Source organism: Macrotis lagotis, chromosome 7, assembly GCF_037893015.1.
Source record: "Macrotis lagotis isolate mMagLag1 chromosome 7, bilby.v1.9.chrom.fasta, whole genome shotgun sequence".
Classification (NCBI taxonomy): Eukaryota; Metazoa; Chordata; class Mammalia; order Peramelemorphia; family Peramelidae; genus Macrotis; species Macrotis lagotis.
Window position 1 is genome coordinate 151,246,900 of NC_133664.1, and position 144,179 is coordinate 151,391,078.

General features: G+C 36.4%; 3 protein-coding genes across 6 annotated transcripts in view; all 3 read right to left on the reverse strand.

Annotated features, from left to right (window-relative positions):
• Positions 1-4,141: 4,141 nt before the first annotated feature.
• Positions 4,142-18,688, reverse strand: CBLL1 (Cbl proto-oncogene like 1). Of its 2 annotated transcripts, none has more exons than XM_074193928.1 (6): positions 18,324-18,688; positions 14,621-14,788; positions 12,116-12,213; positions 11,487-11,570; positions 9,727-9,800; positions 4,142-8,021 (listed from the first exon to the last, which is right to left on the reverse strand). In XM_074193928.1, the coding sequence occupies exons 1-6, from the start codon at positions 18,334-18,336 to the stop codon at positions 6,986-6,988; spliced, it is 1,473 nt and encodes a 490-aa protein (XP_074050029.1). In that variant the 5' UTR covers positions 18,337-18,688; the 3' UTR covers positions 4,142-6,985. The 2 variants fall into 2 exon arrangements, with proteins under 2 accessions (XP_074050029.1, XP_074050028.1); XM_074193927.1 differs by having other exon boundaries at positions 4,143-8,021; positions 12,116-12,216; positions 18,324-18,676.
• A 23,426-nt stretch (positions 18,689-42,114) lies between these two features.
• On the reverse strand, positions 42,115-102,749 carry SLC26A4 (solute carrier family 26 member 4). Of its 3 annotated transcripts, none has more exons than XM_074193930.1 (21): positions 102,632-102,748; positions 101,760-101,918; positions 100,161-100,300; positions 96,178-96,288; positions 92,317-92,489; positions 90,016-90,180; positions 79,226-79,378; positions 79,029-79,111; positions 70,968-71,115; positions 69,140-69,253; positions 63,270-63,347; positions 63,048-63,143; positions 62,364-62,470; positions 59,749-59,818; positions 58,639-58,731; positions 56,298-56,393; positions 53,980-54,210; positions 50,674-50,728; positions 47,162-47,307; positions 45,763-45,846; positions 42,115-44,688 (listed from the first exon to the last, which is right to left on the reverse strand). In XM_074193930.1, exons 2-21 carry the CDS (start codon positions 101,912-101,914, stop codon positions 44,665-44,667), a joined length of 2,322 nt encoding a protein of 773 aa, XP_074050031.1. In that variant the 5' UTR covers positions 101,915-101,918; positions 102,632-102,748; the 3' UTR covers positions 42,115-44,664. The 3 variants fall into 3 exon arrangements, with proteins under 3 accessions (XP_074050031.1, XP_074050030.1, XP_074050032.1); XM_074193929.1 differs by having other exon boundaries at positions 102,374-102,748; XM_074193931.1 differs by lacking the exons at positions 42,115-44,688; positions 45,763-45,846; positions 47,162-47,307 and having other exon boundaries at positions 49,811-50,728; positions 102,374-102,749.
• An 18,940-nt stretch (positions 102,750-121,689) lies between these two features.
• Positions 121,690-144,179, reverse strand: part of DUS4L (dihydrouridine synthase 4 like) — a 131,952-nt gene continuing 109,462 nt past the window's right edge. Inside the window, exons 12-13 of the mRNA XM_074193938.1 lie at positions 129,621-129,721; positions 121,690-127,232 (exon numbers count right to left, since the gene is read on the reverse strand). Coding sequence (XP_074050039.1) covers positions 127,194-127,232; positions 129,621-129,721 — 140 coding nt within the window. The 3' untranslated portion in view covers positions 121,690-127,193. The remainder of the gene's footprint in view (positions 127,233-129,620; positions 129,722-144,179) is intronic.

Sequence of the window (144,179 nt, forward strand, 5' to 3'; positions counted from 1 at the left end):
CATCAATGCTGGAGTTCATCCTTATACTAAGATTCAGGCAATACTATATCTTTATACAAAGCTAACCTGATCAAAAGCAGTTAATAACATGGGTAACCTCAGGACATTTTACAAATGAAGAACACAAGATTACAGAAATAGCTTACTCATAGTCACTAAAGTAGTAAGTGGTGGAAGCAGGACTCAAAGTGAACTCCTTATATTCTAAATCCAGTTTTCATTCTGCCCTTCAAGTTGAATTGGTCTTGTCTCTATAATAAATTCAGCAGCAGCAAAATCACAAAGGTATTTTTCAGTACAAGTACAAATTCTCAGCCATTTAGGCACACATTCCTAATTTCTAATTACTTCATTTATTAAATATGGCTAAAAAACCTAAAATTTTAATTTAGAGAGATGGAGATGTTCATCAGAAATTAAAAATAATAATGATTAGAATCCTTTAAAGAGATTGATGGGGGTGGTGTTTCATATAGCCAAAAGAAAAAGCAATAGAAGAAAAAACAAAAGAAACCTGTCAATAAGCTATCCTGGGAGCCTCCTTCTCTAGAGGAATCAAACAATCAGTGTAGGTTCAAGGCATTGGCACTCAACTTTGCCAATCAAAATTACATGGAAGATGGATTTCAGTTCCTCCTGTCACTTTCCAATCAAAAAAAAAATAGCTTTTCTAGGTTCTCCCTTAGGAGTGACAATTTTTCCTGTTCTCTAAGTAGGCCTGGGAATGAATGAATGACTGAAAGAAAAGCATTTATTAAATGCTTATTTTGTACAAAGAACTTTGTTAAGCCCTAGGGGGAAAAACTCAGAGAAAAGTAAGAGAGTAACTGCTCTCAAAGAGATCACATTCTAAAAAGAGAGACAACATGGATGATTTTAGATGCAAGACAAATGGGAAGGTCCCATGATCCATAGGGTGCAATGGCTAAGCAGATGGTAATTCTGAAGCATTCATATTCCTAAGGCTTTTGGATTCAGAATCCTAGGCTCTTTCTATCAAGCTCTGAGGTGAGATGGCCACCAAGGCCGTGGTGATGATTTGATAGGGTGAGCACAGGTTGCTTCTTCTCTCCAGGGACTTTATTGCTTCAGTTAGACTGGCTTGTTTTGGGGCAGGGTGTGGGGACATGGGTTGGTAGGATAGCTGGTCCATCTGCACAGGAGTTGCCTTCCCTGATGATGGCAGAGAGAGAGCTGAGCTGGGAGTGCTGCCACTGTGCTTATCTGCCAGTTGGTGGCAGTTGGTCAGTAGTTGTGGCTTTTGATACCAGGAAACTGCAGAACAAGGACTGCTCTCCATCCAATTCATCAAATATTTATTAAATTAACTTAGAAAAAATACTGAATTTGGAGTCAAACGACCTGGGTTATGACCATAGGTAAGTCATTTCAACTGCTTCCATTTTCCCAGATATCAAGAACAGAGATAAAACCTTATTCTCAGCACACTATATTGCCATAAGAAAAGCATTTTTTAAACATTAAAGGACTATAGAAATGTGAGCCACTATTACCAGCCCCCTTCATGTCCAGAAAACTGGTTATTAGGGGAGATACCAAATTTAGATATCACAGTAATTTCAGAGTTCATAGGCTAGTATACTCATTTGTAGAAACACTGGAATTTTGCAATTTTTTAAAAATACATGTGCATAGGGGCAGCTAGGTGGCACAGTAGATAGAGCACCAGCCCTGGAGTCAGGAGTACCCGACTTCAAATTCGATCTCAGACACTTAATAATTACCTAGCTGTGTGGCCTTGGGCAAGCCACTTAACCCCATTGCCTTGCAAAAAAAAACAAACCTAAAAAAAAATACATGCACATGGGAAAGACTGAGATGCTATGAGAATAAGGAAATGAAGTATGCAGGTGGAAACAAATTGTAGACGTTTAAATATTCATACTCTGAGAATGATAAAACAGAAACTTGTAGGTAAACTAATCTGATCTATTCATTTTATAGGTAAGAAAACACATTCAAAATGGTCAATTTGCCCAAAGTCCTTAGCAAAATGGCAATACGGGTATTTCAAATCTAGATACTGGACTAATATTCATTTCTTTACATTAATGGTGCAGTGATGGAACACTGTACCTCAAATTCAGAAGAACTGAGTTCAAATCCAATCTTTGGCAAGTCACTCAATTTCTGTCTGTCTCAGTAAAATTGTCATAGAACCTACCTCCTAGGATTATTGTGAAGAGTGAGATATCTGTAAAATATTTTGAAAACCTCAAAATTTGCTAGCTATTAATATTAATATCATCTTCATTGGTCTAGGATCATAGATTTAGAGCTATTTAGTCCAACCACCTCATTTATACAGATGAGGAACTGAGAGACCTAGAGAGATTAAATGATTTGCCTAAGCAAGTTTGACTTCAGTTCTTTTTGATTCCAAATTTTGCTCAATCCAACAAGAATTTGAAAGGACTAGTAATTATAGAAAAGACAATGAGTTGAGGCACATTGACTACTATACCTTATCACATCCAGTTATTTCCTGGAAAGCTCTGCAAGCATTAGACTTTTTATCTTATATTAGCACTTATCATGCATGTACTAATTCAAGTAATAGTATCTGAACAGTTTAAAAAGCAACTCTGATCCAGGACACAGGAATAGCAATAAAGTAATTCACTCTCATAAGAGTGAACACTCTTTGCTAATCTTAGTTCTATAACTAAAGAACTTGAAGATGAAAGGAATACCACAAACATCATTAAAGATGCTAAAACTAATATCTAGGGAGTTAAGAAGAGATTATTCAACCTGGAAAAAAAGATGAGTAAAGGGGGTAGGGAGAGGAGGAGATATTTAAGTATCAAAAACCTTAAAAGTGGAAATTTATGACTAGGCTATCAAGAAAAGTTACAGAGCCCATTATTTTTCCATCTGGAGGTAAACAGCATTTTTGCCAGATAGAGAACTGATGGACTCAAGTACAGATTGAAGCAAATATTTTTTTTTCCTTTTCTTGCCTTTTTTAAAACATGGTTAGTACAGTAATTTGCTTTGTATGGCTTCATATTTGTAATGGGTTTTGTTTTTCACCTTCTTAATTAGTGGGAGAAGGGTAACATAGGGAGAGAATGTGGAATTGAAAATGAAATAAAATTGAACTAAAAAAAGTAAAGTTAAAGAATCTATACTATGTATTTTTATGTGCAAAACGGATTTTAATCCAATGCAGCTTAAATGTGTTAGCTATTTAAAATTCTCTTCCTATTCATATTTTAACATCTAAAGGTTAAAAAAAGTGATAAAGTGAAAAAATAAAACAATTTTAAAGTATTGCTTTAGGAAACAAAACATTTCCCTACCTTGATGTTAAAAAATTCAAGTGACTAAACCATGAGAAGACTTGAAAAATGGTTCCCACTGAACAGTAAAATATTAACTTTTCATTTTTAGACTTTAGTCACTTCAGTCACTTATTGAATTGTACATTCATTGTGAACATTTCCATTTTAATCATGTTTGACAATTTCACAAAAAAAAAAAACAACTGAAAGAAAACTACTCTGGCACATCTGGAATAGAGAAGCCAATTTGTTTTGAACTAAGGGGGAAGATGCTAAACTTGATTCTGCTCCATCTTTTTCCCTTCCATGCAGTCCAATATAGAGGTGGGATCATCAAAAAAAAAAATCAATACAAGACGTTAACTAAATTAACACGTTGGGTTACCCCTTGTTGTTCGTTCATGTCCGCCTCTTTGCAACCCTAGTCGGGCTTTTCTTGGCAAGGATACTCAAGTGGTCTGCCGTTTCCTTCTCCAGGTCATTTGACAGAAAAGAAACAAAGGTAAACAGGGTTAGATAACTTGCCCAGAGTTATTCAGTTGAGGCCAGATTTGAACTCAGTTAAGTTTTCCTGATTTCCTATGCCACCTAGCTGTTCTTTGGGATGCACAGGAATGCCTAAGATGAGGCTTTAAACATAAAAACATTGAAGAACTAACACACATGTACATACACACACATACACTCTCATATTCCATAAATTAAGCACAGCAAAACTTTTTAGTTCTAAATATAACTATAAATATATGTGTGTACACACACACACACACACACACACACACACACACACTAGGGTTGGAGGAAAAAAAAATTCAAACACTTATTTCTCCAAGGATACCACTGAAATGCAATCATATATTATTTAGTGGTTTTGTCCAAGATTTGTGGGTTACTTTAATGATAAAACAGGTTTTTAAAAATAACATGTATCTTATGCTTAAAGAGACTAAATTTCCCCCCAAAAAACCTGTCTTGAATATATACAACAAAAGGTATTGTTAATAACTGAGTTGCCTTTTAGATTCAAGGAAATATAAATTTGGTCCCAGAAAGTGAATTTCAATAAAAATAAGAAAATTCTGAATTGTTCCAAACACATTTCTATTCGGTAAAAACGCATCTAGGCAAAATAAATATTTATGTTTCCATTTTATTGTTTTTAAGAATTAAACTGCCACCTCAGTAGTCTTAAGAGCAATATAATGAAACATACACACATTTCATTTCAACTTATGTCCATCAGTTTTTAAAGGCTTCCCTGAAATAAAGCTGGGTTTCACATATTTTATCTTTTAAAAAGAAGCACTAAGGTATTGTGTTACACTTTCACCCACCCACCCATAAACAATAACCAGTTGTCTTCAAGCCCAATATCATTTAAAAATTGTCTGCAACAACAAACTCATTTGATATGGCTCCCTGTATTAGAAACATACACATTTCCCAAATTTAACTGCAAATAAGTTTATCGGAAAAAAAAGCCTATTTCTACAATATGTGGGATTTATCATGATACTAAATTTTTCTCCAATATGTAGGCTAAGTGGTTTCAGACTGAATATAGTTTTAAACTCAATTCTAGGAAATTTTATGTTAGAAAAAATCTTCATGAAAACTCACAAGCTTTAAAGGTGAATTTGACTTATTTTGTGACATGAAACAATAGTTCTTATCATTTAACAGCCCTTAATTAGAAAGGGGTGAGGGAAGGAAAGGATGATTCTGAAGGAATGAAAGGGAAATTTTGCTCAGGTCCAACTGTCTACCATAACAGTATAGAAGCATTCATCACTAAAACTTGGTATTACTTCACCCTCACACTTCTAATAACAATATCTCATTTTCCTATTAGAAATATATTAATCCTGGAGTCTGACTGCTAATATGAAATTATATTTTCTCAATGGTTAAATTGTACCTGATTCAATTTTTGCATTAGCTATTTTAGGCAAATGAAATAAAGGTCATTTTTATTACTTCTAACTTCAAATCTAAGCTTGGGGTTGCCTTTATATCAAGGTGAGAAAAGCATTTCACCTTTTCAACTATCTATTGTGCAATCCCACTAAAGACAGTCATACTTTGCCACAAAGTATAAAACCAGCAAAATGATACGACTCCTAAAATGTATGGGCTAAATGTATACTACAAACTATTGAATGATCTGTGCATACCATAAATTTTGTTTGTACTATACAGCATCGTATAGGGAAAAAAATCTTCACATGGTTTACTTATAGAACATTCATCTATACCCTAAGGAATGCTAACTCATACATACTTATGTTAGGTTTAAACTAGTCATTAATCATCTAAGTTGGACTGTGAACAAGACCCTGTAATGCAAAAACTGACTCTAAAAAGGCACATTATAAAGTATGGACATTCATCTAACTTTACTATCACCCTTTCCACATGTGGGAATGAAGCAATTTATTTACTACAGCTCACTAACTCCATGTTAAATTGTTTAAAACTTAAGGTTAGATTGTTTTACCATCAGGACTCAATTAGTTCATTAATTAGTACTTTCACAATTCAAATTAAAAGGGGAAGCCCTATCATAAAGTATATAAAACAAGCCTGAGTATATTATTTGTTTATATTTCCAGAATAATTTCCTTCATTGATATATTATTTAAATACCTTAAAAGGTATTTAAACTCTTAATTTGAAACACCATAAACAAGAAACCACTCAAGCCCAAGACTAATCTCTACTTAGGAAAAAGGGATTTTTGGTAGTCTATACTGTTCTAAATCTTTATCTTAGGACAATAACCAGAGTAGGACATACATATTTAAACTGAATGCTATCATTAAACAATTTCTATAAAATAATCCTAGGTCAGACTAATGAATGTAGTACACTCTGTGAGTCCAACCATTAGTAAACAAGCAAGAGCAATGGCATCACCAGCTTGGAGCCTACAAAAATCTTACTTTAGCCCTGACTTTTTGAACAAGTAAAGGATTTTAACATCATTAATAGGAACTGATATTATTATAGAACTGCAATTTCAATATATTTGGTGCTCCTGAGGTTGCCTAAAAATCAAAGGCATTTAAATGAAGTGCAAAACATATTATGCCTATGACTTTCAGTGCAGTGCCTTGAATGTGGAAGAATTGTACTTTACCATTAACTGCCTTATAGTAAACTCTAGAAAATTTGTATACTCGTAGCATTTTATTTTAACCTTTGGGAAAATATTAGTGGCAAAACATGGTTTTAAGAAACAGTATGCAACTCCACTCAAGTTCACATAAAAAATAGCATTTTTACAACCATATTGAAATTTAATTATTTTACACAGGTTAACAAAATGTATCACAAGAAAAACTAAACATTGGATTTAACAAAAGCAATACTTCTGAAAGTGGTACAATGTTTGATTTTTTTTTTCCAGGAAATAATATTACAAAATGATCAACTCTGGGGCAATTTACCACACTAGGGGCACAAAGTTGTTAAAATATAGTTGTGCTCTATTGAGCCACTTATCTGCACTACAGTATACTTGAAGTCAGTCCTAAGGTCAAGGCTTAAAAACATTTTAAGATACAAGACCCTAAGAGTGTTTTACAGTCACCTCTGTAAGAGGTGCTTTTCCTCCCTCAAAATACATAAAGTCCCCTCCCCTCCCCTTATTGTATCTTCAGTTCAAAACACTACTATCATTGATAATATGGTCTATATCTGGTCTGATCGGGATGATGTGGTCCAGGAAGTGGGGCTTGAGAGGGTGGACCCTGCATTCTTGGAGGCGGAGGTGGCCCCCTTGGTGCAGGCCATATACCAGGACTCATCCCCCCAGGCTGTGTGAATGGAGGGCTTAGAGTTCCTTGATCTTCAGTGAACTGAGGCAAAGAGTTAGGATTATAGTGATGAGGAGGGGGGGCATTTACAGGGGGACCACCATGTTGAGGAGGAGGAGGTCCTGGTGGAGGATGATTCATATATGGTGGCATCTGGGCAATGATGTGTCCAGGGGGAGGGGTAATTGGTGGAGGAGCAGAGGTCATTGGTGGAGGAGGAGCTTGGCTATAAACCATATGAGGAGTACCTGCCGCCTGGGGAGGATGCTGCATTGGATGGCTTATTGGTGGTGGAGGAGGAGGTGGTGGTGCATAATGTTGCTGTGGAGGCATAATATGATGAGGGTGAGAAACCACTGGTTGACCCTGATATTCAGGATGATGGTGAGCAGGTGCTGGGGCTGGAGGTGGTGGTTCTCTGGCACCTGAATTTGAATCATCCTGAATAGGGACAGTTATTAAATTGCTGTGTTTTCTAGTTGAAATTCGAAAGGTTTCCTGACTGACTGAACGAGGTGGAGGTGGAGCCATTGACAACTCCGCAGGAGGAGCGCGAATATCCTCGTGTGGTTGATTATAATGCTCATGTGGTACATGCTGCAAAGGAGGAGGTGGCATCATGATGTGCTGCTTTGGTGGAATATGGCTCATATGGTGCTTGTCTGGAGGCATTATAAAACGATCAGGAATTTCAGCTGGTGGGGGAGCAATAGGAGGATGAACATTTTCAATTGGAGGACGAGTGACAGGTTTTGCAGCTCTCATATGACGGTGGTTGATGTGAGCCTGTAAGTCTCTTTGAGACAAGTACGTTCTTTTGCACCCTTGAACAATGCTACACATGAAGAGAGAACCTCGCATACACTGTTCAATTCGCTGCACAGGATCATTACAGCTAAATTAGAAGAAAATACATTGTTTAACTGATAACAACAATCCCTGAACAGCGCATTTCATGCAGAAATAAAATTCTACCTCTAAATGTTAACAAAGTTATAGGTAAAACTAAGCACAATTTCGCTATCTGAAAATTACAGTGTATGTCACTTAAATTCTATCTTCCTACCAGCTTTTTTTTGGGGGGGGGGGGCAAGGAAATGGGGTTAAGTGACTTGCCCAAGGTCATAAAGCTAGATAACAAAATATTAAGGGTCTGAGGCCACATTTGAACTCAGGTCCTCCTGACTCTAGGACCAGTGCTCTAACCACTGTGATACCTAGCTGCCCCTCCTACTAACTTTTAATTGAATTTAAAATATATTCAAACAAAAGTACACACACACACACACACACACATATGAATGTAGACATGCTCATATCCCAATCATAATTTTAAAAAATCCTTAAAATCTTTAAAAAGTTAGCTCCTACATTATGACTTTTCTAAAAGAATCTTATACTCTGTGTCCCTATTCAAATACATTTTAGCAATGAAAGACTAGCAGATTTTGAATTTGTGGCCCAAGAAGTTAAAATTCTTAAGTCTGGAGAATTGTTCATTTGATAACAATAATGTGGCAAGCACTTGGGGGTGATTTGAAAAAAAGGATAAAATCCTACTCTCTTTACAATATTTTTCTCAAAGAAACCTCAATTGGAGCTTTCAAAATTTATATTTAAAACAAACCTCAGGTACCTAGAAGTTCTGTAAAATTCTACACATAGTAAAAAAGCAACTTTTTATTTTAATCATTTGGGAATAAAAGCTTACTAAAAGTTAAACTTTTAAACTTCTTAACTTAGGGTCATTACTATGAATGTCCTTTATTGGGTTATAACACTACAAAATGCTACAGACCAAATGACTCCCATGGTTTTGGGTTCTTGTATCTTTAATTTTTGTAAATTTCCTATCTTTTTTTTTTGTCTGTGGGAGAATTGGACATAAATGTCACTTTCTGATACTTTAGAACACAGGTCTTACAATACTAAATTATTATTCTAAGTACTCTCATTCTCTAAAATTCAGTTCAATATTATTATCAATAACTAAAAGATTAAACTCCAAGGGAATGGATAATTGAAAAGAATCATCACAAAACTGTTTGTTAGTTTTTAAGTGTGCTGGCAACAAGTAAGCCCTTTTTCCTAGGAAGTAGAAGACCTCTTAACTAAGATCAGTAATGGAGAGACAGATTTTTCTAGGTGTTCCAATTTGTACTAATAAGTCTAATCTATAATCACTAACATCCACAAAGAGATCATAAAAAAGGGAACCAATCTATGTCATTATGCTCATTCTCAATCTGAACCATGGTCTGAAGCAACCAAGAGTTTAAAATGCAATAATACTGAGCACAAGTAGTTTGACAGCTTAAGTTTAACAGAATCTAGCACCCATTAGTAACTTTTCTAAAAGGGCTTATTGACAGAACTTCAAGGCAAGTATTTCACAAGGCATCTTTTTTTTCTTAAGGCAAAAGGGTTAAGTGACTTGCCCGAGGTCACACAGCTAGGCAAATATTAAGTGTCTGAGGCCAGATTTGAACTCAGGTCCTCCTGACTCCAGGGCCACCTAGCTGCCTCCAAAAAGGCATTTCAACTAGATCACATTCACTAGAGCACACAAACTTTCCTTCTTTAGAATCTAATGCTCTTACCCTGGGCACATCTTATCTGCCTTTTTCTCATGCAAAATAGCACAGTCATAGCAAAAAACATGCTTGCATGGGATCTGTAAACAGAAACATACCATTAGTCAACATCTTATATTAATTTATAATTTTTCTATGAAATGATAACATTTAACAAATTCCAAAGACATGGAAATTCTTATAACTTTATTTTCCTATACTCATTTTCCCCTAGAGAGATTATAAAACAATATATAATTTCTTTAATTAAAACTATTTAATATACATCAGGTCCGTCCCCCCCCCCGCAAGAGTCTCAATCATTTCCAACAATATGTTCCCATTTATCTTACAACAAAAATGTAGTGATCAATAATTAAAGTCACACTGCAACTCATAGATTATCATGTTCTAGGACTTATTTGTTCTGTTTATCCATTATTCCACTTTACCATAAAGTAAAACATAATCAAATTTTTAAAAGTTACTGAACTATTTAAGAATATTAATTTATAATTATCTTTTTTAAGATGAAAAATTTAGAGGGGAATAATGTGTTTAAATTTCACTATTTGAAAAATCAAGACAATCTTTTGCATTAGATTATAAATTGGACTTCAACTGTACAAATCTCATACCCTGTAACAAAGGTTAACTGTCTTAAAATGCCATGTAGGAATAAATATTGCTCTTCTCTAAGCATATTTCTATTTCTAAGTAGAACAAATAAAATAGCTGTTATAAAAAAAATCCTATGAATTCAATATAGAATAAAAGCTAGTACAGAGCTAAAGCAACGATCTAAGCAGAAAAACTGACTTATTTCCAGTCAATATATTAATCTAGAGAAGAAGATGTTGTGGTCAGAGATGGGGAGAAAGGAAGAAGATAACAAGAGGAACATAAATGATCAAAGGAATGAAGGAAGAGGAGTTAAACTATTGGATTGCAGGAGTGAGACTCCAAGAGAATTTCAAAGTCACATTTTGTTGAATGAAAAGGAAGGGGGGGGGTGTCAAAGAGAAGTCAAAGAGATTCTGGTAGTCACCAACAAAGTGATAATTAGCATAAATGATGAAGATGCATATTATCATCATCATTATCATCATTATTGGCACTCATGAGCATTACCTTAAAGGAAATCAGAAGCCAAAAGTGATATATATGTATATATATATATATACATATTTTATAATCAATTCCAATATAGATCATTACAGTGGCTAAGATGATTGCAAAATCTTAAAGAGAACATAAGGAACCTAAGCCTAGCTCTAAGATCATTTCCTCTGTGAGAGATGGCGTAACTATCTAAATGGCTCAAAGCTTTGTCTACGTAGGATCTAATAGCAGCTTCTGTTCAGGAGGGGAAGTTTCTACTAGATTTAGCAAGAAATGGGGAAAAAGCCACTAAAATAAAAGTTGATTTTAACATGGGGTCATGTTCCCTGGTTTGGTGGAAACTCCCATCAAGATGGGCTTTCCTAGTATAAAGTCTTTGGTAGGAGAATGTGTAACTCATGTAATTTTGTGACTGAAACGAGTTACGTCACAAACAAAATGTGTGTCAGGCAGGACCAGACATTCTGCAGAATCTTTATAGAAATGGGAGGATTGGATGGTACCATTTACCTAAGGTCTTAACCTAGAGGAATCATGTTTCTAGGTTAAGAAAGGCTCCCCTAAAAAACTTCTAAAGCACCTACTTAGGAAAGAATCGAAACTGTATTATAGTCAATATAGAGTTGACAGATGACAGGCAAATTTTTCAATTCAATAATACTTACCATGCGCCCATAAATTTTAATAGGTAATCCACATTTATCACAGAAATGGACTGGAGTATCATCCTTTTCACCTAAGATGTTTATCTGTTGAAATGACATTAATATTAAATTGCCTTATCTTATTGATAGTAAGTACCTAGTATGCTAGGGTCAAAATGCTAATTTAAAAACTAATTATATGAATATCATGATAGCCATTAAAACAAGAATTTTTTGTAGAATTATAGTACAAGGACAAAATTTTATTTTTCTTTTTATCTCACCCAGCATGTAGCAGAAATATAAGTTGGCTAAATAAAGGCAAACACTACTTTGTATGTAATATATCCCAAGAGCAATGATTCTGTTCTTCACAATATTTTAAATTATATTTATGAAAGCATGGCACAGTGGATAGAGGACCACTCTTGGAATCAGAAGATTTAGCCAGTTAAGTCCTATCATTGGCAAATATTAATTATCTAACTATGGACAAGTTACTTAACCTCTCAGTGACTTAGGTAACACTAAAACTATAAATTAGACAAACTGTTGATTGGAAAAGATTGTAGTGATTCTCACACTGAGTTCCCTAGAAATTATAAATCGCAGGTTTGGAACAAACAATATGTACATATAAGTAGCTGTACCTGAAAATCCCAAAATATGTGTCCAGGAAACCTTCGTTGATTTCCAAACAGGTCTCCCCCTTTACAATCATACCGTTCTTCTTCATTATAATCAAATCCTTCTGAGGAGAAAAAACAAGTTATTATCTACAAACTTTCCAAACCAAACTAAGTGCATCTAAACTGCCAAAGTGCACTAGCAAACAAATGGTCAAATTTTTTGATTTCATTTATAGTGCATACTTCAAATAAAACAAAGTGGGCAGAGTGAAGTAAAACCTCATCTGTGACAGCAAGGAGCAGTAGCTAGAGAACCAGTCCCAAAGACAGAAGGACTTGTATCTGACCCATAATAGCAAGTTATATGTGGGCAAGTAAATCATTTAACCTCTCTGTGTCCCAAGTCATTCTCTATCACTATAAGTTGCAGAGAAGATGCTAGTCTGCAACACATATCTGGTCCCATCACACTTGTTATTATTTAAATTTTAGAACATTCACTAATACATTTGTGAACCATTTAGATACATGTCTCAGAAAACAACCTATTTTGCAAAAGGAAAAACTAATATTTTTGGTTTTGTTTTGCTTTTTAATGAATACATGAAGATATTTTTCACGGAGGCTTCCATTCCTGAGAAAATTACAAGATAAAATCATTAAATAAGAAAGGTTCTTCCACTTTTCTAAAATAGTCTTAATAGAAAAATTCGGGAGCCACCATTTTTTTAAATAATACAGGAGTCAACAAGATATAGTGACTAAAGAATTGCTATTGGAAACAGAAGATTTGAACTCAAGAATTACCTTCATAATCAGGAAAAGTCACATAACCTCCCAAGGGTCTGATTCAATTTTACAGATTAAGTTACAGATGAATTACCACCAGCTCTATAACTTTTGTACCTAGACCCCTTCCCATATTTCCTCCCCAAAAAACTGATTACTAGTAAATTTTGGTATGCTGCAAAGATTGATTCAGTCTGGTATTCACATCTCATTATTACCCTCTGACTGGACCCTACGACTAAAGGGCCAGGCCATGAGCTTGAGTACATCTACTTAAAGAATGGATTCAGCACAGCCTTCTCCCCATTTCCTACTATAGTTTATGAACTTCTTTGGAACTAATATAGGCCTCTTCTCTTTTCAGCTTCCTTTTCTGTGTAGGCTGCCCTTATTAGATTGTAACTTCCACCAAGGCATCTTTGCTTTTATTTGTTATGTCCAGGACTTAGCACAAAGCAAGTACTTAATGCTTACTTACTACATGGAAAAATGAATCTTTTCTACAGTCAAGAGCAATTTGATTCCACAAACACAATAGCTCAGGGAGTCAATTTGGAGTTGAATGCCAACCAAAATCATCTCATTTAAAAGTATATGGGTAATTGACTTAACACTAGTGATTCTACTCAGAATTCACTTCAATTTCTGAAAGCAAAGTTAAGAAAAGATTTTTGTCATGCCTTCTGGAAGAGTGACTAGAAGAAGAAGAGCAGCCAGAATATATACATTTTTAAGGTAATTGAAGTGTTGAACTAAAAAGACTATGACAAATAAAAATAGTAAGAATGATAAAGTAGTGATGAGAAAACTTTTTAAAGGTGATACAAAGGAGCTACATTTAAGTACTTGCATTTAAAAAGAAACAAAAACAGTAGAATCCAAAGTTGGAGTGGTCCTAAAAATTATGATTTTTTTTTTTAGGTAGCCTCTAGGAAATTTTCTCAAAAGTTTCCCCAATCTACTACATTAAATACTCATTCAATATGACTCACACCAACTATAGCTTAAAACAAAAAGTGGGAGGGGAGTAGAAGACAAGGAGTACTTTCAAAACCAACAACAGCAGAAACATTTCAGGCCTTAACAACCACCATTCTTAGTGTATCTGCAACATCAATGTAAAAAACATTTTCTCTCATCTGGGAGGTGTCAGATCAAATCAAGTCCTGTCCCGGGGGATCCTATATATCATTAGGGGAACACTGAATCCAGGCAGGGAGGTCATTGTTTTCAGGTGTTAAAAGTAAAAAATGGATTTTAAAAACTCCTATATGTCCAAAGATATTTTGAGTTGAGAGTAGGGAAAAATTCTTAACATAGATTTAGGATTTTTTTTTATTTCAACATACATAAACATTAAAAGGAAAAATCAAAATAAGAGAATTGGAAAGAATGTTAAAATGGTACATGAATAAAAGAAGGCAATATAAAAGATTAAAATTGCATGGGCTGGGGGTGGCTAGGTGGTGCAGTGGATAGAGCACTGGCCCTGGAGTCAGGAGTACCTGAGTTCAAATCCGGCCTCAGACACTTAATAATTAATTACCTAGCTAGCTGTGTGGCCTTGGGAAAGCCACTTAACCCCATTGCCTTGCAAAACAAACAAACAAACAAAATAAAATAATAAAATAAATGAAATTGCATGGGCTGCATTGTGGGAATTCATATAGGTACATAAGGTAGGCTATTACAAGATAGAAACAGTAACATGTCAAGCAGCTATTTCAAATTTATTACCTTCGTCACCAGGTTGTGTCTTAGAAGGCATCCTATTCATAGTCCTTGGAGTTCGAGGAGCAGGTTTGGCTTTGTTTGTCTGTTTGGAGATTAGCTTTATAGGGATTCGTCTTCGAACATCAAGGCCACCCAACGATCCAGAACTATTAGTGCCTTGCAAATCATTGTCTATATTAAAATAAAAACAACCTTCAGTTTTTTCTCTTTAAACATTCTGCCAAAGATATGAATTAACCTACCAAATACACCATATTGTAACAATGTCAGCAGTCCTAATTTTAAATAACACAACATGTTTAATTGAACAGGTTTCTCTATTTTTTGGTTCAAACTATTATCATCATTATTATTATTATTATTATTGGTTCAAATTTATTGTTATTTTTATTACTATGAGATGAGATACCTGAACATTAAGACATGACAATTCACCACTAATTTAGAGGCATGAGAGATCATGTCAATTTAAAAAATTTTTCTTTTCCAGTTTCCACTAAATTCCCACCCCTGATACCTTATCCTGATGATGCAGAGCTGACACCAGGTTTTCTAAGGCTACCCAGTGAATGTTAAGTACTGAAAGGTTCTAACACCAAGTTGGAAAGACTTCAAAGATAAGCCCTCTGATATGCTGTCATTTGAGGCCCAGTCTCACTAAATTTGTAAACATTCCTTACTGGATAAAAGTAGTCATTAGGTGACAAAATTCTGTGGCCACAACAACTCATGAAGACTGTCTATTAGGTTATTGCTATCTGCATCGGTAGTAGTGATCCCCTCTCCCATACAAATGAAAACCTGTATCTTTTAAAGTATAAAAACAAATATTTTTCCTAGCACTGGTCTATGTATGTGGAAAGTGATTAATATATTTATTAAAGTGAATAAAACAAGATTTTTTTAAAGCGGTGTGGATACAAAATCAAGAGAAATTATTTTCATGTGCAGGTATTTATTAGAGACCTATCACAAATCCTATAGCTTTTTTCCCCTTTAAAGACACATAATTTGCAGAGTAACTAGAAGCCATTTTCCTGTGATACAAAAGGATAAAAGAAGAAATAATGTATTCAATATAAGACATTCCTACATCTATACCATTATCTCAGAGCTACTATTAAGCCATATTTTTCTTCACCCAAAAATGGTAAGTTAAGAGAATGTTGCTAATAGAAGTACAATGTTGCTAAGAGATCAAATGAGTTTAAATTAGACCAAATCAGGTTTCCTGAGCTCCATTTGCTCAGTATCTATAAAGCTCAGTACCAATAGTAAAACAGAAAATAGCTTACTTCAAAAACATGGACAGCATAAGTAGAGATATGTACTTCTAAATGCATAACATATTATTTCTCAGAAATAACTGTTTCAAGCAGGAGTGACTTTCCAGTTTGAGAAAAAGGTCCTACTTAGGTCACATTTCACTTAATGATTTTTTTTTTCAGTTACTTTTGTTAAGCACTTCAATAAGTCCTTTAGTTTTTAAAAGATTTTTAGGACAACTAACCAAATTGTTAAGAATAGATTCAGGAAAACTTCTTGAAGGTATTTTAAAGGTGGACCTGATGAATTTCAGCTAACTTCAAGATCATATTTCTAATTTTCTTGCAATTAAAGTCTCACGCTTAATTCTAACAATTCATTATTTTGATCAATAGGAATCTATGATTATATGGAAGGGGAAATTCAAAACTGAAATTTAGACAAAGTAGCATTTAATAAATGCTTGCTACAAACAAGCTAGAGACTATGAATACAAAAACAAAAACATAAATGACAGGTCCCACCTCCATGAGAAGGGAAGAAGGGGAATAACATTAATCAATAATCAATCCATTGTATTTGTTAAAATGCTTTTTTTTATTAAACAGCATTTGTAACATACATAGATAAGTAAAATACAAAGTAATTTTGGGTAGGAGGGAAGCATCAACAATTGGGAAGATCAGGAAAGGTTTACTGTAGGGATTCCAAGAGGTAAAATGGCAACAAAATAATTCAAAATTTCTTAGCATTATTTTATAACAACCATTACTTATCAAGTCATGGTTTTAATGTAAACTGGGGGCAAGAATAATAAGGGTAAGAGGAAAAAAAAAATCAGACAAAACAAAAAATCTCTAGTGAACTAAAATTAGCTATTTCCCTAACAATTCAACCAAGTCAACTTTTTGCACTTTGACCTTCATTTCTACTTTTCCTAGTGAAAGCATTTAAAAGTTCCCACAAGAGCCAAAACTCAGGTAAACAGAATCGTTGACGTTAATTTTTTCCGTTTAATTTTTTCCTTGCTTCAAAAATCTCACTTCTGACTTTCTTAGAAGTTCAAAATTATGTTTTTCAAATAACAGCATGTATCATTGTCACCTCTTCAAATTTAAATTGAATACCGTCCATGGTTTTAGTTTTAGGAGAAGCTGAAAAGCCTCAACAAGAGGTCTGTATACTTCACAAATGAAAAAGGTTCTCTGGTCTGTAGCTGGTTCAAATCTGTAGTTCTTTATTGAACTGCCCTTCTGTCACTTAAAGTTATACCATGCCTTTACTTGGAGCCCACAAACAAAACATGTTTACTAGACAGTCTATTTACCCATGTTTTCTAAAACTAGCACACACTATAAATAAGGGACATATTTCTTACTCCAAGTCAACAAGCATTTGTTAAATGCTTTACTATGGATCAGTGTGGGATATTTACTAAGTGTGGGAGATAAAAAGAAAAGCAAAAACAGGGTCCCTGCCCTCAAGGAGCTCACATTCTAATGTACTACAAGCATGACTGTTTCCTTTTAAATATTCTGACAACAACTTGCAATAAGAAAATAATCTCTGGCTGTTCATAATTTTAAAAATACGAACATCATCTAAAATACACACACAAAAGCCCCCAAATAAGTATGTCTCACAACGTCAGACGTAAGTATTTTGCTACTCTTTTTTTGGGGGGGGCGAGTACCCCTCTGTGATAAAGCCAAGATTTCGGGGTTCTGGTGTTAAATCCTTATCAGTACGAGGGGTCCAAATTCGGCCTCAAGACTCACACCGTCAACTGTGGGCTCCCCTGAGCCGGTCTGAGAAGGAAATGGCAAGCCAGTGCGGGGTCTTTGCCAGGAAGACCCCGGGCACGGCGCGGGGGCGCGAACGCTGCCAACACTACCTCACCCCCCGGGCCAGGGCCACCCCGAGGGGCCGTTCACAAAGCGCCGAGGCGCTCAGAGCCCCAAAATGAGGAAGCCCGGGTGGGGGGGCAGGCTGCCGACCGCTACGGGCCCGGGGGCAAAGGCGGGGTTGGCCCGCTGCCCACGGCCGGCGGCTCCTGCCCCTCTGCCAGCCGCGGGGGGCGCGCAGCGACGCCGCCCGGGGGCCGTGGCAGCCGCCCGCCGCGGCGAGGGAAGAGGAAGCTGCGGGGCCCTGGAGGCTGCGCTCCCCGGCCTCCCCCAAAGCGCCGCGGCACCCCGGGGAGCGAGGGAAGCAGGCCGCTCCGGGCCGAGGGGGCGGCGCGGGGGGAGGGGTGGAGGCCGGCCGCCGCCGGGCCCCAGCCGGGCACGGCCCGGAGGAAGCGGCCTGCGTGGACGTCCTCCCTCGCCACCGCGGCCCATCCCCTCGGGACGAGCCCGGTTCCGCGACGCCGGTCGGGCGGCGGCGGGTCTCGGGCCGGCCGAGGGGTCCGTGTGAACGAGACCCCCCCCCTCCACCTCCTTACCAGTGTGGTCCATGATTCGGCTCGCGGTGTACTCTGGGAGCGGAAGTCAGCGGCGCCCGAGACGCGGCGGGCGCGTGCGCGGCGACCCCAGCGGGCCCGGTCAGCGGAAGTGATACGAGCGCGGCTTCTGCTGGGGTCCGAGGAAGGGGCAAGTTCGCAGCAGTTCGGAGCGGGACGAGGGAGAAGAGAGAAGGAAAGCGGAGGCGCACGGCGTCATCTTCATGCTAGAAGGCGTCGCCGGGCCGGCTCGCTAGGTAGCGAAAGAAAGGGCCATCCTCCGAGCGCGAACGGCCTCTCCCCGTGGCGGCAGAGAGCGGATGGGGATGGGCAAGGGGCGGGATTTCCCGGTCAAAGTACTTCAACTTCCGACAGGCCCCGCGGCGCCGCCGACCTCGCGAAGACGGGCCTCCTGGGACTTGTAGTCTTTGCGGGGCGACGCTTCGCCCGCCCCTCCGTGCGCAGGCCCGGCCGTTGGCGGCGCCGCGCTGCCCGCGTTCCTCCCCGCCCGGGCGGAAAGCTCGCACCCCGAGGGGGCCCGGAGGCTGGGCGGGCGTCGGGGCGGGGAGCCGGGCCCTGCGCGCCTTTGTTCGTGCCTCGGCTTGTGCCCCGAACTTTGGGAGTTTTTAGAGGAGTTTGTGTATGGGGGGGGGTCATTCTTTTTTTCCTGGAGGAGGCGCTGCCCCTCCCCCCACGCGCGCGCCCTCTCCCCACCCCCACCCCGGGCCCGGGCTTTAACCTTGCTTTACAGCCCCTGGCACCTATTGTTTCCTCCTGCCAGGGTCCTGGCCCTGGGCTGACCCGACGGCCCGCCTCCCGGAGGAAGGAGGGCGACTTCACCGATCTGTGCCATAATCCCGAAATTCGTGGCTTCTCTGGACTGCCCAGCTCCTAGAGCTTCCTTCCAACAAGTTCTTTTAAGGCTGAGTAAACAGAGACTCGGGACGACACAGTGTGTGTGTGTGTGTAGTGCTGTGGTAGGTGGTTCTCAACCCTGGCTTTTCTCTCATTTAGCCGCACAAATTTGTTAACAGTGAAAAATTTCAACAGGAATCGAAAGTCCGAACGGAGAAGTGTATAGAAACAGTTTTTTTCCCTTGATCTTAAAATAGATGTGTGTGTGTGTGTATGTAGATAGATAGACAGACTCAAGCATTTCACTGGCCAATTTCTCTGTCTTTCCTGAAGATTATAGGAAAGGATCCGGTGGGATCCTTAAAGATGATCCTGACAGATGAAGTGACTCAGAAAAACCACTGCTTTATTCACTGAACCCAACTTCAGTAATTAAGACTTAATTATTACCGGACTTTTGCACATTCCACTCTTCATCTGCTGCTCTGATTTTAGCCCCTCCTTACTCTTCCTCCCCCCACCCTTTCTTGCCTCCTCTGTATTGTTTCTCCCTCACTGAATTTCGGGCTCCTTAAGGACCAGGATTTTTTTTTTTTTAACTATTGTTAGTCCCAGCTCTTAGCACTGTGCCTGCTGTAAAGTAAGCGTTTAATATGTGGCTTGGATTCCCATTACACCATAATAGATTTGACTCGGTGTTCTAGTTTTGTCTCAAGGTAATTTTTATTTTTTTAGATTTTTTATTTTATTTATTTTTTATTGCTTTATTTATTTGTTTGTTTTGGGGTTTTTTTTAGATTTTTGCAAGGCAGTGGGGTTAAGTGGCTTGCCCAAGGCCATACTTATTAAGTGTCTGAGGTGGGATTTGAACTCGGGTACTCCTGACTCTAGGACCTTGCTCTATCCACTGCGACCTAGCTGCCCTGAATCATAACTTTTAAATCAAGGTGTAAGTATTCCCAGCTAGCTTTGTGTCATCTGTAAATTTGTGCAAGTAGCACATCTTTATCCAAGGCATTGATAAACATTGTGGAAAGAGTCCTAAGAATTGAATTGCCATTAACGTTAGTTTGTTCCTGGTCCAGTTATTTACATCCCTAGGGAAAAGGAGTCCTCAGTATTCTCAACTGTACAATGAAGTTGTTGAAATATATTACTTCCTTGTTGCCTTCCAATTCTGAATCTTTGGTTCTATATTAAACATCACATGATCTATTTCTTTGGATCCCAAAGAAGACATGAATTTAAAAAAACATTAATCACATACTAATCTAGAGGCATATCAAACTTTTTTTAGTTTTAGTCATTCAACCAGTTGCAATTCTACCTCATATCTACCCATATCCTTATCCAGTTCACATTTCTATCTTCTCTGCAGGTGTAGCATAAGAAACTTCATAACATCTTAAGTGTAAGAAACTAGACCAAAAGATGAAGATATTTTAACAAGCATTTCTGAGAGTAGAACTCCCAAGTATATTAAAAATGGATTGAATAACACTGATGAAATAGTGAAAGGAAGGTTTGATGTGTCATCTCCCTATCTAATGACTGCCTGCCCCCCAGGATCAAGAATGTGCCATTGCAATGCTCTCTCACTTCCACATACTTAAAAGTCAATGCCTTTGACTTCTGTTAAGAGCCCTGGGCTTTCCTCCTATACATGGAATGCTTTCCTTCCTCATTTCCAACCACTTGGTGTCCTCAGAGAGGTTTCTTAAATTTTTGTCCTAAGGCATCTGGTTTCAAGTACCAGGCAAAATTCTACTTTCTACAAGAGTCCTTTACTGATCCCCCTTAATCTAGTATCTTCCTTCTGTTAATTATATCCAATTTATCCCATGTATCCTTGTCTTCTCTGTTCAACTGTCAGCTCCTTGAGAGCAGGGATTATCTTTTGTCTTCTCTCTATCCCAAGAACTTACCACAATAACTAGTATTTAAGAGATTGATCAATATTTATTGACTACCCAGGGACCTATCATAAGGGAGACATTTTAAAAATTCATAAATAGTATTTAAAGGTGTTTCACTTGTATGAACTGATGCTGAGTAAGGTGAACAGAACCAGAAGAATATACACCCTAACAACAACATGGGAGTGATGATCAACCTTAATGGACTTGCTCATACCAACAGGGCAACAATCAGGCCCAATTTTGTGGTATCTGTGACAGAGAATGCCATCTGTATCCTGAGAAAGAATTGTGGAGTCTGAACAAAGACCAAGGACTATTACCTTTAATTTAAAAAAAAAAGTTATATAATTTTGCTTTCTTATACTTTATTTTTTTCCTTAAGGATATGATTTTTCTCTCACCACATTCAACTTAGATCAGGAATGATGTAAAGACTAGCAAACTGCCTTCTGTGGGTGTTGGGGGGAGGGAAGCAAGATTGAGGGGAAAATTGTAAAACTCAAAATAAATAAAAAATAAAGGAGTTTCACTATTATCAAACCTCAGTCTTCAATAAGGCCAGTCATTTCAAGATCTATTTCATTTCCTCATTTCAATAAGTTTAATTCAATGAAAAGTTCATCTTGTCATGTATACTGTTATTTCTATATATCCCTATGCTTTTCTCATTTTCATTGAAGAGTACATAATAGAACATATATAGTACATACATAGAACATAATATAAAATATTGTTTGGAGAGGTTTATGGTGAGAGATCTTACAAATTAACAAGCTCACAAAACTGAAGCAGTTTCTTGTAATTTCTTGTTTCTTAAGATCAGATTTAGTTAACTGGAATTTGGATGGAAAACATGGAGCTGTTCTTTTTTTTTAGGTAATTAGTGGTTGTTAATATTTTGAGGTTTTTTTCCTTCTGTTTTTTCTAACAATCAATTTGCCATCCAAACTGAAGCACTAGCTAAAATCAATTTTTTTAAAACTTCACTGACCAAGATGTAAGCACTACTGTTATAGGTGGTCAACAACTATTTATTAGAAAGTCTTTTTGGGGGCAGCTAGGTAGCACAGTGGATAGAGCACGGGCCCTGGAGTCAGGAGTACCTGAGTTCAAATGTGGCCTCAGACACTTAATTACCTAGCTATGTGGCCTTGGGCAAACCACTTAACCCCATTTGCCTTGCAAAAAATCTTTAAAAAAAAAAAAAGTCTTTTTGCCCCCAGGTACCTTTTTAAACATCAAAAGATTTAAATTGTTAATTCAGAAATTGTTGACATCTAAATATGATTGTTTAATGCTTAATTTTTGATACTGGTAGAATTTGGGGTCACCTAATATGGAAAAGAATGTGGTGGTGTTTCTGATGATTAGAAGTTTAAGGAAAAAAGCAGGCTGAAAAGTCACCATGTCAGGGGATATTTTAGTTCAGCAGAAGAGTCAGAGGAAAAAAATAGGATAGAAGAATAGAGAAGAAAAGACACAAGGAGAAAGATGATTGTTGCTTGAGATGATGGTTGCCTCCTTTTTCTTCTGTGAATTTCAGAATGTCCTTTCCAGGGTCCAAGCATATGAGATTTTTATCTAAAGAAATCATCATCTAATTAAAAGCTCAATATCTGAAGAGGGAGAAAGTTGAGCTGCTAACTTTTCTGCCTCTCAGATGCCAAAGGGCAAGAAGTACAGACCCTTCCAAACCCAGAAAAGAGGTTCTTAATCTGGTGTCTCTGAACTTGTTTTTAAAAAATATTTTATAACCATTGCAATATTTTTTGGGGGGGGTTTTAGGTTTTTGCAAGGCAAATGGGGTTAAGTGGCTTGGCCAAGGCCACACAGCTAGGTAATTATTAAGTGTCTGAGACCGGATTTGAACCCAGGTACTCCTGACTCCAAGGCCGGTGCTTTATCCATTGCCACCTAGCCACCCCCATTTCAATATTATTAGGGGTTTTTCCCCCCTTGGTAATTCTATGTATTTTCTACACTTAAACACATAGACTTCAATAGACTACCAAAGTATCATGACACCCATAAAAAGTTCAGAACCTTTGTCCTAAAAGCTAAAATGAGCCTTTTAATGCTATATCCACTACTGACTTTTTTTTAAGGATTTTGGAAGGCAAATGGGGTTAAGTGGCTTGCCCAAGACCACACAGCTAGGTAATTATTAAGCATCTGAGGCTGGATTTGAACTCAGGTACTCCTTATTCCAGGGCCAGTGCTCTATCCATTGCACCACCTAGCCACCCCCCACTACTGACGTTCAAGACCACCTGTGCCAAGCCAAAACTATACTGTATTACATTACCTTAAAGCTTTAATGTAAGCTCAAATGTAATTCTGCAACTCTAAAGAGAGTCCACAAAAGATAAATGATAACTAGCAGACAACCTAAACATATTTAAAATTAATAGTCCTTTAAATCTTTTAACTATATTTCCATATAGTTTTCTACATGAAGTAAACTTTATATTTTTTCATGGCTCACAGGATTTGACAGTACTACGTACTAAACAAATGTCTATTAAACTTGAAAGCTTTTTTCTTTAATTAGATGCAGAATTTCAAACTTTTGGTTAGCAAAGGAAATAAGTGCTTCATTTAATATGATAAATGAAGTAATACAGCTTACAGAATTATATCATGGTAAAGAAGATACACAGACTCAATACAGTATGATGACCTGGGTCTTCACCCCAAAGCTTAGTCAAACATCTTACCATATTTTAGCTCACAGGTTTTGGGCAAGATTGGGCAAAATTTCAATGGGACTTATTGCTTAGCTTGTAACTCTAGTGAATATTAATATAAAGTTGGAGAATTCTCCATGATTTTATAGGTCAAGTAGAATTTCATTTTGTGACAGTTTGTTGTAGCTCAAGATTTAAACATTCTATTGAGGGTGGGAATATTCCTTGAAACAAATTTCAAATAGTAAAATCCTAATGAAACAGTTCCAGTATTGAATTTGTTCCCCAAGATAAGCACTTTAAAGTGTTTCATTTGTATATGATATTAGAGATTGGTTATTGTGTTGTTTCAAAAGTACCAGCAGTCACTGTAATTTGAGACAGACATCCAGTGCAGTATTTGACGAGAACATTATAGTGCATGTCTATTTAGGTCTTCTGTGTCCTGCACTATATGTCTCTTTTCCTTATGACATTTTAAAATGTAGACTTCTGGCCAAGATGGCAGAGAGAAGACGGGCACAGTTCTAAAGTCTCCTGATCTTTTCCCCATCTATCACATAAAACAAACCTGTTAAAAGAAATCTGACCCACAAAACCCAGAAAGAAAAGCCAGGAGAAAGAACATCTACCTCAGGATTTATCTCTGGCAGCAGCTTTGGCCGAATTTGGGCCTGTGAGTCTGGGCTCAGAGGGAGGATCAGCCCCAGATCAACCAGATCAACAGCTGAAGTGGAACCAGGAGTCTGAGGGCCCGAGAGCAGGACCTGCTGGATCAGTGATGGGGCTAAATGGCAGGGGCTTGAGTCAACTAGGGAGTAGAGTCGCTGGTGTTGGTGCTGTCCCCCGGGAGCTTGCTGACAGGGCTGGGGGTAGAGTTCTGGAGCAGGAAAGCTGTGGACACACCATCCCTTGGCTCCTCTGGTCTGAGGAACACTGTCCCATTACAACTCAGACTTCCTTCCAAACAAACAAATGCAAACTACTTCTGCCTCAGGCCCAGGTGTGTGAGCAGAAGAACCAGACCAGCTGAGGAATGGCCTCAGGCCAGGGTAAAGCCCACCATTGGTTGAAGGCAAAAGAATTCAATAGCTCCAACTCCTCCCTTCAAGCAAAGGGCGAAGGCCTCAGTCAAGGTCACAGACACTCCAGAGAAAGCAACCAATACCTCCTACTGGCCAGCCAGAGAAACTCCACTCGGTGAGTAAAGCCTTTAGTGATGATTCCAAGCCCCTGTGAACCAGCCCCTCCCCAACTCAGGTCTTACCAAAATGAAGAAGGGTGAGCGGAAAAGTGGATCCATAGAAAAATTCTTGGAAGGGAAAGACCCTAACTCAGAGAGACCTGGAACCTCTGAGGAGAATACAATCTGGTCTTCAGCACAGAAAGACTTCCTTGAAGAAATAAGGAAGGAGCTTAAAAATTTGGGAGAGACAAATACCTAGCAACAAGAAAACAAAACCTTAGGAAGTACAATTGGACAAATACAAAAGTAGAATAAATCTCTCAGATCATCAATTGGACAATTACAAAGTGAGAATAAATCTCTCACAGCATCAATTGGACCAATACAAAATGAGAATAAATCTCTCAGATCCTCAATTGGACAAATACAAAATGGGAATAATTCTCTCAGATCTACAAATGGGCAAATGCAAAAAGAAATTAATTCCTCAAAACCTCAATTGGTCAAATGGAAAGGTCTTTCAAAAGTAGAATTGACCGACTGGAAAAGGAATTGCAAAAGGTTAATGAAGAAAACTCCTCCCCCCAAAAAAGAATGGAGTCTACAGAAACTAATGACTCCACAAGACAGCAAGAGTCAGTTAAACAAAATCAAAAAATAGAAAAAATAGAAGCAAATGTAAAATAACCTCATCAACAAAACCACTGACCTCGAAAATAGATGGAGGAGGGGCAACCTGAAAATTATGGGACTTCCTGAAAACATTGAAGAGAAAAAAAGCCCGGACTTAATATTACAGGATCTAGTGATGGGAAACTGCCCTGATATCATGGAATCAATAGGAGGGCAAAATAGTTATTGAAAGAGTACATCAGTCCCCACCAGAAAAAAATCCTAAAATGAAAACACCAAGGAATGGTGTGGCCAAACTCCAGAACTATCAGATAAAAGAGAAAATCCTGCAAGCAGCCAGAAAGAAACAATTTAAATATCAAGGAGCCACAGTAAGGATCATGCAGGAACTGGCTGCATCAACATTAAGGGATCAGGGATCGAGGGCAGCTAGGTGGCGTAGTGGATAATGCATCGGCCTTGGAGTCAGGAGTACCTGGGTTCAAATCTGGCCTCAGACAATAATTACCTAGCTGTGTGGCCTTGGGCAAGCCACTTAACCCCATTTGCCTTGCAAAAGAGCAAGGGAGGTTGGAATGCAGCCAAGAATCTACTTTCCTCAGCAAAGCTGAGCCTTCTCTTCCAGGGAAAAGGATGGACATTTAATGAAATGGAAGAATTCCAAAAATTTCTGATGAAAAGACTGGAGCTAAACAGAAAATTTGGACATCAAACAGGAGGTTCAAGAGATACATGAAAAAGTAAAAGAAAAGGGGGGGGCGGTAAAAGGGAAAAAAAAATGCAATCCAGTAAGCTGAAACTGGCTATATCCCAGCATGGGGGAAAAAAGATTCTCATAACTCTTGAGAATTGTAACTCTAACAGAGAGAATATACATAACCAGAATGATCTAAAAATCACTACCTCCTTAAAAAGGGGGACAGGAAAGAGACTGGAGGAGGGAGGGGATTGAATAGGGTAAATCTCTACACTAAGAGGTACAAAAAAACTATGGCAATAGAGGGGAAGAAGGGAGCAGATGAGAAACACCTGAATCTTCTCATCAGACTTGGCTTAAAGTCAACCTACATATACTCAGTTAATTTATGAAACATCTAGCCTTTCAAGTATTAAAAGGGGAAAAGGGGAGGGGGGGATGGAGAAAGGGAAGGGGAATGGGGGAAAAAAGGGGGAAATAACAAAAGGAAGAGAAGGGGAAAAGGGAAAGGGGAAAGAAAGGGGAGGGTGTGATATAGGACAAACACACTGAAGGGGGCAGTATTCAGAAACAAAATACTGGGGAATATGGATAAAGTGGGGAGAAAGAGGGGAATAAAGAATTAGTAATCATAACCTTGAATGTGAATGGGATGAACTCTACCTTAAAACATAAGCAAATCCTACAATATGATGCTTACAAGAAACTCATTTGAAGCAGAGAGATACATATAGAGTAAAGGTAAAAGGCTGGAGCAAAATATATTTTGCTTCAGCTGAAGTCAAAAAAGCAGGGGTAGCAATCCTTATCTCAGACAAAGCAGCAGCAAAAATAGATAATGTTAAAAGAGATAAGGAAGGAAACTTTGTCCTCCTAAAGGTACCATAGACAATAAAGTCATTTCAATATTGAATATATATGCACCCAGTGGGACAGCACCTAAATTCTTAGAGGAGAAGCTGAAAGAATTACAGGAAGACATAGTCAACAAAACTCTACTAGTGGGAGACCTCAACCTCCTGCTATCAGGTCTAGATAAATCGAATCATGAAATGAACATGAAAGAAGTTAAGGAGGTAAATAGATTGTTAGAAAAATTAGATATGGTAGACTTATGGAGGAAACTGAATGGGGGTAGAAAAGAATATACCTTTTTCTCTGCAGTACATGGAACTTATACAAAAATTGACCATGTACTAGGACATAAAAACCTAATGATCAACTGCAGAAAGGCAGAAATAATGAATACATCTATCTCAGATTACAATGCAATAAAAGTCATATGCAATACTGGGCCAAGGAGATATAGACCCAGAACAAATTGGAAATTGAATAACCTCATTTTAAAAAATGAGTGGACCAAAAAACAAATTATAGAAATAATTAACCATTTTATCCTAGATAATGATGATAATAATGAAACAACATACCAAAACCTATGGGATTCATTCAAAGCGACTCTCGGGGGATATATTATAGCTCTAAATGCTTACATGAATAAATTGGAGAAAGAGGAAATCAATGAACTAAACATGCAACTAAAAAAATTAGAGAAAGAACAAATCAAAAACCCCCAATTAAATACTAAATTAGAAATTCTAAAAAAGGAGAAATTAATAAAATCGAAAGCAAAAAAACTATTGAATTAATAAATGAAACCAAAAAGTTGGTATTATGAAAAAACCAATAAAATTGATAAACCTCTGGGCAATTTGATTAAAAAAAAGAAAGAAGAAAACCAAATTGCTAGTATCATAAATGAAAAAGGTGAACTCACCACCAATGAGGAGGAAATTAAAGTAATAATTCAAAATTATTTTGCCCAACTCTATGCCAATAAATTTGATAATCTAAGTGAAATGGATGAATATTTACAAAAATATAAGTTGCCCAGGTTAAATGAAGAAGAGATTAAATACCTAAACAACCCTATCTCAGAAAAAGAAATTCAACAAGCCATTATTGAACTCCCTAAAAAAAAAATCTCCAGGGCCTGATTGATTCACAAGTGAATTCTACCAAACATTTAAGGAACAATTGGTTCCAATTCTATATAAACTCTTTGGAAAAATAGGGAAAGATGGAACTCTGCCTAAATCTTTCTATGAAACCAATACAATGCTGTTACCTAAACCAGGAAGAGTTAAAACAGAGAAAGAAAATTATAGACCTATTTCCCTGATGAATATAGATGCAAAAATCCTAAATAAAATCTTAGCAAAACGATTACAAGTTATCACTAGGATAATACATTATGATCAAGTAGGATTTATTCCAGGAATGCAGGGTTGGTTCAATATTAGGAAAACTGTTAGTATACTCAATTATATCGACATTTTAAAATGTAATATCCATTCTGGCCTGTAGTCAGAACATATTTTCTAGCTTTTAAAGAAAAGACATTGAGAAATTGCCTTAGATAAAATGCAAGTATTAATCTGGAGTACTTGTAACACACACACACACACACACACACACACACACACACACACACAAAAACACGAAAGAAATGCTTGTATAGTCAAAAATATACCCTTGACATTATATCTGGAAAAGCTTTCAGCAATAAATTGTATATCTGTCATTCAAATCAGTTACCTAAATTCAGCTATCATAAAGTCAGCCTCTGGGTTCCAAATATTTAAGGAACTCAAAAGTTAGAGAAATTGTGATTTCCACCTATATTTAATCTATTCTAATTGTTACCACTCTACTACAGACTCTATTTACCAAGCTCCTGGACAGTTTCAATTATCTAGCAAGTCTTTCCACCTGCATACTCCCCATCTCCCCCAAACACACTAAACCATGGCTCACACTACTACCAGATATTTTCCTTTTGCTTAGTCATGTCATAACTATTATCAGTCAATAAACATTAAATGCTTACTATGAACAGTCATTATAATGTGATCTGGAGATTCAAAAGAAGGCAAAAAAACAAAAAGCTCCTGCTCTCAAGGAATGCAATCTAATGGACCAATCAGAAATGGGAGGTGAGGGGAGAAGGAGACTCGTTATCCTAAGAGCAAAATTTCAGATTCTTTATTCCAGCAATCAAGGCATTCTACAACCTGATGCCTCATATTCTGCTATTACAGTGTAAACCTTGAGGAATGGGAAGAAGGTAGCTAACTACATCTTGTCTAAACTTTGAACTATATTGTACCTAAACTTTGTATCTTTCCTAAGACAACGTTTTGCCCAAATAGATGATAAATGATTGTTGAGTTGAGACATATTCAAACAACCCAATAGCCTTTATCTCTACTCATACCAGCCTGTCATCTTTTAACTAGACCTTTTGGCTAGTTTCTCTGCCTCACCTCTCTACACTTCAGTTATCACAAAGCTACTATGTTAATCTTCCTACAATACATATCATTCTCTTGTCCAAAATTACCTTTGTTTGGCATTCAGACCCTTTTCAATATGATTCTAATCTACCTTTTGAATCTTATTTTAAATTATTCCATTACATAGTTGGACAATCAATTTTTTCCCTGAGCACTTTCTATTCTCTCAGCAGAGCATTCTCCCAACCACCCTTTTTTTGCTTGTAATACAGGTCTTCCTCAATTCAAAAAATACAATAAATGCTTATTGTATCCCCAGATACTGTGCTGTATGCTAAAGATAGATGAAAAATAATTTTCTGCCTTCATAGTGCTTGCATTTTAATGGGGAGAGACAATATCCATACAGATAAGTAAACACAAAAATTGTGGGAAGAGTACTAGTAAAGGAATGAGGAAAGGCCTCATAAAAGAGGTGATAACCTGAGCTGAGGCTTGGCAGGATCCTAAAGAGGGAAAAGCATGCTGGCAATATGCTATAGTGGTAGAAGATGGAGTGTTATGTGCAGGGAACAGCAAGGTCATTTTGGAACCTGGTGTAGCATGAGTTCATTTGGGAAAGATCAGTTGGAGCCAGATAGTAAGGAGCATTAAGTCCCATCAGAGAAAGTTGTATTTTGTCCTTGAGGCCAATTGCCCTTCTTGAGCAGGAAATTGATATGGTTAGACCTATATTTTAGAATTAGAAATTTGACAGCCATGTAGAAGATGCACTTGAGAGGGGAGTGTGGACCAAGAGAGACCAAACAAGTTATAGCACATGATTGTGGTGGAATACTATTGTGTTTTAAAAAAATAATGAAGAGGGGCAGGTAAGAGGCACAGAGGATAGAGCACTGGCCCTGGAATCAGGAGGACCTGAGTTCAAATGCGACTTCAGACACTTAGTAATTGCCTAGCTGTGTGATCTTGGGCAAATCACTTAAACCCCATTGCCTTAAATAATTTTTTTTTTTTTTTTTTTTAGTTTTTGAACTCAGGTACTGCTGACTCCAGGGTCAGTGCTCTATCTGCTGCACCACCTAGCTGCCCCTAAATAAAATTTTTAAAAAATAAAAAATAAATGAAGGGAATTATTTCAGAAAACACTTAGGAAAAAATACATAAATTGATGCAAAGTGAAATGAGTAGACCTAGGAAAACAATTGGTACAGTAACAGCAACGGTGTAACAAAAATCAACAGTGAACCACATTTCCAAAGAAATCATGATAAAAAAATGTTTTCCTACCTTCAGATGGAGAGCCATTGGACTGTGGATAGATTGAAACATACTTTTTCTCTTTTATTCTTGTTTTTTTTGGGGGGGTAAGGGGATAGGGAGGTGAAACATTAATACAGGCATTCCTTTTGCAAAACTGTTCATATATGTAATGGCTTTTGGTCTTCTGACCTTATTGGGTAGAGGAAAAGGGATAGAATCTGGATCTGAAAATAAAATAAAATACTATTGACTTTTTTAAAATAAAAAATTGCCTGTACCCTTTGATCCAGAGATTCCACTACTAGGCATATAGTACCCAAGGTTGTCACTAAACAGAAAGGCTTTATTTATAGCAAAATATTCATAGCAGCACTTTTTGTGGCAGCAAAATCCTAGAAATTCTGAAGCAACCTAAGATGAGTAGGTACTCTTTGATTAGGTAATGGTTAAATCATTTTGCATGAATGAAGTAGAATATTGCTGTTCTGTAAGAAACCAACAAACATAAAGAATACAAAGAAGCATGAAAAGATTTTTTAAAGCTAATGTAATGTAAGTTATGCAGAGCTAGGCAAACAATATATACCATGACAACTTAAGTAAATAGAACAACGACCACAAAACACCCAAACTGAATGATGTGAAATTATAAAGAATAAATGTAAGGGAAAAAGAACCACATGCACAAAAATATTTATAGCAACTCTTTTTGTAGTAGCAAAGAATTGGAAATTGAGGGAATGTGCAACAATTGGGAAATGACTGAACAAAGTATATGAATGTGATGGAATGCTATTGTTCTGTAAGGAATCATGAGCAGATGGATTTCAGAAAAACTTGGGAAGCTTCATGAACTGAAGCTAAGTGAAGTGAGCAGAACCAGGAGAACATTTTTCACATTAACAGCATCATTTTGTGATGATCATTGTAATAACTTCACTTCTTTCAGCAGTTCAGTGAGCAAAGACAATTCTAAAAGACTTGTGACAGAAAATGCCATCCACATCCAGAGAAAAGAGTATGAATATACATCAAAGCATACCATTTTAACTTTTTTAAATTAATGATTTTTTCTTTCTCATGGTTCTTTTCCCCTTTGTTTTGATTCTTTCATAACATGACTAACATGGAAAAAGTTAAATATGATTGTACACATAAAACTATCAAATTACTCTCTGTCATGGGGAGGGGGAAGGGAAAGATAAAGAAAAATATGGAACTCAAAATCTTTTCTTTAAAAAATCAGTGTTGAAAACTATCATTACATGTAATTGGAAAAATTATATATTTTAAAAAAAAGAATAAATGTGACCTCAAAAAAGAAGATACCTCCCATTATGCTGCTGAAGTCAGGGTAACTAGATTTGGAAATTACCTATTGTTCATTGGTCTTGCTAGAGTTTTCCCTCATTTTTTCCATAAAAATTCTTTTAAGGAATAACTTTTCAGTAGTGTGGAGATGGAGATATTCAGAGAAAAGACTAAGTAATATAAAAACAAAAAACTGTCAGTGAAATAAATTTTAGTATAATCTTAAAAAGAGATAATGAAAATCTGAAGAAGAATCCTGGTAGAGAAAAAAGGAGACAAAATTGAGATGTTGTAAAGATGGAATCTACAAGACTTGACAGACTGAGTATGTGGGGGTGAAGATGAGAAGAAAAGTCAAGATTCCAAGGTTGCAAACCTGGGTGCCTGAAAAATTGATAGCATTCTCTACAGACAGATACAATAGATAGATAGATCAAGGCAATCAGGATGAGGTAGATTTTAGAGGGGAGATAATGAATTTGAGATACTTCTGAGACACCCAGGTAAAAATGTGAAGCTGGAGCTTATGTGAGAGATGAGGGCCACAAATACAGATCCAGCAGTTATCTGCATAAAGATGATAATCAAACACAAAGGCACTGATGAAATCAGGGTACTCCCAGGCAGAGGGTTAGACATAGATGATTATTTGGCAAAGAAGACAGAGCAAAGAGGTGGTCAAAGAATCAGAATTGTGAAAATACAAACTGGAGAATGAATCCAGATCAAGTTGAGACACAGTATCAAATGCTACCAAGGATGAGGACTGAAAAAAAAAAAAGCCATTAGATTTAAACTAGATGATCTCTAATATTTGTACCCTAAATGGAAAGCTCGGGTTGAAGGTGCTTAAAATACACATTTGTTGGATTGGAAAAAAATAAAACTTCTAGCAACCCAAACACATCAGAAGCTAGTGGGCATGAAAATTAAGCTGTCCAAGAACTTGGAGAAATCAGGTGAACACTTTCTATGCACTCCAGGTCACTCTCTAGTTAATTTTAAAGGCTACACTTCCTTAGAAAATTAATATAGGGCAGTTTCTGTATTGTCTTCCTGCCACAGCATATTCTCCCATAATCTGTGCTAACACAGAAACTTGATAAGTTTGTAGTTTTTTTCATTGATATGATGCCTCTTTTAAACATTTTCCACTACTCTATAGAAACTTCTCTTGTAACAAAGAAAAGCAGGAAAGCAAAGCCAAAGTACAAAAAACAGTAAATGACAATATGCAATATTTCCCCCCAGAGATCCAATGAAGTACAGTACTTGGAAGTCACTGACTAGTTAACAAAAGATTTGCTTTCTCCTAACCCAGCCAGGATATGTAACAAGGACACCCAGGCACTTAGCTTCTCTGGACCCTCTTTATCTCCATTTGGAAAACTCATCGGGGCAGTCTCTAATAAAGAATATGATGACTCTGATGATCTTCAGAAATCCACCAATTCCCAAGGTTCCAAGTCCTCACAGCTGGGACTCCCACCATGAAGCTGGAGCCAGACTGGCCTGGAAATAACTGCCTCCTTTTCAAGGAAAACTAATCCCCTACAGATAGGGAAAGGAGGAGGAGGAGGAGGAGGAGGAGGAGGGCTCTGGGCCTCTGTGTATTATGGGTGTGGGAGAGGAAGTTGTAAGGAAAACACTGAATATTAATATTTGCATACTCCCCCAACTCTTTTAGAGTAGGGATATATTTCATTCTCTCCCAGATCAAGATTATTTGTAGTAATTAATCTGATATCTGATAATACTTTCTAATGTTTTCATTTATTTATATTATTTCTGGTAGTCTGTTTCTCCTAAACTATTTAATGCAAATCTTCATAATATTTTTCCAATATTTCCCTTCTAACAATGTAGTATTCTGAAGACCATGGAATAGACTCATAATGGAATCATTTGGCTTCTAATCCCTTACATTTTATAGACTCTTAGAGACATAAGTGACTTGTCAAGCAAACTAATGTATTTATTTGTTTTTGTATTGAACTGATGAATTGTGTTGATCAAAATGCAAACAATAGGAAGAGCACTGGTCTTAAGAGTCCAGAGACATAAATTGAAATCCCTTCTCAGGTATATTATTGTGGAAAAATCCATAAACTTCTTCAAATCTCAGTTTTTCTCATCAATAAAATAAATGTTAATTTATGTTCTACCTTCCTCTTAGTGTTGTGGTGAGGAAAGTGCTTTGAAAATCTTTAATGCTAAATAAATGTGCTTTTCTTATTGTAGAAAGGTTTATTTAAAATGGGGAAGAAATAAGCAACACTGAAGCAACCTAAGATGAATGTAAATCCTGAAGGGGTTTTTTCTACCAAGGCCCTTCCCCACAAAACTTATCTAAACTGGAGGCTCCTGATCTCCTAGAAGGTAAGGAGTGCAGGCAGTATTTATTTTCTTCTCCCTTTTTTCCCCTTCCTGAATTCACTCCTCAGCCCAACTAGATTGTGAAGTGATATAATGCTGATCCTGAAGTCAGGAAGATGGGTACTCAAATCCAACCTCAGACCCTGGTCAAGTCACTTAACTCTACTTGCCTCACTTACCTCATCTGGAAAATGAGCTGGAGAAGGAAAAGGCAAAGCATTCCAGTATTTTTGCCAAGAAAACTCCAAATGGGGCAGAAGTGTCAGATACAACTGTAACAACAATTCACTCTCTGTAGCATGACCACTGATTTTTCAGTTTCTCATGTCAAGATATCAAATCTCTTTAGAGGCCACCAATCTTCAGAACAAAATGAAGGAAAGAATCTCATGAATTATTATTCAACTCACCCCTGTCACCATGAATGTCCTGTGCGAGTAATCCCTTAATTTTTCCTACTCAAAAGGGAAAGGAGAGAAAGGTATTAAATATTGTAGGTACTCAATAAATCTTTTCTTGAATTCACTGTTACCAGGGATCATGGAAAAGTAGATTTAGAGGCAAAAAGTCTTTTATATGATTTTGGGTCTCACCCTTTCCCCTAATTTCAGAGGTAAGAAAACAAAGACCAAGAGAGATTAAATGATTTGCCCATGGTCACACAGTTCACAAGAATCACAGGCAGGTCTCCCTAACTGAAAAGTCAGGAGCTTTACACCCATTCTGAAGATACTTATTTCTGAAGTCAGCTGATTTGTTTTTCCATTTTCTCCCTCCCAGACAAATTCAGTTGATTTCTTTACTAAAGAGATAAAATTGACTGAAAGTTTTATATTCATAAAAATAAAACTTTAGTTAACTATACATGACTAGAGCTATTTGTGAAGATTCCACCAGGTGGCACTAATTATTAGATAAATCTGCTAAATCTGATTAACTGTATTCCGGAGTCAGAATTTTCAACCCATCCGGTCCTTGGAAATCAAAGACAAATATAGCTGTTTAAACAGAAGAAGTTAAAGATAAGCTGAAATGTCATTAAGGCAACATAAAAAAATAGTTACTAAGACCCCCAAAATTAATCCAGTCAATAAACATTAAAACCCATCATAAACCATTCAAATGAAGTACAGATAAATTAGAGATCAAATATGCTTAAACATTAAAAAGCTCATCAAAACACAACTCAACATAATTTTTTGTGGCTCCATCTTCATTGAAGGTTATAGGCAGTATCAGTCCATGTTTGGGGATGCTGATACAGCTGTCTGTTTTTGAAGTCCATTCTCTTCCCCGTTCATCTTTCTCATCTTCTCTTCTAGCCAATCTTATTTCCCTATTCCCATTAGATCTTGCTTTTAGCTGTAGTTAATGAGTCCTTTTAAAAGTGTTAATTGCTGTTTATTACTTGAATTATCTTAGGTACCTCATGTTGTCTCTGGCCTCAGTTTTCTCATATTTTAAATAATGTATTATTTAGGCCTAGATCAGTAATTATAAACTGGGTCTTTAAGGTGACTAGGTAATGATTTCAAGAAAGTCAAGGTGTTAAAAATATGGATCTAAAATTAAATGAACATAGATCCTGTTGTGATTAATAAAACAAATTCATTTCAAAATATTACTGAATTACTAACTTTTTTGTCATAAATTTTCTTAACTGAATAAGGGATTCAGAAGAAACTCACTTGCCAATTAAGCTTCAGCTTTGAATTTTGAATTAGCAACTTCTATTTGAATGTATTTATGTTTTAAGCATAACATTCTTTAAAACATTCTAATAAGGCATGTATTTTGGGAGCTTAGTATAAATCAATAAAATAACATTCTCAAATTTCATTGATTTCAGGGCAGTTCAGGTAAAAGTACACAAATCTTGATAGGAAAAGCTTTATAGGATCAAACATTTGTCACCTCAAAAAGAGTTTAAATAAGAGAATTTTATGAAAATTAAAGTAGTATCTGAAAAATTAAGGTAGAAAAGAAAGGAATTATTATTGAGGCTCCACAGAAAGGGATTCAACTTTAAATGTAGAGTTTTAAATAGACTCCTCTGTTTAATAATTACCACCAGGGTATTTGTGAAATACTTAATCAGGAAAGAGCGTACAAAGGTTTTTTTGTGTATTCCGTTTTGGTTTTGTTTGGTTTTGTTTTTTACAACTATTTTTTGCTTAATTTTGAGTCAAAATTCTTTAACATTTTAGTGAGAAAATGTTAGCAGGCAGGGAGAAAATACTCAGAACTGAACCCTATACCACTCTCCACATTTCAAAATTTGTTTTCTTAATGATATGAATGATTTCTTCACCAGTGCAGATCAAAGTCTCTTTATACATCAGAGGATCAGAGGTTCTTAACCTTTTATGTGCCATGAACTTCTGTGGCAGTGTGATGAAGCCTTTGGACTCTTTCCTCAGAATAAAGTTTTTGAATGCATTAAATAAAATTACAAATGAAATACATTATATTGAAGTACACTTATTTTATTTCAAAATGAAGTTCATGAACCTCGGGCTAAGAATCCTTGAAATAAAAGATATTTGACTGTCCTAGAAACAAAAATTATCACTCAAAGACCAATGAATTTAGCTGACCTGGTCCCCAGATTCATCATATCACCAGGCTTATTATGTAACAAAGAAACAGATGACATTTTTATAGGTTTGCTGGGGTGGCATACTCTGAAGAAATTATTCATTCATTGTCATCTGTTCCTGCTCGTTTGTGGGGTACCAATATTCCTCTAGCTTTCCTAGTCTCTTGGTAAACATAATACTTTCCCTCTTAACTAAGCATAGAAATGTTAAAATTTAAAAACAAATGAACAAAATTAAATAGGCAATTAATTTATAGAAAAAAAGTAATATAGACTAAGGCACAAAAAGGTGAAGATAAAATGATTAAATTTTAGGGTAGAAATTTCCTTTTGTGAAATAGGATTAGGTCATATAATTTAAAGAAAAGTTTGGAACAGAAGCTTCAAAGAATGATAAAAAGAGTAACTTTTAGATTGGGATCGAAAGATTGCCAAGCAATAGTGTGGGCCTTTTTAAAATTTTTATTTATGAAATAAAATAAGCATTTCCATAACACAGTATAATATAAAGATGATTACACATAAAAATGTAAATCTATGTTCAAGTTGCTATTTCTTTTAAATATGCAAACTTTTAAATATGCACCAAAATTACCATGAAAAAATTTTTTAATTTTTTTCTTTTTTTCCTTTTCTTCCCCTCACCCTATTTTTGATTGTGGAAGGGATAGTAAAAAATACCCCAATTAAAATCATTCAAGACAGAAAAAAAATACCTGGGGATATATACCTGCCAAAATAAATTCAGGTACTGTGTAAACAAGATTATAAAAATCTTTTAATACAAGTAAAATCAGATTTAAATAATTGGAGAAATATTAATTATTCATGGGTAGGTAGGACCAATATGATAAAAATGATAATTTTATCCAAACTAATGTATATATTCGACTCCTTCACAATTAGATTACCAAAAAATTATTTTACTGGATTAAGAAAAAATAGTAAAATTCATTTGGAAGAACAAAAAAGTCAAGAATATCTAAAGGAAAATTTTTAAAAAAGGAAAATTAGAACTTAAACTTTATAATAAAGCAAGATAAGGAATAGGAAGGTTGATCAATGAAAGAATATAATTTATAGTAGTAAATAAACATAATCTTAAATTTGAGAAGTGTTAAGACTTAAGATTGTAGGATAAGAATTCATTATTTGACAAAAAAACTCACTAAAAAAAGGTGTTGGGGAAACTGGAAAACAGTATGGCAGAAATTGGGCATTTACCAAGATAGAGTCAAAATGTATACATGACTCAGGAGAGAGATTACAATAAAATTAGCAGAACATGAAACACATATCAGACTTATGGATAGGCAAACTATGAAGAAATAGGAAATAGCAAAGTTAAGTATAAAATGGATAACTTTGATCATATTAAATTAAAAATGTTTATTCAAATAAAACAAATGAAAATATCAAAAGAAAAGAAAATTGAGTGAAAAAATTTATAGTTTCTTAGGTAAAGATCTTATAGAGAGGGCCATCTTTACTAAGATCTCAATTTTCTTCCCATGTGACTTAAGGAGAAATCAGATAGAGAGGGAACTCCCTAACTTCTGAAAGCAGTCCATTCTAATTTTGGATATAGTTGTTAGGAAGCTGTCTTGTTTTTTGTTTTTTCACATGACACCCCTTCAAAATTCTTTAAAGAAAATTATCATATCAGACCAAAGTCTGTTGTTCTTCAGGTTAAACATCTCAGTTCCTTCAACCTATCTAATATATTTTATAGTCCTCTTGCCATCTTGGATGCTCTATAAATGTGCTATAACTGTCATTGTCTTTCCTAAAATGTGATAAGAGAAATAGAATGCAGTGCTCTTGGATATTTTACTAATATTAAATTAGTTTGGTTTTGCTTTGATATAAAATTCTGGTTTTTAAATATTTCTGGAATTCAGAAGCCAAAATGAGGTACTAAGTCTTTCAAAGATTAAAGTTAATATATCAGACTGCTTGAGTTTTAAAAAATTATTTATTTTTCCAACTACTTGCAACAGTTTTCAACAATCATTTTTTTTAAAGGCTTAGAATTTTACATTTTTTCTCCCTCCCTCCCTTCCTTCCCCTCTATGTTTAGCATGATTATACATGTAGCTAGGTAGTCCAGTGGATAGAGCACTGGCCTTGGAATCAGGAGGACAGGAGTTCAAATACAGCCTTAGACATTCGACTCTTACTAGCTGTGTGACCTTGGGCAAACCACTAAACACTAATTGTCTCACAACCAGGGTCATCTTCAATGGACCTGATTCCTATCTGGCCACTGGACCCAGATGGCTCTGGAGGAGAAAGTGAGGCTGGTGACTTGGCATAGCCCCCCTCACTCAAATCTAATTCACATGCTTGTCATGGCATCACCTCACTGATGTCCTACTCTTCTTCAAAAATGAAGGATAAACCTCAAATATGTATTTGGTCTATATTAGATTGCTTTCTATTCCATCACATTCATATACCACAATTTGTTCAGCCATTCCCCAATTGATGAGTATCCCCTCAATTTTCAATTCTTTGCCTCTATGAAAAGAGCTGCTATAAATATTTTTGTACATGTGGATTTTTTTACTCTTTATGTGATCTCTTTGGGATACAAACCTAGTAGTGGTATTGCTGAATCAAAGGGTATGCACAATTTTATTGCCATTTGGGTGTAACACCAAATTACTCTCCAGAAAAGTTAGATCACTTCACAACCACCAACAATGCAAAAGTGTCTAAGATTTTCCACATCCCCATAATTTTCCTTTTTAAACATATTGATCAATATGATGGGTGTGAGACTGTACCTCTGAGTTGTTTTAATTTGCATTTTTCTAATCAGTGATTTAGATCGTTTTTTCATGTGACTATAGATAGCTTTAATTTCTTCATTTTTTTATACTAGAGACATCTTGAGCCAATTTCTAAGGCTGCAAAATATTTAAATAATTATTTCATTTGTATGCAAAACCTTGAGAAATTCCATAAGACAAAGAACAATCACTTTTCAATTACATTTTCAAGTTTGAAAATAGAAACAAATTGTTTTCTAGATCAGAAGAGATGGCTTTTTGGCTGCTAGAATGCTATTTAATCTTTTCAAAGAGTAGTGAACAGAGATAGCTTACTCTAATGATTATATAACTTCCACTTTCATTTAGTTGAATTGTTTCTTGGCATATCTTGAGGAGTTATATCAATTTCCCCACCATAATCTCAATTCACCCCTTAGAATAGCCAAATAAGAAGATCCTTGATTTTTTTTTTATCTCAAGAGAAAACAAGGCAAACTTATGCAGCTAGGTTCTGGACATAAAATGACTTTGGAACCTGAAAATAATCTTCTGCTTCTAGGTGCTTTGACTTTCAAGGGATTACTGAGCTGCTTGAGGATTCACAGATAAGAATCTCTCTCTTCTTACATTTCTTTCTTTCTGTCCTTTTTGTTGTCTTTCCTAGGTAGTAGAGTGGCTAGAGCATTGAACATGGAGTCAGGAAGACCTGAGTTTGAATGCTGCCTTAGACATTTACTAGGAATGTGACTCTGGGCAAGTCATTTAACTTCACTCAGTCTCAATTTCCTCCTCTGGCACCTACCTCCTAGGACTGCTGTGAAGATCAAATGAAAGGGTCTAAGTAAAACTCTTTGCAAACTTTAAAGAGCTACATACCTGTTGACTATTGTCATTATTCTTTCTGCCTCCATTGTGACAATGAGAAGAAATCAAAGGGTATTTTGTACTGTTTGTTGAATTTGTAATCTATAGCATTACATATGCTCTCTGAAAGTAACATCCAAGTGAAAATCGAGGATAGGGCAATAACAAGTTACAACTGGAAAGGATTTGTTGTTGTTCGGTTGGGGCTAACTCTTCATGATCTCAATTGGAGTTTCCTTGGTGAAAATACCAGAGTGGTTTAGCCATTTTATTCTCCAGCTCATTTTACAGATGAGGAAACTGAGTCAAGCAGGGCTAAGTGACTTGTCCAGTGTCACACAGCTGTTAAGTGTCTGAGGCCAGATTTTTAACTGGGAAAGATGAAGTCTTCACTACTTGAGCCTGGGAACCCTATCCGCTGCACCATCTAGCTGCCCCATAGAATACTAGGTAGGAAAGGAAACCAGCTCAAGACAGTAAGAGAAGTTGGCAGGGCCTGAGCAGAGGGATGATTATTATACTTTGAGACTAAGGTAGAGAACTCCAGGAACAAACAGCTCACCCGACTTCAGTATTAGAAGATTTAGCACTGAGATCTGACAATGATTTTTCAGAATTTGATGTTTGGTTGTGACTTATAAATTCCTGGTTTCTGAGTACAAAGTTTATTTTTGCTCTTTTTAAAATAAAATACTTCCCTGATAATTGTATTCCATGGACTTAGAAGAAGGAGATGGGAGATGGTGCTGATCTTCTGAGTTGACAAGTGGAGAGATAGATATTATTGATTTCTGATCTGGTGTTGGGGCCATTTGAAGTATAAACCTTGCCTTTAATTCTATAAACATGTACTGGACCACAAGGACTATAAATGTACAATTTTATATTCTCTCCTTTTAGTTTGAAGTAAATGTTCCCTATTTCTCACCAGCTTAAAGTGGGGGGGTACACATGGAAAGATCTACTTAATTAATTGCTTTTTTACTTATATGTGAACCATGATTCATTTCTCCGAGGTTCAATGCAGTTGTAGCCTGGTAGCCCATCCCTGGATTCCATGAGCCCTGACCCAGTTTCCCACAAATTGTTATCCTTAATATAAGAATGACACAAACTCATTAGACAGATTTAGGCAGAATTCAAGCTTTAAAAACAATCGTGGCAGTAAATGCCTCTTTTTTTTAAATGAAATTTCACACAAGCCGGATAGGAATGTAGGTATGAAAGCGATGTGAAAAATACTGGTATGGTAGCAATAAAGGCAAACTGGAAAAGTAAGAAGTTTGTTTTCTGTTATATTTAATAATTTTAAAGAACACATTACAGTCATTTAAAAGGTAACTTTACATTAACAAAAATATGTGCAAATATTCAGTATGTACATGATTTCCTTATTGTTTAAATCTCTTTACAATATCAAAATCTTATCCATAAAATTTTAAAATATAACAAAATAGGCCTTTAATTTCAAGTAAAACTTTCAGTAAAGGTATAGTTATGGAGATATTTGTTGTACACAAAAATGCATAGGGAAATGGCATTTTTAGAAATTTGTAAATTTGGAGGCAGCTAGGTGGTGCAGTGGAAAAAGCACAGGTCCTGGAGTCAGGAGTACCTGGGTTCAAATCCTGTCTCAGACACTTAATAATTACCTAGCTGTGTGGCCTTGGGCAAGCCACTTAACCCCATTTACCTTGCAAAAACCTAAAAAAAAAAAAATTTGGAAATTTGGAAAATCTATGGTTTGCAATGCTCACCAATGGACACTGGCCTTACCTTTCCTGTAAAATATGTGAATTTGGTATTTTCCTTCTTATAAAAAACAAACTGCATATTCCCTCATTAAACAGAGGCATACTATTTCCCCTCAAAATTAACATTTTAGAGATAGCTATTTAGGGCTAGAAAAAATCCCCCCTAAATACACAAGTATGACCTATACCTAAGATTCAGAAGAAATTTAAAGTCAGATAAAGGCCCAGTATATCTATAGGACATGAAAGAACTTTATATATTACAATATTTCAGCTCATTCAAGAGGCATTTAAGCAATACTCCTTGATTTTATGATGCATCCATTTAACCATTTAGACCCGGCATACAAAGAATTTAAGTGAAGAGACATTGAATATAGAATTAGAAGTTCTGGGTTCAAATCTATGCACTATTTACTACTGGGCAAATCATCTAACCTATTCAGGCCTTAGCTTTCTTAGATGATTCTAAGGTCTATTTCTAGTTCTAAAATTCTATGATTATTGTTTCTATTTCTTTTTCAAGAGAAAAGCAACAACAGCAAAAAGACAAATTTTGCCTTTTGGACATTTAAGTTCAGCCACCAAACATGGGAATTTTATTCATTATATGCCAAATACAGACAGCCTTTAAATAAAACATTCTCAATTTGGTGGCTGGGCAGTTTGGGTTTTTTTCTCTAAGTGCAATTTCCTTAACTTCTAGGATGAAAGAAATTCACAGATCCCATTGTACTCTAAATATTCCTTATAAAATATAGTAATGCCTTGGTACTCAGAAAGTCTTAGGTAAGGATAATAATAACAAAGTTTATTGACTAAAAATCTAGATTTTTTTCAGTTGTGTGTATACAGATGTATATGCCTACTTATCTACATCAAAATCCCTTAAAAATGCTTTAGAGCATCTTAAAAAGTAGTGTTTTCCACAATTTAATAATTTTTAATGTTGAATATTTTTCTCTGATTTTTTTGGTTTTATATATTATGTGTTTAGAATTTACTAAAAGTTAGTTTTTTCTATGAAATGCAAGAATTTTTAAAGAAAACTTATAAAAGCATAAATCTTTTAGTTGCAATTATCTATGTATTAATATAATAGCTTTTCTTTTAAAAGATTTGAATTTTAAAGTGCTCACACAATTATTTTAAGTTAAATTTTAGAATAGCCTGCACTATTTAACTCAAATCAACAGTGACTTTAAAAAAATATGTAATATGTATATACAGACTATGCATATGGATACATGCATAAAAATTTCCTTTTAAGCATGATATAGGTATAGGCTGTCTGATCCTAGAACATTCATATTTTCTCTTTTTTCATTTATGATTATTTAATTAGTTGTATATTAAGTAATATTATCACTTCTTTAAAAAGATACATAATTCCATTATTGACTTCTCCTTCCCTCAACTGTCATACACCTCCCTGTAGAAGTACATTTTTCATTAGTACATCAGCACAATTTTATAGCTTCTAAATTCTGAATAGGCCTCTATTCACAGATAGTATCATTCCTTTATTGTATGCTAACTTTGTATTTAAGTGGGGAGGGAAGATTTTCTATAATTATATTGCCAGAATAGACTATCATGTCATTTTCTGCCTTGGTTGATGAATCAGTGTAAATATTTGTGATCTTTATTTTTTTTTTTACTTCAGGCGGACCCACCTACAGTGATAATGATAAAAATGGATACTTTCTTTTCTGTGAGTTTCAGAATAGCAAAAAAAAATTAATCCTAGTCATTCCAAATGCATTATTACCTGATTTACAATCCCAGATTGGAAATAAACATGGATCCCCCTTTAATATTGCTAGCAAATCTGCCCCTTTCCATGGAAGAATCTTCACTGTATTTTCAGCATATACTCTTAGAATTTGCTTGAACTGTTTTCCCCATTACCATTCTGTGCAAAACAGAAGCAAGTTGTTTATACACCTGGCTTATTGACAAGTCTTAGGAGAAAAACATGCAAATATTTTTAAAATATACAATAGAAAACAAGTGAGGTTTAAAATTCAAAGAAATAGTCAAGACAGAAAATGCTTGCATAATATAACATTGGTTTGCAAATATTGCCACACAGTCCATGGTGGTGAGAACTTCAGTAATCTTCCATCAGGAAGCAAGTCTACGCATTGCCTGCAGAAACAAAGAAAATTGTGTGATACATCTGAATTTCATTGGAATCTATGTCTTCTTTTCCTTATTCCAGATTATATAAACTTTATCCAAGTGTACTTTTTGAAGTGTCTTTCTCACAATAGGTGTGTTTCTAAAAAGTTGAATTCAAACTGAATTTTTGTAAATCTAATCACATTATAAATAGAATAGGGAAACAAATGATATATAGGAACTTTGTCCTGACTTTTCTTAAAAGGCAGGTAATACATCAAATTTATTATCTTTTTACTTTAAATGGTTTCCTTAAAGCAATGGCAAACCTATGTTTTATCCTGTGATTATAAAAAATGTGATTGAAATATATATTTACACATACAATTATATATATATATATATATAAAATCAGGCTTTTTACCCAGTTTGCTGCCAATGTCAGTTTTGGAAACACATTAAAGCTGTTATGTATGGGGGTGGCTAGGTGGCATAGTAGGGGGCGGCTAGGTGGTATAGTGGATAAAGCACCGGCCTTGGAGTCAGGAGTACCTGGGTTCAAATCTAGTCTCAGACACTTAATAATTACCTAGCTGTGTGGCCTCGGGCAAGCCACTTAACCCCATTTGCCTTGCAAAAAAAAAAGCTGTTATGTATAAGAATCTGAAATCAAAATTAGCTCAATGATTTTAGCCATGGTTTTCTTTAAAAACAAAGATAATTGAACTTAATTTTATAAATAGAAGTTGATGCTAAGCCTAGAAGAAAAACTTAGGGGATATGGCATTAATATGGAAGAGCGAAAAGACATCATAGATTACTCTAGAGGGCAGAAGTAGGACCAAAGGGTAGGACCTTAAAGGGAGGCAGAGTTTGGTCTTAACTTTCAAAAATGGAAGAACTATTTTGCAGAGTAGGGAGATATTCATCACTGGAAGTTACAAGCAGAATCAGAATGAGTCCCTGGAATACCTTTGTACATATTTCTCTTTGGTCATTTTCCAATCAGACATTCATAATCTGTGCTTTTCAATTATTTATTTACTATTTACTATTTATTATTTAATTATTTATTTTATTTGAAAAAAATAAGAATCTTACCTCATCCTGGACATCAAGACCATCTTCATTCACCTTTCTGTCCATTAATTCAAAAGGATCTTTATATTCTTGTATCAGATTAATCTTGACAAAGAGAATAAAGTTAATACTCACTAAAAACATAATTATCATTCAATAACCTAGTTTATTTTGTTATTGTAGACATTACTGAGGAACTATAAATCAATACATAAAGAATGAGGATAAAGAACATTCTACACATTAACAATAACATTGTGAGTTGATCAACCCTGGTGGAAGCAGATTCTCTCAGCATTTCAGAGAGCTAGTACAACCCTATTAGACCAGCCATGGGCAATGTTATCCCCATCCAGAGGAAGAAAAACAAAACAAACAAAAAAAATCTCTTTGGAATCTAACGAATACTATATTCACTTTTTTAAAAATTTCTTTTTATATATTTCTTTCCCTTAATCCTAATTCCTCATACCAAAAATGACTAAGGGGAGGGGCTAAGGAAGGGAGAGTAGAAGGAAATTATGTAACTTAAAAAAACATACATAAGCATATGGATGAATGTTGAAAAGCTTTCATAACATGTATTAGGACAAATAAAATATCATTTAAAAAATAAAAGAATACAAGTTAAAAAAAAAGAATGAGGATAAACTAGGAGAGTTAGTGTCATATACATAACTGGGAGTTTGCTTTAGGTTAAGACCTCAGGGAAGCATTGTAGTTGGATATAGACATAGGGTACAGTCTCCTGTGTCCTCTGGTCCATTCCAAATCATGCTCAAATAACACTTACTGGAAAACTAAGAGGTATGAAGTCAATGACAATATTTACCTGGGAGAACCTGACAATGCCAGGAAGGGTAATGAAGATGCAAATAAGTAAAAACAGAACCATGACCTGACATCAGATACAAGGAATGCTAAATATAATTCTGAGTAAAGGTAGAATCACTGTCAGTAGGTGTGAAAAAATTAAAAACAGGACTCTGAATTCTGAGGTTACTCAATAGAACTTTCTTCTTCTGCTAGGCCAGAACAGACCAGAGATTTTTTTCAGAGTTCATTTCCCATGTGTATTTGGTAAGAAGGTTCACAAAAATGGAATCTCTCAAAAAACCATTGGGCTTCCTTTATTTTGTGCAATATCAAATCTGAACAGATCCTGTTGTTTCTTCCCAGCTATGGAATGGAAACCTATTTTGGATTTCAGAATTTAAAATATTTTAACTCCATTTACACACCTGAGTTTCACCTGCAGTCTTTTGAAGAGACAATATAAGACTAATGTTCAGATTTAGTCCTGATTTTAAATACATAGGTTAAACATACCATATTAAGTATGGATGTCTTCTTATTTGACCAAATGACTTTTATAAAGCTTTCTACCTCTTTCAAAGAAAGGCACAAATTAAATGGTTACCTTTTCCAAGATAGGGTCTTGATCAATTTCAGTTCGAACTTGACTCTGTATATATAACACAGCATCGTGAACAGTCAGGAAGAACATGTCCTTTATAATGTTATCTTCATAGAAGCCACACTGCTCCAGCTTTGCTATAACATGATCTTAAAATGAAATATAAAAAAAAATTCAAGAGTAATGAGAGTACAGCTCCATATTGTCAGAGCAGACTATTAATATCTTTCCTCTGACTCCAAAAATCAACACATGTATTCAATTTGTATTCCCAAGGAAGCAAGGATAGTTTTCAAACACTGACCAGTCAAAAAAGTTTATATAGCTTAAATGTATATAGTTCTTTGAAGATCTACTTTCTCATTAGAAATTGAGCTCCTTCAGGGCAAGGATCATATTTTTGCCATTTTTGGTATTTTCCCCCCAACCCCAGAGCTTAAGAGCATCTAATAAATATTTGTTGACTGACTAGTGATATCCCTAAAATAATCAGTCACACATTTAAAAATAAAAAGGTCTTGAGCAAGAAGAGTGCTTATATTCCTCCTGCCTAAAGACAATATTTGTCATATGGGATGGTTTTCTGAGAAGGGGAGGACTATAAGAATACCAGGGGCTAACTGTGATGATATAAAAAAGACAGAAGACACCAATTAAAACATTTTTTTTTGCAGGGCAATGGGGATAAGTGACTTGCCCAAGGTAACCAACACTGCTAAGTAATTAAGTGTCTGAGGTCAAATTGAACGCACGTCCTCCTGACTCCAGGGCTGGTATTCAATCCACTGCACCACCTCTCTGCTCCCAATTAAAATTTTTTTATTAATCATAAACATTAAGTGTTTACTATGTGCTTACTAAATTCTGAGGATACAGGGAAATGCAAAAAAAAATTCTTGCCTTCAAGGAGTTTACATTCTAATGAGGGTACACAATACCTTAATAGTTAAGTATGTGCAAAATACAAAGTAGGTGTATATACTGTTTCAAGAGTTTACATTCTCCTAATATATGCAACATGTTAATGTAAAAGTTAATCTAATTACCTTAATAAGCCTCATTATTCCAATCCTGGTTTTACACACAGACATTTTAATACATTTTTTTCCTGACTTAAAACATTCTTTCCTGTAAGAAAACTTTTGCCTTTCCAGTTTGCTGTTACCGTTATATCTCCACTATTTTCAATAATTCAGTATATTTGTGTGGGTGAGTATGTATGTGCATGTATTGGTTCTTCATACAAATTCAGCATTTGGTTATATAAGGTTTTCTTGTAGTTTTTGTTTGCTTCATGTATGTATATATGTATAGTGAGGTTGGAGGATTGATCAGAGGACTCCTGACCAATTAGTTCTCCCCATTTGATGAAATTATGGCACATAAAGGGCAAGTACTAGAGCTGATCAGATGTGGGTGAACTTGCAGATCAGCCATGCCCCTGGTGACAAAATATATAACTCCTATTTCAAGTTTGCTTCTGCAAGATTTCTTCTTCCAGAAACAGTAAGAGAACACCAAAAAACTGCCCCACTTCATAGTAACTTACAAGCTGCAACCCTTCTGATGCCCCTTTCACAAGCAAACGTCAGGTCTTTGTCAAGGTAAAAGGCCATATTTACTGAATATCTTCTGATGCTGTGGAGCTGTGAGTAGAGAAGGGCTGGTCTGAGTCACTTCTACCCCCTTCACCTACCCCCCCACCCCTGCCACCAGGCCTCCTGCCTTGAGGCTCAGCGCTGTGGCAGCCTGCCCAACCTGCTTGTCCAGCCTGAGGTTCAGGCAGAGGACCAGCCTGAGGCCATGGAACCTGACACTAGCTATGTATAGTGTCTGGGGCATCCCTTTGGCCAGAGCCACTTTTGATGGTGAGGTTCTTTTTTTAAAAAAAAATTGTTTGTTCTACCTATTTCTTGATTTGGGGCATCGCGTTAGTGTTGGACTTTGCTCACTTCTGGAGAAGGGAGGATGTCTGGTTTTAAAGCCCTGTCTTTTTGCATTGTCCTGATGTCAATCCAGTCTGGGGGCTTGAAAATTTTCAGCACTCTCAAAGTGGTAGGTGGGTGTTTACAGCTCTCCTGATCTGGGCTTTACAGGTTCTTGACCCAAGTTTGAGTCTGTTGGTTGTGTGTGGTTGAGTTTTAGTAGACTTGCTGACTGCAGTCACTGTTGATCCTCTGGCAGAGTCTGCAGATTCAGAGCGACTGAACTGCCGGTTCCCCCTTTGGTCTGGGACCTTCCTTCCCTGGTTATCCCACTGCAGGCTTTTATGCTGGTCTAATGGCTAGAATTGAGTCGCAGCTCTGCTCTTGAGTTTGGAGTCCCATGTGTTCAGTGCTCAGAAATCAGCCAGGCTCTGGGCTCCTTTGAGCTGCTTTTTCTTACCCTGAATGTGGCACCCAGAAAACTAAGAGGCAACAGAGATTCCAGATGGCTTCTAAGGATCTTCCCTGAGATCTTCCTTCCTTTTTTTTTTTTTAAGGTTTTTTGCAAGGCAATGGGGTTATAAGTGGCTTGCTCAAGGCCACACAGCTAGGTAATTATTAAGTGTCTAAGGTCGGATTTGAACTCAGGTACTCCTGACTCCAGGGCCGGTGCTCTATCCAATGCTCACCTAGCTGCCGGCCCACCCCCCCCCACCCCCACCCCTGAGATCTTTCTGCCCCAGAACTTGCTCAGATGCTCCCTTTTCTCTGCTCTACACTGCTAGCCATCACATTTCTGTGATGGTTTTTTTACTTTCCTCCCATCAGAATTCAATCTGACCATTTTCTTGTTATAGAGATGTAAGCTCAGTAAGCTCAGCAAAAAAATTCCCTCTCATTCCATTATCTTGACTTCACTTTGGGGCCACTATTCTAGTATTTAGATATTTCTTAACCCTCCCATATATATATAAAACTATGCTACTATTTGTTTTTATAAGGGTCCTATGATTCTTACTGTACAATTTTTATAGTGGGGTGTTTTGGGAGAACATATATGTTCTTTATAGCAGAACTGCCTGTTTATCATTTCTCCACAAAATATAAGATTCTTGAGAGCTGAGCCCCTGTCTTCTACTTATTACAAAAGAATAAAAATACTGTGTTTTCGACATAGAACAAAATACATGTTGACTAGAGAGAAATATTAGTTGGGAGGGGAAGATAAAGTGATAGAGAATTCTGTATCTTTTAAAGTGCCCCTCCCAAGATAATGCTCTTTATTCTCCAAGAAACTTTTCATCAGAGAGAGTGGGAGGTGAGGAAAAGATGTCCATTTGAGGTAAGTCTTCATCCAACAGGAAGTCCATCCCTACTCACATCTCATCATTTTGTACTTTCTCAGTGATGCAACCCAGTCACCAGAAAACTGGTTTCAATGCATTTCCAGCACTACTGAATAAAGAGGAAGTTGTGTATTTTCACATTCAAAAAGGTACTCATACACAAAATCCCCAAATTCCAGGGGGCTGGGATGAGGAGGGGCCGGAAACTCTGTGAATAAGTATTTGCACACATACATACACTTACCTTTCAGTGAAGCAAAGTACACATTCACATCAATTCTTTGGAACTCTTTTACAATCTGAAAAGAAATGGGAACTTATAATATTGATTTAAATTCATACATGATTCATATGGGAATGATCTAATATAGCCACATTTCTAGGGCATCCAAACACTAATGTACTGCACAGCTCCAAAAAGTTCTTCAAATAAATAGAACTTTGAGTTGACACAAACATAGGAAGGATAGTTTGAGAAGCTTGAATGACAAGGAGGATGCAAAAAGATCTTGACAGGTAAGAAAACTGGGTCAAATGTAATATCTTGCACTAAAGTTCAAGAAATATACATCACAAATATAAGATACTGAGACACAGTCACACATCAGTTCTTCTGAAAAAGATCTTGGGATCTTGCTGAACTTCAAGCTCCATGCAAGTCAACAATGTAATGTGACAATTAAAAAAAGCACGACTTCTTGGAATTGGGAAATGATATTCCCTCTGTACTTCCTCTTGCTCAGGCAACATCTTGAATGTTATGAACAGTCCTGAACACCATATTTTAGATTGGACATTGATAAGATGGAGAGCTTTCATAGAAGGGGAACCAGGGTTCAAATTCATGTCATGTGGAAATTGTTAAAGGAACTGGGCATGTTTAACCTTGAGAAAAGTTTATGTTGGCTCTAAGTATTCAAAAAACATGTCATCTAGAAATGGGAGAATTAGACTGGAAATCTTTCCCATCTCCACCTTCTGATTTCCCTAGCTTCCAAGTCACAACTAAAATCCCAACTTCTTCAAAAAGCCTTTTCCATTCCTCCTCAATATTCCTATGAGTGCCTTCCCTCTGAGATTCCCCCTCCCCCACAATTTATCCTGTATAAATACCTTGTCTGTACTCAATTGTTTGCATGTTGTATCCCTGATTAGACTCTGAGCTCCTGAGAGCAAGGATTGTTTTTTGCCTTTCTTTATATCCCCAACACTTAGCACATAATAGACATTTAAATAAAGACCAGTTGTCTGGCTGACTAGATCCAGAAAGTAAAACTAGGAGTGATTATGTGAAACACTTCCCAACAGAACTAGCCCAAAGTGGAATGGAATGCCTCAGGGATCCTGTTGCTATGTTGTAATAGAAATTTTTTTCATTAGGTGTATGGGAGATATGAGTTAGACTGGATTTCACTGAAGTCCACTTCAGCTCTGAAATTTGGTGATTCCAATAAGTTTGCAAATGAAAGGCATCTGCACAGGCAATGGGACTTTAAATGAATAGACAGTGCCATACCTATTGGAATGAGTTCCATACTGAGGGATAATCTATTTTCTTTATGTAACTCACACTAATGGGAGAAGAGAGGATTTAGCTTACAGTTCTGTTAAAGTGAGTGTTTTTTCTTGATGTAGGCAAATGTATGTTTGTATATATACAAAATTTTCATTTTTCAGAACATTTATCTATGGTGTTTGATAAAAATAAGGGCATATACTTATTTATTATATTTATATATATATAATAAATAAGGGCAATACTGCTAAATGATCAACAGCTCATTTTTAAAATGAATCTTTTAAAAAATTTTATTTCCATTATTAAAATTTTCTCCATCATTTTCTTAAGTTTGGACCATCAGCAAAATAATTATCCAAGCCCTAATTTGTAGCACATGCCAATTTCTAAGATTTAAACCCTAAAACTTTAATAATTGACTCTTCCTGGCAGGTATGAGTTATTTCCTACAAAAAACAAACTCTGATTATAAGTAATACTGTCTATGAAAAACAAAAATTTACTTTTTTATTCCCTTTCATTTGAAAGGGTAACTAACACTGACTGTATGTGAATGTGTCTCTGTGTGTGTGTGTGTGTGTTTAATAAACTAATAGTCAAAACCTTCCTATAGTTGACTCATGGTTAGGTAGAAATGTACTGGAAAAAAATTATTTTAGTATAAAATGTTTTCTTTTTTTCTCAGTTCCATAAAATCTTCCCCCTCTTCAATCCACCTTCCACATGGCTGCTAAAATAACCTTCTTAAAGCAAAGATCTGACCATGTCACTCTCCCATTCAAGAAATTTTTGTGGCTCCTTATTGCTCCTAATATAAACTACAAACTCCCAGCTTAGCATTTTAAATCCTTTCTGGCAAAGTTCCATACCTTTCTAGAATTTTCCATTTCTCCCCTTCATGCAGTCTGCATTTCTAGTTAAACTGACCTGTTTGTTATTTCATCTTTGGCATTGTGTCCCCCACCACCACCTTTTTTTTTTTGAGGCAATAGAGACTAAATGACTTGCCTGGGGTCACACAACTAGAAAGTGTCTGAAGCTAGCTTCCAGCTAGGACCAGTACTCTATCCACTATGCCCTCTGGCATCTATTTCTTCACCTCTACCTCTTAGAATCCTTTGCTTCCCATCAAGACTCAAATTCCACTTCCTATAGGAAGACTTCCCTAATTCTCCTAGTTGTTCCTCCCATCTCTTATTAAATTACCTTGTTTTTACTTATCTATAGAACTGTGATATTCCTTAAGGGCAGGGACAACTTTTTTTTTGTCCTTGTATCCTTAACACCTAGGCGTTGAAAATGCTTAATAAGCTCCCCTCACACCAGTGTTTCTATTACTATACTTTGATTACCTGAGCTTTGACCCAAGTTATCTGTCTACCTGGATTTTGGACCTTCTGCCCATCATAAAATCTGATGCTTGTTTATCTCCTAATCTGTGGCCTCCCTACCTGGATTTCTGATCTTCTGTCTATTCCTGACCTTTGATAACTATTTGCATACTCTTCAACTCACTCCTTGACTTTCTAGATTCCTGATTTATTACTTGTTTTGATATCTAATTGTTCTGATTACTAACTGTTCTTCATTATTATCTGATCTTCTAAATCCTAGCACTGACAACCTTCACCCTGCCATTCTCCATTATAAAAAATAGTCCTGTTGGCAGCAAAAGCTTTGTCTTACAGAACTTTAGAACCTGAGACAATCTAGTCCTTGTAAATGGTCATTTTACAAATGAGGAAACTGAGGTAGAGAGGTCAAATGATTGGCCCATTCAGCTAAGCAGATTGCAGGACTGGGCTATGGACCCAGGTTTTAACATTCCAAGGGCAGGATTCTTTATACTCTATCACAGATTCCCTAAGCTCCACATCCTATACACAGAAAATAAATAGAATCTCTAGGCTAACCCTGTCCCATTTTATCTTCCCAGGGTTCAAGGCAATCAAAGACATTAACGAATTAGCTGGAAATCGTATGCAAGCCAGTAGCTAGGATTTCTTGTACAAAAATAAAAGAAAATTATACCATCCGTAGTGATTTCACTGCAACAATATCCAAGAATGACACTGCTCCAAAATCAAGAATCAGGCTGTGAATGGGAACTTTGGGAACATTCACTTTGACAGGAAGCTCTGAATTCCAATCTACTCGGATCTCTACTTCCTTAGTTGGGATATTCATGTCTTCAGGGTCTTCAGGATCTTCATCAGGCTCAAAACCTTGATTAGTGGCACAGGCATCACTGACAATGCCATTCTAAACCAATAAGACAATTCCAAGAACATTACATCTGAAATTAGTTTATTTCCAAAGTTTAGTCCAAATAAATTTAATATAACAGTAATGGTAATAACACTTAAAGCAAAAGCAAAATATATTACATACATAATCTGATTTGCTCCTCTTAAGTGCCATTTACTAAGTAAGTCAAACTACTGTCAGGACCTCAATCACTACCTTCATATAAGAACCCAATAGAAGACAGATATCTCAAGACCCAATGAACTCGGGAGTCTTGGTAATAGCAGTACTTCCAGGCAATGGGTCTCACCTTCCAGCCTGGACCCCAAGCCATCACTGAAGGGAACAATCACTTTGGAGAGGGAACCTACCTTCCTTGTCACTTCCAACAGGTAGTACCCTCCCAGACCATCAGTCCCACTTTTAGCCCAGCCATCTTCTGAGTAAACAGAGTAAACAACCCCTGGGATAGGTTCTGGAGCCCTTACTTCTTCAGCAGCCATAGCCACTGAAGATCTAGAAAAGAAAATTCTCACCACCAAAATCTTGTCAAATAGTTCTACATCAGAAATGAATTTGATTTTATCAGTAGAAATGATTTTTTAAATGATACATTATCAACCACTTTGCCAACCCCTCTGAGGACTATATTACCTTTCCATCTGGCTTGTAGCTGAACCTTCTATGCACATCTCCTTCATTAGAAAGTGAGTTTCTCATGTATAGGGACTGTTTTACTTTTATTTGTTCTCTGAATGCTTCTTAATAAGTACTTGTGGTTCATTCATTCATTATTCCCATCTTACAAATAAAAACCTGACCTTGCCTAGAGTCACATAGTAAACTGCCAAAGGCAGCATTTGAAATCACATCTCTCTGAGTCCAAGCCCAATCCTTTATGTATTCTACTACTTTCCTTTTCTTCTTTCATTCCATAAAGTTGAAGCATCATAAGAGAGATTATTGTTATGTAGATATATGGTATGGTGGAAAAAGCTTTCCTTGAGGAGGCAAGAGACCTGAATTTTAATCTCAATTCTGTCCTGATTAGCTGGATGACCTTGGGCAAGACTCTTAAGATTTTTCAATTTCTTCAATTTAATATAAGTACATTTGAAGAGATTGTATCTAATGTCCTATCTAGCTCTAAGATTCTATGATTCCAGGTAATGTATTGAAAGAGAAGAGCTCTCAGTTAATTTATTTCATTAAATAGGCCTGTGTTCTTCTTTGGGAGAACATGGAAAATAGAATGAAATAAATTTTAAAAATCGAAAATAGAGGGGTGCCTAGGTGGCGCAGTGGATAAAGCACAGGCCCTGGAGTCAGGAGTACCTGGGTTCAAATCCCAGACACTTAATAATTACCTAGCTGTGTGGCCTTGGGCAAGCCATTTGACCCCATTTGCCTTGCAAAAAAAATAGAAAGTTGAACTAAGGATCACCTAAATCCAGACTCTTTGCAGAAAGAAAAAGAGCCTAGGGACATACAATTCTAGATTTAGAAGAAGATCACACACCAGACTTCACCAACAGAGACATCATTGATGATCAGCATAGAAATGAATGATCATGAAAGTTTACCAACATCTTAGAATCAAGGACTGTTAGAGCTAGAAGGGATCTGCGATTACCTAGTCCAACCCCATCATTTTTTTAAGGTAAGATTCTCAGAGATAAAATCATTTGCCCAATGTCATGCAACCAGTTTGTAACAGGCCCTGGTGAAAAACCTTAGTCTCCTGATTTCAAAGCCTGTGCTCTATTCATTGTACCAGTGTATACCACAATGTGAGTGAGTGAGTTTCTGATGCTGAGATGGATTTATTTTTCCATCTTTGTATCCCTTCCATTAACAATAAAGTTTAAAAATGAATGAGATGTATACTCTTTTTTTTATGATGAAAGATTTTAGCCTGAATTCCTAAGGAAGTACTCTGTCTTCTTTCAAAACCTAAAAAGACTCAGCCCAGATGTTCTGCATGCTCATCTGTCCTGTGATTATAAGCATCAGGGTGCCAAAATGGTTAGATTTTAATTTTAGACATTCAGCACACTTTCATAAAAGCAAAATGGAGAGAAAAAATTAAAATGCATCTTCACCTTTGTGGCTCGTAGCTGTCCCTTTTTGATAAGTTTCTGTATCTTCCTCAGGGCTTTGAGCCTCTTATTATAAACTCGAACTGCATCAAATCCGACCTTTGAAAAGAAGTAGGTTACTTAAAACATCTGGGTCACCATTTTTATTAATTCAATTCAACAAGCATTTTATATTCCAAGCTAAGCTTCTTTTAAGGAAATTACATCCCACTGGGAGTGGAGAAAATGCACTATGTACACAGATAAGTAAGTTAAAGATATAAAAATAAATATAGAGTGATTGGAAGACTAACAACTGGGGGAATCAAAAGATCTCTTCTAGAAGTAGGCACTTGAGAGTGTTGAAGAAGGTTTCAGGAGGCAGAAGTGAGAAAAGAGATCATTTCAAGGATGGGGTTAATGGGGAGCTGTAGGGAGGAACAGCCTGTTCAAAGGAGCAGGGGTGGGAGATTGGATGGTATATACAATGAGTAATCCAGTTTGAGTAGACCACAGAGTATCTGAGGGGGAGTCATGTGTAATCAGACTGAAGAAATCAACTGAAACCAGATTGTGAAGGACTTTAAATGCCAAGCAGATGGGTTTGCATTTGTCCAAGGGACAATAAGGACTCAAAGAAGCTTCATGAGTAAGGGAGAAATGTGATCAGATCTATTTTTTTTTAAGAATATCAACTTGAGGTTGGGGTGAATGAATTGAAGAGGGAAAGGGTTAGTTGAAGGGAAGTCATTTAGGAAATCATTGCAACAGACTAGGTGAGATAGAATAATGACCTAAACTAGAATAACTGTGTGTGTGTGTGTGTGTGTGTGTGTGTGTGTGTGTGTGTGGAGAGAAGGGGGTGGATTCAGGAGACATGGAGATATAAGTAACAAAATGACACCTGATCTCAGTTTTATATTCAAGATAATTCTAGGGCATCCAGATGACAAGAATCTAGAGCTTAGAAGAGGTGGGCTGAGTATTTGGGAATCATCTGCATTGAGATTATAGTTGAACAAATTGTTTAAAATATGATAGAATACTATTATGCAATGAGAAATGACAAGTAGGATGTTTTCATAAAAACCTCAAAAGACTTATATAACCTAATGCAAAGTGAAATGAGCAAAACCAGGAGAACATTGGATATAGTAACAGCAATATTGTATGAAGATCTACTGTGAATAACTTAGCTATTCTCAGCAGTACAGTGGTCCAAGTCAATTTTTAAGGATTTATAATGAAAGGTGCTGTTCATTTCCAGAGAAGGAATTGATAGAGCCTGAATGCAGATTGAAGATATTTTTCTTTGGATTTTTTTGTCTGTGTTTTCTTTCACAGAATGACTTATATGGAAGTGTATTCTGCATGTATATATGTATGTGTGTGTATATATATCATAACCTATGTCAAATTTCTTTCCTTCTAAATGAGGAAAGGAGAGGAAGGCAGAAGAGAACTTGGAACTCAGAATTTGAAAAAAAAGAATGTCAAAATTGTTTTTACATGTAATTCGGGGAAAATATTAAATTTTTTTTAAAAAAGATTATAGTTGACTTATGGGAGCTTTAAAGATCAAAAGGAGTCATTGTTGAATAGAAAAAAAAGAAAGTCTAGGATATATATTTCTAGGGGGCATGATATGGATGATGATTCTGAAAAAGTCTACAAATAGATGCTTCAAAAGGTAAGAAGAAAACCCTAACAAGCAGTATCAAAAAAAAAAAACCCCAGAAAGGATCCAGAAATAAGCTATCATGCTACAGAAGTTAAGGACTATGAGACCTGAAAAAAAGGTCATTAGGTTTAGCTATAAAGAGACTATTAGGTGACCTTGAAGAGACCAGTTTTTATTTTTATTTTTTAAGTTGTTTTTTTTTTTTGCAAGAGACCAGTTTTACAAGGAGGCAGGAATGGAAACCAGAATACAAGAGATGTGAGAAAGTAGAAATGAAGAATTCTGGTAACTTTTTCTAAGATTTAGTCTGAGAAAAAGAATAGAAAAGGATTGTCTTGAGAGGATAATAGGACCAAGTGAAAAAAAATTTTAAAGTGGAAGAGATATGAGGGTGTTTAAAGAAAAAAGGGAAGAAACCAATGGATAAAGGACAGGGTGCAAATTACAGAGGGAGCAGATTCAAAAGGACAAGATTTCTTGTACTATTTAACTTTGAGATTATTTAATTTTTCATTATCTGTACTTCTTGCTTCCTCAACCAACTGATGTTGAGATTGGGAACTATATTGTTACACTTTTTAACCTTTATACTACAATGTCATGAATAAAGCATATCCTAATTAAACGTTTGATAAAGGAATAATCAAAGAAAGTTAAATAAATTTCCAATGGCACACTACTTACTGTGGATTTGAGACATTTTTTAAATCCATCAATATTGCCATAAAAAATAGGACTATAAAAGCTCACAATCTTCACTCCTTCGGGTTCATCAACCTACAGTTTGGAAAGTAAAGTATTTCTACAATTAATTTCAAGCTTCTTGCATTTAATTTTAAAAGCCTCAGGGACTTCCAAGAGAAAACCTTCACAAGTATTGTGCAACTAAGAGTTTCATTTCTTTGTATTGTTTTCAATCTTGTGTTTTGACTAGTCTGCAATATAACTTTTTTTAAAAAATTAAGCAGAAATAAATATTATGACTTCATTGGAGAGATGAAGAAACTAAGTCCTAGTGACACTATAGGCGTCTTTCACTTATCATGGGTTACAATATCATAAATTAAAGATTCAAAAACAATATTTTTAGAAACAGAATCTCAGGAACATATAGAGGACTTTAGAAATCCTAGCAGAAATCCTCTAATTTTACAGATCAAGAGACAATCATAAAACTGAAGAGCTAGAAGACTTAATAGTCATCTAATTGATTCCAAAGCCAAAGAGTCCCCTTCTAACTTCTATTTGAAGATTTCCAAAGCACAAGTTACTATAGCTTGAGGCAGCCTATTCTACTTTTGGATAGTTCTAGTTGAGAAACTTTTCATAATATCAAGACTAGTTTGGCTTCTTTACAACTTTTATACATTTTGCCCATGGAGACGCAACTGATTGTGTCAAGATCACTCAATTAGACAATAAATGGCAGAACTGATACTAAAACGGGTTTCTAGCTGTGTGGCCTTGGGCAAGCCACTTAACCCCATTGCCTAGCAAAAAACTAAAAAAAAAACAAAACAAAAAATCTTGGGTTTCCTGACTTCTACCTCAATTCTTTGCCTAATTAGACCATATGATCTTCAAATCAAACAACCTCTTTAAAACCAAAGGTACCCTGGATATCCTCTTTTAAAAATTTCTAAGAATGCCTGTTGGGATAAGCTAGGAGTTAAAGTTATTCATCAGGTAGAAGTTACCTTGAAGTTCATGATGAGAATAAGCAGCCCCTAAAAGTATTCATCCCACAAATCCAAACATAGAACATGACAGAGAAGGTCATACAGAGGGACTTACATTCTTGTAATCCTTGGTGCTTTTATAGAGGTCTGTGCCAGGGACATTTCCAAGGTCATTCCATGAGGGACTAAGGAAAAGAAAACTATGGTCAGGGTGCTTTGTGATAGGTAAATTCTGGGATGAAACATCTATTAACTATTCCTTATATACCAGGCTAAATGAGCTAAAGAGTTGATTTTTCTTTTATTTAACATTCAAACATTATTGCTGAGGTTGAAGTTTTTCCTTATCTTTAATTCTGAAGCAAATATCTGGAATGAAAGTTTAAAGCAGAGGAGGTATGACATCTTAGCTTTTTGTGACTAAGAGAAAGAATGGATTCCCTTTTGTTATGCTGTTGTACATACTTCAAAATCACCAGTAAAGTCAACTTCTGACACCTCATGGCAGTGAGCCTGGAAGCCAGGAGTTCTTAAAGCTGCTTCCATTAAAGAGCATGATCTGGCAAACCATAGGAAGGTAAGAAGGATCATGAATTTAGAAATAAATAGAAGTGGCCTTAGAGGTCATCCAGCCCAACCACCTTATTTTACAGATGAGGCAATTGGTACCTAGGGAAGTTAAGTAACTTCATAAACAACTAAATGGTGTTTGAGAAAGGACTTTCCTTACTTCAAGTCTAACATAAGGGCTTTGAGGATGGGGCTAGAAATGGATTGTGTCTATCCTTTGAAGTATAGACTAGTCTTTTTTTTTTTTAAGATTTCTAGAGTAATATATTTAAAACTCAAAAGATATTTACTGGTCATTTAGTACAAACCCTTCATTTTATTGAATGAAGAACTTGAGCCTAGAAAGGTTAAGTCATTTAGCCAAAATCACACAGATGGTAAGTGACAAAACTCTTTCCAATGCACTTTGCTACTTTCTCTGACTCAGATTCCAGAATCTTTTCCCCGTGACATGATTGCCTCCTCAAAGTGTTTATAAACTCTCTAAAGGAAGTGACGCTGTCCTCTTCCTCATGCAGTCCCCAAAATGAAGACTTATCATAAACATAAAGTGACCCTAAACATTATCTAGTCCAAGCCCTCTGTTTACTGATAATCAGGTAAAGAGAATTGCTGAAGGTAGGCTAGCTAGTAAATGGTCTTGTTTCCTTAGTACTTAGCACAATACCTTTCACTTGGTTGATACTCAATAAAGATTTATTGTTGTTAGTGATAATAATGATGTCTGATCATTTCCTTGAGCTAAAAATAATTGCCTTTTTTAATCAGTTATCCTTAAGCATCACACCTACTGAAATGTACTCATTCTTTCAAGTACTAATGTCCTCTCTCACACCTATCTTGTACTTAACAACTTTGTACCTATTCTTTTTATATTTCTGTTATGCAGATTTATCTATGTTCTTGCTTGCTTGAGGGAGGATGTTTAGGAGAGCTATAAACAGATTTCCAAATCTTCTACTTCTAGTCTTTCTATCGACTGGACTATGGATCTTCTGACCCTTTCACTATCAGATGAATTCCAAGATTGGTCATGTGTGACAAGTAGATAGGAAATGTAATTCCTAAAGAAAGAGGATTTTGTTTTGGATTCTTTCAACAATGGTTTCAACAATCAGTGGATAAGCATTATAATTAGTGGAAATTAAATCCCATGTCAAAGAAAGGTACTTCTCCTTACTGGCTAAAAGCCCAGATTGAGAACTGCAGCAACCATGGACCCCAAGTTTCTCTTTTAATTCACTTTTTTTCCCATAGTAGCAATCTCTTAGCTTGAAGTCCTTGATCAAATTTAATTACCAAGAAAAAAAATAAAATCAAGGAAAAATCAAGGAAAATTACGGAGGTCTAGAATCCTAAAGCTAGATTCTTCCTAGGTCGGTCTCTAAGATACCCTCAATAGCAAATTAAATGATGACCTTGGAGGCCCACGGGCCCTTTGAAGTCCCTAAACAATCATTTAATTCAGTACAAGAGTAAACATACTGTGCTTAGGGAAGGCATTGGAATTTTAGGTAGAGGATGCACAGCAGGCCTGGACAGATGGAAGAGGCTGGTGCTGGGCCAATGACATCCCACAACAGCCTTGGCCAACAAGATAATGTGGGGGAAATCAGGAGAGGTCAACATGGCTTGAATGGGGAGCCTGTTTTTATTTGAGAATTTGATGCAAAGAAATAAGAAGGTTCATCTCCACTTTAAGCACAGGAGAGCATACAATTAACACTTTCTTGAAACCAAAGGAAAGAAATAAGCCCCAGGTCCTTTGCCTTTTTCCTCAACAGGTTTTATTTTCCATTATCCTCACCTTCAATGATACTCTCTTCTGAACTCTCTCCAAGTATATGAACTTTACGTAAACACACCACTTGTACTGACAGTGAATTTGGTGTAACAGATTTGGCATAATTTTTATGTCCTCTTTCAACCTATGGCCCTAACCTTTCTTCAAAATCCTGCTGCTCTCCATTGTATAGCTAGGAACATGCCAAAAAAAAGAAACCACAAACTACATCTCCTATCTTTTGCCACATGAAATGTTCTCTAGTTTCCTGGGTGCTCAGAACTTAATGCAAAGTGATTTCTCCAGTACTTATCAAAACATCATTGTGAGGTTCATAAAAAAAACCTCTCTCTCTCTCTCTCTCTCATGTTACTCACAACTGAACTCTCAAGACCACTGTCAGTAATCCAAACAGAAGGCCAGCAAGCAGTCCTAGGTCAAGACCCAGGATGATGGATGCTATGCAGGTAAATACCCAGATGACCTAGGGGAACACAAGAAAGCAGAGATGTCATAACCAGTCATTAAAGGGAAAATGAATCCCGGCTGTGAGAGAGAAAATAACAAAATCAATTCCAGAACTGTATGAACAACTCCACCCCATTACTGCCAATCTTGCCCTGATTATTCTCTTCCTTTTAAATTATTTGCATGAACTGGGAAGTGGCCCTTCAAAGGAAGCATTCCCAACCACTGTTTGAATTACAGCATAACTTAAAAGAATTCAGCTGTTCCCCCTTTAAAATCATTCTTATAGAAACTGAGGTCATTTCGGGAGTTGTAACCAGTTTTGACCTCCTGGTGTCAGATTTATGGCTGCTTAGGGCTCAGCATTTCTATGTCTTATATAAGGCTCCCAATGGAACTATTTTCCCCAGGGAGTTCAATTTAATATGTACTCAGGGAAAATCATAAAAATACAGTATGCATGAGACATTTGATTTAACCTAGCTATTTTTGACTTGAGTAATGGGCTTTCCAGGTAAAAGGTACAACTTAGTAGGGAGGGGATACTCAGACCCAAAACTGGTTTCAGAGGAAATGAGTAACCTGGGACTTACTGCATCAATCTTATTCTGCCTCCACAGACGAGGAACATCACATACTTGCATAAACATTCCTTTCAGGTTGGCAATGACAACAGCTGCCAAGACAGACTGCCAAGAGAGACAGGGAAGGCCATGTTATTCACCAAAATGATTTTTCCCTGAGATGATTTTTAAATCTCTTGTTGCAGTGACAGGAAAATTGTGCAACCAATATGCCAAAAAGCAGAGTCTTACCTTTTGTAAAGGTTCTAGAAGCTTCCCCAAAGCCACAATTGCAATCAGTACAATCAGGGCTGAGATGATGCCAGCCACCTGAAGAAGAGTGTTGACATGAATATATGTGGTTTGCTTTTTCTACTTATTTTACAAAATCACTACAGACAATAGCCTTGGGAGATAATTTCTGGGCATCTTTCTCAACAAGGAAGCTATTTTATAAACTCTGAATGTTTTCTTTTCTTTGCTCTTCCCTCCCCCCCCCCACATCCCAATATTATTAGAGGAGAAATTATTTTGTCGCTATTATACATAAAACACAGAAGGAGGAGAGAAACAAGTATGGCACTTGGGTGGAGAAGCTATAGTAACTAGAGAAACAGAAATGGCAAGGTCAAGTCAGATTCATATTGGGAGAGAGCCTAGTTTTCTTAGATATCCTACAGGATAGATTCAGAGTCTATTATTCTGTTTCCAATAACCTCTTAATCAGAACTTTTAAGGTACTTGCTCTAAATTCCTAAATGGACAAAAGATTATTAATGTTCTTGGCAAATAAAGTTGGAAGTATTTTACAGCAGATCATATGTTTATTGCAGACTTCAAATGACTTAAGGACAGATATAGTTTTACTCTGTCTCTTACGTGTCTGGTATGAGAACTTGATCAATATAGGAACTTAGTAAATATTAGATGAAGCTAATTGAAAAAATAAGATTATAAAAGCAATAATAACACTACTTGGGGGGTGGCTAGGTGGTGCAGTGGATAGAGCACCGGCCCTGGAGTCAGGAGGACCTGAGTTCAAATCCGGTCTCAGACACTTAATTACCTAGCTGTGTGGCCTTGGGCAAGCCACTTAACCTCATTGCTTCACAAAAACTAAATAATAATAATAATAACAACAACAATACTACTAGGAGGCAGCGAGTGGCATGGTGAATAGTGGGCCAAATTCAAGCTATATGATACAGTAGAAAAAGTTTAGAGGTAGAGGACTTAGATTCAACTCTCACTCACTACCTCTGTGACATTGATCAAGTCATTTATATTCCTTAGGCCTCAATTTCCACAACTATAAAATGAAGAGGTTAGAGTAGATGGCCTTCAAGTAGAAAGGTGATTTTAGAACTACTGGCTAAATAACCATAAGCAAGACTGCTACAACATTGAAGGGAGAATTGATTATAAGATTATAGATTTAGAGCTGCATGTTAACCTCAGAGTAACCATCATTTTATAGATTAAAAAAATTGAGATACCAAGGTCACAGGCTGGTAGAAATGGGATATGAAATGGGATATGAATTCTGATTCTTTTTGCCAAATCCTATACTCCTTTGATCAAATCTATATATTAGGAGTTCCATCACTCTCAAAATCATGAATCTGGACATTGTCACCATCACCATCATCTTCGTCACAACAATAATAAAACTTCATGCTTTTGTATCAATTTTTCTTTCTAATCTTTTAAAGCTAATAAAAATATTTATTTACCAACCATATTCCAGATTCAGAGAGTCCTGCATTTTTTGTTTGCCTTTTGTTTTAACCTTGAGAAGGACACATGTCGCCTACTTCCTCTGGAACATGGTCTTCAGCACAGTGATCCAGTGATCATGCTTTAGACTGGTTAACTTTACCAGGGTTCTTGTAATAGACACTCCAAAAGCTTTACCTTTTCTGTCATGAAAAGCTCTCTTAAGGTTGAAAAAGAGTTGAAAGAGAAGTGGAGAACATGGAATCTACCAATTTAGTTAGCTGGGCCTAAGTAGTGGTGAGCAATAGAAGGTCTGAAAGAAAAGGAGATAAGAAAACTAGACACCAAGCAATCAAAAGGGAAGAAGAAATTAAGGTTCCTACTTCTAGGTTTCACATTAAAAGAAATCATGGAAGGGAAATTACAGAAAATTTAAAGAGATTTCGATCAAATATTCCACCAACATAATTTGTGCTAGAATTAAACTCGGGGCCCTTTCAATGCATCATTATGGATATTATGAATCAGGAAATGTTTGTCTTCAGAATGATTGCCAATTTTGTTTCCTTTTATTCCCTCCTTAGAATTCCACCCTCACTCCCTGGGACTAGATGCTATTTTCATTTTGTCTCCCCTTCTTCCTCCCCTTCCTCCTTCTTTTCTCCGGGAAAGAATGTATTAGTCACTTGTATATCAGAATTAATTTGAACTAACATATCTTTCCCAGAAATATGAGAATTTAAACCTTCTCACTAGTAAGAGGAAGTTAGATGATACACAATGAACAGAATGCTGGGTCTAGAATCAGGAATCAAATGTGGCCTCAGAAACTTACTAGCTGTGTGTTCCTAGATAAATCAATTAACTTCTGTCTGCCTCAGTTTCTTCAATTGTAAAATAGAAATAATAATAGTGCTTCCCTCTCAGATTTCTTATGAGGATTAAATTAGATAGTATTTCTAAAGTGTTTAGTAAAGTGTCTGGTACATAACAGGGCTCTTACTGTTTGTTTCCTTCCTTCTTATTTAAGATTTTGTTTCTTACTAAGGGAATCAAAAATATTAGCTAACAGACAAGGAGGGGAGAAGAAGGAAAGGAATCTCCCAAAGGTCCCCAAAATTATACCATTTAGGAAGCTTCCAGCTCATAAGGGCAATTCTTATAAGAAAGGTAAATTTATTGATTTTATTATCTATATACTTTCTGATAGGAAGGTAGGGTAATAAATATGTGTGATGATTGATAGATTAACTATCCTTATCAAAGTTTGTTTAAAGGAATTGAGATCTAGAAACTAAGTTAATTATTAAGAAATTAGGCCATTATTTACTTAAGTTAGATGAGATAACATATATGAAGGGTTTTGCAAACTTTAGAAATTCCAGATGTTATTATTATACTCGTGCTTAGGAAGCACTATATAAATAGAAAAGAATTTTGTTCTAAGTTATTTGGGAAGGTAAAATCAGAGATAATAAAATATAAGTGGGAGAGAAAGAAATTAACTTTAAATGTTTTAACTATATGAACAATATAGAAATGCCCTACACTGGCTACAATCCATCATCAATGGAGAAGATATATATGTATGTATATATATATATATATATATGTATACATATATATATATATATAGCTTAGTGGGTAAGGCACATGGAGTCAGAAGACCTGGGATGAATTCTGTATCAGATACTTACTAACCATATGATGGATAACCCTCTAGGTCTTCAGTTTCTTCATCTGGAAAAATGGGTATTATAATATCTGGACTATCTACTTCTCAGTGGTTATTATGAGAAAAGAGCCTGGCAAACCTTAAAACATGCTGTGTAAATATGAATTATTATTATTGTCTTAAACAATCTAGATTGGATATGTGTATGTATATCTGTTCTCCATCTTACATTTTGGTCTTTTGTTTTTCTTTTAACTGATGGCTGCTGTCCTCATTATTCAAACAAATGTTAAACAGGTACCTACAAACCTGGCAAAAATAAGAATTATGCTTTTGTTAACTCTTTTGTTTCAAAGGGTAGTTCTGTGTTTCACTAAAAACACACTTGATGATACAACAGTAAGATAATCTAATCATTAGATTTGAGAACAGAAATGTAAACCCAAGCACACTCAATAAATCTGCTGATTGCTGATGAATGTTAGTTAGTTCTTTAGACAAACCTAAGCCAAGCTGGGATGTGATTTATATAAAAAATTCAAATAAGTTGAATAGCCCAGGCTTAACAAAGCAAAGGCCTAGTTATGGACACATAGAGTCATACAACCACAGAGTGAACTGCTAGTCACTTTGAGTCATGGTCTACTGGGTTCCAGGCCATGCATTCAGTCTTTAAACCTCAGAACTTAGTATATATTTCAGTAATTAAATCTTGAACAATATCTAAGCTTGTTTCATTCCTCATTCCTAGAATCTTGGCTTTTTCCATTGCTAAATATAATACATGCCTGTGTGTGGAAAGGGATATCAGCTTACAAGAACACTATTATCTCACAGAATTTTTGCCAAGGGAGGGTAGATTATCCAGGCATTATTATTGAGACAACTACCCCAAGTCTCATTTGAGCCTAGAAGTAACAGCAAGGAAGTAAAAGTCAGCAATTTTGGCTTCACTATCAGTTAACTATATAGTCCCTTTGAAACATGATGCTCTGGAATTGTATGTAATAAAATACCTGAGGGCGTAGCATGAGCCACAAGTAACAATCAGGGGTCTAGAGTTGGAAATGACCTCCAAGACTAAAACTCCCTTATGTTAAAGAAGAGGAAACTGAGATACGAGGAAGTTAAGAGACTTGCCTAAAGTCACACAGGTAAGTCCATGTCCCTGTAAAATTAGGGCAATTTTAATTCGTTAAATTCAAAAAATTTGAACCTAGGAGGACTTCTTTTTGGAAGTAGTGTAAATCAGTGTATGATTCAAATTAGTCAAGGAAGATTTCGTAGAAGAGGTGAGATAGGACAGAGAGGATTTGATTACAACAGAAATACAGAAAGATATTTTGGGATCAAGAAGACCAAAGGATTTAGAGCTGAAAGGGATCTTAGAAATAATCTATTTCAAAACCCTTATTTTACAGAAAGAGTTGTTGTTGTTGCATGCGAGTGAATTGGATTTAAGTGAGGAAGCGATACAAAGCTATATAAAGTCACTAACCTCACTTTCTCCTCCTGTGCCATCTGAGTTCAGTGGCCAGATATAGATCAGAATGACTGAAGATGACCTGGATACAGTGGAAGACCTTGGTCTTTTTAAGCTCAGGTCTTTAACAGAATGAATGAACTCTTCATCTAAAATAAGTTTAGTAAATCTACCTCCTGAGTTGTGCCATATTATTTTGCATGTTCCCTCAAAGTTAGTAGTTCATATCCTAAACAGTCAAACATTATACGCAAAGCCCTGCCTTTGACACATCCTGTGTGTATGACCCTGGGCAAATTATAAATTGTATATATTGTAGAGCAGGTGCCACTTTGTGTTGGTAGAAGAAGATCCTTACACCAATGAAATTGTGAGTCTAGTCCAAAAAAAGTTGCCAAACCAACTTTAGTTCCAGAGAACCAATGATAAAGAGTGCTGTCCACTAGTGGGGATAGACTCAAGGTACACAATTAGATATTCATCTTTGACCAAGGTCAGTGCAGTAATTTGTTTTTCTTGATTACATATTTGTTACAGGTATTTTCTTTTTTTTTTCCAATGGAAGAGGAGTAGGCGGAAGAGAAAATAGATTTTTGCTAATTTAAAAAATAAAAATAAAAATTTTAAAATATGTATACATATATTGTTTATGATCTTTAAGCATTTTTAACCTCCTGGATAATTATGAAAAATTATTAGACCATGAAATGTTTCTACCAATCCTTCTTCCCAGAGATCATTGTTGCTGTTCAGTTGACTCTCTTTGAGACTCCATTAATGGTTTTCTTGGCTAAAATACTGGAGAGGTTTGTCATTTCCTACTCCAACTCATTTTATACATGACTGAGGCAAACAGACTTAGACAGGGTCACATAGCTAATGAGTATCTGAGGCTGAATTTGAACTCAAGTCTTCCTGACTCCAGGTCAAGAGTTTTATTTACATGCCACCTAGCTGCCCCAACCATAGATAATTTGGAAATAAATAAGAAATAACATCTTTCCTATTGGTCTAGTATCAATAATTATTGAGCCAAAACTATCAGGCAAATGGGCAACCCCAAAGCAACTTCATTATTAAACCACAAATTCTTCATCAGTGAACAGATCACTTGAACAGAAGCAGGAAGGGAAGTTCTCCCTGCAAAGGCTAATTATCATGTTCTCTTTAGGTGGGTGTTTGGCCTAAACTTGCTCTTTCTGATAATAAAAGGAAATTGTTGCATTTCCCAGGTTGGGGTCTCATTACCTGTGTTTTTCCCCCAGTGCTCTCTTGAACAGCAGAACGTGACAGCGCAGTGGTAGCCACAAAACAGGAGAAGAATCCAGAGAAGATATTGCTGACCCCAAAGGCAATAAATTCCTAAGAGAAAGACTGGACTGTAGCAAAGCTAGAACTATGTTCTTTAAGAGATCTATGTTAGGGGGGCATTTTTTTTTTAAGAAGTCAAATGCCTCACCCCTTTCCTTATCCACATTTACTTTGAAAAAATCTCTAGCTTAAAAAACAAACAAAAAAGAGAATTCAGCAGTTATTTCTTAATATCCTACCTCCCCTACCCCCAATAAGTCCTTCCCATTTAAAAAAAAAAACAGTTCAGCGCAACTGCATCTTTGTAACTGACAGTCCATGCCATTTCCCATTGGAGTCATTTTTAATGTCAGGTGGAGATATCTGGGAAACAGCAAGACACCTGAAGTTTGGACTTAATTGGTACCCAGAAGAGTCTTCCTACTTTAAATAATTTTTAAGGTAAGAAACCTGAAATGATGGACAGTCACTGATCCTGTGCTTAAATAGCTCTTTCATTACCTTGGTTTTAGGCTATTACAAGTCACTCATCTAATTTTCAGTAAACTACTAGTATACCTGAAGCTTTCATTTCTGGACTTAGTTGTTGCTGAAGGCTTGCCACAGACTTTAATAAGATAGAAAGGTCTAGATTTCTGGGTAATCACCAACCATTCAATTGTTGTCATTGCTCTGCTGCCTTTTCAGAAACTTGCACTACTTGTAGACATTTTTTGTAGTTTTTAAAAAAAGCATTTAGCTCTATAACTACCCTAACTGCTCTATTCCATCCAAATGAAGTTCACATTTTTAGACTTTTCATTTTAAATCTTATCTGATTTTAATAGAAATTGCTATATTGAAAATGTTGCTTATAAAAAACACACTGAAAAGATTGAGTTACACAAAGCATTCATAGTTCTTTTCCAAAGAAATGTTAAATATGCATATAATTCATGATTGAATTGCATAAATAATTTTAAAAATTAGATTTGCTTCAAAGAGAGATAGTGTGGATTAGTAAATTGAGAGGTAGTCTTGGAGTAAGGTTGCCTGACCCTGGACACTTACTTAATTTCCCTGGATCCCAGCCAGCTCTCGGAACAGATGCTGGACTGTACTGGTAATCAAACTTTCCTCATTAGAAGCTACTTGTACCAGTGAAATCACAGGCCCAGTTCACCCCACCTCAAATAATAAATAATAATCTTAAAAGTGGAAAGTGATACAACATCTACATTACCCCCATCAAAATTATCTCAAATTGATAAGTACTTGGGTACCTTTAACAGAGAATCAATCTAGTAATAGTATCTTTAATGGAAGAAGCAGATTCATCTTTCGGCAAATCCCAAACACCTCTCAGGTTTGTTTTTCAACCTTGGCAGAACTTTAAAAAGAGCAGGGTATCTGCGCTTTTGCCCCAACAAATTGAATTTGGAGAGTACCAGATTCAGAGGATGTATCTGCTTTAAAAATATCTTCCGCAATATGATATTCAATTAGTTTAGCATCTAATTAGTCAAAATAGGAAACTAGCATCCCTTGGCCTTCAAGACAGTTTCCTCAGAAGCAGAAACCTTGCGTCCCAGAGTCTCTGCCTTGACCACCTCCCAGGAAACAAACTGCTTTCCCTGGTTCCCTACCCCATTTAAACAAAGACATGCTTCATAGTGCTTGCCCTATTGTAGTTTATGAACCTTATCCTGGGCCCAAAAATTCCTAGTTACAACTCTGCTCAAAGGTTCAATCCTATAAGATAGCTTTGCAACAGGGATGAACCTACCTGGTTCCCATCAATGGCGTAATCATATTTGGTAGCATAGACTTTCCCTACAGACACAGCAATTGCATAGGCCACCACAGCAATGGAAAATGAAGCAGTAGCCATCTGAGAAAACATGCTTACTGTTGGAAGCGCAGGGGGCAAAAACCTATTGGGTTTTAAAAAAAGAAAAAACATTTATCATACTTGCCTACAATTGATGGTATCTCTTCCACTTGTCAAATGATAAATAAACTCACTTTCAAACTTTATGTTAAAGTATAGTAACTTAAACAAAGATAATATGGGAATGGAGAATATTCTATTAAACTGTATCTTATTCACATTGTTTTTGTTATTGCTTTCCCCAAAAGTTAATTTTTTAAGGTTAAGCTCTTTTGAGACCCCCCAAAGACTATAATCCTAGTTGTACCTCTGAAAAAAACAAAATCCAGAATTAGTAACCTTATAAATAATAGCTCATGTTCGTATAATGCTTTAAGGCCTATAAACTACTTTTCTCACAACAACCTTTTTTTGGGGAAAGGTAATATTACTATCATCATCTGAGCTATGAGGAAATTGAGGCTAAGAAACAGGAAGTAACCTGTCCTTGTCCACAGAGGTAGTTGTTGCCAGAACCACTGTTTGAAACCCGATCTCCTGGGACAGCAAGGTGATCCAATTGATAAAGTGCCAGACTTGAAGTCAGGAAGACTCACCTTCCTGGGTTCAAATCTGACTTCAGACATTTCCTAACTGTGTGATCCCAGGCAAGTCACTAAATCCTGTTTGCCTCATCTGTAAAATGATCTTTAGAAGGAAATGGCAAATCATTCTAGTATCTTTGCCAAGAAAACTCCAAATGGGACTGAACAATAACTCCTAAATGTAAATCTAATGCTTTTTCCATGAAAACCATCAGGTTCCACGTCAACCTATTTTATACATTTGTTTCTTCTGGTAGAGTCCTTTTTCCTCTATTCTCTTTGGTTTTAATACATACTTCTAAAACATGACATAAGACATTTGTACATAGAGAGGTTAGGATGAATGAGAAATTATCTATAGAAAGACTATAAAAAAATGAGATGCTTAAGAAAGAAATTAATGCCTTTGTGAAGATCTATATCTTGACCTCAGTGTTTCAGAGATAAAAGGAGATTAAGGTTGTTTATTTCTATATCAATTTTATATTACTCTATCTTCACAGCAAAATTGTTGTGAGATCATGCAAAGTTACTACTCCCCAGAGATTTGCATAAAGATACCAGATACATGCTCTATGAAAGAAATTCAGGAATGGAATTTGCAGAAATGACCTAAAAGTTCAGGCAGAGAAGGCAATCATTCACAAAGTGTAAAGAAGGAAAGAGCTGAAAGGGATTTCAGTCTTAAATAGAATCTCTTTAATCTGATAATTGATTACTGAATATGCATTAAATGTCATTATACAATTAGAGTGGTTGTTGTAAACAAACAGTTCTTCAGTTCTTGAAGAGCATCAATGACAACAGGAGGATGACGTCTTCATTTACAAGTTAATAGTATTTGAGTGAAGCAAGGCTGTGCAGTTATCAGCCTCTCTCCTAAAATCATTGGCCATGCCCCAGGATAGTGAGAAGGTCTTCCTCTCCCTGACTGATTCTTTTGTGAAGGCAAAGGAGGTCATCTTTTGCCTCAATTCTTACCTAACTTTAATCTAGGAATGGTGTTGCCTCAAACAAACTGAGACCTGGAAAAGACCTTAGCTTAAAAACCCATCAAGGTCTTTCACTGCAATTAGAGAAGTCCCAAAGTGAAAGTACCTCTGAGAAAGATAATCCGCTAATTCAAACTTGTTCACACCAAGGTATGAATGACTGGTAATCAGGTCATATCTTAAAAGAAAGCTTTAATAGAGCCTAAGGGCTTTAGGAACCTGCAGAATGAGGAATAGAATGAACACCAAGAAAGAGGAAAAATGATCCAGAAATGGGAAGCACCAAGAAGCATACAACTTGTTCTTAGGAAACTATAATCCTTGGAAGTTGCCTAATTAAAATCACTGCCGATGCTTCCCTCTTGCCTACAAGCCTGCCAATTATCTCCCCCCATCCTCAAAAGACCCCTTCTTTGAACTATTCATCCCCAACAGCTGCTATTCTCAATCTCATCTCTCTTTCCTTTCACTGTCTTCTGACTTTCTTCATTCTGGCTTCTGAGCTCATCATTCCATTGAAACTGCTCTCTCCAAAGTTACTGATAATCCCTTAATTGCTAATTCTAGTGACCTTTCTTTATTCCTTGATCTCTCTATAGCCTTTAACAACATTGATCAAGCCTTTCTTCTTGATACACTCTTCTCTATAGACTTTTCCAATCCCATTCTCTCTTAGCTGCCTCCTAATCCTGATAGCTCCTTCTCAGGCTCCTTTGCTGGATCTTCATCCAGGTTCTGTCTGAGAGCTATGAATGCCTTCTCAAGGCCCTTTCCTGCTTTCTGTTTTCTTCTCTATTCTGTTTCACTTGGTATTCTCATCAGCTCCCCTTGATTAAATTACCATTTCCTATGCAGATGATTCTCAGATATATTTGTCTAATTCTAACCTCTCTCTTGATTTCCAAACTCCTTTCCCCAACTGCTTATTGGACATTTCAAACTAGATGCCTCATAGAAATCTTAAAATTTATTACATCAAAAACTGAATTCATTATATTCCTCCTTCCCCCAACCCACCCTGCCTCCTAACTTTCCTGTATTGTCCAGGGAACCACCATTCTTCAAGTGATCCAAGCTCACAAACCAATTATCATCTTTGACTTCTCAATTCTGTCACCACCCATATCCAATCAATTGCCAATGCTATAGTTTCTATCTTTTTCTACCTTCAAAACATCTCCTGTGTAAGTTCCCTTCTTTCATCTGACACTACCAATATCCTGGTTTAGGCTTATCCACTCACCCTTAAATTATTGTAATAGTCTTCTGGTTAGTTTCCTGCCCTTCAAGATTCCTTTTTTTATAAAAAATGTAAATAGCATTTTTTTCTTTTCTAATTATAAGTAAAAATAATTTTCAACATTTTTTTTAGGTTTTTGCAAGGCAAATGGGGTTAAGTGGCTTGCCCAAGGCCACACAGCTAGGTAATTATTAAGTGTCTGAGACCGGATTTGAACCCAGGTACTCCTGCCTCCAAGGCCGGTGCTTTATCCACTATGCCACCTAGCCTCCCCCCAACATTCTTTTTTTTTATAAGATTGAGTTCTAAATTTTTCTCCCTCCCCTTCCCCTTCCCCTTCCCCTTCTCCATGGCCTTCAAGATTCTTCACCACTCCAAGCAATTCTCCACTCAGTTGTTAAACCAATTTCCTAAATTTTAGATCATGGTCATTTAGGTGGAGATGGAGTGCTGGGCTGAGTCTAAATGATTCCTCTTCCTGAGTTCAAATTTGGCTTCAGACACTTCCTAGCTGTGTGGCCCTGGGTATGCCACTTAATCCTGTTTGCCTCATTTTCCTCAACTATAAAAGAAATGTCAAACTACTCCAGTATCTTTACCAAGAAATCCCAAATGGGACAAGACTGAAAAACAACTGAAAAATAATTAAAACAAAAGTGAATTTCTGATCATGTCATCTCTTTCAGTAAAATCTAATGGCACCCTGTTAATTTCTCAATCAAATATAAAACCTTCTGACTTTTAAAGTCCTCTCTACCTTTCCAGTCTTCCTACATCATACTCCTCCCTGTGTATTCTGTGATTCAGTGACAACAGCTTTCTTGCTATTCCTCACAAGATATTTCATCTCCCAACACTTGACATTTTTACTGGCTGACCATTCTCCTTGCCTAAAACTCTCTCCCTTCACATCTCTGCCTCCAGATTTCCCTCTTTCTCCAAGTCTCAGCTAAAATCTCATCTTCTGCATACCTTTCCTACATCTCCTTCATCTTAATTAAAACCTGCCCTCTGAGTCTATATGAGACAGATGATAGATTCAGACCTAGATCTAGATCTACCCTCAGTGTTAGAGACAGATATATAAGATAGATATATCTCTCTATGTGTATATATATATATATATATACACATATAACTTGTTTGTATATTTCTCATGCACATATGTATTTTCATGTCATAGAATATCAGTTCCTTGAGAACAGAGCTTTTATTTTTTGCTTTCCAAAGGGCTTCGCAGACAATTTGCTATATACTATATAACCATATACCATATGTGTAATAAATGCTTGTTCACTTGCTGACTTGCCTATCTTCCCTGTCTTCCACCCTCTCCAATTGCGACTGATATAATAAGAATAATGGAAATGAAATCTAGAACTAAAACTGAAATCTAGTTCAATTTTAGCAGGAAGGAGAAAAGAAAAAGAACAAACATTTATTCAGTGCCTGCTATGTGTCAAGCATTTTACATGTATTATCTCATTCCATCTTCACCTGTGGAAATAGGTACTGTTATTATTCTCATTTTAGAGATGAGAAAACTGAGGCTGATAGAGAATCTATCTAGTAAATTCTCAAGACTCAATATTCTTTTGCTCCACAAAGCTGCCTCTTTGGAAAGGAGGAAGAACAAGATGTAAGGAAAGAAGAGAATGATAAGAATGATTAGAAGTTGGAGGAAAATGATGTAGTGAATAGTACAGTGAATATGTAAGCATCATAGCTCTGCTTCTTTTCAATTGTGTGACCTTCATTAAGTCATTTCATTTCTTTGGCCTCAATTTCCTCAATATAAAACTGGGTTTTATAGTTGTGAAAGCTATAAAAAAAAAAAGGGTTGAACTAGATGAGCTCCAAGGCACTTTCTAGATCTAAATTCTAAATTGGAGATTTGGAGATAAGAAGATAAGAAATTTGGAGATAAGAAGATAAGAAATTTGGAGATAAGAAGTAATTGCAGGAGGAAACAAATATTGAATCTCCATTGAAAGAGATCTATAAAGCCTCCTCCAGGTCTCATTCACCCAAACCCCCAAAGCCACTAGCAAGTTGGTTCCCTAGAATTATTGCTACTACTATTATTTTTAAGTTCTAGAAGTAACCCTGATTGGCTGTACTTCTAAACACTAGTTCAAGAAATCCCCTCTAGTGTATCTGCTCTTAACAATAGCCAGTAGACCCAGTAAGTCCTTTAGAAAGGTATTTACTCAGATGGCATAGCAAGGACATTTTTTATAAAGGATTTTCCTCAACACCAACATATTCTTCCACAAATACACTTAGAATCTTGCAAGGGGGAAATGTTGTCGTCAACTTAAAGTGCAGTGCTACAAAGGCACATATGTAGTGTATGTGGTCAAGATAACTTCAAGATAACTCACAACTCACAAACCAAAGGGCCTTAATATCCCTTCTCTCTCCAGAGGGTCTTCACAAGTTAATTGTAGGGCATGATTTTAGAGAAGGATGCATCAATTAGATGCTCAGATGGGATATCTCTGTCAGACCAGCTGGACCAAGAACCAGCTATATAGGTCAATTTGTTGCTAAAGTAGGGAGAGCAAGTCTCCGGGGAACTGTGTCTGCTTCTTACTGGACTCTGTTGCCAGGCAGAGATGCTGGGCTGGTTATTTGCCTGACCTTCTGAAGTCTTTCAAAGGGCAGTTACAGTTTTTTTTCCACCTTCAAGTCCTAGCTTGGCTGGGTGGCACTGCATTCTTTTCAGTTGCAGTGCTGCAGGTAAAAAACAAGGACCCTTGGCTTTGGTTCAGTGGAAACTTCTTCCCTTTGCCTTCATCATTCTCAGCTCTGAGGGTGATTTGTCACATCCAGGCAGGAGATGAAAGAAGATTTACCTCCTCTGGTCAATGAATTCTTCTAAACTCAAGAGTCCTTTTCCCTCAGCACTCCATGATGCTTTAATGGGATTACTTTCAATTCAGTATCATCTCCAATCAATATCCTTTGGGAAGTCTTATGAATAGATGGGATGAAAGTCTGATGCCAGTCTAGGACCAGGAGGCAAATTCACTGTCTTTTTACTTGTAATGGAAATATTCCCTTCCTGCCCATTCTAGGGTAGAGAATGTCAATTTTATATCCCATGGATTTTTTAGTTCCAGAAGACCTTTAGCTTTAGCTATAACCCTCTGTCATAGATATTATACACCAAATGCTAAATAATAACAAACTTTTACTATTTTAAAGAATTTTAAATAGTTTTGAAAATTCTTTCCTAGTTTTGATCTTAAGGAACTACAAATGTCAGATGTGGAAAGGAATTCAGCCATTTAATTTTAACTGTAAAGAGAATGACCTGAGGGCAAATTTGGTCAACAGAGACCCAGATTGAGAGCCAAAAAGTACCTTAGTAAATTGCCATTTGATAGATGTGGCCCAAATGGACACAAAGAGAGGGATTAAAATAGACAACTCCTCATATAGTACAACAATTCCCAGCAGTATTTCCCAAGAATGCAAATGATTTCTACCTTATTTTTTTTCATAAGGAAAAGGTTCCATATCACCATTCTTAAGATCAATCTTTTAAGCTCAGTGACAGCAGAACCTAAATCTTACAAACATGAAGTGTCAGAAGCATGCCAATATTTTCTTTCCTTACTAAGTCATATTTATTTTGGCTGAACATTATAAGACTCAAGAAAAACAGGCTTTTTTGTACTTCATAAAGACACATAATACAATTTAGAAATATTTAACTATATTTCAAATTTGAAAAAAAATTCACCAATATCCATGAGTTTCATTTTTCATCCTCATTTTTCAAAAAGCTGCCCAGACAGTCCCCCCCACACACACACACATAGAGTGTTCCTCGTACAGCAAACTGGGTCACTTTTTTTACAGCAACAAATTGGCCTATATAGCTAGTTCTTGGTCCGGCTGGTCTGACAGAGATATCCCATCTGAGCAGCTAACTGATGCATCCATCTCTAAAACCATGCCTTACAGTGAACTTGTGAAGGAGGCTCTGGAGAGGGAAGGGGCATTGAGGCCCTTTGGTCTGTGAGTTCAGTTATCTTGACCACAAATATATTCTCTATACATGTGCCTTTGCAGCAATATATTTAAAGTTGATGGTAACATTTTCTCCTTCCAATATTCTGGATATATTTGTGGGAGAAGATGTTGGTATTGAGGAAAATCCTTTGTTATAAATGTCCTTGCTATGCCATTTGAGTAAATCTCTTTGCTAAAGGACTTGCTGAGAAATCTGTGGACCACATATCCAATTGACTTAGGCTATTTAGACTAGTAGGCTATGCATTTTCTCTTCCTGCCAAGCTGATGGGAAAGGCAGTCAAAGGTTATTACCCTAATTTTATCAATAAAAACTGAGATAGACAATAGAAGAGACTTTTTCAAGATCACATGAATCTCTTATGAAAGACCTTCAAAGTAAAACAAGGGTCTCTCTATGCCTACCCAGTCTATCACTCTCCCCATTACTCCAAGCTAAAGAAATGTCCGTCAATCCCATTTCAGCTGGTGGATGTCATCCAAAGACTTCTGTGTAGCAAGTATCAACTTCAAAAGTCTAAAGAGAATGACCTGAGTGTAAAATTTGGTCCGTAGAAATTCAGGTTGAGAATCAAAAAGGACCTTAGCAGTTTCCATATGATAGATGTGGAAAATGATGCCCAGAAAAGAGGTTTCTTCCCCAAGGTCAAATAGGTAGAAAATAGCTGAGCAGAGATTTGAAAACAGATTCTCTGAGTCTTTCCAGGACACCATGATGTCATAATAGCCACAACTTTATCACCCTCTGCATATTGCAATCAATATTACTGACCTGTATAAGTTAGGTTAGATTGTCATGCTACACAAACAAGTCCAAATCAGAACTCTGGAACTACCTAAGTTTCTGCAAGCACTTTGAAAAGAGAATGAAAAAGAGAAGCTGAAGGCTGTGTTCAGATAAAGAGAATTTTCTCTAGTCTAGACAATATTACTAGTTGTTTCACTCTTTTTACATGTGAATATTTTTTCTTTGGTTTGTACATCTGTGAGCAGGGGCATTGAAGGAATACTTCTGAAAAGAAATTCGATATTTCTGTTTAAATGGAAAATATTGAGTTAAGATGAATATATTGGCAAAGAAGGATACCCTACTCACCCCCTTGGAATGGATTTAACAATGCCAGCATTGTACTTTTTTTCTAGGTCGACTCCGTATGAAATGGCTGTGGCTATAATTGTCTAAAATAAAGCAAAAAGAGAGAGACAGACAGAAAAAACCTCTTATTTTAAAAATCTCTCTTCTTGGAATATGATCATTATCTATTTATGTAAATAAATACATAGCCTACTTACCACAATTACTTCTATAGGAATAGGAATAGGAATTTTGTGTTTAAATCGATCATTTATTTCTTTAACAGCCATGCAAATAATGATGGTAAGCATCCCAGCAACGAAATCTGCTATGTTAGTGGTACCAATTTTCTGAAATATCTCTACCAGAGTCTAAAAAAAAAGGGAAAGTGATTCACTTAAAAAAAGTTGTATTAAAAGTTTAGCAGTGAGCATAAGTACAATCAATTTAATTTGCTTAATTATATATTTAATTATGATTCATAATGTATCAAAAAATTATTTGGCCACTCCCTTTAAGTTCTTATCAGGATTCTTTTGATGTGTGCCCAGAGGTTTTGCTTTTATTTTTCTTTGTAATATTTTTAAGGGTCCTTCCAGATTCTTTATATTACCTGCACTTGCTGAGCCAACCTAACTTTATTTCTGTTGTAAAAAAATAATAATATCCCTGTTCTCAAAGATCATCAACCTGGACACTCATGTAAGCACCATGATCCCATTGCATTTCATTTGCTAATTTTCTATGTACACCATAGATTGTACAGAGGTAGTTCAGAACATCAGATTTCTTATTACTGAACCATAGCAATGTCTAAAATTGTAGATTCAGAGAAGCCTGGAAGGACTGAAAGAATGAAGTGAGAAGAGTTAGAACAATTCATACAATGGATAAAACATTATAATGAGAAACAGCTTTGAAAGATAAGAACTCTGATCCACCTAATGACCAATCATGATTCTAGTGGGCCAATGAAGCATGCTTCAACTAATGAAAAAGCATGTTTCCTACTCTTGGCGATGTTCTAGAGATGCAGTACAAGACATGCATTTTCAGACACAAACAATGTGTGGGTTTGTTTTGCTCACCTATTTATTGCAAGGAAGACTAGAAAAAAATTTGGAACAGAGAAACTGGAGGAAGGAAGGAATAGGGATTTGGTTATATGGATGCTAAAAATAAAAGTGTAAATGATGCATTTTTTAAATGCACAGAAGAGCATGGAAGGAAAGTCATAGGGCAACACAGATTGACAGAGCAGTTTTGAAATAAACATGTTGAATTAAAAAAAATTGTAAACTAGTTTACCTAATTAAAGATCAGTTTTCTATGCAATCCTTTTTTTCTGTTCTGTGATATGAAAATGCACATTTTATGTGTATTTTTCAAGTTCAAAATAATTAAAATTTTAAAAATACATCTGATTCCTAAGCTCTATTAAAATGCCTGTAGCAATAGAGAAAATACTGGGTACTGACAAGAGTTGTTGTTATTGAATTGTATCTGACTCTTCATGACCCAATTTGGGGTTTTCTTGGCTAAGATGCTGAAATGGTTTGTCATTTCCTATAAAGATGAGGAAACTGAGCAAAAAAAGGGTTATTGACTTATCAAAGGTCACACAGTAAGTATCTGAGACTGAATCTGAACACAGATCTTCCTGACTCCAGTTCTAGTACTCTATCTACTGAACTACTTAGAGTACTAGCCTGGAAATCTGGTGACATGGAGCCTTAGGCTAGGTACGAGTTTTCTTAACCTCAGATTTTTTATTCTACAAAATGATGGGGTTGGACTAAATCATCTCTAGTGTCTCTTCTGGCCCTAAAATTCCATAATATAGTCAGAAAGTCAGTCAATAAACACTTATTATTTGAGACTCTTTAAGTAAAAGTTATGATCATACATATGACCACAAGGTTCTGATGACAATTCTCTGGATGATTTAAACACTCAAACAAACATCTTAAACACATTTGTGTCAGTTGAATGATATTTGAATTATCAAATGATATTTGAACCTGAGCAATCTTGATATTTCTAACACAGTACTCCAGTTGGCTTAGTACATTAGAAGATCTGGAGATGTATAAAGCAAGATCCCTAAAGATAGGGATTATCTCATTTTTGACTTTGTAATAACAAAACTCATTACAGGGCCTGGTTCATGGCAGGTCCTGGGACTGTTTTGAACCTTGCCTTGACTGCTCAGTTAGCTAGTAGAAAAACCATGAGAAAGTCAATTCACTTTTTTGAAATTCAATTTCCACATCTAAAAAAACATGGATAGTACTTGTGTTACTTGACTCATAAATTTCTCATAAGGAAGACATTTTATAAAGTACCACACAGATGGTAGAAATTTTGAGATAATTAGTTTTTAATCAAATCCTTTCCAACTCTAGATTCTGTGACTTTGTGCCAATTTATATATAAAAAGGTCCTCAATCTCCAAAACGATCCTATCTGTGTATGCTAATAAAGAGGTATGGCCAGGGTTCACCCACAATTACAATGGAAAAGGTCATAGGATCATAGATTTAGAACTGGAAGGAACCTTAGAGGCAGGTTACCTGGTGAAACTCCCTCATTTTTAACTTGAAGAAAATGAAGCCCAAGGGAAATGAAGTGACTTGGTCAAGGTCACACAGGAAGTAAGAAATAGAGTCTTTGCATATGAACCCAGGCCTCCTAATTGCAAGTCCACAGCACATGTCATTTTTAAAATCACAATAGATAACTATAGATGACTATAGATAACTTCTGAGTATTTTTTGAGGCAGGCATCGGTTTTTGTAATTCGATTAAATAATTTTTAAACTTGCTTTTCCCCTAGTTATGGACCAGATGACTCAAGAAAAACTAGTTTTGTTTTGTAAATAAGACACTCCTGAGGGGGAAAGGAACATGTTCTTCAGGAGAATTAGAAAAGGGGGAAAACCCAAAGAAGAGAATTAAGAGCTTTGTTATGTCAGAGTCAGCCCTGTGGGAATTACAGATCAAAATGCTTTTACTCAGTTACTTCAGACAAAGAATCTTCACTCAACAGTGGAAGATGGTGCTTCATTTCACTTACTCTGAATAAGTCTTTGTTTTACAGGCCCCCTTCAAAGTCAAGCCAAAGCAACTGGAACACCTTGTAAGTTGTAAACTATAGTTTACCCATTTCCAACTGGCATGCTGTACTTGCAACTCTCATGTCAATAATAAACTGTTCTCAATTAACCTATAGCAATGCCTCATTTATTGAGAGATCTCTGACTCCAAAAATTGAATTATTTCAAATATATGAGTCCAAGGGAATGACCAAAAAAAAAATCCTGAGAGGCTGCAAAGTTTAAACTTCATGAATACAATTCATATGATAACCCCCTCTCAACTTTTTTTTCTGTTTATTTTATTTTTAATTTATAGAATAAAACAAGCATTTCCATAACATGGTACAATAAATGTTCTGTGAGATATTATGAGTTGGTAGACTTCAGAAAAGCCTGGGAAAAATTGCATGAACTGATGCTTACTGAAGTGAGGAGAACATTGTATACACTAAGAGCAACACTGTGAGATGATGAATTATGATGGACTCAGCTCCTCTCAACAGTTCAGTGATTAAGGACAATCCTAAAAGACTTGTGATGGAAAATGCTATCTAGAGAAAAAACTATGGATTCTGAATGCAGAGCAAAGCATGTTTTTTTTCTTTGTTTCTCATGTTTTTTTCCCTTTAGATTTTTTTTTAGGTTTTTTCTTTTTTGCAAGGCAATGGGGTTAAGTGGCTTGCCCAAAGCCACATGGCTAGGTAATTATTAAGTGTCTGAGGCTGGATTTGAACTCAGGTACACCTGACTCCAGGGCCGGTGCTCTTATCCCCTGTGCCACCTAGCTGCCCCTCCCCTTTAGTTCTAATTCTTCTTTTACAACATGACTAATATGGAAATATCTTAAACGTGATTGTACATGTGCAACCTATCAAAATACTCACTGCCATGGGGAGGGGGAAGGGAAGGAAAAGTGGTAGAGAAAAATGTGAAACTCAAAAGCTTACAAAAAGATGAATGCTGAAAACTATCTTTGCATGTAATTGGAAAAAATAAAAGAAAGAACAAAAAAATAGTAAATTAAAAAAAGATGACTGCACATCAAACTGGAAATCTACTATGCACAACTTGCTATTCTTTTCAAATATACAACAAAATTATTGTATAATTTCTTTTCCCCCTTTTTTATCTCCCTTCCCCCAGAGATGGCCACCATTAAATACAAATATTAATTTTAATTTAGGCATAATTCTAATGAATATTCATTGATTGAGCTTTCTAGCCCACTATTGATGAGAAGTAACAAATTAGAAATTGGGAGGGACTTTTTAGAGGCAGGCACTTGACCCTAGTAAGAGGTAAGAACTGGGAGATCATAGCAAGGGAGGAAAGAAAAACCATAGCCACACTCAACAATCTAGTTATTTGGTGTTCCTTCTTTTTGCACTTTGATAGTTTAATGGCATTGTTGGATTGAAGCATGGAATAATAATTGATGTTTGGAAAGATGATGGAATAATAATTGATATTTGGAAAGATTATTGAATTATTTAAGAAAAGGTTTAGAGTCACAGAATTTGAGAGTTAGCAGGTACCTCAGCAGACACTGAGTCCAACTCATGGACAAAAGGAATTCCCACTATCATTTATGTGATGAGTGATTTAATTGTTAGGAAGGTTTCCCCACCATTTAAAACCTAAATTGGTCTCTGGGCTACTTTACTCATTGCCCTCCCAAATCAAGCAGAATGAGCCCAAAATCTTCAAACATTTAAAATGCATGAAGACAAGTTATCATGTCTTTGCTAAGTCTTCATTTCTTCTAGCTACCACTCCCAGATTCTTCTATTAATCCTTAAGGACCTTCCTAGTTTCTCTTCTCTGGACACTTTCCAGCTTATCAGTGTCCTTAAACAATACTCAGGATGAAGCCTGATGAGGGCAAAGTACAGGGGTTTGAGACTTTTATACTACTGGAAGCTATGAACTTCTTTAAGCAACTCTGATAAAATTTGCTTATTTCATCATCCACATCATCCTGTTGACTGATACATATTGAACAAAGTTATAGGCCACAAAAACCCTCCCAGATATTTTTCAAAAGAATGTTTAATTCTTCATGCCTCCACATCTTATAATTAGAAGGTTAATGTTTTTATACTTAAGTGCAAGACTTTGCCTTTTTATCCTTATTCAATTTTATCTTATTAGACTCAATTCAGGGCTCTAGCCCAGAGGTGTCAAACACGTGATGGGTGGCAGCCCAAATCAGATTGAAATATAATTGGGAAATATAAAATTTAGTGTTCATCATCACCACCACTACCCCCTGTTCAATTTGAGTTGACCTTAATGCTCTAGTCTGTCAAGATCATTCTGGATCCTGACCTTCCTTCAGTGTGTAAATTATCTCTTTCAGCTTTGTATCATTTGCAGATTCTCTGAACATACTATCTGTGCCTTTATCCATATCACTAACACAGTGTTAATCATCACAGGGCAAAGTCCAAATCCCAGGGGGTATTCCCTCCTGTCTCTTTGACATTGAATATTGCCAGCTACTATTGATTGCACTATCACCTAATCCATGATCTTCCCATCAACAACTTTACTAAGATCTAAGTAAATTATACCCACATCTAGGTGGCACTGGACTTGGAGCCAAGTTGTATTGTTTAGTCATGTTCAACTCTTCATGTTCCCTCATTTGGGGTTTTCTCAGCCAAGACATTAGAGTGTTTTGCTGTTTCCTCTTCCACTTCATTTTAAAGATGAGGAAACCAAGGCAAAAAGGGTTAAGTGATTTGCCCAGGTCTTCCTGACTTCAGGACCAGCATTCTATCCACTGAATTCAAATTCAGCCTCAGACACCTACTGACCTGTGTGGCCCTGGACAAGTTTCTTTACCTTTATCTCAGTTTTCTCTACAAAATGGTATAATAATAACATTTGCCTCCCAAGGCTATTGTGAGAATCAAATGAGATTATATTTGTATAGCACTTTATCAAACCTTAAGAACATTATATAAATTCTAAATTCTTCATCTACTTTAGTAATCTAAGTGGCAAAGATAAATATCTCAAACAGGTCCTCTGACTTCAAAAAGTATTATCTTTGCATCCTGTTATATACTTGCTCAAATTTGTTTGAAGTCAAGCTTTTCCATGATCAGATATAAAGCCCTAAGATAGTTGTTTTCTGACTTTTATTGGCCAATATTTCATTGTCAAAAGAAATCTACCTGATAAAGCTGTATAAGTATCAGAGTCTATATACATGCAGATATAGATTGACCACCAAATGCTCATTTTCTTGCCTTTTTCTCTTAGAAATCATTGGTGGGTGAGAATGCAGAAAATGCAGAAGGAGCCACAAAAAAATAAACTTCACAGGATCTCCTTACCTACTGAAGGTCCTTACTCTCAGAGTGACAAGTAACTGTTGGGAAACAGTAACTTAAAAAAAATTCAGCTACTAGGCTCAGGTCACACTATTTGACAAAATATTGCTGGGGAAACCGGGCAACAGCTAGCAGAAATTAGATTTAGACCAGGACTTCATACTATATAACTAAGTAAGCTCCAAACAAATCCATAACTAAGATATAAAAGGTCATCTTATAAACAAATTAGAGGAGCAAGGAAGATATTTTCTTTAGATTAACAAAGGGAAAATTATCATAAAGATTAAGTTGATAATATTGATTACATAGAATATAATTTACAATGCGGTTAAGATTAGAAGGAAACAATTATGTGGGGAAATAGTTTTCAGCAAGTTTCTTAGATAAATATATAAAAATGATTCAAATGTATATGAATAAGAGCCATTCCCTGGCTTATTATAAGAATTCATAGCTTGAAAGCTATGAACAAGGAGATTTCAAGGGAGGAAATCCAGACTATCCTGTGGTCATATGCAAAATGTTTTAAATATGTAATATATTTGAGAAATACAAATTAAAGCAACTCTTAAGTATCCACCTCATGCAAAGTGGGAAAATGACAAATATTGGAAGAACTATGAGAAAATAGGAACACTGAAGTATTGTTGGTGATGCTGTAAAAGGAACTAACTTGTAGTAGACTCTTTGACCCATCAATTACACTAATGGGCCTAAGTTCTTTAGAATCTCAAAGAAGGAATAAAGGACACAGTGATATAGCAGTTCTCTTTTGCAACAGTAAAGAACAGGAAACTAAGGAGATGCCCATCTACTGGAGAATGGCTGAACAAATTGTGGTATATAAATATGATGTACTACTACTGTGCTGTAAAAAAAGCAAAAGAGAGAGAGAGTGGAAGAAAGACAGAGACAAGAGAGAGAGAGAGAGACAGACTGAGGCAGATAAATGATTTCAGAGAAACCTGCAGGGATTTGTATGAATTCACAGAGTGAAATGAGCAGAACCAAGAGAATTATTCATATTTTAACATCATATTGTAATAAATAAAAATTCAGTAAAACTTGAGAACTCTGATCATACGATGTGCAATCATTGTTTCAGAACACTAATGATGAAGAATACTGCCAATCTCATGATAGAGAAGTGATAAGATAATAAACAGTCATGAGACACATATTTGAATTTGGTCAGTGTGAGGATTTGTTTTGCTTCGCTATGTTTACTTGACGAGGGGTTTATATTGCTTTTTTTTCTTTTCTTTTTCCTCCAGTAGGAGAAGGGGGAGGTAGGAGAAAGGTTTGATAACTGAAAATAAAACTATAATTTTAAAAAAGAGACTTTGGATTTAACTTACATACTGAGTGGGATGAAAAGCAGCTGTGTGGCATAGTGGATGGAGACAGGAGAAGACCTGAGATCTGACACATACTAGTTATATGACAAGAGAGAATGTCACTTAATCCTTCAATACTCCCAGACAACACCCGACAATTCTTAAGTTGCATAATAGGCACTTCTCTGCCTTTGATAGAAGGTGTTTGATCACTGAGAGTGTCCCTGCCAATGAAATCATAGTTCTGGTGCCCTTCAAAATGAGCAAGATGGATGGAAATGAGTTTGAACTGAAACCAAGATCCTTTTTTTATCTTTCTCTCAGAAAATCCTCAGAGGAAAATCTCTCAAGAGCCTCTTTTATCTTTCTTTTTTTTTCCCTCCTATCTCTAAGTTTTTCTAGTATTTTGAATTAGATTTTTGTAAAGATTTTTCCCTCCTTCAAGTCTAAGATTCCCTAATCTTCCTTATATTTATCTCAGTACTACAGGTCACAAAACTCACAATGAGAGAGAGGGAGGAGGGGAAGAGAAAGAAAAGAGAGGGAGAGGAAAGAGAATGAAAGATAGAAAATGAGAGTAAGACAGAGAGAGAAAAACAGAGAAAGAAAAAAAGGAAAAAGAGAAAAATAGAGCAAGACAGAGAGAAAATGAGAGCAAGACAGACAGACAGAGAGAGAGAGAGAGAGAGAGAGAGAGAGAGAGAGAGAGAGAGAGAGAGATTGAATTAGTCACATTCCTAGAGGAAATATCTTACAACAATCTTCCCTTGAGGAGAAAGCTGCTCCTCTGCATTTGTTGAAGGATTCTGTTGTTGTGAATGATCATATCTGATAACATCAGAAGCAAAGCTCTGTTCTCCAAAGTTACCTAACTCATAAAAGCTATTATGAAAGGGCTTCTAGGCCTCCTGATTCACATCAGAAGAAAACACCTCATTATTCAGTATGAAGCTGGAATAACTCAAATACTTCCATTCAACTTGGCCAGTTCCCTAAGGAGGTTCAAATCTAAGAATAATGAGCATAATGGGGACCACAAAGGGCACTCTTAAAACATTTCTTATTAAGGAGATTATAGGTTTCTTAATAAGGAGACTGTGGTAATTTCATGACTCAAAGCTTTGCTGCACCACCCTTCCCTACCTACTATTTCCTTTTGTTAATTTTTATGATTCTCCTCAATTCTCATCTCCTTTCCTACATCTTCTACCTAGTCTTAACTTTCATAAACTTCTGCAAGAGCCCCCTTCTGGCTTTATCTTGACTATGGAAATTTTGAAGAAGACATCAGGTTAGTAATATACCTCACAAAAGATGAAGACACCAGAAAAAAGGAAAAATGGGCTCCTATGGAAAAGAAACGAGGATATTCATGGCAAAATAAGAGTAGGATTAATGGGTGTTCAGAGACATTGCAATTTGGTCATCATGTTTCCTTTCTCTGCTGTTGCTTTCAACTGGCTCAGATAGACCACCAAACCTACATAATAAATCTATCCAATATAGACTCAATCTTTTCAGTCTTTTTGTTTCAGTACCCATCTCTTTATCCAAAAGGGATCTGTAGTCATGCCTTGCTTGAAATGCAGTTCCTGGAGAACAAAATGTCTCTATTTGCCAGAGGATCTGTGGTCATAAGACAATGGATTGTTAAGGAGTTCAGTTCCTGGATAGCCAAGAAGGACAGAGATCAATGAATGAATGAATGTCTTCCTTCTAAGTTCAAAAACAGGCAACATCCTTAGTTCAGAAACCAGGGGACTCAAGTTTAGAGACAAGTTGACTTGAAGAATATGACAGTAAGATAACTGAGAGTTTGGGAGAATGAAAGAGTAAATTAAAATAAGACAGTGTAAAAGGTATGTAGATGGGCTGAATTCAGGAAATTCCAAGTGTTTTCAAGTGTCCAAGCTTCCTAATGAAACAAAATTCCATTATTTTTAACACTAACAATCTGTTGTTGATGTTATCTCACCCTGATTTATTTACAATCCTAGACTCTGTGCCACAAGAAAGACAATGGCTACAGGTACATTGGATTTAACTAGAGTGTAATTATATCTATCTGTATTATAGTTGATCAAATTATATGAAAGAATTCCATATATGACTGGAAAATGGAGTTAAGCCAACATAGAACAAAAGTTAGTGATAATCATGGGACAACTTATGTCCACTGCACTCTCATGTTAAAAGAACTCAAGGAAGATCCCAATACACTGAGAGGATTTCTGGGATTATAGACTAAGAATCACCATGGAAGAAAGGTCATGGGGGTTGTGATCTCTACTAATGGGGGTAGGGGGAAATACTCATAATTGATGAGATAACTGATCTATTGAAGCATTGTGTTAAGTATGCAGAGAAAGAATAAGGGATATGGTAGGAAAAGCATCAAATAAAACAATAAACAACAATCAGTTACTATTTTTTTTCTGATTGTGGCATTTCTGTCTGTAACACACCCATTCATTCACCCAGCCTTCCATGTTCAGGACCTTAAAGGTTATCTTGGCTTCTTTGCTCCCCATCACCTCTCACATCACAGTTATTAAGTCATATTTTCCCATTTTCATGTTTTTTTTATTCCAGTGCCTTCTATTTATTCCCTCAATCTACTTTAGTTCAGTCCCCAAATTCCACCTCCTGGGACTGTTTTAGTAGACTCCTTACAAGTCTTCCTATCTCTACTCTTTCCCACTTCTTCCAAACCTTCCTTTATGATAGTAATGAGCAACCAGAGTTAATTTATTTGGAGCAGCTAGGTGGCATAATGAATAGAGCACCAGCCCTGGAGTCAGGAGGACCTGAGTTCAAACCCAACCTCGGACACTAAATAATTGCCTAGCTGTGAGACCTTGGGCAAGTCTCTCAAACATCGTTGCCTTAAATAAATACAAATTATAAAAATAAATTATATATACTTTAAAGTTTACTAAGTATTTTGCAAGTGTTTTCTCATTCCATTCTCACAATACTCCAATGAAGTAGGTACTACAATTATCCCTATTTAACAAATGGGGGAAATTAAGATTGAGAGGAGTTAAGGGACTTGCCCAAGGTCATGCAGATAGTATCTGCAAACAGGATTCAAAATTAGGGCTTTTATCTACTGTACCACCTGTCTTTTATCAGCCTTACACTGAATACTTCTGAATATACTGATAACAGAAGAGAGGGTGAGATCAGCATTGGCAGTATAAAAAAAATTTTTTTAAAGAATACTCACATATATTATTGAGAGGACACCATTATAATTTTTGGTTGAAACATTGAGGACAATTTTTAGTTGTGAAACAAATACTTGAAAGGCAGCTGCTGTTGTGAATCCTCCTACTAAAGGATCTGCTAGATATCGAACAATGAATCCAATCTGCAAGCCTCCTAACACCAACTAATATAAGAAGAAAGAAAGAAAAACAAATGGTTTTCTTGGAGACAGAAATAAAAAAAATGCCATCATTATGACTCTTGCTGATTGTTGCATAGTTCTGCTCAGTTTTATAGAGTTCTTTCCACAAGCTATCTTACTTTATGATTCCAGCAATCCTGGGAGATGTCATAAAATGCCGGATAATCAGAGAGGTTCAGTGGTTTTTCCCATGGTTGCACAATTAATAAGTTTAAGAGTCAAGATTCAAAACTAGGGCTGCTTAGCAGTCCTTTTACCATGTCATATTACCATCTCATATCTGACAATCATTTTGTCCTTGTATTCCCACCATCTAATAGTGTGCCTGGTGCATAGTAAATGCTTAATAAATATCTGAATTGAATTGATATGTCTTTAAAGATTCATCAGAACTGTGTATAACCTTTGATCCAACAATATCACTACTAGGTCTATATCCCAAAGAGATAATAAAAAAGGGAAAAGACCCACAAAGAAGCAGTTAGGTGGAGCAGTGGATAGAGCACTGGCCCTGGAATCAGGAGGACCTGAGTTCAAATCCAGCCTCAGGCATTTAATAATTACCCAGCTGTGTAATCTTGGGCCAGTCATTTAACCCCACTGCCTTGTCAAAAAAAAAGGGGGGGGAGAAAAAGACTCATATGTACAAAAATATTCATAGCAGCTCTTTTTGTAGTGGCAAAGAATTAGAAATTGAGGAATGCTCATTAATTGGGAAACAGCTGCATAAATTGTGGTATATAAATGTTATAGAATACTATTGTTCTGTAAGATATGATGAGCAGATAGATTTCAGAAAAACCTGGACTTACATGATCTGATGCTTAATGAAGTGATAGATCCAGGAGAACATTGTACATACCAACAATAATGTTGTGTGATGATCAACTAAGACAGCCTTAGCTCTTCTCAGCTATTATTAAATTAAAATATTAAAGACAATTCTAAAATTCTGGAAATATTGATAGAAAATACCACCACATTTGGAGAAAGAATAATGGAAGTCTGAATGCAGATCAAAACATATTTTTAAAATTTGTTTTTTGTTTTTTCTTTCTTGTGTTTTTTCCCTTTTGTTCTGATTCTTCTTTCACAGAGTGACTAATTTGGATATATGTGTAACATGAGTGAGCATGCATAACTTATATCAGATTACTTGCTATATTAGGGCAGGGGAAAGGAAATGTGGGAGTGAAAAAACTTTATAAAAATTAATCCTGAAAACTATCTTTACATCTAATTTGAAAAATGAATAATTTTTTAAAAAATTTAAATCTAAAAAAATAAATATACATCAAAATACCTCACAACACTTAAATAGATATTTCAGGAATAATTCTCCCCATTTTACTGAGAAAGTAACTGAGACTCAAGAAGGTTAAATGACTAGTAATAGTAAAAATAACTGACACTTATGAAGGACATTCCAAAAATTTTACTGCAATGTTAAGCTTAAATTGTTTAAGTGCAATTTTAACTTTGACAGATTAATTATGTCTCTTAAATTTAATAGATTAGATACCCTTAAAGTTTACATACAATATCATCTTATCTTTACAACAAACAATATCATCTTATCTTTACAACATACATTATCATCTTATCCTTACAACATTGCCTGTGAAGCAATATTTACAGATATTATTTTCATTCTACATATAAGGAAATTGAGGCTTAGAGAGAATAAGTGACAAGCTAGCTATGGTAAGAACATCATAACAAGCCCTCCATCACATTTCCAGTAAAGATTAGAGGTGGGATTCAAACCTAGGTCCAATAAGAAACTAGGATGATTTGAAGATAGTTCAGGCAACAATAAATACAAAAATTTTTCTTCTGGATTTGTGATTTCATTAGTGTGGTATGGAAATTCCCTCCACCAGTGGTAATTGGTAATTCATCTATAACTTAAATTCTTAAAAAATTCTTAAAAAAAAAAGTTAAAGACTAACTGAAAGGTTAAGTGACTTGCCCAAAGGACACAAAGGGAGAATTTAGATCCAAGTCTTTCTGATGCTAAGAATGACTATCCATTCACTGTACCTTAATGACTTTCCAGAATTGTTATTTAATAAAGCAATCATGACTTAATGTATATTTGCCTTGGAGATACTTTACCTGTATAATGCCTACTAAAACAGTGAGGGTGCTGGCAATTATCACTCTCTCTGCATCTCTTTTGTCATTGTCTATAGTGGTAATGTTGTTGACAGTTCCATTAATAAATTGTTCATCGGGGGCCATACTGAGCACAACAGATCCCACCATCAAACTGACCACAGGAAAGGGTCCTGGAAATTACAGTAAATTTGTGATTAGTCAATTAAGAATTACAAATGACTATACATTATTGTCCGTAATATATCAAATAATCAGCTCTTTAGTTAAGGGGAAAAAAAATTTGTTCATTCAACCAAAAAAATATCAAAACCTCAATTCCTCATGGCACACATATTGATCTTTTTTTTCATCTTATTAGTAATATGCTTATTTCCACCCCATGTGTTTTGATCTGTGTAGAGATGAGTTAATCCATGGTCTTATTCAATTTTTCAGGTTTCAAAGCAAGATAATGAAGGAGGGGAGACTAGTTGTTTTTCTTTTTATTATGGAGATAAGTCCAGGACTAGAGAGACTTAAGCAAATGAATCAGCAGCTTTCTTTTCCTCCAACCAGTCCCTAGACTACTGAATTCTTTGTAATTAGATAGTTCAACTTTGGGTTTTGTTTTTGGGTGGAGATGATGATGGTGGTTGTTCAGTTGTATCCTCTTCACAGCCCCATTTGGAGTTTTCTTGGCAAACATACTGGAGTGGTTTGCCATTTCCTTCTACATTCATTTTACCCATTAGAAACTGAGGCAAGGAGGGTTTAGTGATTTGTCTAGGGTCACACAAACTCATAAATATCTGAGACCAGAATTGAACTCATTGAAAATGAGTCTTCCTGACTCCAGGACTGGTCCTCTATCCTGTGTCACCTGGCCCCCCCACTTTATGTCTATTTTGCACTAATTAAAAATTTTCCAAATTTGCAGCAGTCCAAGACAGAAGGAAGAGTGTGTGGTAAGAAATGGAAATGGAAAATTATGAGGTTATCTTTGGGGAAGAGCAAAAAGTACAATTTGGCTAACAGGAAATAAGACTTTAATTTGATGCCATTAGAGGAGCTAGGATTCAAATCTCAGTATTATAGCTTTAGGCAAATCAGTTTCTGGGCCTCTATTTCCTCAGATGTTCTCTGAGACCTAGCTCTAAACATATAATTCTTCCAGGTTTAGGGGTTTGGACTCTATTTGTTAGGCAATTGAAGGTATTTGAGTTAGGAAGTGGTTTATTCATATCATTACTTTAGGATGATTAAGTTGGCAGAAGTTCCAAAGAAGAGATTGGAGATGGGAAAAACAATCAGTCAATCAATCAATCAACCAACATTTATTAAGTTCCTACTCTGTGCCACAGGCTCTGTACTAAGCACAGAAGATACAACAAAAGCAAAGAACCAATTTATGCCCTCGCCCTCAGGGAGCTCACAATCTAACTGAATATCAGACAAAAGCAGGTAAGAAAATGTTAGAGAAGTTCAGATAACAAAAGACCAAAGGTAGGGGGATGGTAGTGGACATGACTTTCAAAGGAGGAACTAATATGTAAATGATATTAGAAATGAAAAAACTTGACAACTTAAATGAGGGCAGGGAATGAGAAAGGGAGTAGAGGACAGAATCAAGGAAAATTTCCAATATTTTTATTGTAGATAACTGGGAAAAATGATTGTATCATTAATAGAACTAGGCAAAGCAGGAGTGAAAAGTAGGAAAGTTAATGAGTCTAATTTGAGGCATGTTGAATTTGGAATGCTAAAGAATTATTGAGGTGATGACATACAATAAACTGGCAAGAATCTGAGTAACATTGCTGAATATCAACATTAATATTTTATTTACTAGACCATACTTCCAAAAAATAAAAATAAAAAAATTAGGGAAAGAGAAAGGAACCCTATTTTGAGTTACAACAAGGAAGAGAACTAGCTTTAAAAAATGTTTTGGAAAAACTTTAATACCCCTTTCCATGTGATGGAAGAGATATATACTTAAATGGTATATTCTAAAGATATTTTTTCCTAATGTGCTAAGGTTTCTTTCATTCAAAACTATGTTCCATTTATTGAGCTATGTGCTAAACATTGCACTATACATGGGAAAATACAAATAGAAAAAGCAAAATAGTTCCTGCAATCAATGAATTTACAATTTAATTGGGAGAAATTAGTCTTAAATTGAGTGCTCCTCCAAACTCTATATTTAGTCCTATTCAGTCCTCTTCACCTCTCTCTCTTAACATCTCCCTTAGCAATCTTATTTAACTACCAATAATTTGCAGATGGTGCCAACATCTCTTATCTCCAGTCCTGACCCTGCCTCTGAACACCAGAGCACATCTCCAAGTGCTTATAAAACAAGATCACCATCACCTCAAAATCAATAAGTACTAAATCAAGTATATTGCTTTTTCCTTTTGCCTAAAACTACTTTTCTCCTTGACTTCACTTTCCTTTGGTTGTGCTGCTGTTTACCTCATCGCCTTAAGTTGTAGTCCTATGTTATCAAAGACTATTTCTTCTCATATCTAATCAATTTACAGCCAACCAATCAGTCGATAAAACTATTTTATGAAGTATCTACCCTGTCTCAAGTACAAGATGCTGAACAAGTGTCCCTTTGCTTCCACTCCACATTTCTCACATCTGTCCATTTCTTTGTTTATACTGCAACAAACCACTTCAGGTCCTCATGGGTTCCCCATGGATTACTGCTATAGCCTCCATTCAGGTCTTCTCACTTCCAGTCTGATTTGCTCTAATTTATCCTTCATATTGCAGCCAGAACAATCTTTCTTGTGACTAGATCTAGTCATTTCACTTCTATGCTTTAACTCTTTAGTGGTTTTCTATTACCTGACATTCAAAGACCTGCACAATCTTGTGGGCTTGACCATCTGGTACCATCCTAACTTTCCAGGTTGTATAAGCAGTTCCCCTATATTGTGACACATCCATTCCCATTATTATGCAAAATCTTGTTATAAAAATCACACTATTTATGGGGAAAATGAGTTTGGAAGAAAAATCCTCAACAACTTTGTCAGTGACAAACCAGTGCTATTGTTTATGCATGTTAAACAGTTAAGAAATACACAAATACTCCAATAAATAAATGCATCCAGGCTGTAGGAGCAAGTTGAGCAGGCCTGCCAAAATCAGGGCCTCGGGGCTGGAGGCTTAGGTTGGTGAAGAGGTGGGATGTTGTGGAACAGTCTTTTCTTCTTCCATAAATCCTACTGAACCAGAAGATGGCATCTTCTTGCAGAAGCTTTCCCTGATCCCACAGTCAGCAGTGATTGTTTTCCTTGTTTCTCATATAGCTCTAATGCATTTATGTAATACTGTGTATTTTATATTTCATTCTATTTTTGCTTTATACTCCTCAGTTTCAAAAGGAATGCCCTGTTGAAATTTAAATCACTGAATTCTAATCTAATTCTAATCCAGTGAAACAGTGAGTTCAAAGTGATTTTAAGGTTTTCCTCTTTTCATTTTAACTTTTATATAAGATTTAAGACCTTATATACTTTCTAAATAAAGTGTCAATTTTGTAAAGGGTCTTTTCTCTCCAAAGTGTTACTAGAATTTGAAAGGTTATGGTTTCCATTTTTTTCTCAGTTTTCCCCACTTCTCCTTAATTATTTTCTATTGAAACAGAAAATTTTATTATTTCTTTCAACAAGGGTGATGCATTTTCAAAACAATTACCAGCATATTCCATAAATAGAAACAACACACAAACAACCAAAGTGACTCATCAAACCCCAAATCAACTGAAAAGTCAAATCCTCAGAACTCTGACTTAGATATTCTGAAGGTAGTATTAATTGTCCATGTTAAACCAATATAGAGAGAGATTACGTTCATAATTACCAACTGAGATGTGTCTTGATGTTCCAAAGACAAAATATGTCAAGATGGGAAAGAAAGCAGAGTAAAGACCATATCCAACAGGAACTGCAGCTAGTAGTGCATATGCCATACCTGAAAGTACATCAAAAATAGTTTAATTTACAAACCTAAAAGTTGGTGTTATATCTTCTATACTGAGAAAATTTTTCTTACTAATAAGCATTCTCACCACTCTTAATATTTTATTTTTTTAATTACATGTAAAAACAATTGTTTTATGTTTGTTTCTTAAAATTTTGAGTTTCAAATTTTTTCCCTCTCTCCCTTCAATGCACAATCTGATATGTGCAGTCATTTAAACCTATTTCCATATTAGTCATATTATGAAAGAAATAAGAAACCAAAAAAGTTTCAAGAAAAATAAAGTTTATACACCCAAAGGGCAACAAAAATGTGCATACCCTTTGATCCAGCAATACTACTACTGGGTCTATACCCTGAAGAAATGATGGAAAAAGGGTAAAAACATCACTTGTACAAAAATATTCATAGCAGCCCTGTTTGTGGTGGCAAAGAATTGGAAATCAAGTAAATGTCCTTCAATTGGGCAATGGCTTAGCAAACTATGGTATGTGTATGTCATAGAACGCTATTGTTCTATTAGAAACCAGGAGGGACAGAATTCAGGGAAGCCTGGAGGGATTTTCATGAACTGATGCTTAATGAGGTGAGCAGAACCAGAAAAACACTGTACACCCTAATAGCAACATGGGGGCGATGATCAACCTTCATGGACTTGATGCACTTCCATCAGTGCAACAATCAGGGTCAATTGGGGGCTGTCTGTAATGGAGAATACCATCTGTATCCAAAGAAAGAACTGTGGAGTTTGAACAAAGAACAACTTTAATTTAGGGGAAAAAAACCTAATATCTTATTGTCTGATCTTGCTATCTCTTTAACTTTATGTTTCTTCCTTTAAGGATATAATTTCTCTCTCATCACATTCAATTTGGATCAATGTATACCATGGAAACAATGTAAAGACTGGCAAATTGCCTTCTGTGGGTGGTAGGAGGGGGGAAGTAAGATTAGGGGAAAAACTGCAAAACTCAAAATAAATAAAATCTTTTAAATTAAAAAAAGTTAAAAAAAGGTTATGCTTTGATCTGCAATCTGACTCTATCAGTTCTTTCTCTAGAGATGCAAAACATTTTTCATTCATTTCTTTGGCATTGTCTTGTATCATTGTGTTGCTGAAAATAGTTAAGTCAAAGTCATTCATAGTTTTTTACTGTGTACAATGTTTTCCCGTTTTTGCTCATTTCACTTTGCATCAATTTGTGTTAATGTTTCCAGGTTTTTCTGAAATCATCTTGGCGGTCCTGTCTTATAGCACAGTTTTCCATCATAATCATATACCACAATTTGTCAGTTATTCCCCAATTAATGGGCATTTCCTTTTCATAAGTCTCAATAAACTAACTTAAGTTGCATATTCTTTTTTTTTCTTAGGTTATTTTATTTCCTTTTTTTTCCCAATTACATGCAAAGAAAATTTTCAATATTCATCTTTTTGCAAGCTTTTTTTTTACTACCACATTTTTTTTACTAACCTCCCTTCCCTCCTCATAGAGGAAAGTAATCTGATATAGGTTGTACATGTACAATTGTGTTTAACATATTTCCATATTAGTCACATTATAAAAGAATAATTAGATGGAAAAAGCATGAGAAAGAAAACATAAAAGCTCTAAAATGTGAACATGGTATGATTTGCTCTGCATTCCCATTCTATATTTTTTTCTCTGGATGTGGATGTCATTTTCCATCACAAGTTTTTTAGGATTGTCCTTGATCACTGAACTGTTGAGAGGAACCAAGTTCATCATAGTTGATCATCTTACAATGTTACTGTGTACAATGTTCTCCTGATTCCATTCACTTCACTCATTAAGTTAGAGTTACTTATTCTACAAAAAAATTTTGTGGGTAAGTTGGATTTTTGCTCCAGACCTGTGATTTCATTGGTGGTAAACTCACTGAATGGAAATTCTTTCCACTTGTACAAACTGACAACTCCTCTATGATTTAGGATCATGGCAGACTAGGACACTGAGAAGTTAAATAATTGGTCATAGTCACACAGCTAGTACATGAGTACATGCATTCATTCATTCATAGGCTCCCAGATCTAGAGCTTGCTTACTTGGTCCAATCCTCTTCATTTTAAAGATTGGGATAACTGAGGCTTACAAGAGTTGTATAGATCATAATCATCAGAGGTAAGGTTTGAACCCAGATTGCTTTCACTCTATCAAGGGGAGGATTTAAACCCACCTTCATCTGACTCCAAGAAAGACCATCTTATCAGCTTTATCACTAAAAAATAATCTAACCTTACTGAAGCATGGGTACCACCTACTCAATGTACCACCTACTCAAATGACTGACTAAATTAATAAGTAATTTAGTCATGTAACTGGTTAAAGATTTAAACAAATAAATGAGTTAAAACAGTTCTCTGAACTGATTAATTAACTCAATTCAAATGGTCTAACCAGTTTTGCTTGTAGACACAATTGTGACTGAACTCAATCCTCTTCTTTAAACCTGATTACTGTTATAGTTTTTCCCCCCTTTTCTATGGAAGAAAAAAAAAAGTTTAGCTCTAGACAAAAAGAAAGACCATCCAATTGAACTACATAACAAGGATGTCTGAGCCTCTAAGGATAACTCCTTATGTTGGTGCCTCAAAGAACTAGGTCCTTTTCTAGTGTAAATCCCATGAGCTCTATGATCATTAGAATACTAGAGATCCATCAGTTCACAAGCCAAGCATGTACCTGGAGGGATCATGCATCACAGAACCTCAGAACAGAATCTGGAGAAGCTCCATATGTAATTAAACTTTTGGTTAAAGAGGACCAGTCAAATTTTATTCTAGTTTAATTCCCTAATCCCACTTGGCAAGTGAGGGAGAAAAACTCTTAACAACCCATGACATCAAATGACATGTAAATTTTGTCTTTAAATCATTCATTATAAGGACTACTCCAGATCATGTGAAATAAGAAAAAAGCTTTGGAAAAGAATGTTGTTATAACTGCTATTCTATTATTGCCATGATCTTCATTCTAGATAGATTTAAATAATGTTTTTCATTTTTAAGAATTTTAATTGAAAACTGACCTAAGATTAGAACGTCTTATTGTTGTTATATTACCTGAAGCCCTCAAACTTTATAGAATTTGTAGGATATAGTAAAATGGTAATGACAATTTTCCATTTTTACGGTTTCCCCATTTCTGAAATTTTCAAAGTACTTTTTTTGTAGTAACTTTGGGGATAAAAGGTGATATTGCCAGCTTATCTCTATTAGATATTTTAGAAAAGGAGAAAATGGGAACTTGGTGTGTGTATGCATTCCCGCATGGAATCAGAAGACCCTTATCCTTCACTTCACTAAAATCATAACACAGGTCTTTTTCCTATCTAATAGAATTTTTCCCCCTTCTGTGGGATTTCATTTTTAAATTTGTAATGAAAGTCAATGTAGATAATAAGGTTAGTAAAGTATATCTAACAATAGATGGGGGGTAGGATGTGAAGAAGAGAGTCAATAGGAAATTCTGAGGCAATTTAGAGTTGAATTGAGAAGTAGGTTCAAATATCACCTCTTTTACTTATTAGCTTTGTGACTTCCAATAAATCACTTAACTTTCCCAGTCTCTGATTCCTTATTTGTAAAATGGAGTTAATGGCAATACTTCATGGGCTTGTGGTTAGCCTCAAATAAGATAATGTATCCTGTGCTTTGAAAACTTTGCTTTTTACTTGTTTACCTAGTAGATTCAGTGGTATAACAGCTGGGATGGATAGAAAGGTTTGTCTTTTTTTTTTCTTTTTTGGATCTCTAAGGGTAAAACTGAGTTCTTAAATTGTGGGTATCTAGGAGACCGTTAAGAGCAAATATTGAAAAGACACTCTGATGATTCTCTTACCTTGTAAAGTGGCTACAAGACCCGTGCTAACACCAGAAATAGTGTCACTAAGTAGCCATTCTTTCACTTGGTATTTGGGTAACCACTCCAAGATAGGTAAAAGGGACTTCAGAACCCGAATGGTCTTTCTTCTGGAACAACTACCAAAAAGCAAGAAAATTAGGTTTCTAATCTGTGAGCAAAGACAATCCACCCATTGGAGAAGAAATAAAAAACCTGAACTCTGAAAAAAAATGTGTTTTTAACAATTAAAAGTATATCTTCACTTTACTCATGGATCTTTTTATCCTGCATTTGTCAAGAACTACATCAGTCATGGAATCATGGACTCATTGAAACTGAAAGAGAGCACTTAGTTCAAAAGAGTGTAGGCGTGCAAGAACCCTTTTATGAGATCATGAATTTAGATCTGGAAGGACCCTATAAGTCATCCAGTCTTTCCCCTTCTTTTCACAGATGAGAAAACTGAGGCCTGCAGATATTAGAAAGTGATTAAAACAGGCCCGGGATCTGAATAGGGCTGACAGACTCCAAAGCCAAATCTCTTCAGACAGGAGCTCACTCCTCACCACCCCACCCCTCCTCCTTTTTCTCCCCTCCCTTTTAATTCTAATATATATATATATTTTAAAAAATAGATTGTGATCTCACTAATCCGAAATTACTTTTGACATTTCTAACCCAGGCGCCTACTATTTTTCCTTTAAGTAAATATATTTTGTGTATCTTGGCATAACATTCCTTTTGTGCCAGTTTTTATAAGATTCCAAACTTGATGAATAGCTAAATGACTTCCATGTTATTGTCCCTTGCAACATTCCTTTTCTTTTAAAATCTGGCAATGGTTCAGTTTTCTCTGTTTATGCCATTGGGTTGAGAATTGCATTAGATTTAATTCATTGATTGCAGTTTCCGGGTTTCACTGGATAACCTCAAGCCTCAAATCCCTTCCTGTGACTTTCTAATTGTACAGTATTATCTTGATCCTAAATTCTCCAACTATAAATTGAAGACATGGGCTAAAACTTCCTAGAACCGGTGGCACTAGGACTCACAGTCAGGTGACTAGCCTAGTGACTCCCCTCCCTCAGGCTGCATTTCTCTTAAAAACCCTCTACCTGATTCATCTCTCCTTCCAGCTTTACCTGGTCGGCAGAAAGGAAAGGAAAGCAGGGTAAAGAAGACCCCACTTTTTTTTTTAAAGGAAAACCCAGGTGGTGGGAAACAGCGAGAGATGGGTGCTGGAGCCCAGAAGAGGGGAGGCCGAGTGAGTGGGTCCAAGAGGGCAGAAGGAGACAGGGATCCCGTCAGGTGTGAGGGTAGAAAAGTCCCTGAGGATCAGTTTCAGGAACTGCCAAGTAAGGAACGCGGAATGCAGTTCTGAACTGGAGTAAAAGACAGCCTACGGCCCCGAATAGGGCGTGTGAGGAGGGGAGGCTAGCTCTGCCAGGCCAAAGGGAGGCCCCGGCTGGACAGCCCCCGCCGGGGGAGGCTTCCCTAGCTCACTTCATCCAGCCACCAGGGCTCCAGCTCCCCCTCCGCACCCCAGCCCAGGAGTGGGGGGCGGCCCGGCCCGGGGGAGCGGGGCAGCCCGGCTACCTGCAGCATTTGGCCAGTTTCTCTCGGACAGTCTGGCGCTCGCGCAGCTGCCTCTCGTATTGCTCCAGGAAGGAAGGCTCGTTGTAGACGGGCCGCGACACCACATAGTTTCTGGACTCCGGTCCCTCTGGGTCCAACTTGCCTGGAACTGCCATGTCCCTGGGGGAGGAGAGAGAGAGAGAGGTGGCAAATGAGGGAGGAAGAGCAAGAGAGGAAGGGGAGCAGGGAGAGGGACCGTCCATGAGTCCCGTTGCAGAGTCCTCAGCAGCGGACCTCCAAGAGCCAGAGCCTCCTCCGGTTGGCATCGCTCCCCGAACGGGCTGGCCTGGGGACTGGGACAGCACTGGGGCTCGGGGCTTGGACAGGCTGAGCCGCTGGTTCCCCAGGACAGCTCGGCAGGGTCCGGCGCGGGTCAGCCGCTCCGTTCTGGGCAAACGAGGCGCTGTCCGCGTCCTGAAATTTCTATGCCAGCGTCGGCTAGGTGGCCAGGGGTACCGGGGTGAGGGAAGGGCGAAGAAGGGGAATCCGGGGGAGGAAGCTCCCCGTTCTGCCTAACCCGGACTGGAGCTACGAACTCAAGCCCCGCGGAGGCACCCCCGGGGAAGAAGACAAACCTGGAACCTGTGACCGGACACAGAGGTCAGCGGCCAGAAAAATCTCCTGCAGCGAGTCCTCGCCTTCGCGAGAACCGAACTGCCAAAGACAGCGGCTTGGTCCGGGTGAGCTTGCTGAGGAGGAAAGTGGCCGGCACTCGACCGAACGGACCCTGCGATGCTTTTCTTCAGCTCCCGTCACCTTTCCCCTCTCACCCACCCAATGGACTGGGAAGGCTGCTGCAGCCCTGCACTCTACTGGACAGCCTGAGAGCTCACCTGCTCCTTAGACTGCCCCTCCCGGAATGTCCCTGGGGATAGGTCCCTAGGGTGCTTTTATATTGTATGCAGAAGGCGGTGGGACGTTTATTTATGGAGAAACAGGTATCTTGGTAGAAAAAGAGGGAGGCTCACCGAAGGCAAGTTTTACTCACCTGCCTTAGGGGAAAAAAATCCTGCCCCTCCTTTTTCCCCTCCCTTTCTTCCCAGTGTGTATGTACCTAACCCATCTTCTAGCTGCGGTAACTGACCTCAGACTCTCCCCCACAGGCTTCGGGCTTGGAACCTGCCAGGTGTTGGGGACACCTGACTTGAGACAGCAGAGCAAAGCAAGATGAAGAGAATGGTCAAGATGGAAGGGACATAAGGAGTAGAGGTCCTTTCTCTCAGGTTCCATCTTTTTCTGGACTCTCTAATCCAGGTAGATTGATAGGCATCAAAGTGGAGAAGTGAAGCCGGTTGACAAAAAGGAAAGACTCGAGTGAATCTTTTTTTCTTTGGAATTTGGGACACAGAATCAGATTGCTTCAGGCTGTGCCTTAAAGATTACTTAGTCCGACCCTTTCATTTTTAAAAAAAGAAAATTAGTCACAGCTTGACTAGCTATTCCAGGGAGCACACACACACACACACACACACACACACACACACACACACACACACCATCTATCTATCTATATATACTTATCTATCATCTAATCTACATCTAGAGAAAAATTTCTCTCTTGTTCACTTCTAAATTCTCTGCATTCATCTGCACATTTGTATTCAAATTCACAATTATAATATGAAAAGGGGAAAGCACATTGAATACTACCATAACACTTGGTCAAATAGAAAACTCTAAAACACAAGTAGGAGAAAGGAATCAAGAGATAGGGAGGTAAACGAAGGAGGGGAGTGGGTAGGAACATATTTGTTCGAACTGAATTTGTTGAACTGGTCTTTAGGTCTGGAAAATTCTGTATCTTAGCACCACCTGCTGTTTCATGAATTAGATGGAGGAATACTTGGGAGCCTGAAATCAGCATTACCATGGTATAATAAATATTCTGTACATTCTGTCTCTAAAAATTATAAAAATATATAGTCAGTAGTGTTTTATAATGGTGATCCTTCAGGCTGGCTTTCAAACTACATGATGCAGGACAATTTCCAGGAAAGAAATTTAAGACTTGTCCTAATGATACAGAAGGACCTGTAAGATAAAATCAGATCAGTGCTTTTTCCTCTCTCTTTTAAAATCTTTGTAGCAAGTAATGGCTCATTGGGAAAGGGGTAAGATATTCAGAAAGGAAAATAATATTAAAACAAAAGATATCGGGGCGGCTAGGTGGGTAGTGGATAGAGCACCCGTCCTGGAGTCAGGAGTACCTGAATTCAAATCCGACCCCAGACAATTAATAATTACCTAGCTGTGTGGCCTTGAGCAATCCACTTAACCCCACTGCCTTGCAAAAAAAAAAAACTAAAAAAAATCAATAAAAATGAGATTTTTATTAAAAGTCAGCTGAGGTACCCAAATAGTTGTCATTCATTTGAGTTAAAAAAAAACATAAAGTGAAAAAGATAGGGACAGAAACAGTCAAAAGAGGAGAAGGAGAGAGAGAGAGAGAGAGAGAGAGAGAGACAGACAGACAGACAGACAGACAGACAGACAGACAGAGACTGAGAAATAGAGACAAAGACAAACAGAAAAAAATTTTAAATGTTTTCAAATGCTTTGTAGGCAGAAAAAAGATTAGGCAAAAAGAATTTAAAACTATGAGATTGTGGGATGATCTAATGCAATTTTCCCATTTTATAGACATAGAAATTGAAGTTCAGTGGTGTGCCTCAAAGACACAAATGTAGTAAGTATAGATTTCAGAAAAACTCAGGTCCTATGACTTTCAGTGGTCTTTCTACTCTACCACATTGTCTTTCCATCTATATAGTATTTTCTCCTACCAATAGGGGAACTGACTCAGCTGGAGTTCAAATCAGACTCTATACTCTTGAAACTCACTAGTTGTATAACTCTGGAAAAGTCTCTACTTAACTCCAATTTCTTCACCACCCCCCTCCCAAACATATATGGACTAATAAAAGGCAATATGAATAAAGTAAAAAGATTTGTCACATTATTATCTATAAGCAACATATTCTTATTAAATACTTGCTGTGTCAGATACTGTGCTAATATCCTGGGGGGTGAAAAGACAAAGAAAAATAGTACCCATCCTCAAAAAGTTTACACTTCAATGGAAGAAACATGTTTAAATATGTTATATACAAAATAAATTCAAAACACATAAAAGATAACTAGAGAAGGAATTAGCATATATGTCATGAGAAGCATATACACACCTGGGTATTTATATTTCTGCCCAAGTATATAATCCTGGGGCAGACTACAGTAGTCACTTAAGACTGAATATATACTCTATGATAGAATATCATAGTAGATACAGTACGTTTTTCAGACTTAGAACTATCTACTTGTGGATCTGTGGATTCAAGTCTTCACTATAAAGTTTTGCCTTGACTTAATATGGAGTAAATCTCAATATACCTAAGAGAAATTTTATTTATTCCACTGATCCACCACTCTGTTTTTTAACCAGTACCAGTTTTGATGACTGCTCTATATAAGATTTTAGATCTGGTACAATTAGGCCACCCTTCTTTAGAATTTTTTCATTAATTCCCTTGATATTCTTTACTTTTTGTTCTACCAGATGAATTTTGTTATTATTTTTTCTAGCCCTATAATTTTTTGGAAGTTTGATTGACGTGGCAATGAATAAGTAATCCATCCCTTCTTTTTTTTTTTTGCAAGGCAAATGGGGTTAAGTGGCTTGCCCAAAGCCACACAGCTAGGTAATTATTAAGTATCTGAGAATGGATTTGAACCCAGGTACTCCTGACTCCAGGGCTGGTGCTTTATCCACTGCGCCATCTAGCCACCCCCATCCCTTCTTATAAACATGATCCATATCCAGTTCTGAACAGTGAGAGATTCCTCTGTTCCCCACCCACACACAAAATTGTTAAAAATTAAACGTGCATATCATGATTTTAGATAATTTACTCCAATACATGAGGCAGACCACTTTGCTTCTGGGCATTAGGGGGCAGTGAAAGTAAAAGTTGCTTTTAGGCTAAAATATAAATTCCTTTGTTTGGCATTTAAAGTTCTCACCTGCACCAAGAAAAAAGATTAGTTTTTGAGAGAATTTGCGTCCCTCAATTCTATTAGAATGCTCTTTCTGGGGCGGCTAGGGTTCAAATCCAGTCTCAGACACTTAATAATTACCTAGCTGTGTGGCCTTGGGCAAGCCACTTAACCCCGTTTGCCTTGCAAAAAAATCTAAAAAACAAAACAAAACAAAAAAAAAAGAATACTCTTTCTGTTTATCTGTCATGTAATTTATAAAAAGTCATAGGATGATAGATATAAAGCTAAAAGAAAATTCAAAGATCTTTCATATTTTAAATTTAAGATCATAAAATTTATCTGATTTGTTTATGCACCTTTCTGAACTTTTTGAAAATACTATAATTATTATCACTTAATTTTACATCCCCTTAATTTGTTTTTATGTTGAATTATATCTTTATTCTGTTAGATATTTTCCAGTTGCATTTATTATTTAGTTTTTAGAATTTTGAGTTCCAAATTCTCTCTCATCCTTCAGTCCCTCCATCATCCATTGAGAAGGCAAGCAATATGATGCTCATTATACTTGAGAAGTCATGCAAAACATTTTCATATTAATAATATTGTCCCCAAAAAAACCTAAGAACAATAAAGTGAAAAAAAAGTATGCTTCAATCTATACTTAAGGTTCATCAGTTTTCTCTGTGGAGGTGGATAGCACTTTTCATCATGAGTCTTTCCTTTGGAATTATCTTAGATCAGCAGAGTAGTTAAATCTTTTCTCAGTTGATCATCATTATAGAATCTATAGGGTATTGCTGTTATAATGTTCTCCTTGTTCTGCTCACTTTACTCTGTACCAGTTCATGTAAGTCTTTCCAGGTTTTTCTGAAACTATCCTGCCCATCATTTCTTATAGCACAATAGTATTTCATCACAATCATATACCACAATTGATGAGCATCCTCTCAATTTCTAATTCTTTGCTGTCACAAAAAGAGCTGCTATAAATTTGTTTGTACATATCGACTCTTTTCCTTTTTCTTTGACTCTTTAGGATATAGACCTAATAATGGTATTTTGGGGTCAGAGTATGCACAGTTTTATGACCTTTGGACATAGTTCCAAATTATTCTCCAGAATGGTTGGACCAGTTCACAACTCTACCAAAAATGCATCAATTGTATAACATTCCCTTGAACATTTGTCATCTTCCTTTTCTGTCTTGTTAGTGAAACTTAGAGGTGTGAGAGAGTACCTCAGTTACTTTAATATGAGTTTTGAGCATTTTTTCATGTGACTATAGCTAGCTTTGACTCTTCTGAACACTGCCTTTGATCCTGTAATCCTTTCCTTCTGTGTATTGTGTATCTTCATTGTTCCACTGATCTATTTTTTCTATTTCTTAGCTAGTACCAGATAGTTTTGATATTTATTGCCTTTAGTTTGGGGTCTGCTACTGCTGAATCTCTTTCCTTTCCATTTTTGACCCCTTAGCTTCTTTGAAATTTTTGACTTTTTGTTCCTCCAAGTGAATTTTGTTATATTTTTTCAAACTCAGTAAAATATTTTTTAGTAATTTAATTGAGATGTCATTTTTATTTTATTGGCTTTGTCTACTCATGAATAATTTCTCCAGTTATTTAAATCTGACTTTATTTGTATAAAAATTATTTATAATTGTGTTCATGTGGTTCTTGGATCTGTTTTGGTAGGTGTACTTTCAGGCATTTTATACCATCTACAATTATTTTAAATTTGTTTATATCTTGCTATCTCAGGGTGTATTGGTGATATATAAAAATGTTGATGATTTATGTTTCAATTAAATTTTTAGTTGAATCTTTAGAATTTCCCAAACATGTCATTATACCAACTGCAAAAAGAGATAGCTTATTACCCTATTCTGATTCCTTCAATTTCTTTTTCTTCTCTTATTGCTATTGCTAGCATTTCTGAATAATGTTGGTGATGCATAGGGTGGTTTCCCTGTTTATCTCTTTTAATTAAATACATTTTAACTGTCTGAGATCACAATAGCTACCTTTGCTTTTATTTTTTTATATCAGTTGAAGCATAAATTCTACTCCAGTCCTTATTTTAACTTTGTGAGTATTACTCATTTTTAATTGTATTTCTTGTGAACAACATATTGTGGATTCTGATCTTTAATCCATTCTGCTATCCATTTTCTTTTTATGGGTAAATTCATTCCATTTATGTTCAAAGTTATAATTACTGTTTGTGTATTTCTCTCCACCCTATTTTTCCTCAAGCCAAGTTCCACTTGGTCATTGTTTGGGCCCTATAGGCTCAGGTCTTCATCTCCCAGATTGCTGTTTTTAAAATTTTTTAAACTAGGTCAAAGAGGTCATTCTTTGTCCCCTTTTTTTGCCTCCTTTATCACTGAGTGGGTGTTGCCTCAGTCAAAGTGAGACTTGAGAAAGACAGGAGCTTAAAATTAAAAAGGCCAAGGTCTCCCACTGTATCCAGTGTTATTGCCAGTCATCCTGATTCATATTCAGTCACTGATCCCAGATAACTCTGGAGAAGAAAGTGAGTCTGGTAACTTTGGGCAGTGCCCACTTTTTCTTTTTTTTATTTTATATTTATTTATATTTTTTTTTTGTACAAATGGTATTTTTTATACATTACTAAAATATTTTCATTTAAGAGTAAACACAATACCCTCCCCCCCAAATACAGAGCCTCATGAGCAATAAAGTAAAGGAAAGAGAAAAAAATAAAATTAAAGTAATAATAATAATAATGATAGGGGCAGTCACATGGCGCAGTGGACGGAGCACCAGCCAGGAGCACCCAAGTCCAAATCTGTCCTCAGACAACCAACAATTACCCAGCTGTGTAGCCTTGGGCAAGCCACCCAACTCCACTTGTCCTTCAACCCCCCCAAATAATAATAATAATAATAATAATAATAATAATAATAATAATAATAATAATAATAAATGTGCTTCAGTCTGTGTTCCAACACCACCAACTCTGTCATAAGTGGATCACATTCTTTAGGATAAGTCCATCACAAAAGCTACTTCCATAATTTTCCACCATTGCCATTGCTGATAGCAACTCCCTCCATTTGTACTTCCCCACTACCATACACTATATTTTCTCTCTCTGTTAATTCTCTCTTCTTAAATGTGCTGTAGGGTAGCTGAGTGGCACAGCAGACTGATCACTGGCTCTGGGGCCAAGAGGCCCCGAGCTCACATACCACCTCTAAGGCCCAGCAACCACCCAGGCCTGTAGTCCTGGACAGGCTCCAATCCCAGCCTCTTGCAAGAAGTAAAAAAGAAAATGGATTATATCTGACCTCTTTTCCCCACAGTTCGCTCTCTCCTCCATCACTCACATCTCCCTACCTTCCCCCTGTCCCCCTTTTCTCCTTCTTACTCTAGATGTCTATACCCCATTGAATATATATATGCTGTTTCCCCTCTGAGCCTCTAAGAGCAAAGGTTCCCTCATTCCCCCTTGCCTTCCCCCTTCCATATCATTGCAATAGCTTATTGTAATTTAAAAAAAATCTTATTATATGAAATATCTTAGCCTATCCCACCTCTCCTTTCTCTTATTCCTATTACCTTTAGCTTTTAGCCATTGACTCCATTTTTACAATATTTTGTATCTTCAAATTCAGCTCTCTCCTGTGCTTCATCTATAAAAGCTCCTTCTACTTGCTCTATTAAATGAGAAGTTTCTCAAGAGTATTATCAGTACAATTTTTTATGCAGGAATACAAGTAATTCATCATCATTAAGTCCCTCATATTTTCCCCTTCTCCTTCACTCTCTATGCTTCACCTGAGTCCTGTATTTGAAGACCAAACTTTCTGTTCAGCTCTAGCCATTTCAACAGGAACATTTGAAATTCCCCCAGTTCATTGAAAGTCCATCTTTTTCCCTGGAAGAGAGAAAGCACCCCCTTTTTCAAATCCAGTTCCCTGGCATGCTATAACATCACATCTTTGATGACATATTTCCTCTTCAAGAAGTAAGGACTACTACCACCATCACCAACAATTACCAAATGGTTCTTATTTTTATAAATTTGGTTCAGTTCCATTTATTTTTGAGAAATGAGACCTTTATCAGAGAAATTTGAAGTCAAATCCTTTCTCCCTGGTTTCCTTCTTTCCTTCTAATTCTGATTACATTGGTTTTGTTTGTGCAAAAACTTTTTAATTTCATGTAATCCAAATTATTCAGTTTACTTCCTGTGATCCCTTCTATCTTTTATTTAGCAATAAACTTCACTCATTCATAAATCTGAAAAATAAATTTTTTCAATGTTGTCCTAATTTGCTTATGGCATCACCCTTTAAGTCTAAATAATGTATCCACATTAATCTTATCCTGGTATAAGGAGTTAGATATTGGAACCTATTTTCTGCCAGACTGATTTCTAGTTTTCCCAGGAATTTTTGTCAAATTTTGAATTATTGTCCCAAAAGCTTGGACCTTTGGGTTTATCAAACTATAGATTACTATGCTCATTTACTACTGTTTATTATATACCTAATCTATTCCATGGATCCACCACTCTTTCTTAATTAGTACCAAATTATTGCTTTGTTGTAATCTCCTTATTAGTATTTTATTTAAAATTTTTGCATCAATATTCAGTAGGGAAATAGTTTTGGGCACTATGTTTGAAAAAAGAATTTAGTAGAACTCCTTCTTTGTCTATTTTTCTCAAATAATTTATATTGTATTAGAATTAATTGTTCAGGCGGCTAGGTGGCACAGTGGATAAAGTACCGGCCCTTGAATCAGGAGTACCTGGATTCAAATCCGGGCTCAGACACTTAATAATTACCTAGCTGTGTGGCCTTGGGCAAGCCACTTAACCCCATTTGCCTTGAGTAATCCTAAAAAATAAAGAATTAATTTTTCTATAAATTTTTGATATAATTCACCATTTAGTTTGGGTGATTTTTTAAAAAGGTTATAGCTGATAAGATAAGATAAAGGGTTTAAAAGATAGATAATTAATGGGACAATTCTATTTCCTCTTTTGTTATTTGGGCAATATATATATGTATGTATATACATATATATATATATATAGGTAAATATTCATTCATTTCACTTAGATTATCAGATTGATTGCCATATAATTGGATAAAATAGTTCTTAATAAGTGTTTTATTTTCATCTTCATTGATGGTGGGTTCACCATTTTCATGTTTTGATGCTGGTAATTTAGTTTTCTTTTAAGTTGAATTAACCAATGGTTTATCTAATATACTGAGTTTTATTGCTGCTGTTTTCCACAAAAATCAACTCCTAGTTTTAGTAAGCAATAAATTAAGAAAGTAAGTAAACTTTTGGTTTTATTAATTTCTCCTTTGATTTTTCAGGATTTCCATTTTGGTGCTTAATTGGAGATTTCAAATTTGTTCTTTTTTCTCAATTTATTTTAGTTGCTTGCCCACTCTGTTGATCTGATTTTTCTCTGTTTTATTGATGTAAGCATTGGTTGGCCCAGGTCTAGATGTGATGAGAAAGTGACCCCAATCTGTTGAGCCTTAGGGCAGGAGTTCCAGGTGGAAAGGATGAAAATCCTCCAGGGCTTGTTTTCTGATCCAGCTGCATGGTGTCTGATAAGGCAATAGCCAGGATAGAATAACTTTCACATTACTTTCTTGTTTGTTATAAAACAACCAGCTTAATTATTTGTGATATTAACTGGTACTCACCATGCTGAATGCCTTTTGATTCTTTTTTTTTTTTAAACTAAGCATTCATGATATATAGGGTAAAGTTTCTGGATAAAGGACAAAATATTCAATTCCTAACACAGTGCTTGGTACATAATAAATGCTTAAGAAATACTTATTGTCCATTGACTTATTGGAAGATCTCATTTTTTAATTCCTGTATCATTATTTCCCAACATATTTTTTTTTCACTATTCTCACATATTGCATTGAAAAAGAATACTGCACCAAGAGACTATTAACTAAAAAAGGATATTTATAGTAGGGAGGAACTCTAGGTTACAGAAACCATTACATAATTTCCTAAATACAAATCAATCTTATGTCTTTCTGCTGTGTGCAATTTACTGTCCATTGATCATTCTTGTTCAAGTAAAGCATATTGAAAGACAGTGGACTGTCCATAGAACTACATATTCTCATCTAAGTACCATATTTCCCCCTTTTAAAAAATTTGGGGTCTAAAAACTGGGAGCATCTTATACAGTGGTTGTAGATTTTTTTACTTGCATTTCCTGCTAGTTGTCTTGGTGTTCATTGTTTTGCATTTTGTTACCATTATATTAGGTGATTTTTGCCATGTTCTGCTCAGAAATGTGTCAGAAAAGATTCCTATAGGGCTGAATTCAAATTCAAAGTGATCCAATTTGCAAAAGTGAATAGAAATCATGCTGCTGAACATCAATTTGGTCTTCCTTCAACTGAGAAAACAATCTGACCCTGGCTACAGGAAGAAGAAACCCTGCTGAAAATGCTATGGAAGAAGAATATGAGAGGCAAGTCAGCAAAATGGCCTGATGTAGAGAGGGAATTGAAGAAATGGATTGAAGAGCAAAGAGCCATTGGAATTCCTGTGTCTACAAGGATGGTTCAGCAGGAGGCAAGAATAATTGCTGAGGAAAAATAAGTGACTGATTTCCAAGAAGAACACCATTGGTGCTTCAGGTTCATGAAATGGAATGGATCAAGCATGTGTCCACATACCAGACTTGCCCAGGGAGGGCTTGTGGTCAACCCTAGACCAGAGCACAGGCAGGAGAGCAGTCAGAGCCTCTCTTAAACACAGATAAGGACAAGCTAATGGATGGGAGTTTTGAGGAGTGATGAGCAGTTGTATGAATTTTACGATGAATAAAGCTTGGGTTCAATAACTTTATGTAATACATTTTTTTCAAATTTTGGGTTCCATGTCTTCTACATGGGAATGTCTTATACATCAGGAAATACAGTAATATGAACTGTCTAATAGGATATTCTTTAAGATGGAATTAATATTTATTGATCTATATATTTCTGATCAGAAGCTACTCTCTTAACCTTTAACTGATAGTTATAAAATGTCAGTCAAATATGTAAGGCATGTCTCCTACAATACTGACTTCACCTGTGTCAATAATATCTGGTCCTCTCAATAGTTAACTTTACTTGATCCACAAACTTCAAGATAAGAGACAGAGCAGAGAGAGCAGAGAGAAAATCCTATTGTTATTTGTAAACATTTACTTTTCAGCATAAGTGGAATTCTTGTCAATACTAATTTTAAGTAAATACTGTAAGATTTGACAGAATCATATTGTAAAACCATGTCATCTATGTGAAATCTCATTGGTTGGCCACCAAAAGTTTTATTATCCTTTGTTCATTTTGTATAAGATGCCCCCCCAAATTTTGTATCAATGTTGGCATTTGTAAGGATGCCATCCACCCATGGGTTTTGGTAAGATCCTAGAGAATTAAACTTCATTTATAGAACTAATTCTGTTGTTTCATGTTTAGCCTAAGAAAATTATGGTTAATAGAACTTTTCATGGCTTGTTCATTCTCCATACTTCACCTGATCCTTGTGCTACCTCCTCTCCTCCCCTCCCCTCCTTTCTTCTCCCCTCCTCTCTTTTCCTTTGTCCTTTCCTTTTTTCCTGAATTGTATCCAAATGGTCAGTCAATAAACACATATTAAACACCCACCATGTGCTAAGCACTGTGCTAATAATTCAAGATACAACTAAAATTAAAATAAAGATAGTTCCTGTCCTCAAGGAACAACACACTAAAGGCAGCTGAAAAAAAGAGTGGGGAAACCCTTTAGTTAAGGGTTCCAAACTGCAGGTAGTAGAAAATGGGGAGAAGACTGGACTTAATTCACTCTTTAAACAGAGGCCACGGTCTCCAGATCAAGGGTCCAATCAGAGGGCCAGAGGGGTTCTGATGAGATATAAGTATGCACCATGAAGAGATTTCCTAATGAAGTTTCCTGAGGAAGTGAAATAGGATGGGAAGGTCTTAACAAGTTTCAAGCAATTAGCCTATAGTAAGAACCTAATAAATGATTGTTGTTTAACTGACTTTCACTAGGCAATCTCTTTTGAAAGACAGTGAGACTTTGCCTTATTACTGGACTTGATGTCTTTAGTACAATGTCACATACCTAGAGGAATATTTGGAAAATCTTGACATTGATAAAATATCTATTTGATTCTGAGCTGGATATCCTCTGACGAATCTATGGCTTTGTTACATGCCTTGCCTGATGCTGACTCTCAGCAGATTGTTGAACAAAACTGTCTCCATGGTTGCAACTGTTAGAAAATGTGCATAATTTTAATATATGCATGGGAGATATCTTGTTTGAGGGAGAGTCTGTAAAGTTATATTTTATTCTACAGAGATAAATAACATTTTTTTAAGGTCAAGAAATAAAAGGTGCAGGATAATCTTATGTCTTCCATGTCTCTTAATCAATTGTGTGACAGTGAAAGTATAATTTGTTGCCAAATAACATAACAGGAAGAATATTGATTTTAAAGAGATGAACTTTCAGGGCAGTACAGTTTAGGGACAAGCAAGGTCCCTCCAGGAAGAGCAAATGTTTTGTGAAAATATTAATTTAGCAACCTTACAGATTTCTATTAGAGTAAACAACACCTCTTTATAGGTAAAGGGAAAAGTTTCTGAATTTGTCATTTTTTAAAAACACAGAAGAGTAGGAAGTGATAACAGCTTGCTCCATACACCCAATTTACTTTCTATATTAAACATTGTGGATTACTCATTTTTAATGCTTTATAAACTAACCTTCACCTGTTTTATGAAGAGGTGGGTGGTTCTTATTCATCAAAATAGAATCATTTTCAGGAGTCCTTTCAAAAGAGATGAATGTGTCACATCAAAATAAATGATAATCATATTTTTTTACTCTCCAATTATTAATTTACCCTTTTAAAAAAACTAAATATTGGTAGAGTTCTCTAAAGTGAATTTTGTTAAATGTCCTTCAGCTGTATTTGGATGCATGAGACTCTACTGTTAAATTTGCCAATTCCAAAAATGGGTTCCTTTCCATGTATGTATGTTGCTGGGTGTATATGGATGTGATGCTTCTTCATGGTCTTTCAAAATAAAAGTATTTTTAAAATTTTTGTTTATTTATTTATTTGGAATTTTACAATTTTTTTCTAATCTTGCTTCCCTCACTCCCCCCCCCCCCCCGAAGGCAGTCTGTTAGTCTTTACATTAAAACAAAAGTCTTTATTTTAGATACTGCAAGGGTTCTTTCTATTTTTACTAGACAAGAGATGAAGACTTTCTGCAATGTTAATTAATTACATATTTATAGCAAGTATAAAAGAAGTTGCGTTTTGGATAAGATATAAATTCCTTTGTTTGGCATTGAAAGCTCATCTCTTGCCTACTTTACTGCAGTTAGGGTGGCACAATGGATGGACATTGGGCCTGGAGTCAGGAAAACTCATCTTCCTGAGTTCAATCTGGCCTCAGACACTTCCTAACTGAGTGATTCTAGGCAAGTCACTTTACCCTGCTTGCCTCCGTTTTTTTCCATCTGTAAAATGATCTAGAGAAGGAAATAGCAAACCAAGAAAACCCCAAATGGGATCATGAAGAATTGGACATGACTGAACAACAATTGCCTTAAGAAAACTTGCAAATGGTGAATGTTGAAAACTTTGCATGTAATTGGAAAGATAAAATAATATAAAAAAGAGTGAAAGATTGCATATTGCTACCTCTCATGAATTCTCTGCCCTAAACTGGCCCCCTTATCTACCACTTACCTGCTTTTGCTCAGCTTGTCCCCCATACCTTTAATCTTTCTACTAATTTACTTCTGCTTTTTTGAAATCCTAGTTTTTCCTTCAAAGCCCAGCTCAAGAGCCACTTCCTTCAAAAACTGTTGCCTACTCTCATCACTGAGCATTTGTTTTCTATGTAACAAAGGATGGTATAATAGAACTCTGAAAATATTAATGAGACACTGGGCTCCCACTGGCCAGTTTTTCATTACATTGCACACACACATACTTGCATAGTATGCGATATTGCATTGTATTTAATTATCTAAGCATTAACTGTATTCCCATAGTTGAATGTAAGTTCTTGGAAGGCAGGGAATGCCTCCCTTTTGTCTTTGTAATGCTAGTGCCTATCTCAGTTCTTGACACATTGTAGACACTTTATATGTATTTGATTGATTGAAAAATAGCTTCTTTCTCTGAACTTAAATAAAACCATAAACTCAACATTTAATATTTCTCTGGTTTTATGCTAATTCTAAACTTTCTTAATTTGAAAATTTTGAGCTTTTATTAATATGGAAATCCATTAATTCAGGTCACAGCATATCTATTCTCATCTTGGGAATTGTATCCACATCCTTATGTGAAGGACATTTGTTGGTATTATTTAATTGTTTCAGGCACTGGAAATATGAAGAAAAGGCACAAACAGTCCCTGTGCTCAAGCTACTTATATTGGGGAGACACTATAAATTAATAAATAAGATACTCGCAAAGAAGATATAGTCAGAATAGTTAGTCTTTGACTCAGGTTTTCTTTTCTCCAGGCTAAAAATTCCTCAGTTCCTTTCAACGGAATTTTTTTAGTCCTATCATTATTTGTTTGCCCCCTTCAATTGGTCAATCTTTCCTTAAAATTGGTGTTTGGAACTGAATATAACGTTCCAAAAATGTGCTGGAACCATATTTGGCAATCAAAGCATTTATTAAGTGTCCATTTTGTGGGCAGGACTCAGGTATTGGAGATACAAAGAATGAAAGTAATAATCCCTAGTCATAAAGAATTAAATTCTAGTTAGGGGAGATATCAGATGGATGATCTGCCTCAATATTTCTGGCAAGTCTGGTTCTAGAATTTTAGGCAGCACATAGCATGGTTAATGGGATGATGAGCCAGGAAAGACCCAGTTCAAGTCTGTGCCAAATCACTTAACCTATTATTCAGTGTTCTAGGTTGCAGGAATGATGCTGTCTCTATTAATACAGGGAGTTTCCTCATGTAGGAATTCCTTATAACACTGAAAAATCTCAGGTCCAATGCAAATCCTTATTTCTGTTTCTAACCTATCATTAAGAGCAAATGAAGGCTCTCTGCCCATGGATAAGAAGAAAAATTACAACTTCTCAAGGTTATTTTTCTCCTCTTTTGTGTCAGTCTTTTATCAGATGAAGTGAGTCAAAGTATGTCTTTTGAAAATAGATAATGACCTTTTTTTTAAAACTACTTTGTGTTTTCCTGGAACACAAGCAAGTAGACCTTGGTAAGAAGAGAATTTCTCCTGAATGTTAGAGCTGGAAGAGACCTCCTTAGATATCATCTTCTGTTTTTTTTAACCAAAGGTTCTCTATGTGATTAAAAAAATCATAGCTATGTTTCAACAGAATTGATTTTCTTTGTACCTCTGTGTATTTTAACTCATTTAAAAAAATCATTCTGAGAGGGGATACACTAGCTTTTCTAAGTGATCAATCAATCAATAAACATTAAGTATCTACAATATGCCAGACTGTGGAAGGGATCCATGGCACAAATGGGATTAAAAATCCTTGATCTACAGGCAGTTAGGTGGTATAGTGGATAGAGCAGTGGCTCTATCTGGAGTCAGAAGGTCCTGAGTTTAAATCTGGTCTCAGATCTTGGGCAAGTCACTTAACCCCATTGCCTTGCTAAAACAAAAAAAAAAATCCTTGATATCTAGTCCATTTTTCACAATCAAATCAGGAAATGATCAATAAATTAACAAGTAACTATTAAGCATGAATTGTATGCTGAACTGAACTGGAAATATAAAGACAAAAAAGAAAAGTCCCGGATATATATATATATATATATATATGCATACATATATATATATATATATATATATATATATATATATATATATATATATATATATATATTTGCTGTTGAGGAGTTGCTTCAATTGTGTCTGACTTTCTTACCTCATTTGGAGTTTTTTTGGTAGAGATACTGGAGTGGTTTATCATTTCCTTTTCCAGTTCATTTTACAGATGAGGAAACTGTGGCAAACAGGGTGAAGTGACTTGCCTAGGGTCACATAGCTTGTAAATGTCTGATGTCTCATTTGAACTCAGGTCCTCTCAACTCCACTGCACCATATATATACCCTAAAATGCAACCTAATTTTATGGGAGAGGCATTATTAATTAGGGGATCATAACAATCTTGATACCTGAGCTGAACCAGACCTGAGCATCTTTTGTCTTTCATTCATTCAAATATTTATCAAGAGCCTTCTATAGGCAAAGAACTGGGCTGTCTCTGGACCTCCTCTACCTATTCCAGTAATCAAGGGAAGTACTTTTAATACTCAAATCAAGGAAGACTTTTTTCTACAAAGTTGAAAATTCCCATCAGGGAAAAGGTTTAGTGGCTTGTCTTTAACAAATTATCCAAGGAAGGATTACAGTATCATTACAATTGCTGTTTCTGCTGTAGAAATAAGTGCATTGAGCTTAAACCCCCAAATTCACTCTTCACACCAATCCCCATCTTAAGATGAATAGTTCAGGGGCAGCTAGGTGGTACAGTGGATAGAGCACTGGCCTTGGAGTCAGGAGGACCTGAGTTAAAATCTGACCTCAGACACTTGATAATTACCTAGCCATGTGGCCTTGGGCAAGCCACCTTAACCCCATGGCCTTGCAAAAAAAAAAAAAGATGAATAGTTTTTATTTAGGGTCTAACAAGAAAGGGCTTCATTAGGATGGTAACCTCCAGTCTTTAACCTTTTCATCCTAGCCCAGATCTTCTAATTGCCTACTTCTTAAATATTTGTGTTTTCTGATGATGAGGTATGGTTATGCATATATCTATGCCAGTATATATCACTTGAAGCAATTGGTTCAAAAGGTGTTTTGCGATTTTTATTTTTTTAGTTGAATCATTTGAAATAGGACTGTAAAAAAGAAGCCTTACACGAATTATTTTGTTAAAGAAACACTCTCTCCCCCAATTTATTTTATATGTCTGGATTTTTTTCTATTACATATTTTGAGTTTTCTTTTTTTTTTTTGAGTTTTCTTAAAAGAGGTATAACTTTTGTGTGTGGCTATCTGTATAGGAAAAGGATGCTGCCAAGATAAGCTCATTTCATCTGTTAGAAATTTCCTACCATCACGCTCTTCTGAGTCACTGGTTTTTGCTTTAAGCATGCTAAAGGTTGTGAATTGGGAGGGGATCCAGAAAAACCCATGTATAATTTTTGAGTCACATTTTTTAACAAACCTGGCAGCTCAAAAGTCAAGCTGCCTTCTGCTTCTAATCACTTACTTTCTAATTTAGTTTCTCCCACCCAAAGGGATTATAATTGATTTTTATTGCAGAGTCCATGGAAGAAATCACCAAGATGTGAAGGCAATTATTTTCAGTTAGACTGAATCCACATTTGCTTAATGCCAGTGTTGGCCACAATCCAGTTTCTGAGCTTCATCAACACCTCATTAGGTTATGAAGATAGACCACTAAGTTAAAAAAGTACTAGGAAAAAACCTTCACTGGGAAAACGTGTTTTCTCCTTACCTGTTTCACCCAACATTTTCCCAAGTCACTGAGAAAAATGTCCAAAGCTCATTTGTTGGGTATTTTGCTAGAGAATTCTTACTTCTATTTGGATATAGTTTGGGTCAGAAGATCTCTGAGATTCAATTCTGAGTTTCTGTAATTTACAAGTCACATTATGGTTGGGGAACTGGGGCATAGGGAGTATTAATTAACATGAGTCATCATTATATGTCAATAAGGCACTTTCTTCTGGGAATTCTGCTTTCCTCTGTTCTACATTTTCCTTCATGGTATCCATTTTTTTCTTTATGATTCTATCCTTACACTTTCCGATCTTCCTCTTATTCCTTTCTATTATGTTTTAATCTCAACTTTGTTTTCATCCTTCATCCTTTCTCATGCTATATCATCACTCTTTCTCAGGTCTTCCTGATGTCACATCTCCCTGTACTCAACCTCAGTTTGTTTCACATTCTTAAAATTTTCACTTGAATTATGTCATTGTATTGTTTCACTCCCTCATTTTTTTCTACCATTTAAAAAATTCTTCTATTTGTTTTCTGGCTTACAAAAGATTTTTTTTTAAAAAGATGAGGAAAAATTAACCATACTTAAGAGTCAGAGAAATTAATGCCTATGTGATCTGGGACAAGTTCCTTTTCCTTTCTGTGCCTCAATTTCCTTATCTCCAAAATGAGGTACTGGATGAGATGGCTTTTGAAGTGTCTTCCAGTTCTAAATCTACTTCCTAAAAGGGTGGTTGCAGAGAGTATTTGCAGAGCTTTCATGCCCATTCTGTTTAAAAACTTGAGAGCTTTAGGGATGACAAAGCTCTTTAGTGTTTCTAATATTTATTGGTGATTTAGCATTAAGGGAACTTAATCCTCTTATTGACCTCTAAGGAGAGAGTGATGACTCAATGGGGATTTAAATGGAATGCCTATCCTCTATTTTTCCTTCTCTTCCTGATTGAGGACAGGTCAAACTTCACCCACTGTGGTAGAATGGCAACCCTTCCTATATGATACCTAGAGAAGAAAGGATCAAGTAGTCCAAACCATGACTTACCCTCATGATTACTCTCTCCTTAATAGTCTTCTTTCACTCTATTAAATTATTTTGTACAGAGTAAAAAACTCTGGCTTTATAGGGTCAACCTGATTCTTATCCGGTCACTGGACCCAGATGGCTCTGGAGGAGAAAGTGAGGTTGGTGACTTAGCCCTGCTGTTCTACGGCGGGGCCTAGACTGCGATCAGGATCTGAATGTGGTCAGAGCCCCAGAGTCCTGTTCCAGGGGCAGAGGACAGAGCTCTGCAGTCTCTCTCTTCACTCCCCTCCCTCAGTTCAATGGGCTCATGCCCTGGGGGCTCCTGCTTATTGGCTCGGCCTGCTTCTGTTCCTGGATCTGGGCTGCTGAAAGACCATGCAGCTTGCTGTGTGCCCTGAGGGCTGGGTTTTACCTGCTCTCTCTGGCAGATGTCCCCTGCTGTTCCCCCAGTTTGTGCCCGGTGCTCCCCGAGGTGCAGCTTAGAAGACTCCCCCGCTGCTGGGAGGCATGGCTCCCAGCGCCCTGGGACTGCCTCCAGGAGGCTGAAGTTCTTTCACTCTGGTGGGCCACCCCTCCGGCGGGCGCCCCTCCGACCCCAGGGAGCAGAGCCTTTCTGCTCTTTTCCAGGTTACCTTGAGTAGGAGAACTGCCTCATTGGGTCCCTCTGTGGGTTCTGGCTCTCAAAAGTTTAGTTAAGAGTCCTTAGCTTATGAGTTTTATGAGAGCTTCTAAGAGACATTGCTCTCTTGTCGCCATCCTGGCTCCACCCCCTAAATATAATTTCAAAAGCATTTTCTCTGCAAAGATTCTATTTCTCTTATAATGTTTGTTCATTTTTTTTTTTTTAGGTTTTTGCTAGGTAATGAGGTTAAGTGGCTTGCCCAAGGCCACACAGCTAGGTAATTATTAAATATCTGAGACCGGATTTGAACCCAGATACTCCTGACTCCAAGGCCCGTGCTTTATCCACTGCCACCTAGCTGCCCCCTGTTCTTCATTTTCAAAGAATATGACATCAGGGAGGTGAAGCCAATGACAACCATGAGAACTGGATTTGAGGGGAGTGCATTGTGCTAAGTCACCAACCTCACTTTCTCCTCCAGAGCCATCTGGGTCCAGTGACCGGATAAGAATCAGGTTGACTGGAGACAGCCCTGGATGCCAGGCAATCAGGGTTCAGTGACTTGTCCATGGTCACACAGCTGGCAAGTGGCAAGTGTCAGAGGCTGGATTCCAACTTCCATCCTCCTGACTCCAAGATCAGTACTCTATCCACTGCACCACCCAGCTGCCCCTTCTATTTCCCTAGATATTATAAGACAAAAAGAGGCATGTCCTAAATGGCTATCTATGTTAGACCTAAGTTCAAAATCTCTAGGTTAACAAGGTCCCCAAGGCTGACAAAAAAAATGAACTTGATGGATACAACAGTTTACCTTTTGCTTTTCCTTTTCAGCAATATTTGGTGGCTTGTCTGAAGTGACAAGTTTTAGAAACATAATAAACTCAGTTTTCAGGCAGAGGTAGTATAAATTCTTGTGGACAAAAGCCTTTCCTGATGCTTCTGAAGGTCAGTGCTTTCTCTTAAAAATTACCTTATATTTGTTTTATATATTATGTGTTCTGTGTGATGGGGGTGGTGGTGGTGGTTGCAGAGAGTATTTGTAGAGCTTTCATGTCCATTCTGTTTAAAAACTTGAGAGCTTTAGGGATGACAAAGCTCTTTAGTGTTTCCAATATTCATTGGTGATTTAGCATTAAGGGCACTTAATCCTCTAAGGAGAGAGTGATGACTCAATGGGGATTTAAATGGAATGCCTATCCTCTATTTTTCCTTCTCTTCCTGATTGAGGACAGGTCAAACTTCACCCACTGTGGTAGAATGGCAACCCTTCCTATATGATACCTAGAGAAGAAAGGATCAAGTAGTCCAAACCATGACTTACCCTCATGATTACTCTCTCCTTAATAGTCTTCTTTCACTCTATTAAATTATTTTGTACAGAGTAAAAAACTCTGGCTTTATAGGCTTTATAGGGTGTGGAGCTGTGGAAAAGTATAGGAGTGACATGGAAAATATCTAGATGATCTTCCATCTTCTTACATTTATATTCTTCTTTTGTCCTTTTCATGAGTTCATAAACTCATCTACCATGAATCAGTCACACTAAAAACACATGCAAACACTATAACAATTTTAAGAGATTTCTTTTTCATTCTGTTGAATTTTGCTTTCCAAGTCATCTTTTTATTAAAAGACAATTGTTACAAAAAATACACATTAAGAAAACTACCGCCCAAGTTAATATTTTAAAAATTAAGCATAATTCAATGTATTTAAAATAAGAAAATTTGAAATTCACCCTTATAAACTAAGCCACTAAATGCAGATTTGTAAATGCCTTTGGACAATATTGTACTATCTGCACATTTTTCTATTAGGCTATAAGCCTCAGGTGAGAAGGAACAATGTATTATCTAGACTTTTATTTCCTTCCCAGCAACCAGTATTCTTTGGCTATGATCAAAACAATTATTTGTTAAAGGAAAGGGTGAGCTATTTTTTCTAGTAAGGATGTGCGTTGGGCGTTTTGAGTTATATGAGATGATTGATAATTCCATCTTTAACCTTTTTTTTGAGAGGGTGGTGATTCACAACTGTGATATCTTGTCATATCTCCCCACAGAAAATATTCATATTTTTCAACTAAGGGAATTGCCTGGCACACAGGTCAATGATGTATCCCAAGTCATGCAATTAGAGGCTCAGCAGCAGAATCCCAAACTACGTCTTTTGAACTCCAAGGTTGGTACCTTATTATACCATGTCATCTTTTTTGCCTTTTACTTAAGATATTCAGAAGTGGTATGAATATTTCAAACTATATCTAGAAAATTATTTGACACAAATAACAGGGATAAATAATCAAACCATAAGGGCCTGCAGTTTGCTCCCATTACCCAGAAAAAGAAATATGGGAATAGAGATTGTTGAACCTTTTTAAAGAACTAGAGGGAAGGAAGGAGGAAAAGATCTACTTTCTCAAATCTCCACTGCTCCTCAACTGGCAGGTTTTTAACCCCTAAATTCATCCTTGCCTCCAAACCCCAGTAATCCTGTTCTTTCCCATCTTCCCTGAAGGTGGAAACAAGATGACTGTCCAAAAATCTGGCTGTTTTGGGGGATTGAGAGGACTTATAGGATGAGATACTCTTAACATAGAACAGGACTGAGGGTAAAGGAATTAAGTATTTACATAGTGCCTATTACATGCCAGGAAACTGAGGCAAACAAATGACTTGCCCAGGATCACACAACTAATGGGTTGGAGGCTGGTTCTGACCTGACATCTTCCTGTCTCTAGACCAGGTTTCTACCCACTATATTCTCTCAATGCCTCTGAGGTTAACAACTAAACCTAGACTGAATATTACAGCATTTTTTGTAGCTAGCAGAGGCCTGACAAAAGCTATTCTTGCTGCCAATTTTTCCCCTTTTGACTTTGGGTGTATGTGAATTTTCAGAAGTGCCAGATTGCTTGAAGTGCTTTCCTTCTGTTTTTTTGAGAGCAAGAGAATATACTATTTACTGGACATATATTTTGAGGTTAGTCCAGGTTGAAAAAGGCAAGAACAAAGTTCATCACCATAAAAGTCCTAGGGCTGCATTAGTTTCCATAGTGCTAAGCTATTATGAATAGAAAATGAATCTGTGATGCTCCTTTGTAACTTCTGCTTGTGCTATTTGATTTTACTAAACCTAGGACTAAAAGGGTGCCACATATGGGGATTAGAAAATGTTTTTTGCTTTGCACATTGGCAGCTTCATTCTAACACTTGATGTGCCACTTTGGGTGTAATACTGAAAGCCCAAATCCAGACTACTGTCAATAAAAATGCAGAGCCAATTGTGGTATTGTTCCAGGAAATGGTGCTCCAAAAGTCATTGAGACCAAGTGGCACACCAGGAAATCAAAGTATCCAGGGCCTAGTTTCTAGAAGTCCTTTATAACAGATGTGATTCTGTGGAAAATAATCTCCAAAGGAGACCAATTAATTGAGGTTCTGGTTCAAGAAGAATTGGTTAAATAATTACCCAATGCCCTCATTTAAGGAAAAGATTGATCAAGACAAACATTTATAGAAGAAATAAGCTTCCTCTAATAATCTAGAAACACTGGTTATGTGCCTACTAGGGACTGTCAAAGGCACTGGACTATTCTTTTTTACAGCACATCACAATCCCTATCAACAAGTGGTTTACAACATGAGCTGGTAAAAAGGGGAATAATAACAATTAAAAAACAATAAAAATGATCATGAGATAACACTTGTAAAAACACTGGCACACAGTGCTTTATAAATCCATATTCCCTCACTTTCCCTTCCCTGATCCCATTCAAGAAAATATCAAATTGGGGCTGTACATCCCCTCACCACTGATTTTCACCATACTTGTGGATGGTGCCTGGGAGGTGTCAATAGTTTCCATAGATGTGTGCCTGCTGGATATTTCTAGCTATCCAATAGAAGAACTGATGTGATGAATTTATAATTGTAGTTCCAATGAAGCAGAAGCAGAGAATTAAAAGAATTGTGAAAGTTTGTAAAACACAGGAGGTGGTGATCTTTTATCTTCCAAATATATACATAGTTTTTTTTCTTTTCCCTCAGAAAAAATTCTCTAGAATCAAGATTATATATCCCCAAATTAATGGTACCTCAAATCATCAAGGAACACATAAAATGTAATTATTTATAATTTTAACATGACTTCTTAATGGGAAGGGAAATACTTGGGGAAAAAAACTTGATAATAAAAGTTTCTGAAAGTTTGATAATGAAAGATTATGGGGTTCTTGGTAATTATCAAAGTTTTTACAACAAATAAAGCTTGCTCTGTGGAGTCTTTAGAAACTCTTTATCCTACCCCACCCTTTTCTCACCTGAAGGGACCTTTCTTTTCTACTCTAATACTTTGTACATATTTTATGAAATTATCATATCTAAGAGGTGATGGTAAAACATAGTATATCTCATCTTCCATTACTAGAATACACACACACACCACACACACACACACACACACACACACACACACACACACACACACACACTCTTATTTATTTTTGAATCTTCTATATAGAGTTTTGCCCAGTTTAGCATTAATAATTGCTCACTGAGTCAAATTCATAAAATAGAAATCATATCAAAATATTTTAAAAATTCATATAAAAATAGAACGCTAAATGACAAACAGTAAAGAAAAGAATGTTTAATTTCTTACCACACATATTTTATGGGCTATTACCAGTGCTGATTTTTATCCAGCATGAGAGGACACCAAATACTTTATAATTATATATTTGCTTATATAGATGTCACACTGATATTTGTTTGCTTGCTCACTGAGTTGTCATTTCATTCTGTTCTTCCCCTTTTCAGTATTTCCTTTCCGTGTTATTTGTGGTAGTGTCAGTCCATATGGGTCTGGTCCCATTACTCATCTTTGTTAAATGTCTCCTACATTTATATTTCCTAGCAGTATCTGTTGGATTTTTAACCTGAAAAAATGCCAGTATATTTGCTCATTTATTTCATTTTTTTAAGCAAAAAAATGATGTTGGTGTCTGCATTAAACCATCATGGAAGAAAAGTAACCACTAAAAATGTTGTAATTATTCCTTCTCTTTTTCATGCTCTTATTTTTCATTTTTCTTTCAAAGTACAAGTTCTGAGATAAGGTTTGCTTTCATGAAGACATTGGAATCCATTCCTAAAAAAGCCTTTTATTAATACGATAAAACAATTAGTACACAGTTTCAAAGGAAATGCTAAATAAAGATTCAAATGGAAAAATAATATTTAATATTTACCTTGTGAAATTTAAAAACTTCTCAGAATGTTTGTAAAGCCAATGCATATCTATTGAGGTATAATTGCAAAACAGCACTGTAAAACCATGAAAAAAAATTGTTGTGGGCAAGTTATATATTAATATTCTCCTTTAAGAATTTTATTATTAAAAGAGCAGATTCAATGTTACTGTAGTTAACAGCAAGAGATGTAAAACTTGCCACAGAGAAGCTGTGAGAAGCCAAACTTTTTATTAATTGTTTAACAACTGAAATTCCTAAGAAAACAACCAAGCTCATGCAGTAACCAGGTGAGCAAAACATAGCTGTCAATATAGCCAATGTGCAAATATGGTCTACGATGTTATTAATTTAAAAAATAACTTCAGACTCGTGTTTTATAGATTTTTTTTCCAGATTCCAGCATATAAAAAACATAATGGCTGATGAAGATTGCCTTTTCTACTCTCCTTGTGAAAAACATTTCCTTCCTGATATTAAATACCATTTCTAAATTGCAACTGCAATAATAATTTAGTTAAATGCATTCTTGTCTTCACTGATATAACATCAATGTTTTTTAAGTCTAGGCCCATATAACTTAAATCTCAGTCAGATAATGAAAATTATTGATACCTTTTTCCTTTCTTTTGTCAGGAAAAAGAGAAAATAGAACACCAGTGGTACTTAATGGTATGTAATGATTGTTTTTAAGATTTCACAGTAGATCTGACACACAACCAAAGATAGCATACATTATTAACGTCACCATTCCAATACAGGATACATATATGGCATTCAAGTGCTATGATTGGCTAGGACTGAACAGTGCATCGTTTCTTAGTATTTCATTTTAAAGGCCACAAAGACCAAACATCTTAAATCAATTCACCACCTCAATACAGAAGGCATCAATCTACCACATCCAATCTTCTTTCAGAGGTCTTTTTTCTTTTCACTCTTTGCTAAAATTTCCTGCAAAAAGAAAAATACAACTAAGATACAACTAATACAATTAAAATACACCAAAGACTTAAAAATTACAGTCGTATCAAAAAGGAATTTTTCCTTTTTTTTTAAAAGGTTATTTCTCTTGACCCTTTGGAAGTAACAGAGGTATAAAAGAAAAAAGAAATGAAATCTGAAAGCAATGACTATTAGTATTATTTGTTTAAAGAAGGCTTACAAATGTTCACAGCATAGTTCATTAGTTTATTATATGGAAGACTTACTTGGCAAAGTGTTTCAGGACAAAAGTGCTCTTTCAGATTTCATTTTTAAAATTCCAATCACTGATTATTTTGGCCGAGTTTGCATTAATTCTAGATGAAAAGAGGGTTTTTTTTTACATCACTACTACTACAAACACAATCAGAAGAATTTTTCCAGGAAAATAAGTTAGGGTGGGGAGAAATGTTTTTTTTTTGTCTCTCAAATTTCTTGTTAAGAGTAGATTCTTTTTTTTTCTTAGATTTTTTTCAAAGCAAATGGGGTTAAGTGGCTTGCCCAAAGCCACACAGCTAGGTAATTATTAAGTGTCTGAGACTGATTTTGAACCCAGGTACTCCTGACTCCAAGGCCTGTGCTTTTATCCACTATGCCACCTAGCTGCCCCAGAGTAGATTCGTAATAAAAAAGGAAGATTAAGCATTTCAACCGCTTATACTCACCAGAAGAGAAAACTATCTACTCTTTTTCTAAATCTCTGAATATAGAGGCAACTCCAATCTTGTTGGTCTGGCTTGGGGCCATGCAGACTTCCTTTTTCCCTTTGGTGAATCCCTAAGGAGGAGGGAGGGTCAGGCCAAATGAGGCCTCATTCTCTCCCAGCCTGTGCTTCTGGTTCTTTGCTCTCTTTCCGCAAAAGAATATAAGCACCTAGAGGTCAGGACTAAGCTTTTTGACTATAATTGTATCTCCAGCCTGATACAAAGACAGCGAGGTGGTTCTGAGGGTTGAACCCTGGGGTCTCAAGTCCAGATCCCGCCTCAGACATCTACTTGGTTGTGTGACTCTGGATAAGTCACTTCATCTCTTTCCCAGTTTTCACAACTTTGAAATGTAGATCTAGAGCTAGGGTCATTGTGAGGTGGTGTCTATTTAGCTGAGGGTATAGTGTGCAGCCCACAATAGGAACTTAACAAATGCTTATTCCCTTGCCAGAGTTTTTCAAGAAGACTGCTCCTTAGCACTTCAGAGCTCCACAATCAAGGAGCCAGGGGTTTCAGGCATACAGCAGGTGCATAATCAATGCTGACTGACTAACCATTCAGCTACAAGAAGTAACACTGAGCCACAAAGCTCTACTTTCATTTCGGTATAAAAGTTCCCTTAATACGCAATCAAACCAACAAAATAAGCACTGAATAGTAATGAAACACAAACCCATTTAAACAAAAACTACATTCTGGTCTGGTTTTTAAAGTGAACTCTGAATGTTGGCAGAGCTCCACAGGGGATGTGAACCTACACTGCTCAAAGTCAGACAGTCAGTGGGTAGAAAGAAAAGACAAACAAGGAAAAAATTTTGAAGGGGTCATTTTCTCCTATTTTTGTGGTGCCAACAGTGGAAAAGATAAAGGGGAAATCCTAAGGGACTGAAAAGAGGAAAAACTAGGGATTCATTTACAGTAAATTAATTTGTTCCTTCCTTAGTCTAAAGCTTTTTTTTCTCCCAACAACACGGTCACTTTGTTGCAACTGGCATGGCTACATAAAAAACAACAAAAGGCCTTGTTGACCTGCCAGCAATGAAAGATTTCACTAGAAGGCCCTAAGTCAAGGAGAAGTTTGCCCAATAGAAGCAAACCCTTGTAAGCTGTTATTGAAAAGATAATGACTAACAATGGATCAGCTTCTATTCCTTAGTTTGTTCCTCATCGGGTGTCCAGGCAAAAAGTAAAAGGTCACATTTGAGAAAAAGGGTCCTCACTAGATGAAGTCTAAATGAACTCTTAAATGAGAATAAGATTATTGAAATTTTATATTGTGAAATAGCATAGGAGCCAGATAGCACAGGAATCAGATGGCTAAAGAATATTTAGTCTAATCTAAACTTTGGATAGTAACATTACTTTCAGAAATCTAAGATCCAAAGAGGGTTTTTTTACCCTTTGGGGCAAACACTTCAAGTCAGATTATCAACAGAAACAACTTTCTTCTTTCTGATATTTTCATTCTTTATTCAGTAAATTTTACCACAGGAATTTTGAATTTTCCAGGAAGTCTTTAGTATTTGCTTGGAAGAAATTGCCCTGGAATGGACTTTTTTTTATAATGTTTAAATCTATCTTTTTGGATCTGGGGAAAGCAAATGGAAGAAGGTTGGACTTTGGCAATTATCATTATAACAGTCTTACATACCTGAAGTTGTGTGTGCTCTTTTAAAAGGCGGTCATATTCCTTTGAAAGACTCTCAGATTGCTTCTTCATTGCTGACACTTCACTGTGGGCCTTAGTAAGGGCTGAAAAAAATTAAGAGAGAATTGATGAAGAGGGTTTTTTCCTGGAAATTTCTCAGAAAGAAAAAATAAAGTCAAGTACTATAAAATGAACAGAATGATTGAGATCTTGGATTTCCATAATGCCAAAGACTCACACTTTCTGTTTATTTTTTCAGACTTGTTAAATTCATTGGTATGGAGTCTTGTCCACGTGTAAATGCCTTACTGATGTGCAACTTGTTATTATTGATAGGCTCAGGGCTGAAGCTTTTCAAAGTGCGGCCTAGGGATTTCTGAGGATCTCTAAACTCAAAACGTTTTTTTTAAATAATATTAAAACATTTTTAGTTCTAATTTTATATTGATATAAACAAAATCTCTGTGGGGTTCTTAATAATTTTTAAGAGTGTAAAAAGGGTCCTGAGATCAAAAAGTGTGGGAAGTTCTGGCTTGCTCAGCACTATGAGGTTTAAGTGACTTGCTCACAGTTCCCCTGCTAGTAGGTGTAAGAGAGAGAGAGAGGAACTAACCCAATCCAGGTTTTCCTGATTCAAGTTCTCTAGATGTTACTTCATGCTGCTTGGCATCTATTCCATACTGATGTCTAATAAAGGATCTACATGATACTTTCAGGCTTAACCACAAGGAACCTAAGTACATTTTTAGCTTGTGTTTCCTGAAGATCAACAGAAATAAATTAGAAGCAATGAACCTGGATAGAAACCAAGAAATGTATGAGGAAACTTCAAGTCAACACTTTGTTGGACAGAAGTGGTTTAATATGCAAATCATAAGGAGGAAGAGAATGGGAACAAGGTGGGTGTGGAAAAATAAAAAAAGCTCATGTTCAAACCATTTCCCTTATGAAATACTTGCAAGAAATATTCTATAGATTAAATTCTCAGAAATTCCAAATGTTAATATAGTGTCATATATAACTCATGCAAATTACAATGCATTTTAGAATTTAAGGGAAAAGAGTATGATGTATGATGAAATGGGTTACAGGTTCACTTTGCATGCTAACAGTTGCCTTATGTCACCAGAAGTTATAAATATTAGTAAGTCAGTTAGTAAATTTGCATTTATTAAGGGCCTACTTTGTGCCAAGGCAGGCAGTTGGATAGTTCAATGGATAGAGCCCTGGGCCTGGAGTCAGAAAGACCAGAGTTCAAATCTGACTTCAGACACTCACTAGTCATATGATTCTGGACAAGTTACTTAACCCCTTTTTACCTTAATCCACTGGAGAAATTACTAGAGTATCTTTGCTAAGAAAACCCACTTAGAATATCTTGGCTTGATATGGTTCCCAGGGTCATGAAGACACAATTGAACAACCAATGAGCCAAGCACTGATGATACAAAGAAAGATAAAAAACAGTCCCTAACATAGTGGAACACACAATGAACTGGGGAACAATAGGCAAATGATTATAAATGGTTCACTTGTTATTAGCCATGTCCAATTCTTCATGACCTCATTTGGGGTTTTCTTGGCAAAGATAGTAAAGCAGTTAGCCATTTTCTTCTCCAATTCATTTTACAGATGAGGAAACTGAGGTGAACAGGGTTAAGTGACTTGCCCAGAGTCACATAGACAAGAAATATCTGTGGCCATATTTGAACTCAGCAAGATGAGCCTTCCTGACTCCAGTCCTGCTGCTCTAGTCAGTGTGCCACCTAGCTTCTCTAATGGACTATAAACAAGCTACTGATACTTTTAACACTTCTTGGGACATCTAAGGATCAACCAAATAATGTCCCATGGTTCAGAGCTATTCGCTAGATGACAAACTCCCTGAAAACAAAGATTGTTATTGCAGATTTTCAAATCTTAGTATCTTCAGCATTGAGGGTCTTGCTCACAGTAGGGGCTTTAAAAAGGTTTGAGTAGAAGACACTCAAGACCTGAGGTGTAGAAGCTCTCTTGTATCCCATCTCTAAAGAAGCTAGACTTCTTCAAGTCTTGCTCAAATGACATTTTATTTGCTTCCTTCAATTATTAGTCTCCCTCAATGAAATGTTGCTGTATTTATCTGTTTTGTATGTATTTATCTCTGTACATGTTATTTTCTACCAGTAGACTATAAGCTCCTTTAGGGTATTTTTGGTCTTTGCATTCCTAATACCTAATCCAAGATCTAGCACATAGTAGGCAGTTCATGTTTGCTGAATTGAATCCTACATTCTTTCCATTGTGTTGGAAATAAGCTTGGGGGAAAAAAAGTGTGAGAACTCAAGTAAAGTCCCCAGCATGTGAGACTGAACCTATGCACTCAGGATAGATGGGTTGTGATCTCTATGGCTGAAGAGAATGTCCATAGCAATGAAATATTACATCTATCCATTGAATTCTTGGAGACTCTTATACACTAGATTTCCATATTCAAACTTCAGATAATATGACTCATTGATCCATGTTCTCATAACTGTGCAGGTTTTTATTCTCTCTCTCTCTCTCTCTCTCATTATTAAGTGTCTGAGACTGGATTTGAACCCAGGTACTCCTAACTCCAGGGCCGGTGCTTTATCCACTACGCCATCTAGCCACCCCTCTTTCTCTTCTTTTAAAAAGCACGAGAGTAGGTGTTGAAAGTGGTCCATAGGGTCTTATGTTCTACCAAAGTGATCCTGGATCCCAAACAGCTTAAGGACTTTTACTATTTTTTACTATTATCATTAGTACTGGTAGTAGTAGTAGAATGATGTCCAAGGACTTCCTGAAATACTGTGCATGCAATAAAAACTCAAAGGATGTTGGTTGATATTATTGGGCTTTTTTGGACATTCCTGGCATGGGGCAGTATAAAAACACATGGAGGCAAATGCTTTTTGTCTCTAATTTCTCCAGCAGGGAATATGAACTGGTCTTTCTCATTTTGCTTTAATTTTAGGAGATATAAATAAACCTAATGATTACTATCTTATTGAATTCTCTCCAATGAGGGTAGGCTGTTATTGTCTAAGAGCTTCTTGGAGTATTTCCCAGTCTTTTCTCTGCCTCTTGCTTTGTGAAAAAAAAAAAACACCATAATTTCTCCTACCAGATTCTTTCTATTGCCTTCTGGAACCACCTTCTGTGAGAGTATGGGATTATATAGGCATGTTATTTGACAGTGGAAGCTGTTTGTTTTTAATTTAAATCTGTTATACTATTTTAGAATCAGTATCGTGTAGAAAATAAAAGTTATTAGATAAGAAGATCCAAGATGATGTCTTGAATTTCTATTGATTTCATTTTTTCCATCTATGAAATAAGGATGGTATGATGGGATTTGCTTTGTAGGAACTGAGAGTCATTGTGCAAAACCAATGGGATACAACTAGTTATTGAGAAAATGATACTTGATAGGCACAGCAGTCCTTCTAGGCCAGATGAAGTAGTGCTATAATTGCAGAAGAAAAAAATGATACCCAAGTAAGAATAATAGCATTCATGTCCCTTCCAAAGCACCTAACTAATTTGAAAGATGTTGTGTGTGCAGTTAGAAGGTTTGGCTCATTATGTATAGATGTATATGTATATATAAATGACTAAGTTCTTCCAGGAAATGGAAGACATTATTTACAGTGAGTCTTTAACATACTTTTATAACATTTTATAACTATTGTCCTTTAGGGATAGATATTAAGCCAGGGCTACAACTATTTTATTTATGAAAATTTTTGGGGGGCAGAGCCAAGATGGTGACAAGAGAGGATCCTGTCTTAGGCGCTCTCTCATAAAACTTTTAAACTAAGGACTCTAACTAAACTTTTGAGAGACAGAACCCACAGAGGGACCCAGTGAGGCAGTTCTCCTACTCAAGGTAACCTGGAAAAGAGCAGAAAGGCTCTGCTCCCCAGGGTTGGAGGGGTGGCCCATCAGAGCGAAAGAACTTCAGCCTCCTGGAGGCAGCCTCAGGGTGCTGGGAGCCAGGCTCACAGCAGTGGGGGAGTTTCCTGACCTACTCCTAGGGAGCACCGGGCACAAACTGGGGGAACAGCGGGGGACCTCTGCCAGAGAGAGCAGGTAAAACCCAGCCCTCAGGGCACACAGCAAGGAGCCTGGCCAAGGCAGTCCAGGTAAGCAGGAGTCCCCAGGGTGTGAGCCCATTGAACCTAGGGAGGGGAGTGAAGGGAGAGAGACTGCCAAGCTCTGTCCTCTGCCCCTGGAACAGGAATCTGGGGTTCTGACCACATTCAGATGCTGAACGCAGTCTAGGCCCTCCCAAAGAACAGCAGCGGCCCCCCTACCTCGGCCCCGTAGCAGAGGGGGGCGCTTCACACACTGAGACCCTTGTGGGAGTGTCCCAAAAGCTCAGGAAGCACCCCAAAACAGGCTAAGTCTAGGAAAATGAACAAGCAGAGAAACAAGAGGAACACCATTGAGAAATATTTTGCCTGTAAGCTGAAGAAGGATCAAAACACTCAGTCTGAAGATGAGGAAGCACAAGCTCCTGCATCTAAAGACTCCAAGAAAAACAGAAATTGGGCTAAGGCTATGACAGAGCCAAAAAAGACTTTGAAAATCAAATGAGGGAGTTGGAAGAAAAACTGGGAAAAGAAAGGAGAGAGATGCAGGAAAAACATGAAAATGAAGTCAGCAGCCTAGTCAAGGAAATCCAAAAAAATGCTGAAGAAAATAGCATGCTAAAAACCAGCTTAGGTCAAATGGCTAAAACAGTTCAAAAAGTTATTGGGGAGAAGAATGCTTTAAAAAGCAGAATTGGCCAGATGGAAAAAGAGATAAGAAAACTCTCTGAGAACAAATCCTTCAGACAAAGAATAGAACTCAGGGAGATTGATGAATTTACCAGAAATCAGGAATCAATACTTCAAAACCAAAAGAATGAAAAATTAGAAGAAAATGTGAAACATCTTATTGAAAAAACAACAGACATGGAAAACAGATTTAGGAAAGTAAAAATTATTGGAATACCTGAAAGTCATGATCAGGAAAAGAGCCTTGACATCATTTTCAAAGAATTACTACAGGAAAACTGCCCTGATATTCTAGAAGCAGAGGGCAAAATAGAAATGGAGAGAATCCACCAATCCCCCCGAGAAAAAGATCTCAAAAAACCAACCCCCAGGAATATTATAGCCAAGTTCCAGAACTCCCAAGTCAAAGAGAAAATATTACAAGCAGCCAGAAGGACACAATTCAAATATCATGGAGCTGCAGTCAGGATCACCCAGGACTTAGCAGCAACTACATTGGAAGCTCATAGGGCTTGGGATATAATATACTGGAAGGCAAAAAAAGAGCTTAGAATGCAGCCAAGAATGAACTACCCAGCAAGGCTGAATGTCCACTTCCAGGGAAAAAGATGGACTTTCAATGAACCAGGGGAATTTCAAATGGAATGGCCAGAGCTGAACAGAAGGTTTGATCTTCAAATACAGGACTCAGGTGAAGCACAGAGATTGGAGGAGGGGGAAAATATGAGGGACTTAATGATGAAGAACTGCATGTATTCCTGCATAGAAAAATGACACTGATAATACTCATACGAACCTTCTCAGTTAATAGAGTAGGTAGAAGGAGATTTTATAGATGAAGCACAGGAGAAAGCTGAATTTGAAGATAAAATATGGTGTAAAAATGGAGTCAATAGAAAAAAGGGAAATGTAATGGGAGAAAGAAAAAGGGGGGGGGGGATAGGCCAAGATAGTTCATATAAGATTTTTCTTTATTACAATGAGCTATTGCAATGATATGGAAGGGGGGAAGGCAAGGGGGAATGAGGGAATCTTTGCTCTCATCAGACGTGGCTAGGAGAGGAAACAGCAAATATACTCAATGGGGTAAAGACAACTGGAGTAAGAAGGAGAGGGGGGGACAGGGGGAAGGGGGGGGGATGTGAATAAAGGAGGAGAGGATGGACCATGGCGGGGAGAGTGGTCTGATATGACACATTTTCTTTTGTACTTCTTGCAAGGGGCTGAGATTGGATGGCCTGTCCGGGACCATAGGGCCAGGTGGATGCTGGGCCTAAGGGGTGGTATGGGGGCTCAGGGCCTCTTGGCCCCAGGGCCAGAGATCTGTCTGCTGTGCCACTCAGCTATCCTACAGCAGAGTCAGAGTGAAAGGAGAGAGAAAATATAGTGCATGGTAGTAGAGAAATACGAAAGGAGGGAGTTGCAATCAACACTGGCAATGGTGGAAAAATATGGAAGTAACTTTTGTGATGGACTTACCATAAAGAATGTGATTCACCCGCGACAGAGTTGTTGGTGTTGGAACACAGACTGAAGCACATTTTTTATTATTATTTTTTTTTTGGGGGGGTGCAGGGCAAATGCGGCTGGGTGGCCTGCCTGGGGCCGCATAGCAGAGTAAAAATTGGGTGTCTGAGGCCGGATGTGGACCAGTGCTCTGTCCCCCACCCAGCCGCCTCTACTATTATTACTATTTTATTTTAGGTCTTTTTTTCTTTTTCTTTTGGTTTATGCAGGTCAGTGGGGTTGGGGTGGCCTACATGTCACACAGCTGGGTGATTGTTGGGTATATGGGGCTGGATATGGGCCAGATATGGGCTTGGGTGCTCCTGGCTCCAGGGCTAGTGCTCCGTCCCCTGTGCTACCTGGCCATACCTACAATTATTACTATGATTATTTTTAATTTTAATGTTTTTCCTCTCCCTTTTATTTTATTGCTCAAATGAGTCTATGTTTTTTGGGGGAGGGGGTATTTTGTTTATTCTTAAACAAGAATATTTTATTAATGTATAAAAAACATTGTACAAAATGAGAATAAATATTAAATTAAAAAAATTTTCTAATACCACATTTGACATAACTATAACTTTGAATACTGTGAATTCAAACACATGTAACCATTTCAAGGGATTCAGTGCTTGCGCTAATTGGGAATGTCTTTGATTTTTTGTTATTTATTTATAAGCATTCTCTGAGTTTTTCTTTAATTTCTTCTACTTGCCTAGAAGAAAGTCACATTTATAAGACAGCCACAAAGTGGCTCTTTTTTGATTAGTAAAGAATATAAATTGTAGTTTTATTTGAATTTTACTGAGACAGTGTAATGCAGGAGAAAGTTGGAATTGAGAATCCCTTCAGCACTCGGGCATTAAGATTCCTTCAACTATTAAAAAAGGGAGCTAGACTAGTTATTCTCTGAGTTCTCTTCCAGCTTTAAAATTTATGCATCCATGATTTTATATATTCTCAAAGATGGTATGTATTAGAAAAGCTTTCTTGAACTTAAGGGAATTTCCCATAGGATCCCAAAAGTTAATTGCAATATAGATTATAAACTCCTAGGGAGCAGGGACTATTTATTGGTTGTTTTTGTATCTCCAGCATTGAAATGAGAAAAAAAAAACTCACCCCCACTAAAAGTTGGTTCTTTGAGGGAAAAACCCCCAACAAAACTGATATACTCTTAGCTAATGTGAAAAGAGTAGAAAATAAGATCAATAGAACAGCAAATGAAAAAAGTGAAATCAACACAAAACCAAATGAAATAAAAATAACCAGAACATAGTATGCAGTGAATATGCTAGCAAAACTGAGAACACACACACAAAAAGGAAAATTCTCAAAAACATAAAATACTAAACTATCACAAATCCAGTCAGAGATTTCAAATATTCCAATCTTAGAAAAGGAAATAATTCTAGTTACAAATGAACCATCAAAGGGAGCAGGGTGAGAGGACTCCCTTAGGAAATCAGCAAAATTTTCTGGTTACCAAAAATTCTCAAAAATTAACATTTCTATATGATAATAAGAAAACACAAGAAGCTCATAACAGAAAGAAAATTTCCATTCAAATAACTGCAACAATCATAAGAGATCTGTGGATCTACCACAGCACATTAAAGACTTGTATAGATTCAACTAAAAAGAACTCCTTAAAGAAATAAAGAACAATCTAAATTAGTAAGTAATATTTAGTGTTCAAGGTTATTAGGCTGTGCCAATACAGTAAAAATATGGCCCAAATTAATTTAGTCTTAAAGCTATGCTAAATCAAGTTATCAAAGGAATGTTTTATAGAACTTGATAAAATAATAATATAATCTGTGGAAAAACGATTTAGATTATCAGAGGAAATGATGAAAAGAAGTAGTAAAGGGGTGGCTAGATGGCATAGTAGATAAAGCACCAGCCTTGGAGTCAGGAGTACCTGGGTTCAAATGCGGTCTCAGACACTTAATAATTACCCAGCTGTGTGGTCTTAGGCAAGCCACTTAACCCCATTTGCCTTGCAAAAACCTAAAAAAAAAAATTGTAAAAAAAAAAGAAGTAGTAAAGAAGGTGGGGGGGAGGGATAGCATTCCAAACCTCAAACTGTATTTGGTGACTGCTGCTGTCATCACAACCATCTGGCATTGGTTAGAAAATAGAAAGGACAGATCATTTTAACAGAATAGATGAGGGAGAATCAGAAACAATAGAACTCAATAACTTAAGTGTTTAATAAAGTGAAAAGCATATATTTATAGGAAAAACTCTCAATTTGATTAAAACTGCTGAGAAAACTAAAGTAGTCTGGCAGATTAGACAAACTTTTTGCCATATACATAATACATGAATATTTGATCTTAATATCATACTAGGAAAAAATTAGAAGAGAAATAGATCCTTTACCTCTCACAATTATATGTAGGAGATATATTTTTAACCAAGTAAGAGTTAGAGGCATTGGCAGAAGATAAAACTGAAAACTGAATACTTGAAATTGCAAAGCTTTTATACACAGTAATAAACCTATGAGAAAAAGGAAAATTGATTGAATCGAAAAAACATCTTTGTATAAAATTTCTCTGAGAACAGTTAGTATCCAAAGTATATAAATAATTAATAAGTATAGATGAAACTAATATACATACCCAAGAGAGAGGTGGTCGAAGAGGAGAAAAAATAGTTTGGAAAAAAAATTATAAAGTATTCATAAATCATATGAAAAAAAGCTCAGAATCACTAATAAAATAAGAAATGCAAATCAAAACAAACTTGAGGTCACACTGCAAACTGGGAAAGATGGCAAAAAAATGGTAATAGTCACTATTGGAGGAATTGTGGAATGAGAGCAAAATAATGCACTGTTGGTGGAACTGTAAAATAATACAATCATTTTGGAAAGCAATTTGAAATTATGTAGATAAAGTGACTAAGATGTCCACTCCTTTGAACCAAATTCCAATTCAAAGGAAAATATCAGAAGTCCCCATAAACATCAAAATAATTATAGCAACTCTTTTAAGAGTTGGAAACAAAGTAGATACCAATCAACTGGGGAGTGCTAAAAAAATGGTGGTAAACTAATGTAATGGAATATTACCATGCTGTAAGAAATGTGTTAGAATAATAAAGAGAAGTACAGACATATATATATGTGTGTGTATATATATATATATATATATATATATATATATATATATATATATATATATATATGGCAGAGGAAGTATATTAAATGGAATTAATGACCAAATACCAAAACATCAAATAAATGTAGTAAAATTATAATGTTCAAATAGGGCCTACTTAAAGAGATATGAGGAGATACCCCTGACTCCAATGAAGCACATGCTTTTAGGACAAATATTATTTGTTATATGAGGAGGTATACTTGGGAAAACGATGATGTAAGAAATAAGGAAAAACTTTAGAAAAGATGACATTGGGGCAGCTAGGTGGCGCAGTGGATAGAGCACCTGCCCTGGAGTCAAGAGTACTTGAGTTCAAATCTGGCCTCAGACACTTAATAATAATTATGTAGCTGTGTGCCCTTGGGCAAGCCACTTAACCCCGTCTGCCTTGCAAAAACATAGAAAAGAAAAGAAAAGAAGTCATTAAAAAATGGCCATCAATTTTCAGAGATGGGAACATATATGTCTCTGTCTCAGTTTAATAGACTATAAAATGAGACTGTTGAATGAGAAAATTTTTCATCCCTTTGAGGGCCAACATTCTATCATCCTTCATAATATGTACAAAGTTTTTAAAAGGAGACATCCATGTGTCACTCAAATTCTACCCCCAAAGTATGGATAAACAATTCATTACAGTTCTTAGAACCCCCTTTCTGAGCTAAGTTATTGAAGACAGAGTGCCTTGCACACAGTCACACTTAATAATGTTTGGTGACTTGAATTAAGTATGCAACAGTGGAATGTTGTTTATTTTTTCTAGGCAATTCATGCTGGAATGTTGACAAAAGTCGGTGGGGGAGAAGAATGGGAACTGCAATGACTGTGAAGAATTTATGGTTATGAACATTGTTAAAAACTACAAAACTAGAGATGAGGAGAGGTAGAGCAATGAATGGGCATTGGTTAAGATTACAGTGTTTTGGAATGAAAAAATGAAAACCTCAGTTTGTGGCAGCCTGAGCTAAAGGATAAAGCAATAATCCAAGAGCAACTGTCTACATTTCATTGTAGAACCTGTATCATATTTCCCATCCCATCACTCCAGTTGCCTGTCTTAAAAAGAAAAGAACAATACTTGTTATTATGAAGCTTCATTTGAACTCTTCAAGATTCATGTAAAAAGATGCTCTCTCCTCCACAACTGTGTGATTATTGTTTGTTTTGAAAGGCAATGGGGTTAAGTGTCTTAGTCTGAATTTAAAATCAAGTCCTCCTCCAGTGCTCTATCCACTGCACCACCTAGCTGCCTGAGTTGTGTGATTATTTATATAAAGTAAGATGCTGGCTTAGCAAATTGTGGTATATGTATGTCATAGAACTATTGTTCTATTAGAAAGCAGGAGAGATGGGAATTCAGGGAAGCCTGGAGAGATTTGCATGAACTGATGCTGAGTGAGAAGAGCAGAACAAGAAAAACACTGTACACCCTAACAGCAACATGGGGGTGATAATAAACCTTGATGGACTTGCTCATTCCATCAGTTGCAACAATCAGGGTTAATTTGGGGTATCTGTGATGGAGAATACCATCTGTATCCAGAGAAAGAACTGAGGAGTTTGAACAGACACCAAGGACTACTACCTTGAATTTTTGGGGAAAAAAAACTGATACCTTATTGTCTGACCTTGCTATCTCTTATACTTTATGTTTCCTCCTTAAGGATATGATTTATCTCTCATCACATTCAATTTGGATCAATGTATACCATGGAAACAATATAAATACTGGCAAATTGCCTTCCGTGGGAGGGAAGAGGGGGAAAAATTGTAAAACTCAAATAATAAAATCTTTATAATTAAAAAAATAAAGTAAGATGCTTTACTCTGGAAAACATCTCGGAATTACTTGAGTTAGAACTGGTATTTCCTAAACTGTTTTTCTTAAGGTCTGTATTGCTAACACCCTTCTATTACTTCTCTAGGGCTATTTAAAAAGAAAGACAAAGAAAACCTAGTTAGGGAATATTATCATAATGCACCTTGAAGTCAATCATTATTACTTAAATGACCAGAAAGATCTTTTATTGTCTTAGACATTTTATCTTTTCTTCTGGATTTTGCTAAAATGAGAAAACAATGGACTTGAAAAGACAAGTTGTCGTGTTTCAATACGGAACTGCGAAGTTCCATCAGCTCTCTCTGGCATCTGGAGTTAGTATTACCTCTTTGTTACCATACTCCCTCCTTTGAAGATGCATGGAGTGCTATAAAGAAGACTGGGTTACATATCATCAGGAAAGTCCTAGGTTTGAGTTCTGCCTCTTACCATGCTTTAGCACAGGGGAGATACATTTTACCCTCAGCTTCCTCCTCTCTAAAATGGGGATGACTAAAGGATCACTGATACAGAACTGGAATAGACCTCAGACGTCATCTAGTCTAAATTCTTTGTTTTACACAAGCAAAAACTGAGGCCCAAGAAGGTTAAATTTCTTATCCAAGGTCAATCAGGAACCAGTAATAGCTATTTCATAAGATTGTTTTGAAGATCAAATGACGGGATGGTGGTAAAGCCCTCTGCAAGTCTGTTAGGGTTTTAGGAAACACCTAAATGATTCTCTATTAAGGACAAAGAACACAGGATGAGAAAGTTTTGATGAGTTGCAATCTGCATCAAGGGAAGGAATACTCATAACTGATAAGATCCCATATGCTTCACAGTATTTCTTAGAAATAAATGTCTTGTCCAGTGATATTTTACACCAGCTTCATATATACTGGTGATTCAGTGGCACAGACATTAGCCTTTAGCTTTCCATGCTTTCTCATTGTATAATTAGAACATTTGTGTTATTCCATTTAATTTAGTCACTGGTAGGGATAGAGACTTTATCTTTGATATCATTTTGTATAAAGACCTCTAGGATGGAAAAACTCCATCAATGGAAGCAGCCTTATTTAAGACCAGTAGCTCAAGGCCCTGAGAGGGTAAGGGATTTGCCCAGTTTCACCAAGCCAGTATATGTAAGAGACAAGGCTTGGCCTCAGGTCTTTTTGGCTCTGAGGTCAACTTTTCCTTTATCCATAATTGCCATGTTGCCCTTCATTTCTGGTATGAATAAGAAGTACAAATACATACATTCATGAATGTGTACATGTAAGATTAGTAGTTTTTTTTATTTTAGGTTTTTTGCAAGGCAATGAGGTTAAGTGGCTTGCCCAAGGCCACACAGCTAGGTAATTATTAAGTGTCTGAGGCCACATTTGAACTCAGGTACTCCTGACTCCAGGGCCGGTGCTCTATCCACTGTGCCACCTAGCCGCCCCAAGACTAGTAGTCTTAAAAAAAAGATCTTCCTTAGAAGGTTACCAACCTCTGTGCTATACAATACATAGATGAGCTCAAGGGATGGAAATCTTTTTACAGTCTTTTAATTAATATCTGTGTAATTAATCTGTGACATTTTAAACAAAGAGCACTCCTGTATCTTATGGAACATGGTGTAGCACACAAGAGGTCTGATCCTGGAATTAGGAAGACTGAGGTTCAAATCTTGTCTTAAACACTCACAGAGCATGTGACTCTGGGCAAGTCATTCAAACTTCTCAAAGGTTTCCCTTCCTCATGTGTTAAGCTCAGGAGGAGGTTTCTCAGATTCCTTCTAGGTCTAAACATACTTCTATCATCCTATAATAATGCCTTCCCCAAGTTTTAAAAAAAAAAGGGTCATTTTCTTACATGAGCTCTATTTAGCAGGAATACTGGACAAGCTTGCATGGTCTTGGCTGTTAAGTTGATTGCCCATAGAATGGAGCTAGCCCAGAGTTCTGCCTGTAAGCAGGGGAGGTGTTTTTCTAGAATTGAACACTTTTCAATGGACTCTACACAAAAGACCTGTGGTACTGTGGGAAAAGCATTTGATCTGAAGTCAGATGACTTGAGTTGAAATCCTAGTTCTATGACTTACTATGAGTTTAACCTAGGCCAGGGCACTGAACCTCTCAGGGCTTCAATTTTCTCGGTTGTAAAATGAAGGTGTTTAAGCTGGATGATCAAGGTCCATTTTCAACTCCACAATGATGACCATATGGTCTTTGTGCAAATCAGTAAAATTTCCACCCCTTGTATATTTCGTTATTCAAAGCAAATACTTTGTTTTTCCCTATAAAATTGTTTAGATTTAAATCGGCATGTTCTCATTTTCTTATCAATTAAGGAGTACGATGACATTAACTAAAAAATGAACATTAAGTTAAATAATTTAGTGACACCACATTTACTAGGCTGTTTACCTAGCAACTATAGATATTTGACAAAGGCCCAAATTAAGATCTAAGCTAAAAAGACCTTGAAATAGCCTGAACACATATCACAAAGTTCAAGCATTAAAGATTATGTTCTCAATTCATAGAAGAGCCCTCGTATAAATATCATTTACTTTTAAATTTTAGACACAGCACTAACAAACTTGATAATCTATTTTCCAAGTTCAGATTTGTATTAGACCTGAAAATCAGGCAGATCTTGATAAAATTGATAAAAGCAAGAACATTATTCAAAATAAAAAGCATAATCCAGCAGTTTGAAAACCTGTAAAAAGCAGACACAGGAAACAATGATAAACTAATGATTAAGATTTGCAAACTCACAAATTTACATATATTGCATTATTTATATATATTGCATTATGTCACAACAATCCTTGGAGATAGGTTTTATTATTATCCCCATCTCACAGATGAAAAATCTGAGGTTGACAGAGATTTTGTGATTTGCTTGGGGTCACAAAGCTATCTAAGAGTCTGTGGTCATATCTGAACTTCAGTCTTCCTGACTCTATATCCAATGCACCAGTCAGTACATCAATTAGCTGCTTATACAAATGCTAGGCAAACAAATTCCTTTAGGAAATACAAATCAAATATGGTTAAGACAGTTTTGGCATACAAAGTTTCAATTAATTGGAAAAATTCACTTTTGCAGAAAAGCCCATTCCCAGATCTGCTGTAACTAACAAGGACATGTTACTATGGTCATCTGATCTTGTTACTTTGGTTGCACCTTGAAACAACCATAACTTTAATCAAAAAACAAAACAAAACACTAAGGATATCTGAGATTCACAGAGCAGACCACTGTTGCAATGTTT

Coding starts and splice junctions, on each gene's coding strand:
- SLC26A4 (XM_074193930.1), bottom strand. CDS start 101,914: ATGGCAGTTCCAGGCAAGTTGGACCCAGAGGGACCGGAGTCCAGAAAC. Junction 92,490..96,177: donor ATCAAGACACATCTCAGTTG/GTAATTATGAAC, acceptor TGTAATTTCCAG/GACCCTTTCCTGTGGTCAGT. Junction 69,254..70,967: donor ACGCCATTGATGGGAACCAG/GTAGGTTCATCC, acceptor TCTTTCTCTTAG/GAATTTATTGCCTTTGGGGT.
- CBLL1 (XM_074193927.1), bottom strand. Junction 12,217..14,620: donor GACACAACCTGGTGACGAAG/GTAATAAATTTG, acceptor TTTTCTCCTCAG/AAGGATTTGATTATAATGAA. Junction 9,801..11,486: donor TTAAAATTTATGGGCGCATG/GTAAGTATTATT, acceptor TTCTGTTTACAG/ATCCCATGCAAGCATGTTTT.